Raw genomic sequence first — 127,466 nt, 5'->3', positions numbered from 1 at the left:
CCCAGGGAGGTATGACTTCCAGGATTTCACTGAGAACCGGGAGAAGAAGCCATGCACTGTGAGACGTGACATCAGTAAGGTTTAAAGACTTCATGACGGTACTGCAGGAACCTACCACTAGAGGGAGACACATACTCATATACAAGGCATTGTTTACCTCTGTGAAAAGAGGCATGTGATCATTGGGAATGGTCATCACATTTTAATCAATCAACTAATCAAATATTTACAGTATTTAGTACCCTTTTACTAGAACATTTGCAGGGTTGGGGAGTAACGGATTACAACAAACTGCAATCGTTACATTACCAGCAAAAATATTGTAATCAGATTACAGATACTTTTGAAAAAGTAGATGATTACATCGAGGATTACTTTTAAATTCAGAAAAACAATCTTTGACACTTCAAATCAGCGTTGAAAAAAATCGCAAGTTTATGTTTGTTCCACCTGAGCGAGTCTGACCACAGGTCAGTAACCACTATGATGACACACCTAATGGGTTTGATGGATCTCAGGAAAAGGGCAGGAATAGGCTTTGGTAGGCTACAGTCCAAGCTATTTCTTCCAATGGTGCGACTGCTGTCGTCATCCAAAGATTATCCAACTTGAATAAACGCTTGGAGTTAAGGATGACAGCAGTAGCTAAGTCTACGGTGATACGGGTATCACTTATTACTGATATCTACATAGCGCATTGATGTGAATCACACTCCTGCTCTCTCATTTAGCTATTGGCGCCTTATGGATTGTGGCTGTTGTGGATGGCTGATCACAAATCTAAATGTGTATTTGAACTCAATAATGGTTGAATTCAACAAGTTTAAGCTGCCTATCAATCATTGTTTTTGAAACCAGTGGACCGCCAGTGAAAAATGCATCGCTTCTTAGTGCGGAACCAAGCCTATGGAATACAATTGTTGTTGTTTTTCTTCAATAGTGCTCAAAGCATGCCATTCCATGAGCGCAGCATTTATTTTTCAACTCGAATCAATGAGCCCAATTAGTCCTCCATGACAACAAAATCATAAACAACAGAGTAGGGCTGGCTAATAAGTCCTTAGTATTGGGGTCATGCTCAGGTAAAATAATTTGGCTAATCTATACTTCCATATTTCCAAGTCCTATTTTTGAAGATCAAGGGGTATAACATTTATTGGAATGACTGGAATTATGGGTTAGATGGGTTAGAAGAAGCCTACATATCTAACCCATAAAGTAACATTTAACATCCATATATGACCAGCTATGTAAACTTTAACATAGATTTATCCTGCAATAGATGTCGTTCAACTGGTAACATACATTTTGGTCTTCTTCTAATGCCTCTTAAAGGGAAAGTAATCTAAAAGTAATGGAATGTAATCTGATTACGTTACTGAGTCTGGGTAATCCAAAAGGTACGTCACTGATGACAATTTTGGACAGGTAACTAGTAACTGTAACTGATTACATTTAGAAAGTAACCTACCCAACCCTAAACATTTGTCAAGTGCTTTACAGTAACCCAGCCTAGACCCCAAAGGAGGGAGCAGTAGCACAGTGACATGGAAAAACTACCTAGAAGAAAGAAAACTTGAGAGGAACCAGTTTCCGTTTGCGCCACCGGTCAGAAGATTGTTGATTATTATAGTAATGCTATTCTTGTACTTTCTCAATTGACAGAAGCAGACTACTCCAGGCCCAGGGGCTTATGGGAATGGGGGCATCCCGTCTCGGCTGCTGGATGAGAGGAGGAGGCAGCCGATTGGCTCCTGTCTACGATGGCCTGGACTGCTTCCTGGAGCTCATAGTGATCAGTTAGTAGTCCCAAAAAACAATACTTACAGTTGAAGTCGGAAGTTTACATACACTTCGGTTGGAGTCATTAAAACTCGTTTTTCAACCACTCCACAAATATCTTGTTAACAAACTACAGTTTTGGAAAGTCAGTTAGGACATCTACTTTGTGCATGACACAAGTAATTTTTCCAACAATTGTTTACAGACAGATTATTTCACTTATAATTCACTGTATCACAATTACAGTGTGTCAGAAGTTTACATACACTAAATTGACTGTGCCTTTAAAAAGCTTGGAAAATTTCAGAAAATGAAGCTTCTGATAGGCTAATTGACATCATTTGAGTCAATTGGAGGTGAACCTGTGGATGTATTTCAAGGCCTACCTTCAAACTCAGTGCCTCTTTGCTTGACATCATGGGAAAATCAAAAGAAATCAGCCAAGACCTCAGAATTTCTTTTAGATCTCCACAAGTCTGGTTCAAAATTTCCAAAAAGGAACGTTCATCTGTACAAACAATAGTCACTATATCAGCCATCATGACGCGCTCTGTCTCCTAGAGATGAAACTTTGGTGCAAAAAGTGCAAATCAATCCCAGAACAACAGCAATGCTGGAGGAAAATGCTGGAGGAAAGGTACAAAAGCCACTGTCCTCAACATGAAAACCACCATAAATAAATAAGCCAGACTACGGTTTGCAACTGCATGTGGGGACAAAGATCGTACTTTTTGGAGAAATGTCCTCTGGTTTGATGAAATAACCATCGTTATGTTTGGAGGAAAAATGCATGTGAAGCATGGGGGTGGCAGCATCATGTTGTGGGGGTGCTTTGCTGCAGGAGGGACTGGTGCACTTCACAAAATAGATGGCATCATGAGGTAGGAAAATTGTGGATATATTGACGCAACATCTCAAGACATCAGTCAGGAAGTTAAAGCTTGGTCGCAAATGGGTCTTCCAAATGGACAATGACCCCAAGCATACTTTCAAAGTTGTGGCAAAATGGCTTAAGGACAACAAAGTCAAGGTATTGGAGTGGCCATCACAAATCCCTGATCTTTGTGGGCTATACTCGGCCTTGTCTCAGGATGGTAAGTTGGTGGTTGAAGATATCCCTCTAGTGGTGTGGGGGCTGTGCTTTGGCAAAGTGGGTGGGGTTATATCCTTCCTGTTTGGCCCTGTCCGGGGGTATCATCGGATGGGGCCACAGTGTCTCCTGACCCCTCCTGTCTCAGCCTCCAGGATTTATGCTGCAGTAGTTTATGTGTCGGGGGGGCTAGGGTCAGTTTGTTATATCTGGAGTACTTCTCCTGTCCTATCCGGTGTCCTGTGTGAATTTAAGTATGCTCTCTCTAATTCTCTCTTTCTCTCTCTCTCTCGGAGGACCTGAGCCCTAGGACCATGCCCCAGGACTACCTGGCATGATGACTCCTTGCTGTCCCCAGTCCACCTGGCCGTGCTGCTGCTCCAGTTTCAACTATTCTGCCTGTGATTATTGTTATTTGACCATGCTGGTCATTTATGAACATTTGAACATCGTGGCCATGTTCTGTTATAATCTCCACTCGGCACAGCCAGAAGAGGGCTGGCCACCCCACATAGCCTGGTTCCTCTCTAGGTTTCTTCCTAGGTTTTGGCCTTTCTAGGGAGTTTTTCCTAGCCACCGTGCTTCTACACCTGCACTGCATTGTTTGGGGTTGTAGGCTGGGTTTCTGTACAGCACTTTGAGATATCAGCTGATGTACGAAGGGCTATATAAATAAATTTGATTTGATTTGATCTCAATCCCATATAAAATTTGTGGAACTGGAAAAGCGTGTGCGAGCAAGGAGGCCTTCAAACCTGACTCAGTTACACCAGCTCTGTCAAGAGGAATGGGCCAAAATTCACCCAACTTATTGTGGGAAGCTGTGGAAGGCTACCCGAAATGTTTGACCCAAGTTAAACAATTTAAAGGCAATGCTACCAAATACTAATTGAGTGTATGTAAACTTCTGACCCACTGGGAATGTGATGAAAGAAATAAAAGCTGAAATAAATCATTCTCTCTACTATTATTCGGACATTTCACATTTTTAAAATAAAGTGGTGATCCTAACTGACCTGAAACAGGGCATTTTTACTCGGATTAAATGTCAGGAATTGTGAAACTGAGTTTAAATGTATTTGGCTAAGGTGTATTTAAACTTCTAACTTTAACTGTATATGATTAGCTACAAACAGGGAGGCATAACTTATGAATTCATTAATTAATGTTATTGATCCCTATAACAGGACATATGGTTGTTTGACTTTTCCCTCTCTCTGTGTTCAGGATTCTGGTTTGTGCCCTTGTACCTAGAACCTTCACTGAGGTGCTCCTCAGATGAAGGTGCTCCACGTCAGTAAGCAAGGACCCTACGACCTCTTCACTGGCTGACGAGAAAAGCCAATCACCTTCGGATATTTTGCTGCCCCGGTAACTGCACCATTAATTAAATTACCCTTATGGGAAAAGATTGCAGTCAGCATGCATTTTAACTGCAGTACACTGCAATTACATTAAACTGCAGTTATAATGCACACTGACTGCAATATTTTTTCGTAAGTGTAAGTACACTAGTTATTCTGCAATTACTGCATCCAAAATACCACAGTCGACTGCAGTTACTGCACTTTTCCTGCAGTTTCAAAACGGCAATCTTTTTTTGTAAGGGGAGATTTTATGTAACTGAGAATAACCCCTTGTAAAAAAAAAGGTTAAATGAAGAAATATAAATGAAAAATAAGAACTGTCAGATTTGGATAATTGAGATTTCATAGTGTGTCATCATGACCCACTGTGAAGATTGATAATTGATTTTTTTCCATCATGAACATTTAAATTATCCTTTTTGTGCTACATTATGTTCAACCATTTTCTTTCCTTTCTGATAAGCAGTTGAAAAGGAAACTGGATGATACACAATTAGCTATGCACTTTAAGGCATGTTTGATGTGTAATTCAACCTAACACCCTGCTTGCATCCGTGCCTTAAGGACATCTTTTCACATGCTATTTCGGAATAACTGGGTTGTTTTGCTTCCTTCCTGCCCTAGAAAAAAAGCTCATCTGAATCTGGGTATGTTCATCAAGCCGGCTAAGGTCTGGTATGAGGGCCTTCTGTAGCCAGAGAAAAGACACCCCGGCACGATTGGCCACCACCCTTCCCTCCCTTCCGAACGCATATATGTGGGTTCCCTGCCCCAATACCCCCGCCAAGAGTCAGTACTACGGTTTAATAGAGGTAACCGGGTTACAGAGATTTACAGAGATTCCCCCCGGGATAAATACAGAGCCTTCAGAAAGTATACATACCCTTTGACTTATTTCACATTTTGTTGAGTTAAAGCCTGAATTCAAAATGGATGAAATAGATTGTTTTTCTCACCCATCTACACACAATACTCCATGATGACAAAGTGAAAACAAGCTTTTGGAGATTTTTGCAAATGTATTAAAAATGAAATATAGAAATATATAATTGACATAAATATTCACACCCTTGAGTGTACCTTGTACACTTTGTGCACCTTTGGCAGCGATGACAGATTTGAGCAATTTTGGGTATGTCTGTATCAGCTTTGCACATCTGGATTTGGGGATTTTCTCCCATTCTTCCTTGCTGATTTTCTCAAGCTCTGTTAAATCTTTCCACAGATGTTCAATAGGATTCACATCTGGGCATTGGCTGGGCCATTCAAGGACTTCCAGCATTGCTTTGGTTGTATGCTTCGGGTCATTGTCCTGTTGGAATGTAAACCTTTTCCCCATTTTAAGGTTGTTTGCAGTCTGAAACTTGTTCTCATCAAGGATTTGCCTATATTTGGCTCCATTCATTGTCACCTCTGTCCTTACCAGTCTCCCAGTCCCTGCCACTGAAAAGCATCCCCCATAGCATGTTGCTGCCACCACCATGCTTCACAGTAGAGATGGTGTTAGATGGATGATGAGCTCTGCCTGTTTTTTCCCCCAGACATAGCACTTTGCATTCAGGCCAAAGAGTTCCATTTTTTATCTCATCAGACCACATAATTTTTTGCCTTATGCTCTGAGTCTTTCATGTGCCTTTTTGCAAACTCAAGGCATGCTGTCATGTGCCTTATTCTTAGGAGTGGCTTCCGTCTGGCCACTCTCCAATAAAGCCCAGATTGGTGAAGTGCTGTAGAGACCGTTGTCCTTCTGGCAGGTTCTCCCATCTCAGCCAAGGAACTATGTAGTAATGTCAGTGGTCATTGGGTTCTTGGTCACCTCCCTGACCAAGGTCCTTCTTGCCCGGTTGTTCAGTTTGGTCGGACGGACAGCTCTTGGCAGAGTCTGGTTCGTTCCTTATTTTTTAAATGTCCCAATGATGGAGACCACTGTGCTCTTGAAATTGTTTCATACCCTTCCTCGGATATACAGTATGCTTCGTCACAATTCTATCTCAGATATCTACGGCCAGTTCCTTGGACTTCATGGTATAGTTTCAGCCTTGACATGCACTTTCAACTGTGGGACCTTATATAGACAGGTGTGTTTCTTTATAAATCATGTCCAATCAACTGAATTTACCACAGGTGGACTCCAATCAAGGATGATCAAAGGAAATTGGATGCACCTGAGCTCAATTTGGAGTGTCATAGCAAAGGGGTGTGAATACTTATGTAACTGAGATATTTCTGCATTTCATTTTCAATACAATATCAAACATTTACAAAAACAAGTTTTCACTTTGTCATTATTGGGTATTGTGTGTAGATCCATTTTGAACTCAGGCTGTAACACAAAATATTTGGAATAAGTCAAGGGGTGTGAATACTTTCTGAAGGCACTGCACATATGAGCAGAAAGCTGAAGTGTACCTAACCATTGATGTAAATATATCCACTGTCTGATTCCCAATTTGTCCACTGGATAGCAGTAGGAGATCACATGACGTCTCTTGGTAACTTGAAACCCGTTTAGTTTGGGTAGTGAGTCACTGTGCCAAAACGGCTGAATGGATCTTAATATGACCTTCAGGGCTTTCAAGGTATGGAATTTGTTATTTTGAAATAAGAAACAGACGTGAGAAAATTCTTAGATTCTTGTGACATTGCCTGGAGTAAGATTTTTGAGGTAGCTTTTCAAAAAGACAAGGGCAGGTCTCCCGAGTTGCGCAGTGTTCTAAGGCACTACATCGCAGTGCTAGCTGTGCCACTAGAGATCCTGGTTCGAGTCCAGGCTCTGTCGTAGCCGACCGCGACCGGGAGACCCATGGGGCGGCACACAATTGGCCCAGCATCGTCTGGGTTAAGGGAGGGTTTGGCCGGTAACAAAGATAACGACCGAAAACAGTTCTGGCTGGTGCAGACACACAACAGAAAACAGAAAATAATCACCCACGAAACACAATAGAAAACAGGCTCCCTAAATATGGTTCTCAATCAGGGACAATGACAGCTGCCTCTGATTGAGAACCATACCAGGCCAAACACAGAAATAGCAAATCATAGAAAAACTAACATAGACAACCCACCCAATTCACACCCTGACCATACTAAAACAAAGACATAACAAAATAACTAGGGTCAGAATGTGACAAAGGGGTGAAAAAAGGCAAGGGCTGTAGCTTTCAAATGATATCTAATTTTCTGACCCAACATTTTTTTTGGGGGGGGGGCCCTCAAACTCGCCGGACCATGTAAAGGGTCCAAAACAATAGGTTAAAGTACATGATATGGGAAATTATATGGATATGAGGGAGCACTGTTCTTCCCTGTTTATTGACTTATCGAAGGCTTTAGACAGACCACTCTTTATTGATTCAAAGATTGTCTGCAATTGGTATGGATCAGGCGTCATGTAATTCGTTTGAAAATTACTTGACAGACAGGACACAATCTGTTTTTCTTGATATAGTGTTTTTCTTGATCAAGATTTCCTTGATATTACGAAAGGTGTCCCATAGGGATCGATTTAAGGCCTGTACTTTTTACTGTCTATAAACAATATGGATCTTTTTTGCATTTTTTCTTTACATACACCTGTATCAGTGGAGGCTCCTGAGGGGAGGACGGCTCATAATAAAGGCTGTCAGATAGAGTCACTGAAATGGTATCAAATACATCAAAGATGTGGTTTCCATGTGGTTGATACCACTCCATTGACTCCATTCCAGCCATTATTAGGAGCCATCCTCCCCTCAGCAGCACCCACTGACCTGTGTGCAAATGACACTGCTGTGTTTGCTATTGCCCCCATGGTTGACCTGGGCCCGGTTTCCCGATAAGCGATGAAACTTAGGCTTACAAGTGTTTTAACGATGCCGCTTTCCTACAACGGCCAAAGTTGTAACATGTCTTTCCCGAAACATCACACACGTTCGTTGAGGCCTGTGTTGATATTAATAGGATCTACATCTTACCTTAACATTAGAATTATTCCACAATACTGACCACAGATCAGCACCTAGACCGATATCATCACCTATGGCTACAAATAGGCGGCTTATTCTAATGCTTACCCCATAAGATTTGGCACGTTACACATCATGAAATATGTGAATGCAAAAATTATAGACAGAAGGCTAACGTACAAATAGCTATATAAAACTAAATTGAATTACCATGAAATTGATTTCAAATCAGTGGAGGCTCCTCGGAAGAGGAAGGGGAGGACCATCCTCCTCAGTGAATTTCTGAAAAATGTAAATAGTGAAACATTAAAAAAGTGATCCTTTTTAGATTAAACTATACTAAATATCTTCAAATCACCAAATAATTTAATAAAACACACTGTGTTGCAATGAAGGTGTACAGTAGCCTTAACAGCACTCTGTAGGGTAGCACCATAGGTTACCCGGAGGACAGCTAGTTTCCATCGTTCTCTGGATACATTGACTTCAAACCTAGGAGGCTCATTGTTATCATCCCCTTCCATACACTTACACAGTAAATATGACAACTTCTGGAGGATGACCTCCAACCTATCAGAGCTCTTGCAGCATGAACGGACATGTTGTCCACCAAATCAAAGGATCAGAGAAGGAATCTAGTACTGAAAGTATAAGCTACAGCTAGCTAGCACTGCAGTGCATAAAATGTGATGAGTAGTTGACTCAAAGAGAGAGAAAGACAATAGTTGAACAGTTTGGAACAAATTCATTTCTTTAAAAATTAAGGAGACGCAAGAGAGTGAGAGAACTAGCTATATTTCTAATCAGCATTATAAAGAAAATCCCCAACAAAATCCAACTGTTTAAATTAGATATGTTTTTTTTCATGGGCTGCATCTCAATCCACCTCATGGTTTCTCAAATGACTGCCTTGCCTGGTTCACCAACTACTTTGCAGACAGAGTTCAGTGTGTCAAATCGGAGGGCTTGTTGTCCAGACCTCTGGCAGTCTCCATGGGGATACCACAGGGTTCAATTCTCAGGCTGACTATTTTCTCTGTATATATCAACGATGTTACTCTTTACTGCGGGTGATTCAATGATCCACCTCTACGCAGACGACACCATTCTGTATAAATCTGGCCCTTCTTTGGACACTGTGTTAACTAACCTCCAAACGAGCTTCAATGCCCTACAACACTCCTTCCGTGGCCTCCAACAGCTCTTAAAATCTAGTAAAACCAAATGCATGCTTTTCAACTGTTCGCTGCCCGCACCCGCCCGACTAGCATCACTACTCTGGACAGTTATGACCTAGAATACGTCGACAACGACAAATACCTAGGTGTCTGGCTAGACTGTAAACTCTCCTTCCAGACTCATATCAAACATCTCCAATCCAAAATCAAATCTAGAATCGGCTTTCTATTTCGCAACAAAGCCTCCTTCACTCACGCCGCCAAGCTTACCCTGGTAAAACTGACTATCCTACCGATCCTCGACTTTGGCGACGTCATCTACAAAATAGCTTCCAATACTCTACTCAGCAATACCTAATCATAGTCCCATCTGTTTTGTTACCAAAGCGCCCTATACCATCCACCACTGCGACCTGTATGCTCTAGTCGGTTGGCCCTTGATACATATTCGTGGCCAGACACACTGGCTCCAGGTCATCTATAAGTCTATGCTAGGTAATGCTCCACCTTATCTCAACTCACTGGTCACGATAACAACACCCACCCGTAGCACGCGCTCCAGCGGGTATATCACACCCGGCCAAACTGAGCAATCAGGGGAGAAGAGCCTTGGTCAGGGAGGTGACCATGATCCAAATGGGAACTCTGACAGAGCTCCAAAGTATCTCTCTGTGGAGATGGGAGAACCTTCCATAAGGACGATAATCTCTGCAGCACTCCACCAATCAGGCCTTTATGGTAGTGTCCAGGCGGAAGCCAATCCTTAGTAAAAGACACGACAGAGTTTGGAGTTTGCCAAAAGGCACCTAAAGGACTCTCAGACCATGAGAAACAAGCTTTTCTGGTCTGATGAAACCAAGATTGAACTCTTTGGCCTGAATGCCAATGCCTCACGTCTGGAGGAAACCTGGCACCATCTCTACGGTGAAGCATGGTGGTGGCAGCATCATGCTGTGGGGATGTTTTTCAACTCCAGGGACTGGGAGACTAGTCAGGATTGTGGGAAAGATGAACGGAGCAAAGTACAGAGATCCTTGATGAAAACCTCCTCCAGTGCACACAGGACCTTAGACTGGGATGAAGGTTTACCTTACATCAGGATAATGACCCTAAGCACATAGCCAAGACAATGCAGGAGTGGCTTCAGGACAGGGCTCTGAATGTCCTGGAGTGGCACACCCAGAACCCGGAATTGAAACCGATGGAACATCTCTGGAGAGACCTGAAAATAGCTGTGCAGAAACATTCTCCATCCAACCTGACAGAGCTTGAGAGTATCTGCTGAGAAGAATGGGAGAAACTGTTACGGTTTTCTAGGTGTGAAGGATAGTCGGACCAAAATGCAGCGTGTAGATTGCGATCCATGTTTAATGAACAACGTGATACACGAATAAACACAAAACACTACAAAACAAAGAACGTAACGAAAACCGAAACAGCCTATACTTGTGTAAAGAAATAAAGAGATAGGAACAACGACACTAAGGACAATCACCCACGACAAACTCAAAGAATATGGCTGCCTAAATATGGTTCCCAATCAGAGACAACGATAAACACCTGCCTCTGATTGAGAACCACTCCAGACAGCCATAGACTTTGCTAGATAACCCCACTAGCTACAATCCCAATACATACACACCAAAACCCCAAGACAAAACACACCACAATACAAAAACCCCATGCCACACCCTGGCCTGACCCAATACATGAAGAAAAACACAAAATACTTAGACCAGGGCGTGACAGAACCCCCCTAAGGTGCGGACTCCCGAACGCACCTCAAAACAATAGGGAGGGTCCAGGTGGGCGTCTGTCCATGGTGGCGGCTCCGGCGCGGGACGTGGAACCCACTCAGTCAATGTCTTAGTCCCCTCTCCTCGCGTCCCTGGATAGTCCACCCTCGCCGCCGACCATGGCCTAGTAGTCCCCACCCAGAACCCCACTGGACTGAGGAGCAGATCGGGACTGAAGGACAGCTCGGGACTGAGGCAGCTCGGGACTGAGGGGAAGCTCGGGAGTGAGAGAAAGCTCGGGAGTGAGAGAAAGCTCAGGAGTGAGAGGAAGCTCAGGAGTGAGAGGAAGCTCAGGCAGGTAGGTAGATCTACCAGATCCTGGCTGGCTGGTGGTTTCAGCAGATCCTGGCTGACTGGCAGATCCTGGCTGACTGGCAGATCCTGGCTGACTGGCGGATCTGGCGGATCCTGGCTGACTGGCGGATCCTGGCCGACTGGCAGTTCTGGCAGATCCCGGCTGACTGGCGGATCTGGAAGAGTCTGGTTGACTGGCAGATCTGGAAGAGTCTGGTTGACTGGCAGATCTGGAAGAGTCTGGTTGACTGGCAGATCTGGAAGAGTCTGGTTGACTGGCAGATCTGGAAGAGTCTGGCTGACTGGCAGATCTGTAAGAGTCTGGCTGACTGGCGGATCTGGAAGAGTCTGGCTGACTGGCAGATCTGGAAGAGTCTGGCCGACTGGCGGATCCTGGCAGACTGAAAGATCTGGCTGCTCCATGCTGACTGGCGGCTCTGGCTGCTCGACGCTGACTGGCGGCTCTGGCTGCTCCATGTAGGCTGACAGCTCTGGCGGCTTCTTACAGACTGGCAGCTCTGGCGGCTCCGTGCAGACTGGCAGCTCCTTGCAGACTGGCAGCTCCTTACAGACTGGCAGCTCCTTGCAGACTGACAGCTCCTTGCAGACTGACAGCTCCGTGCAGACTGGCAGCTCCTTGCAGACTGGCAGCTCCTTATAGACTGGCAGCTCCTTGCAGACTGGCAGCTCCGTGCAGACTGGCAGCTCCGTGCAGACTGGCAGCTCATTGCAGACTGACAGCTCTGGCTGCTCCATGCAGACTGACATCTCTGGCTGCTCCATGCAGGCTGGCAGCTTTGGCTGCTCCATGCAGACTGACAGCTCTGGCTGCTCCATGCAGGCTGGCAGCTCTGGCTGCTCCATGCCGGCTGGCAGCTCTGGCTGCTCCATGCAGACTGACAGCTCTGGCTGCTCTATGCAGACTGACAGCTCTTGCTGCTCCATGCCGGCTGGCAGCTCTGGCTGCGCTGAACAGGCGGGAGACTCCGGCAGCGCAGGAGATGAGAGAGGCTCTGGCTGCGCTGAACCGGCGGGAGACTCCAGCAGCGCTGTAGAGGAGAAAGGCTCTGGCTGCGCTGAACAGGCGGGAGACTCCAGCAGCGCTGTAGAGGAGAAAGGCTCCGGCAGCGCTGAACAGACGGGAGACTCCGGCAGCGCAGGAGAGGAGAAAGGCTCCGGCAGCGCTGGAGAGGCGAGGCGCACTGTAGGCCTGATGCGTGGTGCTGGTACTGGTGGTACTGAACCGAGAACACGCACAGGAAGCCTGGTGCGGGGAGCTGCTACCGGAGGGCTGGAGTGTGGAGGTGGCACAGGATGGGCTAGACCGTGAAGGCTTACTGGAGATCTTGAGAGCAGTGCTGGCACAGGACGTGCAAGGCTAGGGATGTGCACAGGAGGCCTGGTGCGTGAGGCTGGCACCAACTTCACCAGCCGACTAACACGCACCTCAGGACGAGTATGGAGCGCTAACCCAGGTGCCATCAAATCCCCGACACGTTCCGTCGGGCGAATTCCATGCAAAAAGCACCAACACAGCAACTCCCTCATTTCTCTCTCCTCCAATTTCCCCATTAACTCCTTCACAGTCTCTGTTTCGCTCACCTCCAACACCGGCTCTGGTTCTGGTCTCCTCCTTGGCTCCTCACGATAAACAGGGGGAGTTGGCTCAGGTCTGACTCCTGACTCTGCCACACTCTCCCTGAGCCCCCCAACACATTTTGGGGCTGACTCTCAGGCTTCCTTCCGAGTCGCCGTGCTGCCTCCTCATACCGGCGCCTCTCCGCTTTCGCCGCCTCCAGTTCTTCTTTGGGGCGGCGATATTCTCCAGGCTGAGCCCAGGGTCCTTCTCCGTTTAGGATTTCCTCCCATGTCCAGAAATCCTTATAGCGCATCTCCTCTTTGGGCTGCTCCTGCCTGTTGACACGCTGCTTGGTCCGTTGGTGGTGGGAGATTCTGTTACGGTTCTCTAGGTGTGAAGGATAGTCGGACCAAAATGCAGCGTGTAGATTGCGATCCATGTTTAATGAACAACGTGAAACACGAATAAACACAAAACACTACAAAACAAAGAACGTAACGAAAACCGAAACAGCCTATACTTGTGTAAAGAAATAAAGAGATTACAACGATACTAAGGACAATCACCCACGACAAACTCAAAGAATATGGCTGCCTAAATATGGTTCCCAATCAGAGACAACAATAAACACCTGCCTCTGATTGAGAACCACTCCAGACAGCCATAGACTTTGCTAGATAACCCCACTAGCTACAATCCCAATACATACACACCAAAACCCCAAGACAAAACACGCCACAATACAAAATCCCCATGCCACACCCTGGCCTGACCCAATACATGAAGAAAAACACAAAATACTTAGACCAGGGCGTGACAGAAACTCCCCAAATACAGGTGTGCCAAGCTTGTAGCGTCATACCCAAGAAGGCTCAAGGCTTCCAAAGGTGCTTCAACAAAGTACTGAGGAAAGGGTCTGAATACTTATGTAACATTTTTTACAACTTTTTTATACATTTGCCCCCAATTTTTTTTTTTTAAAGGGTATTATTTTGTGTAGATTGAGGTTAATAAAAAAAAATAAGGCTTTAATGTAACCAAATGTGGAAAAAGGATGGTGGATGGTCCTCCCCTTTCTCCTCTGAGGGGCCTCCACTGATAGATTTTTGAACATTAATTTGATATTGGAGTTATAGGCAATGTTTCTGTATGTAACAGAAATATGGATCTCTCTCTCCCTCATAAAAATACGGTTCCTTTTGATTCCTATTTGTTGACCTGTGGTAAGTTCATCATGAATTTGACCCCACTCGGCATCATCTGTAACCATTCGACCCATGCTGACACATTTTTAATCCCAATCGTATTTGATCTTACAAGGAGAGTCTGAAACACATCAATATTCCCAAACAGATATGATGTCCTATTAGCAGCCTCCAGGTGAGGTTTTGGCCAGCGCAGCTCCACACTCCTCAGGTTGAGAATAAGGAAAACATACAGTGCCTTGCGAAAGTATTCGGCCCCCTTGAACTTTGCGACTTTTTGCCACATTTCAGGCTTCAAACATAAAGATATAAAACTGTATTTTTTGTGAAGAATCAACAACAAGTGGGACACAATCATGAAGTGGAACGACATTTATTGGATATTTCAAACTTTTTAACAAATCAAAAACTGAAAAATTGGGCGTGCAAAATTATTCAGCCCCTTTACTTTCAGTGCAGCAAACTCTCTCCAGAAGTTCAGTGAGGATCTCTGAATGATCCAATGTTGACCTAAATGACTAATGATGATAAATACAATCCACCTGTGTGTAATCAAGTCTCCGTATAAATGCACCTGCACTGTGATAGTCTCAGAGGTCCGTTAAAAGCGCAGAGAGCATCATGAAGAACAAGGAACACACCAGGCAGGTCCGAGATACTGTTGTGAAGAAGTTTAACGCCAGATTTGGATACAAAAAGATTTCCCAAGCTTTAAACATCCCAAGGAGCACTGTGCAAGCGATAATATTGAAATGGAAGGAGTATCAGACCACTGCAAATCTACCAAGACCTGGCCGTCCCTCTAAACTTTCAGCTCATACAAGGAGAAGACTGATCAGAGATGCAGCCAAGAGGCCCATGATCACTCTGGATGAACTGCAGAGATCTACTGCTGAGGTGGGAGACTCTGTCCATAGGACAACAATGAGTCGTTTATTGCACAAATCTGGCCATTATGGAAGAGTGGCAAGAAGAAAGCCATTTCTTAAAGATATCCATAAAAAGTGTCGTTTAAAGTTTGCCACAAGCCACCTGGGAGACACACCAAACATGTGGAAGAAGGTGCTCTGGTCAGATGAAACCAAAATTGAACTTTTTGGCAACAATGCAAAACGTTATGTTTGGCGTAAAAACAACACAGCTCATCACCCTGAACACATCATCCCCACTGTCAAACATGGTGGTGGCAGCATCATGGTTTGGGCCTGCTTTTCTTCAGCAGGGACAGGGAAGATGGTTAAAATTGATGGGAAGATGGATGGAGTCAAATACAGGACCATTCTGGAAGAAAACCTGATGGAGTCTGCAAAAGACCTGAGACTGGGACGGAGATTTGTCTTCCAACAAGACAATGATCCAAAACATAAAGCAAAATCTACAATGGAATGGTTCCAAAATAAACATATCCAGGTGTTAGAATGGCCAAGTCAAAGTCCAGACCTGAATCCAATCAAGAATCTGTGGAAAGTACTGAAAACTGCTGTTCACAAATGCTCTCCATCCAACCTCACTGAGCTCGAGCTATTTTGCAAGGAGGAATGGGAAGAAATTTCAGTCTCTCGATGTGCAAAACTGATAGAGACATACCCCAAGCGACTTACAGCTGTAATCGCAGCAAAAGGTGGCGCTACAAAGTATTAACTTAAGGGGGCTGAATAATTTTGCACGCCCAATTTTTCAGTTTTTGATTTGTTAAAAAGTTTGAAATATCCAATAAATGTCATTCCACTTCATGATTGTGTCCCACTTGTTGTTGATTCTTCACAAAAAATACAGTTTTATATCTTTATGTTTGAAGCCTGAAATGTGGCAAAAGGTCGCAAAGTTCAAGGGGGCCGAATACTTTCGCAAGGCACTGTAGTTAGATGACTACTTGCGGTCGCACAGCAACGTGTTGGCACAACATTCTTCAAAGATTGAGAGAAAAAGGAGGTTAGTCAGGAGTGGAGTTAGTGGATATACAAATGAGGTTACTAACGCTACAGGGGGTAGTAAAATATTAGCCTCTCCTTAGGGTCAGCATTACATGAGGTAGATGGTGTCCAATAAAATATTGCACACAGAAAAGGTTATGTTGATTTTTTACGACTCCGGCAGCTGACTTCAACTTTAAGGGAAATCGTTAAGTTAAACAAACAGCAGAAATGCGGTCTAGATGTGGATGTCATTGAAAGGCCACCATTATAAGCAGATAAGGTTTTACTATAGCTGTCAGTGCAATTGACTCTGATTTATTATTTATGAATCATAAAATGGGTGTGTGGGCTATTTGGGGAGTAACCCTGGTTTTCTGCCAACCCAGTTGAGGCATAAAGCAGTGAACTGCTCTGAGAAATGGATATACAATAAAACCACAACCAGAGAGACTCATACCAGTAGGAAGATTAAGATCAGATCTGTTTGGCCTGGACTGGATGCTCTCGCTCTCACACACACACACACACGCGTGCACACACACACGTTTGTTTGAATAGATAGAGGAAAAATATTTTGATCCGTGTCCTGTTGAGTCCAAGATGATGTCAAAGCGTGGCGTTTTAAGTTTATGTGTTTGCGAGCGGTGAGTCGAGGGTCAGAAAAACACTGTTACAAACGAGGCCACTGGGAAAGGAAGGAAATCCTCCTGGGTCACAGGATTTGTGGAAGGGCCTCGACCACTGAGGTATGGACTTGCAAACAAAAGCCAGTTGGGGGTGGGTGAGAGAGCTTTATGGACTTTTATAGAACAGAATTAGTCAAGAAAACACTTTTTTTTTGTTTTTAACTCTACAGGCAGTTTAAGTTTCTTGAAGAAAAAATAAAAACTCAAGTGTTGAGGTCTCAACATATCCATGTCAGAAACTACAGTATCCACAAGGAATTTGAGAATTGCTCAATTCTCCTCAGGGGAAGTTTGGTGCACAACTTTAACTGAGGCATAATGGGGAAAGAGGGAAAAATTCAGAGGAGGAAATCAGCAAGGAAAAGCATTGTTTATACATACTGTAGCTCTGCCTCATGCATACTTATTTGGATGACTCAGGCCAGGACCATACAGCTGGTTTCAGTCAGGAGCCTACAGAGAGATTTAAGTGATAGTAAAACCTTAATGGATCACATGTGTAGAGAGAACCTCACATTTGTAATTGTGTTGCGTTTTGAGTCTTTTGCTGTATCATACCATAAAGAGCAGTGGAGCCAGCTGATAGACACTCCCCAAACAAGATAATTGAGAGGCGAGGTGAGATATGAAAAAGAAGACATGCACTTGTAAATATTTACAGTGGAGCGTACCCAAGATATACCCAAGTCCTACTGAATATCTAACAAGACATGAGTGCAAGAGCAAAACAATAACCCAAAGACAGCGTGACCATTTTTGGGGTCATCATCAGTTTGCAACAACATCAACGTTAGCCCACCCTCTATTCTAGAGCCTTTGATGAGATCTGATGATGTTATGGACAAAGGCATAAAACTATAATGACCATGCCCCTGTCAAACAACTGTCATTCAGATAGACTGCACCATAACAGAATCATTTTGCATCAATGATGTTGGTTAAATAGAAGGACCCCAACCAGAGAGACGGTACCTCGTATCGGCTGCCTAATAGGAAAGCCTTAAGGAGCCCCCCTCCATGTCAGGCCACAATAAGGGCCATGAATGCAGATTCTAAGCACATTAACATTCCTGATGAAATAACCCCAGGGAATGTAATTCCGTATGAGATATCTCCAGTCCAGTCCAAAGCCCAAGGTTAGGTGCTAGGACCAGGGGTGAATTCAGATTGCAGACAGACATTGCAGATATAAATGTAACAAATATAATCAACTCACAATGCCATATTCATTTTCAGACCAGCTTATATGTTCTACCCAATGCATTTCTATCTGAATGTTCTGTAACATTGGACTCTCCTAAACAGGAGAGCCGTTAGACAATAGCATTAGCAAACCCTTGCAATTTGAGATGTTCTGTTTTTTTTTTTCATTTTCTGATGGAGAAATGTTGCCATAACTCAACTCAGCCATGTTCAGTTTGAGGTGCAGAGGGTGCAGAGGAGAGCAGTGACAGAATTCCGCTGGATCAGATAGGGATTCTGATAGTACAGCTTGGTCCTCCAGCTTAGTCCTCTCTAGATAGGAGGACATCTCTTTTCTTTCAGCAGCCAAGTCCCCCCCATCACCCTATGACTCACACATTCCTGGTGGTGCAAGTCAGTGCCATGGGACCGCTCATGTTTCACAGAGGAGCTCCATGATGAATAGATGAAATATGGCCATAGATGATTGGTCTTTCCCCTCGGCCCTATAAAGTTTGCGTGTGTATGTTTGAGCTTTTCAATATTTGATGATACTCCAGGGGCTCATTGCCTAGGGAACAGTGTTACAGCTTGCTGAATGATGCTGCAGAGAAAAGTGAATGAGGTCACATACCTGTGGGCGTTAGCCAAGAAAAAAACAATGTTTCAGGAGAGAATGAGAGTGGTACTTGAAACTAAAAGTAATCTACGCACTGGGGATATTTTCCCTGTCTTTTCCTTTTCCTTTCCCATTTGTCTGCCTCGGGTCTCTTGTTTCACCCCACTCTGTGCTCTGGTTTCGGGTTCAGAACATGACGGGCCCAACCAGGGGTCATGGTCTCCAAATGTTTAGGGTCTACCAGTCTTCATTACATAGTCGAGGATGTTATTTCAATGTTTCTCAACATACGGCACAGACTTTTGTAACCTTCAAACCTTGTTGTGTACTGAATTCTACATCTGTTGGTGTTTTACTCTCCCTTTGTTTTCTGCTTTGTTAAAGACATCGTTCCCCCACAACGTTCTAAAGAAACCCACACTGACATACCGATCGATGTGCAACTGGAGTCACTGACAACACACATCAGCCTCTCTATCTCAGATGCTGTATGTAGGCTCAACCTGGTCTCAGAGCATTTTGTATTATTTTATATGTAAATCCGAAACACTCTATTTGGTATGATATGTTAAGAATTCCAATTCGTATTATATGTTACGAATTTGCAAAACGTACAATATAATACACATTTGCAAAACGTATGATATGTTACGAATTCTAGCTTGGTGGCTAGCTGGATAACGTTAGCTAGGCTAGAGGTTAGGGTTAGGGGTTAGGCTTAATGTTATGCTTAAGTTTAGGAGTTAGGTTAAAGGGTTAAGGTTAGGGTTAGGGGCAGGGGCAGCTAACATGTAGATGCAAAGTAGCTAAAAAGTAGGAAATAGCTTAAGTTGCTAATTAGCTAAAATTATAAAGTTGTCGGTGATGAGATTTGAACTCACAACATTTGGGTTGCTAGACATTTGCATTATACGCCCACCTGTCTATCCAGACCAACCAACCTACTTTCATTTTTGCCTTAAGTTGCTAGCTATTTGTCTTATGTAACCATACCAAACATGACATATCATACTAATTTATTTTTTGGGTTTATGTTTACTATGTTAAGTCTAGTCTATGAGACCAGTCTAGTAGGCTATGTACAGTTGAAGTCGGAAGTTTACATACACTTAGGTTCTAACAAATTTCTTGTTAACAAACTATAGTTTTGGCAAGTCGGTTAGGACATCTAGTTCGTGCTTGACACAAGTCATTTTTCCAACAATTGTTTACAGACAGATTATTTCACTTATAATTCACTGTATCACTATTCCAGTGGGTCAGAAGTTTACATACACTAAGTTGACTGTGCCTCTAAACAGCTTGGACAATTCCAGAAAGAAATATCATGGCTTTAGAATCTTCTGATAGGCTAATTGACATAATTTGAGTCAATTAGAGGTGTACCTGTGGATGTATTTCAAAGCCTACCTTCAAACTCAGTGCCTCTTTGCTTGACATCATGGGCAAATCTAAAAAAAATCAGCCAAGACCTCAGAAACAAAGACCACAAGTCTGGTTCATCCTTGGGAGCAATTTCCAAATGCCTGAAGGTACCACGTTCATCTGTACGAACAATAGTACGCAGGTATAAACACCATGGGACCACGCAGCCGTCATATCACTCAGGGAGGAGACACGTTCTGTTTCCTAAAGATGGTGCGAAAAGTGAAAATCATTCACAGAACAACAGCAAAGGACCTTGTGAAGATGCTAGAGGAAACAGGTACAAAAGTATCTATATCCACAGTAAAACGAGTCCTATATCGACATAACCTGAATGGCCGCTCAGCAAGGAAGAAGCCACTGCTCCAAAACTGCCATAAAAAAGCCAGACTACGGTTTGCAACTGCACATGGGGACAAAGATTGTACTTTTTGGAGAAATGTCCTTTGGTGAAACAAAAATATAACTGTTTGGCCATAATGACCATTGTTATGTTTGGAGGATAAAAGGGGATGTTTGCAAGCCCAAGAACACCATCTCAACCGGGAAGCACTTGGGGGCAGCATCATGTGGTGGGGGTGCTTTGCTGCACAAGGGACTGGTGCACTTCACAAAATAGATGGCATCATGAGGTAGGAAAATTATGTGGATATATTGAAGCAACATCTCAAGACATCAGTCAGGAAGTTAAAGCTTGGTCACAAATGGGTCTTCCAAATGGACAATGACCCCAAGCATACTTCCAATGTTGTGGCAAAATGGCTTAAGGACAACAAAGTCAAGGTATTGGAGTGGCCATCACATAGCCCTGACCTCAATCCCATAGAATATTTGTGGGCAGAACTGGAAAAGCGTGTGCGATTAAGGAGGCCTACAAACCTGACTCAGTTACACCAGCTCTGCCAGGAGGAATGGGCCAAAATTCACCCAACTTATTGTGGGAAACCTGTGGAAGGCTACCCGAAATGTTTGACCCAAGTTAAACAATTTAAAGGCAATACTACCAAATACTAATTGAGTGTTTGTGAACTTCTGACCCCCTGAGAATGTGACGAAAGAAATAAAAGCTGAAATAAATCATTCTCTCTACTATTCGGACATTTCACATTCTTAAAATAAAGTGGTGATCTTAACTGACATAAAACAGGGAATTTTTACTCTGATTAAATGTCAGGATGTCACGAACGTCGTAGTAAGGAGACCAAAGCGCAGCGGGATGTGAATCCATTCTTTTAATGTAAGATGAAAATAACACGAAGTACACTAAACAAACAAAACAGAATATCAAAACGAACATGACCGCTATAAACACTGAGTGCAAACATGCAATATCACATAACCCACCAAATACCCCCCAAAAGATGGGAACCATATTTAGGCAGCCAATCAGAGACAACAATAAACAGCTGCCTCTAATTGAGAACCAATCTAGGCAACCATAGACATACATAAACACCTAGATGGTAAACAACCCCATAAACCTACAAAACCCCTAGACAGAGCAAAAACACATACATCACCCATGTCACACCCTGACCTAACCAAAATATATAAAGGAAACAAAGAATACTCAGTTCAGGGCGTGACAGTACCCCCCCCATAAAGGTGCGGACTCTGGTCGCAAAAACCTAATCAAAAGGGGAGGGTCTGGGTGGGCCTTTTTCACGGCGGCGGCTTGGGTGTGGCCCACTTAGGTGGCGCCTCTGGAGCTGGGACCCTCGCAGCGGGCCCCGGACTGAAGATCATCATAGAGGGCGCCACTGGACGGGAACGCGCCTCTGGACTGAGGAGCGGCTCTGGCAGCTCTGGACAGGAGGGAGATTCCAGCATCGCCGGCGTGACAGGCGGCTCTGGCGGCTCCTGGTTGGCTGACGGCTCTGGCGGCTCCTGGCTGGCTGGTGGCTCTGGTGGCTCCTGGCAGGCTGGCGGCTCTGGCGGCTCCTGGCTGGCTGGCGGCTCTGGCGGCCCCGGGCTGGCGGGAGACTCTGGCGGCTCCGGGCTGGCGGGAGACTCTGGCGGATCCGGACTGGAGGGAGACTCTGGCGGATCCGGGCTGGAGGGAGACTCTGGCGGATCCGGACTGGAGGGAGACTCTGGCGGATCCGGACTGGAGGGAGATTGTACTGTAGCCGGACGCTCTGGACTGGGTACTGTAGCCGGACGCTCTGGACTGGGTACTGTAGCCGGACGCTCTGGACTGGGTACTGTCGCCGGACGCTCTGGACTGGGTACTGTCGCCGGACGCTCTGGACTGGCGAGGCGCACTGTAGGCCTGGTGCGTGGTGCCAGCACTGGTGGTACTGGGCCGAGGACACGCACCTCAGCGCGAGTGCGGGGAGGAGGAACAGGGCGTACTGAACTGCCGAGGCGCACTATAGGCCTGGTGCGTGGTGCCGGCACTGGTGGTACCGGGCTGGAGACACGTACCTCAGGATGAGTGCGGGGAGGAGGAACAGGGCATACAGGGCTCTGGAGATGCACAGGAAGCCTGGTGCGTGGTGTTGGCACTGGTGGTACTGGGTCGACGACACGCACCTCAAGGCGAGTGCGGGGAGGAGGAATAAGGCGTACTGGACTGCCGAGGCGCACTATAGGCCTGGTACGTGATGTCAGCACTGGTGGTACTGGGCAGAGGACTCGCACCTCAGGGCGAGTGCGGGGAAGAGGAACAGGGCGTGTTGGACTGCCGAGGCGCACTATAGGCCTGGTGCGTGGTACCGGTACTGGTGGTACCGGGCTGAGAACACGCACCTCAGGATGAGTGCAAGAAGCAGGAACAAGACACACTGGGTTGTGAAGGTGTACTGGAGACCAAGTGTGTATAGCCGGCATCAAATCTTCTGGAACTTTAACACAAGTTTCAGGCTGAGTACGAGGAACTGACACAGGTGGCATCGGACAGCTAACACGCTCCTCAGGGCGAATTCCATGCATACTATGCCAAACCAACAGCTCTCTCTCTTCACTCTCCTAAAATTTCTACAACAACTCCTCGAATGTCTCATAATCTCCCCTCCGTTCACTCTCCTCCAATCTGTCCAATAACTCCTCGACAATCTCAGACTCACCCCTCAACTTCGCCGACTGCTCCAAGTCCCCCAACCCCCCACCAATACATTTTTGGGGCTGCTTCTCGGGCTTCCAGCCGCGCTGCTGTGCTGCCTCCTCATACCAGCGCCTCTCTGCTTTCGCTGCCTCCAGCTCTGCCTTGGGGCGGCAAAATTCCCCTGGTTCTGCCCAGGATCCTCCGCCGTCCAGAATTTCCATGAGTCCTGCGATCGCTGCTGCTGCCTTTTACCACGCTGCTTGGTCCTTTGTTGGTGGGTTATTCTGTCACGAACGTCGTAGTAAGGAGACCAAAGCGCAGCGTGATGTGAATCCATTCTTTTAATGTAAGACGAAAATAACACGAAGTACACTAAACATTCAGTCAGCAATATATTCTTCTTGGCTCCTTCCTTGGGGCTTCTTCAGACACATATGGAGGTCATTTGGGACTTTTAGAAGTCTCCTAGAGGGGCTAGGGGGAGGTTTGTGTCTCTGGAAGGGTGAGGGGGGGTACTGTGTGAAATAGTTTCAAAAGTTTAAGTGTGAAATGTTACAGTAAACATAGTGAAAGCCGATATAGCTGTTACGGAATGAATAGACTGCATCATCCAATGAAGGGAAAAGTACAACACTGACCAGCACGTATAGTAATGTATCTACTGACATTTATACAGTCATGGTGACCGTATAGAAACCAATGGTGGTCAGGATGGTGACAACCCACCAGGATACATCTGTAGCCAAGCTGTGACATATGCTTAGTTGGTTTTAGTCACAATGGTGATTAGTGACAGACAAACCATATGGGGCAGATGGTTGAGAGGTACAGTGTACATTCAATTAGACCTATGGACGGCTCCCCTCCCAACATCCTCCAAGTATGGTAAAGAATGTTTACCATTACAATCAAACCATCTTGATCATGGTTATTCCTCGCTCTCATTGCTCTTTTGGCAGTTTGGCTTTTGAGTACTGGCCTGGGTTAACAATGGGCCTGGAGAGTTCAGATTGAAATATATGGTGTAGAACAGATATGATTGTCTGTCATGTAGCCTTCCTAAGTTTTTGAGTTAATGCCTAACTTAACCCTAACCTTACACATTTGGAGTTAATGCCAACAACTTGACCTTGAGAGGCAATGTGTGTGTGTGTGTGTGTGTATGTGTGGTGTGTGTGTGTGTGTGTGTGTGTGTGTGTGTGTTTGTACTGTACGTGTGTGTGCATGTGCGTGTGTAGATCTGTGAGGGACAGTAAAGACTCTTACATAACTACTTGATCCTTGACTCTCCTCACCCACATGCCCAGTGTGTGTTCCAGACCTTTCAAATAAAACATTAACGAGGAACAAATGCTCTTGTTAAAACAAGAAGGTTATGAAGATGGAAAGAAGTGTGTGTGTGTGTGTGTGTGTGTGTGTGTGTGTGTGTGTGTGTGTGTGTGTGTGTGTGTGTGTGTGTGTGTGTGTGTGTGAGAGAGAGATAACACATACTGACTATCCTCTCATAGTCTGGTGATGGTTGGTGTCTCATGGGTGAAGGCCTGTGATTCGTGCCAAGTGAAGGACGTGTTTAGTAAAGACCCATGTTGTAATGAGGCCCCTTATCAGCTGTGTGTGTGCGTGTCTGCGTGCGGTCGCGCACCATGCCTGAGCGAGGGAGTGTGGGTGCGCCTCGTTTCCTATTAACCCCCAATCTGGGGTGGAGGGATGACTTCGCAGGTTGACGTTTATTGGGATGAGACTTGTCCTGCAGGTAGAGCTGAGTGATTTCCTCTGCGAAGCCAAAAGTTTGTTATGCTCACTATCAGTGGACATGTTACTTCTTCTAATGGTTGCCATATGTTTTTCCACATTCCACATTTATAAGACCTCACATCAAAAACACAGCCAAAACAACAGCTCAAGTGTTGTAAAAACCAGATCAGAAAAATTGTAGCAGAGCCCCCTCAGCAAATCTCCTAATTTGTTTGTGTGATAAAAACAAGCTACTTCAGTCATTTTAATTGATAACATTTCTCATTTGGCTAAATGTTGACGTTTCTAGAGCAGAGAGAGCCCTTTTGAATAAACAAACGAGAAAAATAATATGTTCAAATAGGACAACCACAACAGTTCCACAGAGCTAACTGCGTGTGGAGAATGCAGTAAGGGCAACACACAACACATAAATGCAACCCTGCACATGATAAGGGTTCAATTGCTGTGGGAAAATAAAAACAACGGATTCATGTTTCAAGACCACATGTCAGTATTAGTATGCAGTACCGGTGATGAAGAAATCGTTCTTTCTCTCAATGAAAAAAAAAAAAACATGGCTCCAAATGAGAATTCCCAGTAATGGCATGTCTGTCGTTGCAATATATCGGTCTAAAGAGCACTGTGTATACAACCTCAAACCAAACATTTCATTCCCAATCATTGCAACACATACATTTGACAAGAAAACATTCACCAAAAAAAAAGGCTTTTATTTACCTTAACTGAAACAATAAAAACAATTGGTAAAAAAAAAAAGGAAAACCTTTACCATACAACCTCAAGCCAAACATTTCACTCCAAATCATTTCAACACATATATGTTTATCAAACTGGCACACAGACATGATTACTGAAACATCTCTACAGGCCTTATAAAGTTGAGGTTTGAACTGTACAAGTTGTAGATTGCTCAAAGTAGGGGCTCGTAATAAAACCCTTTATCATCTGACCACAACCAAGGGGTGCAAGAATGCTTCACATCTCATTTCTGAATATCTATTAGACTTGGCCACTGTCTTCATCAGACAAGGACATTTCTTCATGGAGAAATAGAGTCCAGACTTACTGTAAATGTCCTCAGAATCTTCCTCTAACTAAAAATATAAGATTAACATGTGGCCATGTTGTGCGTCAATAGTGTTTCAACTCTCAGAAGTAAAAAAAATCCATGTTTGGTTTGTGAAACTTTTCACCAGCGTTGTTTATCGGAGGACAAAACGGGCTTTGAGGTTTTCAGACGCTGTTAGTGCTCAGGCCTCTCCGTCCTTTGGTGTGCCAAGTATCTACTCAGGAGGACGATGGGAGGGTAAATACCGTAACTGGTAAAGAGGATAGAAATTCCAAACCATGTACACACCAGACTTCTTTAGGGAGTTCTCTCTTTGATACGGGCTTGCCAGACAACGGAAAAAGTCAGGAAATAGTTGTGGTTGAGTCATGACTAGAGTAAGCACATTTTCCAGCTTATAAGCTCCTTGCTGACACACTGCCAAATCTACAGTTACAGTTTTTTCTCTCAGACATATACAGTACTGTGCAAAGGTTTTAGCCAGGTGTGAAAAAATGCTGTGAAGTAAGAACGCTTTCAAAAATAGAAAGACAAATCTAAATCAAATCCATATTTGGTGTGACCACACACAGCATCATTCCTTGTAGGTACACTTGCACAAAGTCAGGGATTTTGTAGGCATATAGTCAGGTGAATGATTAAACAATTATACCAAACAGGTGCTAATGATCATCAATCCAATCCATGTAGGTTGAAACACAATCATTAACTGAAACAGAAACACCTGTGTAGGAGGAATAGAAACTGGTTGAGGAACAGCCAAACTCGGCTAACAAGGTGAGGTTGCTGAAGACAGTTTACTGTCAAAAGTCCTACACCATGGCAAGACTTATACTGCATCAGCAAGGTCTCTCCCAGGCAGAAATGTCAAGGCAAGACAGGGGTTTCCAGATGTGCTGTCCAAGCTCTTTTGAAGAAGCACAAAGAAACAGGCAAGGTTTAGGACCGTAGAGGCAATGGTCTGCCAAGGAATCTTACTGCAGCAGTTGAAAGACACATCAAGCTCACTTCCCTTTGCAATCGGAAGATGTCCAGCAGTGCCATCAGCTCAGAATTGGCAGAAAACAGTGGGACCCTGGTACACCCATCTACTGTCCGGAGAAGTCTGGTCAGAACTGGCCTTCATGGAAGACTTGCGGCCAAAAAGCCATACCTCCGACGTGGAAACAAGGCCAAGCGACTCAACTATGCACGAAAACACAGGAACTGGGGTGCAGAAAAATGGCAGCACGTGCTCTGGACTGATGAGTCCAATATTTGGCTGTCCAAAGTTTGTTTGCTGGAGAGTGGTACACGAATGAGTGTGTGCAGGCAACAGTGAAGCATAGTGGAGGTTCCTTGCAAGTTTGGGGCTACATTTCTGCAAATGGAGTTGGGGATTTGGTCAGAATTAATGGTCTCCTCAATGTTGAGAAATACAAGCAGATACTTATCCATCATGCATTACCATGAGGGAGGCATCTGATTGGCCCCAAATGTATTCTGCAGAATGACAACGACCTCAAACATACAGCGAAAGACATTAAGAACTATCTTCAGCGTAAAGAAGAACAAGGAGTCCTGGAAGGGATTGTTCGGCCCTCACAGAGCCCTGATCACAACATCATCGAGTCTGTCTGGGATTACATGAAGAGAAGAGAAGCACCTGAGGCTGCCTAAATCCACAGAGGAACGAACTGTGGTTAGTTCTCCAAGATGTTTGGGCCAACCTATCTGCCGAATTCCTTCGAAAAAATGTGTGCAAGTGTACCTAAAAGAATTGATGCTGTTTTGAAGGCAAAGAGTGGTCACACCAAATATTGATTTGATGTAGATTTTTCTTCTGTTCACTCACTTTGCATTTTGTAAATAGATAAATATAAACTATTAACATGTCTATTTTTGAAAGCATTCTTACTTTACAGCATTTTTTCACACCTGTCTAAAACCTTTGCACAGTAGTATATATACAGTACCAGTCAAAAGTTTGGACACCTAACTCATTCAAGGGTTTTTCTTTATTTTGATTATTTTCTACATTGTAGATTAATAGTGAAGACATCACAATGGTGAAATAACACATATGGAATCATGTAGTAACCAAAAGAGTGTTAAACGGTTTTGCACACCCTTGGCATTCTCACAACCAGCTTCATGAGGTTGTCACCTGAAATACATTTCAATTAACAGGTGTGCGTGCTTTGTTAACAGTTAATTTGTGTTATTTCTTTCCTTGTTAATGTGTTTGAGCCAGTCAGTTGTGTTGTGACAAGGTAGGGGTGGTATACAGAAGAAAGACACCCTAAAAAAAATACTTTTCACTATTCATGATTCAATCAGGGTTATCATGTTAGCATCCACATTAATGTAGAAGTGCTTATAAACATATTATATTCTTATTTACATTATAAGTGACTCCAAAATGACACAATACATTATTTAGCATTAACTTCTATTGGGCACAAAATAATCTGTAACAAAACCAAAACAAACAGGAAATGCATCCAACAAATATATAGAGTCACATGCTTGATGTAGTCATTGAATGCTATGAATATGCGACCAATTAACTTAACTTTTTACTACTTTAATACAAATATAAGTGAATTTGTCCCAATACCTTTGGTCCCCTAAAATGGGGGGACTATGTACACAAAGTGCTGTGATTTCTAAACGGTTCACCCGATATGGATGGAAATACCCTCAAATTAAAGCTGGCAGTCTGCACTTTAACCTCATAGTCATTGTATAATTGCACTCACTATCGCAATACTTTTGGAACGCACTGTACATTATTCATCCATTTACCATGTTAAATGTGGGGTCCGAAATTGTCAACCTGAATGAAGATGAGCAAAAATGACTGCTCTATTTTAATGTCATCAACGAATGTTAACGCCTGGAGTTTGCTAAACGGCATTGGCACTTGGATTGGAACCTGTGCATTGGTCAGATTACATGAAAATAGAGCTCTTTGGCCACACACAGCAGTGATGGGTTTGGCATCGAAATTAGAATGGATAATCACAAAAGAACCCCATGTCTACTGTAAAATATGGTGGTGGTTCTTTGATATTATGGGGATAGTTTTCTTCCGCTGCCCCTGGGCCCCTTGTTAAGGTCAAGCATCATGAACTTTACCCAGTACCAAGACATTAAGCCCAAAACCCGGCGAAAGTTGTGATTTTTCAGCCACTCCCGAACCTATGACCAGAAACACCGGAAACTGTTGCTCATTTGAGTATGGATTCTTGAAAGATTGAATACTAGCATATGGAACAATCTACAGATGAGGCATATTTTCACTTAATATGAATTGTAATTGTAACATGGAGCTCTATCAGCCCAGCAAAGGGCTAGTCTTCCAAGAGTCACATTCTCATATGGGAATGTACTAATTTGCCACTGGGGCATACTCACCAGGTATGTTCTATATTATTCCAGTATACCACTCGGGATATGGGTAAAAACCTGGAATGCACACTATTTCCCCTTCAGGAAGTAAAGCACGGAACGGAACTCCACCATAGAGTCTAGAACCTACGCCCAGATCTCACCTTCGCACGCAAAGTCAGAGAGAGAGCTGCTCAGCTTCATTATCAACTGCCTGTAAAATTTTTTATATTTTATGGCTTTGTCCCAGTCAAAGTGAGGAAGGACACACAAAAAAGCACAAAAACGTTTAAAATAATTTGTTTTTATTATTACAAAGCACATCATCTATAATACATTTACACCATATGGTTTATATTTTCATTGTACAATATACAAAAAAAAAAGGACAATACAAAAATATTAAAAGGTATTTTAATATAAAGCTGTCTTCTTGAAAGCTATTTCACAGAAGTTTGAATACTCACAACACAAATTGTCATTTCACTGAATGACTTTTGTCAATCCCTGCTTATTTAAGCAGCACTTACACAATAACACGTGTATCGACGCGTCAACATTCATAGTGGATATTGCATGAAAACGTAGGTAAATGATATTGTACATAATTCTCTGATACAAAAATGTTCTTTACATTACAAAAATAAAACAGATAATGCTGTTTGGTTGCAATGACATGGTAGGACAGAGCATACTATAGTGACACAGGGAAGGGGTTCTTTTTTCTGAAGTTGGCACAGTTTGTGTGAATCACTAGAAAATGGATCACAACGCTAGTCTATGAAAGTATAATTCCACAGATTTCCTGTTTTTAATATAAACGTCTGTTGAAGCAGCCTTACGTTCCCGGTCTTTAACCTGAAGCACTTATGAAAAACACACACACACACACACACACACACACACACACACACACACACACACACACACACACACACACACACACACACACACACACACACACACACACACACACACACACACACACACACACACACACACACACACACACACACACACACACACACATGACACTCGGATACTTGTACACTGACATACATACACACACATGCCTAATACTCTGACCTAATACTTGTGAGCAGTCATCTGGCACACATAGTCACTTCATTACAGGGCTCAGTGGAGGCTCATCCCAACCAGCAAAAAGAGGCCCACATCCCTCTCTCTGTAGTCTCCATCTACAGTGTATATATTTCTATACAAACTACATTTCAGGAGACCTAAAAGCTGGTTTTAAAACAAAACTTTACAGAAAAGCTTCACTTCAGTTCATTCAAGTGGTGACAATTAAGTAAAATATTGAGTTTGGATATAGTGCTATAGCTCGAACTTATAACGAAGGTTATTTATAAAAGAAAAAACATCCTTCCTGTAATCAAGGAATTTGTTCCTGTTCATGAGTTTGTATCTCATATGCACAAAGTATATGTGATGGTATTATTAGCCAGTCTCCATGGTGCCTAAAGCCAAGCGGACATTATCACGTTCCACAGCTGTTCGTTTCCTTCTCTCCTTCCTTCATGATTCTGTCTGTGAAACTTCCTTGTCTGCAGATAAAGATAAAGTTAATCTGCAAAGCACCAGGTTTGATATAGAGACCTTGGGTAATTAAAGCAAAATATGAATTTTCTCCCCAAACTCTTCCACATTCACATGTCAGATGAGATGGTGAGAAACATGGATGTTGCTGGCTGTTCAAACAGCGTGTGTGTGTTGTTTGTGTGTGCGTGTGTGTGTGTGTGTCTCTCTCTTCTTCTTTCCAAAGTAAGTTCTCCATAGCTCATTATTTCTCTGTGCCTTGCAGACATGTCGGTCGGCAGTCTTGCTGCTTTCGCTGGTTGTTTAACACATCCAGTACAGACCAGTAGGTGAAATAAAGGATGTTTAAAACCTACAGCGGAAGGTAGCTCTACAGGTAGCTGTACTCTACTGGTCTCTACTATGCCATGGTGATGTGGTTGCTCCTCTCTCTGATGTCTGCCATGGGGTTGTTGGGGTTCTTTAATGGGGTCACTGGTAGAGCTGAACTTCTGCCTTTGGGCTTGAACAGGTCAGATACGAAAAACACCTGAGGGATAGGAAAGAAGAAGAAAAAAAAGGTCAATATTGTCAATAATAAATGATATTGTAACGGTTGTCTTCCTCCTCCTCTGATGAGGAGTAGTAGTAGGAAGGATCGGAGGACCAATGCGCAAGCGTGGTAAGCGTCCATCTTTTTAATAAAGTAAATGAACACTGAGCAAAAACAATAAAGTGAACGAACGAAACTGAAACAGTTCTGTCTGATGCAGATACCAACACTCGTCAGAAAACAATCACCCACAACTCAAAGGTGAAACCAGGCTACCTAAGTATGGTTCTCAATCAGGGACAACGATTGACAGCTGCCTCTGATTGAGAACCATACCAGGCCAAACACAGAAATCCCAAATTATAGAAAAAAGAACATAGACTGCCCACCCCTACTCACGCCCTGACCATACTAAAACAAAGACAAAACAAAGGAACTAAAGTCAAAACGTGACAGATATAGTAAAAACAGGTCAGACATGTTAATGATACAGACTGCATAACTGCATGCAGTACTACACCATGTTTTACAGTGCATTCGGAAAGTATTCAGACCCCTTGATTTTTACAATATTTTGTTATTCTAAAATGGATTAAATAAATAAAAAATCCTCATCAATCTACACACAATACCCCATAATAACAAAATGAAAACAGATTTTTAGACAACTTTGCAAATGTATTAAAACTTAAAAACAGAAATAACTTATTTACATAAGTATTCAGACCCTTTGCTATGAGACTCAAAATTGAGCTAAGGTGCATCCTATTTCCATTGGTCATCCTTGAGATGTTTCTACAACTTGATTGGAGTCCCCCTGTGGTTGTCACGCCCTGATCTGTTTCACCTGTCTTGTGCTTGTCTCCACCCTCCACCAGGTGTCTCCTATTTTCCATGATCCCCTATGTATTTATACCTGCGTTTTCTGTCTGTCTGTTGGCAGTTCGTCTTGTCTCGTCAAGTCGTCCCAGCGTGTTCTTCCTTGTTTTTCCTTCTCTCTAGTTTGTGATCTAGTCTTCCCAGTTCCGACCTGTTTTTGCCTGCCCTGACCCTGAGCCTGTCTGCCATTATACGCCTGCCTGACTCTTATTAGGATTACTGATCTCTGCCTGTCCAGGACCTGCCATTTGCCTACCCCTTGTATATAATACATCTCTGAGACTTAAACCATCTGCCTCCTGTGTCTGCATCTGGGTATCATCCTGTGTCGTTATAGTGGTAAAATCACTTGATTGGACACCATTTGGAAAGGCACACACCTGTCTATATACAGTTGAAGTCAGAAGACTACATACACCTTAGCCAAATATATTTAAACTCAGTTTTTCACAATTCCTGACATTTAATCCTGCAAAGTAAAAATTCCCTGTCTTAGGTCAGTTAGGATCACCACTTTATTTTAAGAATGTAAAATGTCAGAATAATAGTAGAGAGTATGATTTATTTCAGATTTTATTTCTTTCATCACATTCCCAGTGGGTCAGAAGTTTACATACACTCAATTAGTATTTGGTAGTATTGCCTTTAAATTGTTTAACTTGGGTCAAACGTTTCGGGTAGCCTTCCACAAGCTTCCCATAAAAAGTTGGGTGAACTTTGGCCCATATCTCTTGACAGAGCTGTTGTAACTGAGTCAGATTTCTAGACCTCCTTGCTCGCACACGCTTTTTCAGTTCTGGCCACAAATTTCCTATGTGATTGAGGACAGGGCTTTGTGACGGCCACTCCAATACCTTGACTTTGTTGTCCTTAAGCCATTTTGCCACAACTTTGGAAGTATGCTTGGGGTCCATTTGGAAGACCCATTTGTGACCAAGCTTTAACTTCGTGACTGATGTCTTGAGATTTTGCTTCAATATATCCACATAATTGTCCTGCCTCATGATGACATCTATTTTGTGAAGTGCACCAGTCCCTCCTGCAGCAAAGCACCCCCACAACATGATGCTGCCACCCCAGTGCTTCACTGTTGGGATGGTGTTCTTGGGCTTGCAAGCATCCCCCTTTTTCCTCCAAACATAATGATGGTTATTATGGCCAAACAGTTCTATTTTCGTTTCATCACACAAGAGGACATTTCTCAAAAAAATACAATACAATGTGCAGTTGCAAACCGTAGTCTGGCTTTTTTTATGGCGGTTTACTAGCAGTGGCTTCTTCCTTGCTGAGCAGCCTTTCAGGTTATGTCAATATAAGACTTGTTTTACTGTGGATATAGTACTTTTGTACCTGTTTCCTCCAGCATCTTCACAAGGTCCTTTGCTGTTGTTCTGGGATTGATTTGCACTTTTCGACCAAAAGTACGTTTATCTTTAGGAGACAGAATGCGTCCCCTTCCTAAGTGGTATGACGGCCTGCGTGGTCCCATGGTGTTTATACTTGCGTACTATTGTTTGTACAGATGAACGTGTTACCTTCAGTCGTTTGGAAATTGGTCCCAAGAATGAACCTTTTTTCTGAGGTTGAACCAGACTTTTGGCGGTCTACAATTTATTTTCTGAGGTTTTGTCTGATTTCTTATGATTTTCCCATGATGTCAAGCAAAGAGGCACTGAGTTTGAAGGTAGGCCTTGAAATACATCCACAGGTACACCTCCAATTGACTCAACTGATGTCAATTATCAGAAGCTTCTAAAGCCATGACATAATTTCCTGGAATTTTCCAAGCTGTTTAAAGGCAGTCAACTTAGTGTATGTAAACCTCTGACCCACTGGACTTGTGATATGGTGAATTATAAGTGAAATAATCTGTCTATCAACAATTGTGTCATGCACAAAGTAAATGTCCTAACCGACTTGCCAAAACTATAGTTTGTTAACAAGAAATTTGTGGAGTGATTGAAAAATGAGTTTTAATGACTCCAACCTAAGTGTATGTAAACTTCCGACTTCAACTGTAAAGTCCCACAGTTGACAGTGCATGTCAGAGCAAAAACGAAGCCATGTGGTCGAAGGAATTGTCCGTAGAGCTCAGAGACAGGATTGTGTCGAGGCATAGATCTGAGGAAGGGAGACTAGTCAGGATTGTGGGAAAGATGAACGGAGCAAAGCACAGAGAAATCCGTGATGAAAATCTGCTCCAGAGCGCTCAGGACCTCAGATTGGGGCGAAGGTTCACCTTACAACAGGACAATGACCCTAGGCACACAGCCAAGACAATGCAGGAGTGGCTTCGGGAGTAGTCTCTGAATGTCCTTGAGTGGCCCAGCCAGAACCTGGACTTAAACCCGATCGAACATCTCTGGAGAGACCTGAAAATAACTGTGTAGTGACGCTCCCCATCCAACCTGACAGGGCTTGTGAAGATCTGCAGAGAAGAATGGGAGAAACTCCCCAAATACAGCTGTGCCAAGCTTGTAGCGTCATACCCAAGAAGATTCAAGGCTGTAATCGCTGCCAAACATTTCTAAAAACCTGTTTTTACTTTGTCATTATGGGATGTAGATTGATGAGGGGAAAAACTATTTAATACATTTTAAAATAAGGCTGTAACGTAACAAAATGTGGAAAAAGGGGGTCTGAATACTTTCCAAATGCACTGTATATGCAGTACTTTATCATCCTATCTAGTAAATTATAGCTATAGTACATACTATGCATTATATGCAGTAAAGTACTATGTAGTTATGGGGACATAGTAAACACTAAGTCCAAATACTCACTATGCTGTAGGCCACCAGGGCTCCCTGTGCGAAGCCAGCCAGGACGTCGGTGGGGTGGTGCTTGTGGTCGGAGACGCGGGACAGGCCGGTGTAGAAGGACATCATGATGAGGGTGAACTGTGTCAGGGGGCGCAGAAGACGGGCTCCACGCCAGGTGAACCTGGACTGCAGGTAGAACTGGGAGATTGGGAGAGATGGGTAATGAATCAACACAGGGCGACAGCTCGAGTGTGTGTACATGTGTGTTTGTGTGTGTGAGGTTAAGACACATAACAGTAACTCACCACCAAATACAGCATGGTGTACATGGAAAAGGATGCATGGCCAGAGAAGAACGACTTCCTGAAAAGGATAAATACAATGTTGTTACTATAGCAATTAGAAGATTACTGCACAGGTAAGACTAATGCAAAGCCTTCCGCCTGGATATTGAACAAAGCATTCACTTTGTATGAAATCAAATATCCGGTACCACTTTAAACAAAACATAACGTATAGGCTACGTTTCTTTATAGAGCATTCATAAAGTCTTCATAAATACCACATAGATGCTTCACAATCATAATAGAGTAATCTCAGAGTAATGTACCTGGCCTCCTGGACTTTGCTCTCGGGTCCATTACACTGGTAGTCTGTGATGTAGCCCAAAGAACAGTTGATGGCGGACCAGTCGGGCCTACACACGTCCAGGAAGTGGGGTCGCATGCGGCCCACCGATACCTTGGCGATGTCCGTGAACGATTGACTGACGGCGCAGCCAAAGATGAACACGCCCACCTGCTTGTAGAGGGCGGAGATGTAGGGGTTCCCTACGAAGGACTTAGAGCCCTCGTTCAGGTAGTAGATCATGTAGCTCTCACCAATGATGATCTGATGGGGGAAGGAACAAGAAGAGGACACAGTCATGTCATCTACAGCACAAAGATGGCCACTGTGGCAGTCAAATGGGGATTGGTTCAACCGGAGTCTACAGCGGTCATCTTTATAGATGACATGACTATATCTCTTAGAGATGATGATCTGGCAAGAGGGATAAAGGAGAGGATACAGTCATACAGAAGTAGAAACACACACCTCTATATGTACTGTATATACGGCTCAGCAGTCATGTCATCTACAAGGGTGGCCGCTGAAATCATGTTGTTACTGTTACGTACTTCCTAATTACTGTCAGAGTCAATATCAGTACTTCATTGTTTCATTGTTGTTATCATGTCTCGTTTCAACAAAACTGAACTGCTTATTCATTTCCGTAATGAGAGAGTATCATAGAGTGTCAGACATCTGGTTTTCCAATATATATCTGGAATTCAGTTAAACACATCAGTAAAACAGCGGAGACTGATCAGAGAGTATAGAGCGACAATACTAGGAGTAATCAGAGTGTAATATTACAACGATACTAGGAGTAATCAGAGTGTAATATTACAACAATACTAGGAGTAATCAGAGTGTAATATTACAACAATACTAGGAGTAATCAGAGTGTAATATTACAACAATACTAGGAGTAATCAGAGTGTAATATTACAACAATACTAGGAGTAATCAGAGTGTAATATTACAACGATACTATGAGCTGAGGGAAAAAGTTCCGTACATCAAGGACGTTCAAATATTTGACTCTATTTTGGAGGAGAAAGGTCAATCAAAAACACTCCAGACCTAACCCTTGGTTAGTACCACTAACATCAAAAACAAATTGCATAACGTTCAGTGTAGCTATGGGAGGGTGAGAGGGTGAGTGAGTATGTGAGTTGTGGAAGGCACATGCAGAGGCTTTCAGTAAGTGGGTAAATAAACAAACGTATAAAACCGATGATTGACGTGCCGGACATACTTAGGGCCGGGGGACGTGGACCGGACTCCAATAACTCACTACAGCTGTTCAAGCTTGAATGCCTTTCCCTTCCCCACCCCCCTGTAGTCCACCTCCTGGCCACAGATAAATGGGAGAGAGGGAATGAGTGGGGAGAGAAGGAGAAAGAGCTTGAGGTTTTATAGAGGGAGGGAGTGAGAAGAAGAGGGAGGGAGAGTGAAGAGAGGGAGGGAGAAAAAGAGTGAGGGAGAGGAGGGAGAGAAGGAGGGAGGGAGGGAGTCAATGGGGAGAGACAAAGAGAGAGGGGCAGAGTGAGAGGGAGTAAAAGAGCAAAGGAGAAACGAGAGGGAATGAAAAGGGAGAGAGAAAGGGAGGGATAGCGAGGGGGGGGGCAGGGGCAGCACTTCTGGTTTCAACCAGGAGAAACGCTGAGCTAGGTGACATGTCAGATGTTTTGGTGGCCAGAGCAGACACACATTGGGGGCACGTTTGTTTTCCACCGCGCTGGCTGACTCGTTTTTTTCACAGGGCTCTGATTTCACAAGGGGATGTCTGGGTGTTTTCTTGTTAGCATCTCGGTTTCATTGAGAAATTCTTGTCAGGGCAGAAAAACATCTAATTTGGATAAAAACACATTTGGGGGGAAAGTCCTATAGGGAGATTGTACAAGCTCATAACGTGTGTTTTTATTTTTTCATTTCTCTCTCGCCACCATGGAGCCCTTTAGAGCCTGGTTGATCCAACCCAGCTGCTTCATGGGAGAGAAAGAACACATCTGTTTCTCATTGTGTAAGAACTGAGACTATATCAACTATGTGAATGACTGAAACGGCTTTGTATTAACTTTGTGTAACTGTTAAAGGTGTAACCTCAGAGATATTCAAAGTTGGGGAAGAGGTTGTCTCGTGCCTTGTCTCATAAATGTCTAGTCGTCACACAAATTATACAATTATAAAATGTTAACCCCAACACTCCCAGAGTATTTTTTTTTCTTGTTGCAGAGATTTATTTTAAGACCCTTGGTCTATGGGGGAACATGGAATTTAGCGTCACATTCAGAAGAAGGAAAATGGGCCTATAGCTCTTCTCCTGTACCATCCACCACATTTCTAGCCCTGTGAATTACAGTGTTTGTAATCGTCAAGTCAATAATTCATATATTGGCTTCCTTGATGTGTTGGCTTTATGTTGACAAAAGTCATATTGAATTGTGTTTGGTTGACAATGCAACCCAATCTCAACATTTAAAGGAGATGTATCTATTGGTTGGATAGTTTCATCTCAGGCACTTTAATCCTATTCTTTAACTATTATTTTTGGTTTAGTTGGAGCTGACAATCAAACATGTAATTTGTTAACTTATCTACAAGTTAATAAGCTATTTACTGTATTGCAAAAGCGATATTGAATTGTGTTTGGTGTGCAATGGCACAAAAGATATTTGGTTGCACTGACTTAGTCTGGCTTTAGTTCCAGGTTCTCAAGAAATGTACAATTGATATGTTGGCTTTTCCGTCTCCATCTCAACCAAAAATCTAAGTCAAAGAATAGGACTAAATCAAATCACTTCATTTAGTTTAGTTAACTTAGATTTTGAAAAATATATGGCAAATAGAAATCCAAAATGGATGGTGTTAAGAGATAGATGAGAGGGGTTGAATGGAGCTGAAGGGTGGGACTAATAACAAGATAAACAATGTAAAACATACAGGGTCTGTAAAATGTATATAGGTTCAGAAATGTTGTGATATAGCACAGTTACAAATAGAAATCAAACTGGAATGGACATCAGAAACAGAGGAAAAAGGGCCTCCCGGGTGGCGCAGTGGTTAAGGGCGCTGTACTGCAGCGCCAGCTGTGCCATCAGAGTCCCTGGGTTCGCGCCCAGGCTCTGTCGTAACCGGCCGCGACCGGGAGGTCCATGGGGCGTCGCACAATTGGCCTAGCGTGGTTAGGGAGGGCTTGGTCGGTAGGGATGTCCTTGCCTCATCACGCACCAGCGACTCCTGTGGCGGGCCGGGCACAGTGTGCGCTAATCAAGGTTGCCAGGTGCACAGTGTATCCTCCTACACATTGGTGCGGCTGGCTTCCGGGTTGGATGCGCACTGTGTTAAGAAGCAGTGCGGCTGGTTGGGTTGTGTATCGGAGGATGCATTACTTTCAACCTTCTCTCCCGAGCCCGTACGGGGGTTGTAGTGATGAGACATGAAGTAGCTACAACAACAATTGGACACCACGAAATTGGGGAGAAAAAGGGGTAAAAAAAATAAAAAAGAAACAGAGGAAGGACTAAAAACAAACAAAATATAACTATTGCAAAATAGATTGTGCCTGTAAAATGTGTATAGTATATATAGTACTGTATGTATAGTATATATAGTATGTATGGTTAATAGCATAGTGATAACACATTGGGAATTCAACAAACATCTGGCTGTCTTTTTGAGTGGGTGAATAAAATCTCACTGATCAACGTCTCAACCAAATATTACCCAAATGTCCACGTTGAAATGACGCCCAGTGGGAACCCCACAACTACCAGGACAGAGGGCAGCGTGCTGTGTAATTTAGTCGACACACAGTACAGTAAGTGTTGATGGTGCTGCACATTGCTGAGGTGGAAAGTGAGATGAACATAGCCTGAGTCACAGATCTGTTTGTGCTGGCTTGCCAACTCTTATGGCAACTCATATACATATGAGTTGGCAAGATAGCATAAACTGATCTGGGACTAATCAGTGAGGTATAGTGACTTACAGAAAGGATGGTGATGAGAATGCCAGCAGCAGAAAGCACAGCGTCGCTTATGGTGTCTCCGTGTTTGGCCGGGTACTTGATGGACTCATCGTTGCAGTAAAAGCCTCGGCGGTAGGGCTGTACAGCACTAGTTTCTATGATCAGGAAAGGCAGGCCGGCTATGTACACACAGCAGTGGTGAGGCAGAGAGAGAGAGAGAGGGAGAGGGATAGATGAAGAGAGAGAGAGGAGAGAAGGTCAATAAGGTGCTCCTAAATGAGTGTCCACAGGTAGACGGCACAGCGATGGCTGGACAGGGAACATGGGGGTCTCACTTTTCACTCGCATCTTTCCAGACTTGTTGTCTTCACTCAGATAGTTCTCAACCTAAAACCAATTACTAGGAAATAGTGGTTTTAGGTCTCAATTCAGTATTGATGAGTCGAGTAGGAGTTCATTTTGTACCAATAGGGTTTGTATACTAGCCTTGGTGCCTGTCTGTTTCAACTCCTTTGTGGATGTCATACCAACATGTTTGGAAAATGTTTATAGCCAGACCGACACCAAGGCTAATCCCATACTACTCCTAGGTTCATGAACGCAATCAATTGAATGTAAATCACCAACTGCAACATTTGTGAGTTGGCCTCGGCATAAAAGCCACATTCAGTGAATCCCTGGATGGAAGTGAATCAGAGTCCCCTGGATGCGTTTCCTGTCCCTCCTGCTGCTGAACCATGCTAAAGATTTACAGAGATGATGGGCACAGGGAACCCCACAACTACCAGGACAGCGGTGGGCAGAGGGGTTGTTCTTATAGGACAGGCTGATGCTGCTGTCTTTGACAGAACAAGCCCCTCTGGTGGGGTGTGATGGGAAACTTGTGCAGAAAGACAGCAAGGAGCATCACTGCATGTAATCTGTAATCTGTCCAAATCATCTGACTGGCATACAAACATGCACACATCCCAAACACAACCTGTATTGCTGCAGTTAACCCACAACACCCACACACAGCTCTGGCAAGAACAAAGAAACAAACACAGAAAGACACACCCACACACTTACCTGGGGCACTTACCTGGAAGGTGACTGTTATGCAGTTCTCGTCATAACAACATTGACAAACGCTCTCGTCACACAAATCTCAGCTGATAACATGTCATGTTCATGTAATATCATGATACGGTGCTCAAAAATGGTCATGTACCTGTAGCATGTTCAGTTTGAGGAAAATATGTAGGCTACAGCAAATAATCTACCAAATATCCATTGAAGTGATACAGACTCTATTTTTTTGCCATCAGATAACACTGATGTCCATAATACATCTGCAGTAATTGTGGAAGGATGGTGTTTCACAGTATTACTTACCCACCAGTGTTGTGATTGGCTGTAATATTCGCCTATTGATTTCTCCCGCCGGAGCGGCATCTGTTGTCAAAATGGTGTTTCTGACTTTGTGGCTGTGTTATCTAGTGGAAATCGCTCTGTCATTTCCTGATTGCTAAACTGTTAACCTTTTTAGTTTATGCACTGAATAGTGTACTGTAGGGAATCAGAATTTTAGCAACCAGGATATGACAGAGCCCTTTCCACTAGATGAAACAGCCACAAAGTCAGAACAGCTTTCCCATTTTGACAACAGATGCCACCCCGGCAGGAGAAATCAATAGGTGAGTAGTACTGTGAAACACTACCATTCCACTATTACTGCAGATATATTATGGAAATTTTTCTGAAATCACAATGCAAAAATAAAATTTTAATCATATGCGTAGCACCTTTACAGGGAAAATATCTGCTCAAAAAACTATATTTGTCTTTTTTTCATTAGTCCACTGTTGATATAGTCCCAAAATGTTTTGCATGTAAGCAGTCAAGTTGTCAAGATATCGGACTTTCAAGAAGCAGTGTCACTGGCCATATCATCAAGACGATGAAAAATGACCCGACTGCTGACATCCTTACATTTTGGGACTGTATCAACAGTCCAAAATGAAAAAAAAATATATATATATTGTTTTTTTGGGGTGGATTTTCCTTTTTATGACAGCAACTCATCGAAATATCGAATAAACAAAATGAAGTGCACTGACTTGGCAGCCAAGAAAGGGAAAAATCTGTCATTGTTAGAATCTGTAACGTCCATCATACTATGAAAAACCAACAGCAAACGGGGGCAGCTAGTACTAAAAGGGCTAAATGGTATCCATCGCAGATAACTGATGTGGAAGGCTGAGACAAATGTGACTGAAGGGTGTTTTTGTCCAAATCGAATGAGTGTATTTCACCACTTTTAGAGGTAAAACCACTTGTCTAAAAAAATAACAACAAACATATTGCATGAGAAAATATAACGCAGACCAAGAGGACCAATCATTTCCCCAAAACTGGAGAGGAACTTTTACAGATAAAGGGGAAAAATAGTACCCAGGAGAGGACTCTCCAACCCCCTGACAGAATTGGAAAGCTTACTCTCTCGATCTCATCCAAGTGGACCTTTAACTGATGTTTGAAGCTTTGAAGTGAACCCCTTGAATGATTTTGAAATGTATGAATACAAAGAAAGTCAAACATTTGCTCTCTCTCTCTCTGATCCATCCCTACCCCCTTTTCTCTCTGGGTAAAGGCTGAGGATGGGGTGAGGGTTGGGAGGAAGAGGTCAAACTGGGGGTGCTGGCCTGGGTACTGGGTACTGCAGAGCTAAGGCAGGGGGTTTGATGTCTTCAAACCCAAATGTCAACACACTCCTTAGTGTGTTTGGCTCCCCTCGCCCTGCTCCCCTGCTCCAAGCTGCCTGGGCTTTGAAAGCCCAGCTGGGAGAGGCTCATGTTACAGGCCAGTCTCTCTGCCTGATGGGAACCCCAGACCAGACCCTAACCACTCCTCCACTGGCCTCCCTCCCTCAAATCCAAGATTCAACAGTATTCACATTATTACCATTACTGTTTTTACTATTTATATTCAAGCCATTTGAAACTTGGGGTTTTCAGAGGTGTTAGCGCTCTAGTAGAGAGAAAACACACTTTAAGTACCGCCCGATCTTAACTGTGGTCTGTCAGCCTTTTTCATTGCCCTTATGATGGGAGGGAATCAGCAGGCATTCCTCTCACAGCACAGTGCTTGGCAGCTTAGGGCTGCTGCTTGCTGATGTAGGGCAATGGAAAGAAAAGAGGTCCCTGGCCGCTGGGCTCAACACTGCTATGAATGTGAAAAGCATTCATCCCGGGGTTCTGACCTCCCTTGACTGCCTTTATGCACATGAACAGATCCAAGACTCAGGCGGGCCGGAGAGTACAAAAGAGAGGAAGTTAAATACAAGTAAAAGATGGCTGACTCTCTCTCTCTCTCGCTCTCTCTGAGCTCATTAAGGAACAGAAACGCCACAGTCGGGTCCTGACCCCTAACAGGTGACAGAAACAAAAATGGAGTGAGTAATTTAAGATGTTACCAAGTCTGTTCTTCCCATGATTCAGCTGTGTTGTCTTGCCTCTGAGGCCCTCCACACACCCCCTGCCACCAGACAGTGCAGCATCAGCATTCTTCAAGGCATCTTGGGATTTCCCGTCTTCCTCCCTTTCCCTTCCCACTTCGCACAAGCGAGGGGAAAACCAGTGCCCCACTAGTTGCCAACAACAACATCGGCCAAGAGGCATATGTCTAATGTATTAGCTACACTGACGCAAAGAAAACATAAAGCACTCCCTAATTGAAAGTGGCATGAATGAGCATGTAGGATTTTCTTTTTTACCAATATCAAAATGTCCCATTTGGCTTATATAACATCATAGCGATCCCTATAAAGCCCCTGTAAGGTATAACCAAACAACTTCCTCAAAGTGATGAGTTAGTACTCAAACACCTGTCTGCTTTGCTTCCTCTCACAGAAAAAAATGGAGGCGAGAAACATTTACCTTGAGCTTATTGGATTATAACAATTCTTAAGCATGCCCATAGGATTAATTAGAGAGTTTCAGTTTGGGGCTTCAATTCCACTATGGAAACCACAATCAATGTCTGGGACAGGCAAATGGCAGCTTGCATTGAATGAATTCAATTCCAGCAAAATTTGGGGCATTTCACATAACACCAGTTGCTGTAGCTAAAATAAACAGATACACATTTTCCACCATTGCTCTCCCACTGGCCTAGAAATGTAGACTGCATGTGTGAGGGAGTTGTGCCACTGTATACACAGATGCAGTTGTGTTTTTACTTGTATCCTTGCGTGCATGGCAGTCAAGAGCCCCCACACAAACTACTCCCTGTCTGTCTGTCTGGTCGTGGTGCGGTTGCCAAACCCTATTCCTTTGCTCTCCTAGTTCCACTGGCTACTGAGAGAGGAGAAGAGGGGAAAAGATCACATTTGCGTTGAATTGTGGTTTGCCAAAAATATTGGTGAAATGCTTAAAGAATCTGAGCTCCATGTAGTCTCAACATGTTACTGATTAAATAAAACAATAAAAAGCCAAAATAGAAATCCCTGTAAAAGTGTTTTTCTCCCCCATTTGTCTCATTGAATAGTTAGTGATGTTTAACAATCACGCTATAGCTGATTAAGCCCCCTTGAGCTTTCTGATGAGCTACAGCCAGGCAGTAGCAAATGGGGACATTATACGGTGATTAGAAAACGTAAAACACCACCTGCAACGACTTACTGCTCAACTAACCCCATTTAGCTACACAACAAACCCAGGGTTCATCCTTGCACTGGGGCAGTGTTGGCCAAAACACGGTTGATTCATTTCGATATACAGGGAATAAATCTAAAGTTTGGTTACATTTTATAATAGCCAAGTACCTCAACTCTACAATGATTTCATCCATGTATTTGAGCGCAGACTAGATTTAAAAGAAAATTCACCTCTGACTCCTTCGGGTCGCTATGCAGTCGATACTTAAAAGATTGCCATTCTTAAATCCTTACCGTGTACCTATGTTTGTCCTTTGTTGTTGCGTGCCTTTCTTTGTTTATTGAAATCCATACTTTTTGATTAAACGTTAATTATATACAACTACAGACTGTTTCCTCATTGCTGTTGCTCGAAGATGCTCTACGATGTGCCAATTGAATCTCAACATAGAAACAGTCAGTGGTTGTATTTGAATACCTTTTTTTTTGTATGGGATAACAGGCCATCATTGTAAATAAGAATTTGTTCTTAATTGACTCGGCTGGATAAAAAAAAAGTTAAAGAAAAAAATAGCGACTCAAACGACCAAAAAACTCTCATTGTGGAGTTGAGGCACTTGGCTAACTTTACAATCATTTTGGATGAATAAGCCATTATAAATACTTTACAAATGCTTTATAAATTATACTTGTTAATGAATAGAATTATGAATTGTTTCCTAAAGTCCTGCCTGTTTAAACTAATGCTATTTTGGCTAAGATAGTCTTGGGATGTGCAAACACTGAGAGCAGGTCTGGACTCCGGCCTGGTCCTATAGTGTATGTATGTGCTGTAGCCAACTCTTTTATTGGTATTACAATAATATGACAACAATAAAAGTGTTGGTTACAGCACATACAGTATGGGACCAGGCCAGCACCTTATTGAGATATTGAGATCTAAATATAAAACTCTGGATAGGCTACTGAGATCTGGGTCTGTAATTGTAAACTGTCTCAGAGTAGGAGTGCTGATCTAGGATCAGGTACCTCCTGTCCGTATAATCTTATTCATTATCATCTAAAAGGCAAAACTGATCTTATATCAGCACTTGTACTCTCAGACACTTCATGAATACGGGCCCTGATTGTAAGCTGAGAGGAAAGTCCTTCTGGTCTAGAGATGCTGGAACTCCAGTCAGAGTCACAGTGAAAATGGAAGCTGGCTTGGCCAGTAATTGCAAGTGTGCTTCCACCATTTCCTCCTTGCGGTCTCTCCCCTCAAACCACATCTTTAGACAGCTATACACTGTTGGTTTGTTGACAGGCGTTTTCTGTGGGCAGGTACAAACACAGAGTGGGCAAAACTTACCCTCCGTCTCGTAAGAAAAAAATTATATATTTATGCATTTGCAGGGCAATAGAGAGACGGAGAAGTTTGTTGACAGAACCTCTACTGACCCGTGATAACCTTATCAGAGACTATTTTAAACAAACAGTTGTGGGGTAAGAAGTGGCCATATATGACCCATTGGACACAGTCAACTCAAGTCAGTGACCCTGTGGAACTTGAATACATACGTCTTCACCCCGGACTAGTAAATTCCACCTCTTTTCCACCTTCATGTATTATACATTTCAACAGGTCAAAGGATGAATACTTTCAAACCGTCAAGGGATTAAAAAAAATGACTGATCGCTGAAATGCATACAAAATCATATCACGTTCTTATTTATTTGTCACATACACTAAGGCGGTGTATGTGTGGGGGGGCCTGCTGAGTGACGCAGCAGTCGAAGGCACGACATTGCAGTGCTAGAGGTGTCACTACAGACCGGGTTCGATCCCGGGCTGTATCACAACCAGCCGTGATCGGGAGTCCCATAGGGCGGCGCACAATTGGCCCAGTGTCGTCCGGGTTAAGGGAAGGTTTTGGCTGAGGGGGGCTCTACAAGTATGCTGTCATTATAAGAAGAATTTTGTTCTTATCTGACTTTTTTTTCTCCGGGGCAATACATTTGGGTGAGTTTATTTCTCGCCTGAGTCGCCTCGTTTCACTGCCAAAACCAAAATTTAAACATCCATTGTTCAGCAAAATAACAACACAATGCCAAATACAGATAGCCAAGTCAAATAAATAACATCCAATCATATTAACAGTTACTCTCTCGCGGGAATTCCACTAACAGTCCATATGTAGCCAAACGTAGCTGCTGCTCATTCCATTTGCTCGAAAATTGATGAATGGTTAAAAAAAGTAAGGCCTGCGTACATAGAGACACCGCTACTACCAGCAGTACTACACCTTCACCTGTTGAGGACACAAGTTGTTCTGCTTCCACGAGCACATCCAATGCTAGCATCAGTAATTTGTACATTTGTTGTTAACCCAGCTAGCATGGTCACTGACAGTTGTGAATATGATGCAGCCGAAGAGCTACTGCCCCCTTACCCGGGAAAGCAACGAACAACAGACAGGGACGTTGGAGGCAAATATGATAAGAACTAAGATCGAATCATACTACACAGGCTCTGACACTCTAGTCGGATGTGGCAGGGCTTGCAAACCATTACAGACTACAAAGGGAAGCACAGCCGAGAGCTCACCAGTGACACGAGCCTACCAGACGAGCTAAACTAGTTCTATGCTCGCTTCGAGGCAAATAACACTGAAACATGCATGAGAGCAGCAGCTGTTCCGGAAGACTGTGTGATCACGCTCTCCGCAGCCAATGTGAGTAAGACCTTTAAACAGGTCAACAATTGGAAGGCTGGCGGGCCAGACGGATTACCAGGACGTGAACTGAGAGCATGCGCTGATCAACTGGCAAGTGTCTTCACTGACATTTTCAACCTCTCCCTGTCCGAGTTTGTAATACCAACATGTTTCAAGCAGACCACCATAGTGGCTGTGCACAAGAACACTAAGGTAACCTGCCAAAATGACTACTGACCCGTAGCACTCACGTCTGTAGCCATGAAGTGCTTTGAAAGGCTAGTCATGGCTCACATCAACACCATTATCCCAGAAACCCTAGACGCACTCCAATTTGCATACAGCCCCAACAGAACCACAGATGATGCAATCTCTATTGCACTCAACACTGCCATTTCCCACCTGGACAAAAGGAACACCTATGTGAGAATGCTATTCATTGACTTCAGCTCAGTGTTCAACACCATAGGGCCCACAAAGCTCATCAATAAGCTAAGGACCCTGGGACTAAACAACTCCCTCTGCAACTGGATCCTGAACTTTGTGACGGGCTGCCCCCAGGTGGTAAGGGTAGGTAACAACACATCCGCCACGCTGATCCTCAACACAGGGGCCCCTCAGGGCTGCATGCTCAGTCCCCTCCTGTACTCCCTGTTCACTCATGACTGCATGGCCAGGCACGACTCCAAATACCATCATTAAATTTGCAGGCGACACAACAGTGGTAGGCCTTATCAACGACAACGTCGAGACAGCCTATAGGGAGGAGGTCAGAGACCTGGCCATGTAGTGCCAAGACAACAACCTCTCCCTCAACGTGATCAAGACAAAGGAGATGATTATGGACTACAGGAAAAAGAGGACAGAGCACGCCCCATTCTCATCAACAGGGCTGCAGTGGAGCAGGTTGAGCGCTTCAAGTTCCTTGGTGTCCACATCACCAACAAACTAACATGGTCCAAGCACACCAAGACAGCCGTGAAAGGCACGACAAAACCTATTCCCCCTCGGGAGACTGAAAAGATTTGGCATGGGTCCTCAGATCCTCAAAAGGTTCTACAGCTGCACCATCGAGAGCATGATTGGTTGCATCACTGCCTGGTATGGCAATTGCTCGGTCTCCGACTGCAATGCACTACAGAGGGTAGTGCGAACGGCCCAGTACATCACTGGGGCCAAGCTTCCTGCCATCCAGGACCTCTATACCAGGCGGTGTCAGAGGAAGGCCCTAAAAATTGTCAAAGACTCCAGCCACCCTAGTCATAGACTGTTCTCTCTGCTACCGCACGGCAAGCGGTACCGGAGTGCCAAGTCTAGGTCCAAGAGGCTACTAGACAGCTTCTACCCCCAAGCCATTAGAATCCTGAACATCTAATCAAATAGCTACCGAGACTATTTGATTTTCCCCCTCTTTACACCGCTGGTACTCTCAATAACTCTCCCTACATTTGCATACTACCTCAACTAACCGGTGCCCCTGCACATTGACTCTGTGCCGGTACATCCCTGTATATAGTCTCGATATTGTTGTTTTACTGTTGCTCTTTAATTACGCATTACATTTATCTCTTATTCTCATCCATATTTTTTGAAACTGCATTGTTGGTTGGGGGCTCATATGTAAGCATTTCACTGTAAGGTGAACTGTTGTATTCGGCACATGTGACTAATAAAATTGTATTTTATTTGAGCTACATTGATTTGGGGTTCACTTATATATGGGAGTACTGACTTTCCTCAGCCACAGTGTGTTATATGTGCAAAAGTACTATCTCACAACTCAATGAAACACTCACTCTCTCACTCTTGCGCAGACATTCTGAAACAAAACATGCCAATTTGAAAAATAAGCCACAGGAGTTTTTAGAGCGAGAATTAAGACGACTTTCGAGTAGTAAGGCATGTATAACACCAACAGATACCATTAATAAGAAGGGGCTAGAAGCGTCTTATATGGTGAGCTTCCGAGTGGCTAGGACAGGCAAGCCCCATACTATTGTGGAGGACTTAATTATTCCTGCTGCCACGGATATGGCTGGGACAATGCTGGGGGAAAAGGCCCAAAAAACTATACAGATAATGTCTTCATCAAACAACACTGTTTCACGACGCATCAGTGAAATGGCAGGAGACGTTTTGAAACAAGTACTGCTTCGCATACAAGCCAGTGAATTCTTGAGTGAATTTGAGTCAACAGACGTGGCGGGCCTGGCACAGCTCCTACCTTATGTCCGTTATGTTTATGAGGGGGGGTCAATTAAGGAAGACAATCCTCTTCTGCAAACCACTGGAAACCAGGACGACAGGTGGGGATATTTGTAAAGTACTGGACAGCTTTGTGACATCAAATGGACTTTGGTGGTCAAGATGTGTTGGTATCTGTACTGATGGCGCAAAAGCCATAACAGGGAGACATAGTGGAGTGGTAACGCGCGTGCAAGCAGTTGCTCCCGATGCCATTTGGGCACACTGCAGCATTCACCAAGAGGCTCTTGCTGCCAAGGGAATGCCTAACAGCTTGAAAGACGTTTTGTACACTACAGTGAAAATGGTTAACTTTGTTAAAGCAAGGCCCCTGAACTCTCGTGTATTTTCTGCATTATACAATTGTAATGCTTTTACAACATACAGAAGAAGTGCACTGGTTATCAAGGGGAAAGTATTGAGACATTTTTGTAATTGAGAGACGAGCATAAAGTTTTCTTTGCCGTCCATAATTTTCACTTGTCTGACCGCTTGCACGATGACGAGTTTCTCACATGACTGGCCTATCTGGGTGAGTTTTTTTCTCGCCTGAATGATCTGAATCTAGGATTACAGGGACTCTCCGCAACTATATTCAATGTGCGGGACAAAATTGAGGCTATGATTAAGAAGTTCTTCTCTGTCTGCATTAACAAGGACAACTCACAGGTCTTTCCATTATTGTATGATTGTTTGTGTACCAATTAACTCAAGCTTAAGGACAATGTCAAATGTGATATAGTGAAGCACCTGAGTGAGCTGGGTGCGCAATTACGCAGATACCTTCCTGAAACGGACGACATTAACAACTGGATTCATTATCCCGTTCATGCCCTGCCTCCAGTCCACTTACCAATAAATAAAGTGCAAGATTATTGATTATTATTAAATTAATATTTGTGCCTGGTCCTATAAGAGCTCTTTGTCACTTACCATGAGCCGTGACATAAAACTGTGACAAAAACTCACACTCATTCTTATGTTTAATAAATGTATCGTATAGCGTGTGTGTGGCAGGCTCACAATGATGGCAGAAAACAACATATCAGAGTGCGCTGACCCTGGTGCTAGAGCTGCTGGAGGTTGAATGTTTGAAGGGATACGTGACTATAAAAAGTTTGGGAACCACTGCTGTATATCATCACACTATATAATGTACTTGTGTTAAGTCACCAGCAGACCAAAGACTATTAGACCTTGGACCAGAATACTTATTAGGGTCTTTGACTTTGATGTCTTTCTTGGAATGACTGATTCAGTCACCTTTCGAAACTATTTGACAGTTCACCGCCCTAGTGTTTCTGAGTCTGGTGAGGAATCACTCACTCTAAGCTCAGTCAAAGAGTATGAGGAACAGAAATAGAGAAATAGAGAGAGAGAGAGAGAGAGACAGAAAGAGAGAGACAGAAAGAGAGAGAGACAGAGAGAGACAGAGCGAGAGACAGAGGGAGAGAGAGACAGAGAGAGAGAGAGATGGTACTCAGTACATTAGCTGAACATATGGCTGACCTTCTCACCACTTTCTTTTAATTACACACACACAAACACACACACACGCACACGCACGCACACACACACACACACACACACATACGCACGCACGCACGCACACGCACGCACGCACACGCACACACACACACCAAATATATTATGCCAGATGTCACTTCAAGAGAATTCCTGGCTTGATTGCCAGTGTGGGATGTGAGACATTATGGAAAATATTAAAACAGGCCAAATGAGGGCAACAGGAATGGGCAGACACCAAAGAAATATAGCCCTCTTGGAGCAATTGATCAATTGGCTTTTCCCCTTTGCCAGCAGAATATATTGCTGTACTGTGGGCGTGGGGGTTTCACTGGGAACTCTGGCAAAAAATATTGTCATGATAAATCCTTGTCTTTCTGAGGAGGAACATCTTTTCAACTATTTTTGCTGTCTTGCATTAAAAAATGGACTACGGGGAAATGGAAAAGGAAATTAAACAAACCTTTGAATCATCTTTATGTTGACTGACATTGCTCTGATATTGGATGGTATGGATTAATTATTTTTATTGTTAGACGGACATTTGCATGAGTAGTTTCTGCCCTTGACCTAATGATAGCATAACACTCTAGCTCCTCCAAGATAATAAATAAACCAACAAGTCATATAACATTATGAAGCTGGGTTAATCGACATGAATAAAATAATACATTTTATGCAAATGTAAAACTGTGGCCTATTTATATAAGAAAAATGTACTGCAGTGTCAGACAATGTGACCTAACAATATAGCCTAATTTCTTGTCCTATCTACAGAATGAAAAGTCCAGAAACACTCACCTAAAAACAAGCAGAAGAGATCCACACCGACCAGGAAGGTTTTCCTGCTGTTGTCTTTACTGTTGTTGTTATTCAGGGAAGAACTTCCTCCGTTCCTTGTTTCTGGTGCCATTGTCTTCTCATAAATTAAACAGCGTTGCATTTATAGGCTACTTACTTAAATGATTTTCCAAATAAACAAGTAAAGAGTGGCGAAGTTGCAGCTGCAGTCGCGTTAAATTCTCGTAAATTGAACTAGAAAGCGAAGCGGAGTGAGTTCAATAGTTAGTTAACCATCAGTTGAGAGATGATTCGAAATATTTACCCATATATTGTGCTGATAAATTCAAATGAGATGTGACGATTGTATTTAAGTTAACTGCAAGGGTTTGGCTTTTATTTCGTTCCCGTGTAATTCTGCTCACTCACCCTGTGACTTTCGTTGTTGACTGTTGAGCAATTTCTAAGTTACTTCTAATAATCATTGAGGAGCACCGAAGTTTAGTTGCGCTCCCACCTCCGGTGTCCGCCTCCTAAAGAATCACCTCCCCCTTTAGTCCGGGGCCTTAGCTTAATTTTTTTTTTAATGAAACTATATGGAGGCGGATACAAGCATAGCATTTGGTAGAGATGCTCTTTGGGATGTTTAAATTGATATTAGAAGGGGTGGCCAAAACATTGGGGCATGGCACTCCTATTATTTTATTTTTCTACATAATCCAATATGGCCACCAAAACAGAATCAGGTTTTTGAAAGGTGATATTACTGTTGAATTTTTGTTTCCATATATAGTCAAAACTATTGTGTATTTGTGAGTAGTTGACCAGCCTTCTACGATATTCCATGATATTTCATAAGCGACCAGCCTAAAGTGGCAGAAATGTCCTGGAAACACCAGAAATCAACCTGTAGGCTAACCACTCAAGTTGTGTGGAACTACTACATGAATCACCCCAACAAATGTATTTAAAAGGTTAAAAATGCCATGTTCTAACAGTGTAATAAATACATTTCATATATGCTATCGCAAAAATAATATTTTGTTTGTGTTTCTTAAGGTCTTATGTAACATTAGAATACGAATAAAAAATATATTTCAAATAACACAATAGCATTTTCTTTAGTTTATGTTACTACAGGCTAAGTAAAAAGTAAACATAAAATAAAACAAATTCAATCAATTTTATTCGTGGAGTGCTTTGGTATAACTATGAAACAGAACACATACGCGTTGGAACGTGATAACAGCTTCTTATACAGCGACAAAATAAAATACCCCAACCACGCAGACGCACCGTCAGCAAGACGCGTGTCGAAAGTTGGTGAGTGCGTTGCTGATGTTGTTTTTTTGCTTGATATGTTGGGCCTGCTCTCTCAGGGATACATTCTGTGATGATAATCTGCCCATAGCATTGTCACCGGCTTTATTAATCAAACAGTGCCATCCCTTCCACTCTCCTGTCTCACTGCGCCCCTGCTCAGTGAGCACCGCCACTTTTGCTCTTAGGCCTTTGAAGTGTAGGCTCAGGCTCAGGCTCAGGCTCAGAATCAGAAGAATAGTTATCAGAGATGTCAAGATTAATGTGTACCCCACCATCGGAATCATTTTCATTCAGATTTTGTAGCAACGCTAATACAGCATGTGCATCCATTTGTCTTTGTCTTCTTGCCATTGTAAATTACGCACACTCAATGTGCACTCCAAGTAGGCCAGAGTCGACTGATAAAACTGCTTGGATTCAGTGGACCGATATACAATATTGAGATTATAATTCAAATAGATCAATACAATAGCATGGCCCGCCCTGTTCGTCATTGACCATTAATGATTACACAATTATGCATCGTTCACTTCTCCTTGCTCATCAACTCAACCATTCTCAGCCGTTCTCCCATATCATACTTTAATATGTTTAAATTGTGTTTTTTCCACATTTTGTTACATTACAGCATTATTCTAACCCCCCCCCCCATCAATCTACACACAATACGCCATCATGACAAAGCAGAAAAAGGTTTTTATAAACATTTTGCAAATGTATTGCAAATAAAAAACAAAACAAATCGACATTTACATAAGTATTCAGACCATTTACTCAGTACTTTGTTGAAGCATCTTTAGCAGTGATTACAGCCTCAAGTCTTCTTGGGTATGACGCTACAAGCGTGGCACACCTGTATTTGAGGAGTTTCTCCCATTCTTCTCTGCAGATCCTCTCAAGCTCTGTCAGGTTGGATGGGGAGCATAGCAGTACAGATTTTTCAGGTCTCTCTAGAGATGTTCGATCGGGTTCAAGTCCAGGCTCTGGCTGGGCTACTCAAGGACGTTCAGAGACTTGTTCCGAAGCCACTCCTGCGTTGTCTTGTCGGCACAAGTCTGGTTCATCCTTGGGAGCAATTCCCAAACACCTGAAGGTACCACGTTCATCTGTACAAACAATAGTATGTACAAACACCATGGGACCACACAGCCATCATACCGCTCAGGAAGGAGACGCATTCTGTCTCCTAGAGATGAACGTACTTTGGTGCGAAAAGTGCAAATCAATTCCAAAACAACAGCAAAGGACCTTGTGAAGATGCTGGAGGAAACAGGTACAAAAGTATCTATATCCACAGTAAAATGAGTCCTATATCGACATAACCTGAAAGGCCGCTCAGCAAGGAGGAAGCCACTGCTCCAAAACAGCCATAAAAAAGCCAGACTACAGTTTTCAACTGCACATGGGGACAAAGATCGTACTTTGGCGAAATGTCCTCTGATCTGATGAAACAAAAATAGAATTGTTTGGCCATAATGACCATCGTTATGTTTCGAGGAAAAAGGGGGAGGCTTGCAAGCCAAAGAACACCATCCCAACCGTGAAGCACAGGGGTGGCAGCATCATGTTGTGGGGTGATTTACTGCAGGAGGGACTGGTGCACTTCACAAAATATATGGCATCATGAGGCAGGACAAGTATGTCAATATATTGAAGCAACATCTGAAGACATCAGTCAGAAAGTTAAAGCTTGGTTGCAAATGGACAATGATCCCAAGCATGCTTCCAAAGTTGTGGCAAAATGGCTTATGTTTCTGTCGATATTATGGAGCTAATTTGGAAAAAAGTTTGGAGTTGTAGTGGTAGCATTTTCCGGTCGATTTCTCAGCCAAGCATGATGAACAAACGGGAGCTATTTCGACAACAAAAATAATCTTTTGGGAAAAAAGGAACATTTGCTATCTAACTGGGAGTCTCCTGAGTGAAAACATCCGAAGTTCTTCAAAGGTAAATGATTTAATTTGGTTGCTTTTCTTATTTTCGTGAAAATGTTGCCTGCTGCCAGCAGAGCCTAGCATAGCATTATGCCATGATAAACTTACACAAATGCTTGTCTAGCGTTGGCTGTAACGCATATTTTGAAATTCTGAGATGACAGTGTGATTAACAAAAGGCTAAGCTTGTGTTTGAATATATTTCATTTGCGATTTTCATGAATAGGAAAAGTTTCTAGGGGTATTTATGTCCGCTGCGTTATGCTAATTCGTTTGAGGCTATGATTACGCTCCCAGATCCGGGATTGCTAGTCGCAAAAGGTTAAGGACAACAAAGTCAAGGTATTTGAGTGGCCATCACAAAGCCCTGACTTCAATCCCATAGAAAATGTGTGGGCAGAACTGAAAAAGTGTGTGCGAGCAAGTAGGCCTACAAACCTGACTCAGTTACACCAGTTCTGTCAGGAGGAATGGGCCAGAATTCACCCAACTTATTATGGGAAGCTTGTGGAAGGCTACCCAAAACATTTGATCCAAGTTAAACAATTTAAAGGCAATGCGACCAAATATTAATTGAGCATATGTATACTTCTGACCCACTGGGAATGTGATGAAAGAAATAAAAGCTGAAATAATTCATTCTCTCTACTATTATTCTGACATTTCACATTCTTAAAATAAAGTGATGATCCTAACTGACCTAAGACAGGGAATTTTTACTCTGATTGAATGCTAGGAATTGTGAAAAACTGGGTTTTAAAGTAGTTGGCTAAGTTGCATGTAAACTTCCGACTTCAACTGTATGTTCTCTATGACAAGACAACCAGCCTAGATTGTGTTAATGGTCTGAAGAAGGAGCTCTTCTCCAAGAGGTCATTCTCTGCAACATTCAAACCGAACAGTGTACCAAACAAGCATTTGTTCACCTTCACCAGAAAGATTTGGATGGGCTAAAACAGTTGATTCCTGGACAAATTTGTGGACACTCTTACCAGAGGCTGACAAAGTGAGGTGTGGCTGCAAGTAGCCACTTTGTTGTCGGAAGTGTTGATGCAAGGATGCTGGATTGTCATGCATTGCATTATGACATTGTCCTGGCACATGTGAACAAGGGTCCTAAGTCTTTCATTTTCTTCACGAATCACAATGTAAGGAATGCATTTGATGCATTTTTACTTGATTTCATGTTTTTTTTTATTTATGTAGAAAATGTATATTTATTTGACTATGGATTCATTACATCTCCATTGGCGACCATTTTGAATTCTGCTTTCTGGTTAATTTTGAAATGAGCACCCTTTCTAGGATGTTTTCATATCATCTGAGGAATGTTTGTACCAAATTGCATGCTTTTTTATCTGTTGCAATACAGTTTCCATGGTCAAATTCCGGCTATTATGGCAGCCATTTAAAATGTAGCAGTAACTCACTTCCTGTTCAATTTTGAAATGGGAACCCCTTCTGGGATGTTTTCATATCACCTGAGGAATGTTTGTACCAAATGTCATGCTTGTAACTGCTTCGTAAAGGGTATTTTCTTCCCCTAAGGCCCTTGACTACTACCTGCTATAGCCCATTACTCTTGCCAACTCTCTAGCCACTGTAGCCAACAAAGTTTGTTTTCTTCAGCTGGCTGACAGCAGCTGCCCTAATCTATCAACTTTACATTCAGTACAGCCATGGTTACTGTGACAGTTGCATCCTCTTAACCGCATTGACAGATGCAAAATTATTCCCATGGATACATTGGGAGAAGTCGGTCTTTAGGTTTCATATTTCATTTGGCTAGTTTTGCAATAGAGTAATAGTGTTTGCACGTGAACAATGGTGCCCCCTACTGAATAAAGTACCCCAATTCACTGTAATAGACAAGAACTACTGTATGACTTGTCATTTTATGCTATACAGAAACATATATGTATTGAACATCAAAAACAGGAAATAACAGATATTTTCAACAACAAAGACAAAACCAGTGTGACAAGCCAAAAAAGTATTACTCGTACTTGACCAAGGCATCATACACAAAACAATGAAAAGTGCAGACTTGAGTAAGCCTACCTACTTAACCATTTCCATTCAGTACAGTGCAAAGATGATCAATGAAAGGAAACAGTGCATCATTTACATTTTTCATAGTAATAAAGGCAACAAGAAAAACAAAAACAATTTCTCTAATAGCCTAGAATACAGGGGCGGACAGTGATTTGGAGGCCCCCTGGCAGAGGTCAGGCAGAGACAGTTTTTTATTTGCGCTTCAAAAAGTAGATTACTTTCAGATGTTCATACAAAAAAACTCCAGCATCTGCACCGGAGAACGCATCCAAGGGGTTGGGGGGGGGTCTCTACAGATCCTCTCAAGCTCTGTCAGATTGGATGGGGACCGTTGCTGAACAGCTATTCTCAGGTTTGTCCAGAGATGTTTGATCGGGTTCAAGTCCGGGCTCTGGCTGGGTCACTCAAGGACATTCGGGAGACTTGTCCCGAAGCCATTCCTGCATTGTCTTGGCTGTGTGCTTAGGGTCGTTGTCCTGTTGGAAGGTGAACCTTCACCCCAGTCTGAGGTCTTGAGTGCTCTGGAGCAGGTTATCATCAAGGATCTCTCCCTACTTTACTCCGTTCATCTTTTCCACCATCTCGTCTTGTCTCCCAGTCTCTGCCGCTGAAAAACATCCCCACAGCATGATGCTTCCACCTCCATGCTTCACTGTAGGGATGGTGCCAGGTTTCTTCCAGACGTGACACTTGGCATTCAGGCCAAAGAGTTCAATCTTGGTTTCATCAGTCCAGAAAATCTTGGATCAGTGTCCAACGGCCTGGGCTGGGCAGAGAGATTCTGACTAGTGGCCTGACACTGGATTTGCTGAGGCAGATGGGGATCCAGGGGTGGCTCAGGTAAGTTGCATTCCCGTGTCTCACAGAGCCTTGAGGGCTTGAAGAGTAAGGCACCTGATAAGGCCATTAGGGTTGGAGTTCGAGGAGGTGCAGCTAAGTGTTCCACAGGCTCATTCCTTGCACATTGGGGTACAGGTGAGGTGTATGACCTTAAGCAGTTGTAGTGGATTGCTTGGGTCTCGGTAGTCTAGTCCAGCAGTTACCTGATCCTGTAGATTCCACCAGGATCCTCTTCTGTAGATCCAAGGCACTCAGTGTGGTGAATGCTTGTGACATGCTGTCATAGGGTGGTTAAGCCACACAAGGTCTCCTGGTTTGTAGGGGATGTGCCTGACATTTTTGTCGTAGTTGGAGGCTGTCATTCTCCCTGCTGTCATTCTCCCTGCTGTCATTCTCCCTTCTCGACCATGTGCCAGAAAGAAGGGTCTGAAACCAGTTGTAGAGTGAATGCTGCTGTTGTAGGCCAGGGCAACTTGGTTGAGGCACTCATCCCAATCGCCAGGCTGTTGGGGCAGTGTCTTGGCCAGCTGATTGATAAGTGTCCTATTAAATCTTTCCACCATCCCATCACATTGTGGATGATAGGGGCTGGTCCTGGGGCCTCATTTATAAAACGGGCTTACGATCAATTTTGATCTTAAGTATGACTTAGGCAGAAAAGTAGTTATTTATTAAACCTTACTTTGACGTAGAAATGATCTTCTCACTACGCAAAGTCTAGACTTGACGTAAGTGATTTACCTGCTGGTTACGTAGTGGTATTGCAGTTTGGGACATATGCATCCATGCCTGTGGTGAACTTTGCAGTAGCTTTATAAATAATTTGTTAGGAATTATCAAATAAAGGTGTGAGGAATTAATTGCCAGACGCAAGGTGTTTTGAATTAAAAACAGGATGCGATGTTCTATAAATAGTGTGTCAAATTAGAAAAAAGTAACCATGGCTGTTCTTGCGTTGGAAGACTTTGAAAACCGTGCTTTTAGAAGGGAGAGAGTTTTCGGAGACTGGAATGACTTTTTTGCGCATGATGATCCATGGCCTATAAATCGCAATCGTCTCCCAATAAATGTTCTGTTAGATTTATGTGCGGATTTAGCCCCTAAGTTGCAATTTGGCGCATGGCAGAACAAGGTTGGTTGTGGAGTGCACCATCCGACTGCTGAAGGGCATGTGCAGTCAATTTTAAGGTAATTTGAGATTTATAGATCACAGGTGTGTAAGTTACAAACAGGCTTCTTAGAAACTACGTAACCAAGGTTTTTTATGCTCAGTATGTTTTATGAATCGGACGTAAGCACACTGTCAGAAGTGAACTTACGACTAAGTTCAAGTATAAATCTAAGAACATTTTTTATAAATGAGGCCCCAGGTCTTTTTAACTCCCAGCAACTGGCAAAGACTCAGACAATGTCAGCCTTGAACTGACGTTCTTGGTCAGTGTGCAATGTCTCTGTTGTGCTGTGTTTCCTGAAAAAGTTCTCGAAAAGACACTTGGCCACAGTTGTAGTGCACTGGTCTTTCATGGTGTAGAGGTTGATGTACTTAGAAAAGTAATCCTGTACCACAAGCACGTATCTGTTGTCTCGGCTGGTGAAGGGCAGCTCCAGAATGACGGCCGTGACTTTCTGAAATGGCTTGGTTGCTACCACGGTCTTCATAGGTGCTTTCAGGTGTGGTGTAGGAGCCCTCCTGGTGTCACATGGGATGCACTGTTTACACCATTCCCATATGTCATTCTACATGAAAGGCCCGTAGCAGAGTTGGTGAGCATGTTGCAAGACCTTGTCAGCTGACAGATGGCCTGCCAAAGGGTTACAGTGAAGGAGTTGGAGTACATCTTCCAGTACAGTATGGACTGAGGCACAATTACCTGATAGATGACTGACTTTGAGGCAGGGTGGTAGATTTTTCAGCAGAGCTGACCAACGTTGAATGTCAGCCTATGGAATTTGTGTCAGTATGCTGGCCTGCGATGATTAATCTGCCAATGAGGCGGTTTCTGACCTTTTCTTCTCCAACTGATAACTTCAGCCAGGATGGTGTCCTGCTGCTGCTCTTCCCATAGGTCCGGCCCCGTATTGGAGCTTTTGTGGACAAAGATAGAGGAAGCTTCCACCTGAGGTGTATCTGGTACTTGGCGGTACTCTGGAGAGGCAGGACGGTACTGGCGGTCGTTCAGGTGAGTAGTAGGCTTGTGGTGGATGTTGAGCTTGACGGCTGGTGAGAAGCCACATGCTCCTCTTGCAGAATTATTGGATGGGATGGAGGTCCTGTTGGCCTAGAAGCCCAAACACTCTGTGAGGTTCTGTTTTTTCCCCCCGTAGCTGGCGTACCTCACTCGTCAGGCCATTCACAGTGAGCGTCAGCAGCTCCACAGCATGAAGGAACTTCTCATCCGTGTCATTAGAACGAACCATAGCAACCTGGTCTGGGGCCGGTGCCACTGGTGGGTTCTCAGCATGTAGTTGGAGAGCTGCACGTGCTCTTCCACAGCGACTTGCGACGAGCAGCGCCTCTGATCCATTTTCATGAATTTTCACCTGCAAGGTAAGGTCCAATCCGACCACAAAGCAGCAAAACTTCTCCCCTTCTTGTGCTTTGTGGTCATAGTCTGGGAAGGCCTCCAGAACCAGACAAGTTATGTCAGCACTGTACACATCCAAGCTCTCACCAGGCTTCCTAGGGCGAGCATTCACAAATGTCTGAAAGAATGGAAGAGACTGCCTGGGGCCAAAGACTTCCTTCTGTTTGGTCTTGACAACAGAGAAGGTCTTCTGAATGATTGGTGAAAGGCTGTCCCAGTAAAGGAATGCTGCATCAGCTAATCGTGTGGGTAATACTGATGCTAGCACAGAGTCCAACTCCACATCCGGCACATTGTACATAGCTTGTACACCTACTTCAAGGCGACGAGACCAGCTAGCAAATGACTCAGTGCCATCTCACTGATTAGCTGGTGGTAGGTCAATTTTCAGGAGCCCTGAGAAGTCTTGTGGGGTTACAGAGTCATTAGCATTGTCCAAAGGTCCAGCTTCATTTGCATTGACCCGAAATTCAGGATCATCGTTAGCATTGTTCAAAGATTCAGTTTCAGAGTCAGACATGCTGTTCCAAGAAATTAGCAAAAAGTTGCAAAAGTGATTTTGTTTGGGGGCTGGTTTTGTGTTTTTGCTGGTTATTTTTCTATGGACATTGTGGATACCTTCACCAGCTAGTATTAAGATAAAGTACTCTTCTGGACAGCTGGTAAGAACTAGCTATTTGCTTGTTCTGTGAGATTTTGAGGATTACTGCAGTTTTGTCACGTTTGCCACATTCCAATACATACCATCGGTGTAAAGTACTTAAGTAAAAATACTTGAAAGTACTACTTAAGTAGTTTTTTGGGGGATATCTGTCCTTACTTTACTCTTTTTGACAACTTTTATCTTTGCTTCACTACATTCCTGAAGAAAATGATGTACTTTTTACTCCATACATTTTCCCAGACACCCAAAATTAAAGTACTTGTTGCATTTTGAATGCTTAGCAGGACAGGACAATTATCTAATTCACACACTTATCAAGAAAACATCCCTGGTCATCCCTACTGCCTCTGATCTGGCGGAATCACTAAACACAAGCTTCCTTTGTAAACTATGCCTGTTGGTGTTGGAGCGTGCCCCTGGCTATCTGTAAAAAAATACAAATAAATGGTGCTGACTGGTTTGCTTAATGTCAAATAAATAAAAACTTTTTAAAATGGTCACATGCGCCAAATACAACAGGTGTCGACCTTACCTTGAAATGCTTACTTACAAGCCCTGAAGTACGTTTTAGCAATTATATTTACTTTGATACCTAAGTATATTTAAAACCAAAAACGTTTAGACTTTTACTCAAGTAGGATTTTCTTGGTTGACTTTCACTTTTACTTGAGTTTCTATCAAGGTATCTTTACTTTTACGCAAGTATGAAAATTGTGTACTTTTTTCACCACTGATAAATATCGAGGGTCTGATTCTGGTGACATGACGATCTATGCTTGACTGCCGTTTGACTGCCGCAGATACATAATAATCTCATCATGTAGAATAAACAACCCGCACAGCATACCTGCACTGTATCTGCGAGCTATTGGCTAGAGGGCAAGTCTCAAGACCAGAGTATGCACATTTTCTACTTATCGCAACAGTTTTTGTAAACAAAACTATCAGTAGAGTTGAAAATGCTTTGGAAACACATTGAACTTTAGATATGTATTGAACTTTAGATATGAAAAAGTACATTTTGTGTGCAGAACCTCATCACACAATTATTTTTTATCCGCAACAAGTCCATTCGGTGGAAATATACCAATGATGGGAAAATGCACATATTTTCTTCATCCTAGAATATTTGTTTGAAAATCTGCTGCTAATTGGATGGAAACCTAGGGGGGGCTCATCTTTGTATCTGCGCCATTATAGCGTCTGTGACGGCATGGGCAGCAGCATTGACGTTATCTCGATGGTGCTTCTTCACAGTTGGCTGATCCTCGCCCTGATGACCTGATTGGACATGACTCCAAACGGGTCATCAAGAGGGATAAGCCAATGAAGTTGGAAGTCCCAGCCAGTTGACTACATTAAATGTGTTCTCACTAGTTACCACAGCTAAAGATTCAAACTTGTCTATTTCGTAAAAATTCATGAAAACTAAAATGTGCTTTAAAAAAAAAACCTTTAAAACAACGGTCGGACATCTTGGACGCAGTCACCAGTTCTTATTATACCTGTGGTTTGCATACGCCGTTTCGTGTTTGCCTCCATCTTGCTAGTTACGGTTTTACTTCGACTACTCCACCTGTGCACTATTAATGAGCAAGGGCGCAAGGAGCAATGTCCTTACAAGCATGAGCAGCAGGAGGCTTTTGGGCATTCTACCAGTGTTGCAGGGGAAGTGGCTCTGCTTGGCTGCGACTAGTTGTGGGTGTGGAAAAAATCTGTTTTTGCACTACCACCAGTGGGGAGTGGAAATCTGCAGGCACCACTGTGGCCACAACCGCAAGAAACATGAAAAGTAATGTTGTGCGTGCAGCTGTATGCAAGTAACTTGTTGAGGACCAGGGGTTGAATTCAGTTCAGTGAACAGAACCATTAAATAACAGGAACGAAAGTGATCCATTCATTTTTCTGTTATTTTACCAGGTAAGTTGACTGAGAACACATTCTCATCTGCAGCAACAACCTGGGGAATAGGAGGAATGAGCCAATTGTAAACTGGGGATTATTAGGTGACCGTGATGGTCAGATTGGGAATTTAGCCAGGACACCAGGGATTACACCCCTACTCTTACGATAAGTGCCAAGGGATCTTTAATGACCTCAGAGAGTCAGGACACCCGCTTAACATCCCATCCAAAAGACGGCACCCTACACAGGGCAGTGTCCCCAATCACTGCCCTGGGGCATTGGGATATTATTATTTTTTTAGACCAGAGGAAAGAGTGTCTCCTACTGGCCCTCCAACACCACTTCCAGCAGCATCTGGTCTACCATCCAGGAACTGACCAGGACCAACACTGCTTAGCTTCAGAAGCAAGCCAGCAGTGGTATGCAGGGTGTTTCATACTGTTCCTGAACAGAACCGTTATTTCAAAGGCATTGGGAACCTGTTAGTAACGTTATTTTACATACCAGGCAAAAAAAACGCAACCAAGAGCCTATGCAAAGACCTCACTCTGTCACTCAGAAACGTATTACAATGTCTGCCTGCAAGCTAGAAATCTTTGACTGTACCTGCCCCCCCCCCCCGAATCATAGACTACTGTACTGACATTACAAGTGTGATTCAGAAGATGGGGAGAGAGATTTTGAATTAGCGAGGGAAGAATGGATGAACTTTTTTAAAGCTAGTTAAGAATCCTATAGGCCTAGTTATCACGTTTGACGTTGGATTTATTAACGACAAAAAGGTAAGACGTGTTTTTTTTTGTTTTGCCTAAGATAATGCATGTCATAACAAGATGCCCAGAGCTTCAAGCCTCCTCCTCAAGCCTCTCCTGCTATCTCCCCACCTAGGATGAGCATTCGCAAAATTTCGCATCTTGCGCCATAGGCTATCTGTCCATCACGCATGTAAACAACTAGCTTGCTTGCTCTTTCTGAACTGATTGGTGAAGGAATTGAATGAGATAAATGTAAAAAAACAAACTGTTGATTTCACTGTTAATCAACAGGTGTAGACTGACAGTGAAATACTAACTTACGGGTCCTTCCCAACAATGCAGAGATAAAGAAATAGAAAAGCAAAACGTGTCATAAAAGTATTAATAAATACACAATGAGTAATGATAACTTGTAGTTTCTATATACATCACCAACCTCAAGACAAGCATACAATCTGTTGAGTCGTATGTCTCTAAATGTTTAATGTGGTTTTCATGTGGGTTTGTGTGTGTGTGTGTGTCTGCGTGTGACACTGCTTGTCCTTCTTGGCCTTCTCCAGCTCCTCATACTGCTTGATGTCGTAGATGAGTGTGAAGAGGTCATGCAAGTCAACGATCAGGGGCTTTGCCTGCTAGGGAGAGGGAGGGATGTGAAGGAAGAGGAGCACACACCTTCATCTTCCAGATGACACACACGCAGTTCACAAACACTTGTGTCGCATTCCCAACTGTGGTGTCCCTCCTTCCCAGAGGCGTAGTCGAAGGCCCGGTGGTAGTCGAAGGCCTGGGTATCCTTGGCGATATAGGAGATCTCATCCACCGAGTGGTGATGCAGCAGAACCTGAACACACAGGTAGGAAGTGACATAAGTTAGAGTTAGGAAGTGATGTAGTAGATCTGCGAAACAGGGAAGAGGAAGTGACAGATCAGGATGAGGAAATGGACTGATTTGATAGTTTAGTTAGATCCGGGAGTTTTTTCAGACATGTGACCTGTCTAGGAAAATTCCTGGCTCGACTCTATACATTTCTATGAATTTCATGAATTCTTGAAATAATGTTTTGTTTCAAAATGAGGGAGTGAACTGGGAATTCACGGTAAGTAGGCAGGCAGACCTTGATGACCAGTCTGATGAGACAGGACAAGTGTTCAATGCTGCTACCCATCCCTGGAGTTGGCCACGGCACTCAGGGGTAAGCAGAGGTCAGGGGTCATCAACAGTCACGATAAGTGGGAACAACAGGATGCATCTGACACACACAGACACACAAAATAAAAGTTGTTATTGTTTGTGCTGCACACACATACACACACATACACACACACTGAAGAGAGCCTCAGGAAAGGTGGGTGGAACAGAGTGCTATTATTTGTAATTACTTATATCTGTCATCAGATGACAGTAAGTGCCACACCTTACTACAGTAACTGTGCATGGGTTAGTACACTACATGACCAAAAGTATGTGGACACCTGCTTGTCTAACAGCTCATTCCAAAATCATGTGCATTAATATGGAGTTGGTTCCCCCTTTGCTGCTTTAACAGCCTCCACTCCTCTGGGAAGGCTTTCCAACAGGGCAGCTTTTGGAACATTGCTCAGGGGACTTGCTTCCATTCAGCCACAAGAGCATTAGTAAAGTCGGACACTGATGTTGGGCGATTAAGACTGGCTCGCAGTCGGCGTTCCAATTCATCCCAAAGGTGTTCGATGGGGTTGAGGTCAGGGCTCTGTGCAGGCCAGTCTAGTTCTTCCACACAATCTCAAAAAAAAAATCTGTATGGACCTAGCTGTAACAGGAAAGGGACATCCCCAAGCTGCTGCTACTAAGTTGGAAGCACAGAATCGTCTAGAATATCATTGTATACTGTAGCTTTAAGATTTCCCTTCACTAGAACTAAGGGGTCTATCCTGAACCATGAAAATCAGCCCCAGACCATAATTCCTCCTCCACCAAACTGTACAATTGGCACTATGCATTGGGGCAGGTAGCGTTCTCCTGGCATAAGCCAGAACCAGTTTTGTCCGTCGGACTGCCAGATGGTGAAGCATGATTCATCACTCCAGAAAATGCATTTCCACTGCTCCAGAGTCCAATGGCTGCAAGCTTTACACCACTTCAACAGACACTTGGGATTGTGCATGGTGATCTTAGGCTTGTGTGCATGCGGCTGTACGGCCATGGAAACCCATTTCATGAAGCTCCCGAAGGAACAGTTCTTGTGCTGACGTTTCTTACAGAGGCAGTTTGGAACACGGTAGTGAGTGTTGCAACCAAGGTCAGACGATTTTTATGCATTTCAGCACTCGGCAGTCCCTTTCTTTGAGCTTGTGTGGCCTACCACTTCACTGCTGAGCTGTTGTTGCTACTAGATGTTTCCACATCACAATAACAGTACTTACAGTTGACCGGGGAAGCTCTAACAGGGCAGAAATTTGAAGAACTGACTCTCCACCCGGCACAGCCAGAAGAGGACTGGCCACCCCTCATAGCCTGGTTCCTCTCTAGGTTTCTTCCTAGGTTCTGGCCTTTCTAGGGAGTTTTTCCTAGCCACCGTGCTTCTACACCTGCATTGCTTGCTGTTTGGGGTTTTATGCTGGGGTTCTGTACAGCACTTGGAGATATCAGCTGATGTAAGAAGGGCTATATAAATAAATGTGATTTGATTAGTTGGAACAGTGGCATCCTATGACAGTGCCACATTGAATGTCACTGAACTCTTCAGTAAGGCCATCCTACCGCCAATGTTTGTCTATGGAGATTGCATGGCTACGTGCTCGACTTTATACACCTGTCAGTGAGGCTGAAATAGCCGAATCCACTCATTTGTAGTGGTGTTCACATAGTTTTATGTGTATAGTGTATGTGTTGAGACTTCGATGAGTGAAGATCAATAGCAGAGTGGGTGAGACAGAGCCTGCCATACTGTTGTCTGATAGGTTCCACGACGGACAGACCTGGAGTTGCTGGAGCGTGTGGTTTTCCTGTCAGTCAGGAAGTAAGACACGCCGACGGTGATGTGATAACCCCCGGCCAGACAGGGGCGCCGTCTGCCTTGGCTCCTCCTCTCAGAAACAACGCTGCTGATGTCATAAGAAAGACGGGACACAATCAATTTCAATACTACAGCAGGAAGTGGGAGTCAATACCAACGATGTATGTTTAAGGGGTAAAGGATGTTACCAAATCTTCTGATCTGATGAGAAAGATGGCCAAAATGTTTGTGTTTAGAAATAAAAACAAAGTCATTCTCTGTTATGCTTGATCACCTCAGTTTTTCTCAATTGGCTTACACACATTTGTGTAATACAATCTGCAAATAAATAAATTAAAAATCCTACAATGTGATTTTCTGGATTTTTTTTCTAATTTTGTCTGTCATATTTGAAGTGTACCTGTGATGAAAATTACAGGCCTCTCTCATCTTTTTAAGTGGGAGAACTTGCACAATTGGTGGCTGACTAAATACTTTTTTGCCCCACTGTAGATCATTTTGTCATAAGAGAGTCAAGAATGCAAACATATCACAGGCACATTTCCAAGGGTGACATGAATTATCTTTATTTCAATCAAGAGTCCGGGACAATATCAGAAACAATCAGTAGTTTCCATCTGGAGTCCTCTGCAGGCTATGCCTCCGCTGCTACGTGCAGGGTTGTTACACTGGCGGCTCCGTGTCTTAGACCGCTCCGTGCAGGGTGACCACGAACCCCAGCAGCTCCAGCTGCCGTCTATGCCTATATCTATTTGGGACAAAGCTCAAAAGGTTAAACCTCCCCAACAGCATGGAAATGGCAATATTGTGGAAATGAAATAGAGATGTCAAAGCTACAGGTGAAGGCTTTTATCGTGTAGGTTTGTGTTTTAATTAAGAGAATGACCTGGTCGTTGGGTGATCTCACAACCCAGTCCACTGTAGCCAGATGGACACACACACTCACACCTGGTGCCTGGGGGGGAGGAGAGGAAGACATCATCCTCATCATCACTATCATCATCATCATCTTTCGTAGTTTCACAAATCTACAAAGTATAGCTGGATCGGGGAGGAAGTCCTTTAAGCAGGGGGCTGGAGGGAGGGTGTTTACCTTTGAGAACAGCCAGTCCGTTGTTGCGGCAGGGGGCACAGCGGCAAGAGCTGTTCTCCTCCAGGTATTCAGCCAGGGCTCTCCTCAGGTTCTTCTTCAGCGAGTTAGCGCTGGAGAAGTCTCTGGCGGTCACCAGCTCATATAGCGGCCGCGTCTGTCACACAGACAACAACAACAATACTTCAACATCATCACAACCAGCTCAGGGCTGGAGTCTGACAGACTGGTAGAGGTCACCTATAGAGGAACCTTTGGGAAATCTGAATGAGAGAGAGAGAGAGAGAGAGAGAGAGAGAGAGAGAGAGAGAGAGAGAGAGAGAGAGAGAGAGAGAGAGAGAGAGAGAGAGAGAATGAGAGGTGCATGAAGAGAGTGATAAAATAAAGAGTAAAATAGTGAGTGAGATAAATAGAAAGGACAAGTCCCAGGTTGCTAAAGAGAAGTGAAAGAGAATAGAATTCTGTAGTAAACTGTAGTATTTTGTAGAAAACTATACTACACACTACAGTAATCACTGTAGTATATACTACATGACAGTATTACATTTGCATATAGCCTGTCCATTCCCCTCCCCCATATCCCAATTTGTGCCACCCGTAAGTGAAAAACCTAAGTATAGACAATATACTGTGTTCCCTACAGGTTATAAAAAAAGATTAGCTCTGAACTATCCATTTAGACCTCAGTTCTACTTACTTACTTACTTACTTACTTACTTACCTACCTACTTCCTATATATCTACTTACAGATTATGGAAAATTTGCTCTTTCAGTATTTTGTCCAGTAGTTTTCTTTAAGGACAAAACCCCCACAGTTTTGCCAAAGATAATACAAAGAAAAAACTCTAGTAAATACTATAGTAATGTCTGCAAAAACCCTACAATAAATACTACTGTACAGTATAAACACTACAATAAATACTACTGTTTAGTATAAACACTACAGTAAATACTATAGCACATACTTAAGTTTTTTTTTTCTACAGTATTTACAGTATACAGTAAACAGTAAAAACCACAGTATACTACAGTCATGTCTGCAACACTGCAGTAAATACTATAGCATTAACTGTAGTGTTTTTGCAGACTTTAGACTAAAGTCTGCCAAAAACACTACAGTCAACACTACAGCAAAGTCTTCAAAAAACACTACAGTGAATACTATAGTATTTAACCATAGCATACGATAGTATTTTTTCATGCGGGTGTAGAATGAGAGGGAGTGTATACAAAAGAGACTGAGATAAATGGAGAGAGAGACAGCATTCCCACCACGCTGCGGATGAAGTCAGGGTTGTAATGCACTGCTTCTCCCCACAGTCTCATCAGTTGTGGCGTGGGCAGCTTCTTGGCAGCCAGCGAGGTGATGGACTCACTGTCACCCCCCCGAACCACCGCGACAAAGTCCTCCACCATGCTGCCTTTCACTGTGTCCTCTAGAGGAGGAGGGAGACGGCGCGGAGAGAGAGGAAGATAGAGACACTTAAAGAGGAGGAGGAAATGGCTATTTGTTCTACAGTACGAGACAGAAAGAGAGACCTGTATTGCCGGTGATCTAGATCCACTCCTCACCTCCCATTTCATTGAGCAGACCATCACAACCACCTCCCTCGACCCCCACAGTCACATACACTCCCTTGATGTTGGCCCCCACCTTCAGACCTATCTGCACACAGTTCTTGTAGGCTTCCAGAGAGTAATCTAAAATGGGAGTGGAGATATAGTAGAGTATTACTACTACCATTGTGATATGGTACTTTATTTCATTTGTCCATGGGTAGCTGCTGTGAAGTGAAATGTCACCCTAAGGCCCCGCAGTGCACTAGCCTCTTTGTATGGAATAGCAAAGCATCGTCGGTCACCTGTCTTCTCCAGCTTCTCCTTGTCCAGGATGACCGTGTACTCGTAGTCTCCTCCCAGGGTAGCCTCTGTGATGTAATGGGTGCCATAGTCTCTGTAGATCTGTCTGTACTCTCCGTAGTTGTAGGACTGGGGCAAGGCACGAAGACGCAGGAAGAACTCCGGGTGCAGCATCAGATCCTCTGACTTCAGGATGTATCGGGCCAGTTGCAGCTCTGCCTTGGCCTGGACAAAGCTGTTTTCCTGTGGAGGGGTGGCGGGCAAAGGGGCGTGTCAGGAGGGCTTGGTTACTGACTGTGAATGACCCAAAACGTTGATTTTGGGGTGAATTGTGCCTTTGTGTTGTTCAGAACGTTGCAGATAGAAATGTACCGGTAGTAAATAGAGCCGGCTCAGTTCCCTATTATACAAGACAGACAATCATATCTGTTCTACACAATGCATTTCTATCGGGAACATTCTGTAATGATGCTCTCTTCTGAACAGACCCCTGATGGACAACTCTCACCTTCCTAGAGGCGCGGCGTATTTTCTTCTCTGACTTGGAGTATTTGGAGTCAGCGTAGTTGAAGCCGAACTCGGCCACCCCCGGCACGGCAAAGCCAATGGACACCGTGGTCTTGGAAGAGCGCTCCGTCATGGTGTAATGGACAAACTCAGAGTATGACTCGAAAGACTGCAGCTTGAAGTCGTATGTGCCTTTGGTCTGTGGCAGACAAACAAGAGAAAAGTAATGTTTACATTCACTACAGGTCACAGTCACACATGTACTGTAGCAGCAACCCAGTTATGAATAACTGTATACTCTATACTGCTCTTAAAACACCTGAAATCATGAAGCATATTGCTGAGACAACATGTCTGTATTGTCCAGTTATATTAATCATTAGAAATGTGGTAGTGGAGAAGAAGGAAGGATGCATTTTAAGAGTATTCGATTAGGGCCCTTGCTAATGCTATAGGTTATAAGGCTTCCTACCTCCAGTGTGTACTGCTGTAGGTTATAAGGCTCCCTACCTCCAGTGTGTACTGATGTAGGTTATAAGGCTCCCTACCTCCAGTGTGTACTGATGTAGGTTATAAGGCTCCCTACCTCCAGTGTGTACTGATGTAGGTTATAAGGCTTCCTACCTCCAGTGTGTACTGCTGCAGGTTATAAGGCTTCCTACCTCCAGTGTGTACATGTAGGTTATGCTTCCTACCTCCAGTGTGTACTGTAGGTTATAAGGCTTCCTACCTCCAGTGTGTACTGCTGCAGGTTATAAGGCTTCCTACCTCCAGTGTGTACTGCTGTAGGTTATAAGGCTTCCTACCTCCAGTGTGTACTGCTGCAGGTTATAAGGCTTCCTACCCTACCTCCAGTGTGTACTGCTGCAGGTTATAAGGCTTCCTACCTCCAGTGTGTACTGCTGTAGGTTATAAGGCTTCCTACCTCCAGTGTAGGTTATAAGGCTTCCTACCTCCAGTGTGTACTGCTGTAGGTTATAAGGCTTCCTACCTCCAGTGTGTACTGCTGCAGGTTATAAGGCTTCCTACCTCCAGTGTGTACTGCTGTAGGTTATAAGGCTTCCTACCTCCAGTGTGTACTGCTGTAGGTTATAAGGCTTCCTACCTCCAGTGTGTACTGCTGTAGGTTATAAGGCTTCCTACCTCCAGTGTGTACTGCTGTAGGTTATAAGGCTTCCTACCTCCAGTGTGTACTGCTGTAGGTTATAAGGCTTCCTACCTCCAGTGTGTACTGCTGTAGGTTATAAGGCTTCCTACCTCCAGTGTGTACTGCTGCAGGTTATAAGGCTTCCTGAACCTGACGTCCTGGATGTAGTGAGGCAAGCAACTGCCTGCGTAGTATCTGTTGTCAATGACCACTCCCTCTAAGTTACTGTTCAGTATGTTGATTCTACAGGAGAGAGAAAGGGATTCACTTTCACGTAACTCCAGTGCTGATGTCAATGTGTACGCCGAGCTCAAGTTTTTACTCGGCCCACAGTGAACATGCCTCACCCTTTGGCCAGGTTCTCGATGCCATGGTACTCCTGTGCCTCCTGCTTGCAGGCCTTGTTCACCTTCTGACAGCCCTTCTCATCTGACCAGTCCCCACAGTCATCATCCCCATTACAGCGCAGGTCTATAGGCACACAGCGCCCTGGGAAGACACACAGGTCACATCTCAAATCACACCACATTCCCTATGTGGTCCTCTAGTTTTGTTTCAGAGCCCTATCCTGGCAGTGCACTTTGTGGAGTAAAACTTTTCATTTGATATACTTGATATATTTGATATAGCACTTTTAAAAAAAATTTTTTTTTACATCCACACAGACATCTAGAAGACATGCATGGGACTAAGCCGTGTAAAAATAGCAGGCATATAGTTTTGAGATCAGAAGAGAGAATACCAGTGGTTAGGATTATTCAAATCAGGCTTAACGTTAGGGTTAACTTGGTGGATTGTGTGGAAAGAATACCTGTGTAAGTGCAGAGGAAGCCTTCACACAGAGGTGTTTCATCATGTGTACAGTCGTAGCGAGATGGAGGGCTACAGGGCTCCACCTCTTTGCCCTGGACATGACAGGGCTCCCCGCCAAACTGAGATGGCTGGACAAGCTTAGCATAACGATACTGGGGGAAGGGCGATGGAGAGGGGAGGGTGAGAGAGAATAAAAGACAATTGAAAACAATTCGAATGCTACAGTGCAACACCTAAGTGCCCACTTACTGTACAGCTATTAGTCACAGAAAGGCTGCATTACCTAGTCTGCATTACCCAGTCTGCATTACCCAGTCTGTGCACAGAATGTGAAATACACCCCATGTCCGTTATGATATCAGAACTATGTTTTCACTCTCTCTTTATCCGTGTCAAGTGGATTACAGACAGCAACCTGTGCCACTTACGCTATACTCTCCACTAACAGGTTTTTATCTACCATCCTCCTCCTCATCATCATCCATTTCTTCCTCCTCCTGCTAATATTCACCCTCTTCTTCCTGCAGACATCGCAGCGCGTCCAGGAGGACCACTCTGATTGTACACAGTCCACCGGCTGCACGGCGACCTGAGTCCCCACAGACCGAGCCTCACGGACGCCACTGGGCTCCTCGCCACTGCCGGCTATGGCAACATCACTGAAACATAGGTCACCATAACTCAGCTCACCGCACTGCATCAGCCTATTATATTAGTCAAGCAGGGTACGACGGGAGGAATCATCTGTGTGTTGATGTGATAGAAAATCATTACGGTTTCAAAAAGGTGGACTTCTTTGAAGAAATATGCACACGCACACGCACACACACACACACACACACACACACACACACACACACACACACACACACAACTTGTGGGGACACACAATGGGGACACACAATTCAGCCACATTCAAAATCATATATTCCCTAAAACCTAACCTTAACCTTAAACAATACCCTAGCTCCTAACCACAACCCTAAAACTAACCCTAGCTCCTAACCCTGATTCTAACTTTAACCCTAAACCCCCTAGAAATAGCATTTGACCTTGTGGGGACTAACAAAATGTCCCCAGTTGGTCAAATGTTTGTTAGTTTACTATTCTTGTGGGGACTTCTGCACGCACACACACCATTTTCTATTCTCAATGGACTTTTGCATTGATTTAAACAACCAACAATTTAAATCCAGAATAATGTTCCCTCCTGTTGTACAAGGCCTCCATCTAAAACCTTACCCATAAAACCTTACCCATTCATTGCAGTACACCCATAAGTGTACTGCAATGAACCTCACATGAAGTCATACAATGTCTGGTATTGACGCTTGTCGAGGACAGCCATTGCCCTTGAATCTCTATCTTCCACACACAGAGTGAATTAAGGTCTTACCGGAGTAGGAGCAAGCACAATGCAGCACAGAGGAGGCAGTAGCCTAGGCCAACGGTAGGCTTCAACAAGGACACAGAGAGCATGGTAGTTGTGGTGGATCTGAAAAATCTCCAATAAGACGGACGCACAGACCTGACGAGACAACAGTGTGTTCAGCTGTGTATGTGTGTGTGTGTGCGTGCGTGTACTTATGTGTGTGTGTACATGTGTGTTTGTCCGTGCGCGTGTGTGTGTTCAGGTATCTCTGTCTGTCTGTAAACACACACTGATCAATAGAAGCGGGGGCATGGACTCAATGTTAGGTTCAGACCGTGAGTCTGTTACGGGAATCTCCACTTTCATAAGTCAGGTATTAGGAAACTCAAAGCACACAGATCATGTTTGGTGTACAGTACATTATGTTGGTCTGGAGATCTCCCAGACTGTTTGTTTACCTTCTTTGACCTTCATCAAATTACCCTTGACAGAAACATCAGCTCCATCCACACAATATGGAGTGATTGCTTATAAATGTAAAAACAAAAAGCTATTTGAAATAGATTTGAGGTCAACTTCAGTTAAAATGCTTCATGTAGGTTTGTGTTGGTGGATATATGCCATTAACAACACACAATTACAGAGTCATGTACGGTTGGCAGAAGGAGGTACTATCTCAACAGCATTAAGAATGACCTCGTTTCCATTCTCCATTTCAAAGAGCTTTCTTCTGCATGTGCTGACTGGACAGGGCCCAGGTAATAGCAAGAACACAGCCCCCTCTGTTGGATCCATTGAGTTGGAACAAAATACATGCAGGACTTATTTCAGGGTCGCTGAAATGACCAGGTGTTTTCTTAGAAAGCACACCATGAAATGGTCATTTGACAGCAATATCCTACGAATGACCATTTTTTGTTGCGGTACACAGTGATACAAATGGCTGACGCAACATACAAAGTTCAGGAGAAAACGGTGAATCACATGATCTTTTATTTGTGACTGAACAGTGGGCATGAGTAGCACAGTAGATGGGACGAAATATACGTACAAAAAGTCCTCTTTCTCTTTTCAAGACCGTTCGGGGGATTCATAAATAAAATGGGACCATTTCGCTTAGCTTTTTCTTAGACGAGCAGGGTTACAGTTATTATCATCATAGTCTAGAAGTAAATAGTAATCATATTTATATTATTTCATAGCCATATAAAGTCTCCACGTTTTGTCCATTTGTAACTCTGTGAAGCGGACAGACCTACAATATGCCCCAAACCCTCAGTTGCATCAATGAATTGTGTTACTGAAATACAATGACAGGACGATGTAACAGTGACAGGGCAACCAAACCTGTCCAACTGATAGTAATAAGGCATAGTAATGCACTCTGGAGTCTGCAGCTGGATGGGCCATCTCAACTAGCTTATTGGTTTTGGTTCCTAGAAACCACCTAGATATGTCTAGCAGACCTGGGTTCAAATACCATTTGAGATCATTTCAAATTGTTTCGCTGTGCGTGATTGAGCTTGCCTGTTGCAATGGGGCCAATATGAAATTCCCAAAATGCAAACCCCGCCCACCTGGCACTAGAGGCAGGCTAAAGCAAATGCTCAAAAGTATTTAAATAGCATTTGAACCCAGGTCTGGAAGCAGTAGAGTAGATCAACATTGAGTTTGAAAGCAAAACATTGAAGTGTGAGTAGTACACCTGTCTGGAAGTCTAAAACAGCTAAGAAACAAGGTTATGCAGGAGATCCCCCCCCCCCTTTCCCTCTCCCCCAGGTAAAAGTGACAGTGACTTTATTAAGAAATTAGCCTGTGGATATTTTGTTGTTGTTGTGTGACTTCATTTTCAAAAGAGTGAGTTACGTCACACGTAGGTAACAGGCGTCATCGCTTTGATTCAATGGCTAAGTAACACAGATGCACAGTTCATATGTCACAGACCGACCAAACCCAACAGAGAAACAGAAAGAACAAAAAAGAAATTGCCAACAAAAGCAAAGCAAAGATGATACAGATGATCCAGATGATACAGACAGAGGTGCTGGTAGGGCATTGCTTTAGAGTTGAGAGCCACAGGTAGGCAGTGTCAGAGAGGCAGATGACGGACCTATCTTATGGCACAGAGATGCAGGTGTACAGTCGGGGCCTTGATGAAATCTTATTTACAAAATAGAAGTTTGGCAAACAGGATTTTTATTTCGGCCGATGCCTCAAACATTTTTTTTTGTTACCCTAAAAACTCTCATACGCATCAACTCGGTAGTCGCAGCTTACAAATGGCAAATGATATTGTTTTATCTTTTAGCTTTGAAAAGGGAGCTACGGAGAACAGTTGTCTCGCAGTCGCTGTGGCGTTTGGCTGGATCCACAATACAAAGTCTGTTCATGCAAATAGAACAAGTCAGTTCTTTGAAAACATTTGGGAAATCCATCTGTTCTGCACAATGAGTCCTTGCAAGGTACAACCCCAAAGGACACCATTCCTCATCAAAATACCTAAAAAATCATCAGAATCCATAGAACCCATTTACAATCCTCTTTCTGAACTTGCTGTGTGATTGGTTCTTCCAGGTCACATGATAGATTGGACATCTCCTCCCACTGACCTGTGGCAGAATGTTGTCATGGCAACGGCCTGCTGCTACAGTTTCAAAGGTCACTTCCTGGGAGAAAAACCTTCCAATTGGCAAAGGGAGAAAAAAGACAAGGTTTGTCCATAATGAGGAGTGTGTTGTGTTGTCCGTCTCAAGAGAGAAGCCAGTCCTATGGTGCTGCTACTTTAGACTGCCAATATTAATAGTCCCCAGAACAAAACAGTGATCAGTGTAATCCAGCTATGTGGAGAGACACAGGAGTCTAGAGTCTCTCCTCTCCCTCTCAGTATGCTGTCCTCCTCCTGCTCCTCTTCTCTCTTCTCATGTCCTCTTGTTGGTCATATCTCTGGGCATAGAGAGGATTCTTCTCCTGGAGAGGGAGGGAGCCGCATTAGAACACATACACGTGTGTGAAATATGTGCAATTATGAGTCTATGGACAGCAGGTGGCAGTATTGTTCCTTACTTTGATCATACTTAATCAATGCAGCAATGTTCCATTTTACAACGTACTACAGAGCCATAATAAAATAAACCTTTAAATGAAAATCACAGCTCTTCCATAATTGGCTGAGGACCATTTAGCTGCAAGGACACAGAGAGAGAGAGAGAGAGACTAAAAGACAAACAAGAGATCTGTGCCTCTGAAAAGACACCAGACAGACAGGCAATAAGAGCTGAGCAGTAGAGTGTTGTTAGACCAATCAATAAAACAGAGATGTTTTAAGCAGCCTTAAGGGGATACAAAAGGTTAGAGGATAGAACAGGAGAGGATCGGAGAGAGGGTGAGGGGTGGGATGAGGAGATGAGAGGGAAGGGGAGGAGAGAACGGGGTGATAAGAGGAGAGTGGTAGGAGAGTAGAGAAGAAACCCACCCAGAGTCCCAGTGTTCTCTAGCTGTCTTCCTGCGGACAGGTCTGGGCCTGTGGACAGTCAGATGGAGCATCACTGGAAGGACAGGGAGACCGAGCCCGGTTGCATGAGCCCTAGGTGGAAAGAGGGAGAGACAGAGAAAGAAAGAGAGAGAGAGAGAGAGAGAGAGAGAGAGAGAGAGAGAGAGAGAGTGGGAGAATGGTTGATTCTAGTATTCACCCATTAACACAAGTGCCGAGGCAGTAATGTTGACTGCATATGAATGTAACGTTTATATATCTCTGCCATGCCCCCTTCCGTCCTTGACTTCTCCTAAGTGCGTTTATTGCGTCTATTCCCTCCGCAAGGCTATCAAACAAGCTAAGCGCCAGTACAGAGACAAAGTAGAATCTCAATTCAACGGCTCAGACACAAGAGGCATGTGGCAGGGTCTACAGTCAATCACGGACTACAGGAAGAAACCCAGCCCAGTCACGGACCAGGATGTCTTGCTCCCAGGCAGACTAAATAACTTTTTTGCCCGCTTTGAGGACAATACAGTGCCACTGACACGGCCTGCAACGAAAACATGCGGTCTCTCCTTCACTGCAGCCGAAGTGAGTAAGACATTTAAACGTGTTAACCCTCGCAAGGCTGCAGGCCCAGATGGCATCCCCAGCCGCGCCCTCAGAGCATGCGCAGACCAGCTGGCCGGTGTGTTTACGGACATATTCAATCAATCCCTATACCAGTCTGCTGTTCCCACATGCTTCAAGAGGGCCACCATTGTTCCTGTTCCCAAGAAAGCTAAGGTAACTGAGCTAAACGACTACCGCCCCGTAGCACTCACATCCGTCATCATGAAGTGCTTTGAGAGACTAGTCAAGGACCATATCACCTCCACCCTACCTGACACCCTAGACCCACTCCAATTTGCTTACCACCCAAATAGGTCCACAGACGATGCAATCTCAACCACACTGCACACTGCCCTAACCCATCTGGACAAGAGGAATACCTATGTGAGAATGCTGTTCATCGACTACAGCTCGGCATTCAACACCATAGTACCCTCCAAGCTCGTCATCAAGCTCGAGACCCTGGGTCTCGACCCCGCCCTGTGCAACTGGGTACTGGACTTCCTGACGGGCCGCCCCCAGGTGGTGAGGGTAGGCAACAACATCTCCTCCCCGCTGATCCTCAACACTGGGGCCCCACAAGGGTGCGTTCTGAGCCCTCTCCTGTACTCCCTGTTCACCCACGACTGCGTGGCCACGCACGCCTCCAACTCAATCATCAAGTTTGCGGACGACACAACAGTGGTAGGCTTGATTACCAACAACGACGAGACGGCCTACAGGGAGGAGGTGAGGGCCCTCGGAGTGTGGTGTCAGGAAAATAACCTCACACTCAACGTCAACAAAACTAAGGAGATGATTGTGGAATTCAGGAAACAGCAGAGGGAACACCCCCCCATCCACATCGATGGAACAGTAGTGGAGAGGGTAGCAAGTTTTAAGTTCTCGGCATACACATCACAGACAAACTGAATTGGTCCACTCACACAGACAGCATCGTGAGGAAGGCGCAGCAGCGCCTCTTCAACCTCAGGAGGCTGAAGAAATTCGGCTTGTCACCAAAAGCACTCACAAACTTCTACAGATGCACAATCGAGAGCATCCTGGCGGGCTGTATCACCGCCTGGTATGGCAACTGCACCGCCCTCAACCGTAAGGCTCTCCAGAGGGTAGTGAGGTCTGCACAACGCATCACCGGGGGCAAACTACCTGCCCTCCAGGACACCTACACCACCCGATGCTACAGGAAGGCCATAAAGATCATCAAGGACATCAACCACCCGAGCCACTGCCTGTTCACCCCGCTGTCATCCAGAAGGCGAGGTCAGTACAGGTGCATCAAAGCTGGGACCGAGAGACTGAAAAACAGCTTCTATCTCAAGGCCATCAGACTGTTAAACAGCCACCACTAACATTGAGTGGCTACTGCCAACACACTGTCAATGACACTGACTCTACTCCAGCCACTTTAATAATGGGAATTGATGGGAAATGATGTAAATATATCACTAGCCACTTTAAACAATGCTACCTTATATAATGTTACTTACCCTACATTATTCATCTCATATGCATACGTAGATACTGTACTCTATATCATCGACTGCATCCTTATGTAATACATGTATCACTAGCCCCTTTAACTATGCCACTTGGTTTACATACTCATCTCATATGTATATACTGTACTCGATATCATCTACTGTATCTTGCCTATGCTGCTCTGTACCATCACTCATTCATATATCCTTATGTACATATTCTTTATCCCCTTACACTGTGTATAAGACAGTAGTTTTTTGGAATTGTTAGTTAGATTACTTGTTCGTTATTACTGCATTGTCGGAACTAGAAGCACAAGCATTTCGCTACACTCGCATTAACATCTGCTAACCATGTGTATGTGACAAATAACATTTGATTTGATTTGATTTTGTACGTTGTGAGAATGTCGATATCACTAACAGAATATATGTGTTACAAGAGGACATCGTTTTCTCCTCTGGAGCACCAGAAAGGTGACTTTTTCAAACACATCCTCCGACAGAGTCACATGCAGGTAAGATGTTTTCCTATATTGTATCTGAGGTTTCCAAAAACACTTCCCTTTGACAAATGACTCTCAAAATTGAAGAGATTAGCCCTATTTCAAAATAGCACTTTTTCCAAGAATAACCACTGTTCCATGCGCTCCACATGTGAGCCCGCGGTAGCAGATAGCCTGCAGTAACATAAAGTCCTGAAAATGCTATTGTGTTCTTTGAAATACATATTTTTTTCAAATTACAACGTTACCCAAGACCTTTATAAATACAACCAAAGGACTTTTTTCCCCCTCTTAGCATATATCAAATGTTTTTGTTCGACTGATGCAGTCAAAATGGCAGGTGAAGTGATAAAACGACTATCTACCAACCGTTTGATAGCTCATTATATCATTATGAAGCAGATTAGCTGAGACTCACCGAGTCATCCTCCCTGGTACTGGGGTGTGTGGCCTCTGTTTCGATGGGGGAGTGGTCTGTGGGGGGATCACTAGCCTGGGACGGGGCGGAGTCTGAGGACGAGCCAGGTTGGGGGGCTGGGGTGGACGCTGCAGAGACAGAGTTGGTTGTTGGGTGTACTGTACTCCTTTTCCCCCACTTTAACCGTGTCTTAAAGCATTGTACATTATCCAGGTGGGTATAGTTAGGGTTTGGTAAAAGGGAAACTTGACAAAAAAAACACAAATTTTTTTTTTTTTTTTTCATTAGTCCACTTTTGATATAGTCCCAAAATGTTTTGCATGTCAGCGGTCAAGTTTTCAACATATTGGACTTTCAAGAAGCAAAGTGCCACTGATCATATTATCATGACATGCAAAATGATGCATTTTGTATCATCATGATGATGTGGCCGGTGGATTTTCCCTTTAAGGTTTGGGTTGGGTAACTTATTTGTTCTGTATGAGTATGTGCAACTATCTAGTGTAAATGTAGGAAAAACTGGCTATAGGTAGAATTTACCTGAGTCAGTGGAGGGCGAGGTGGACGTGCCTGGACTCAAGGTCATCCGAGAGAGGTCAAGGTCACTACAGCTGCCTTCCTCTTCCTGGGTTGCGGCAGATGATGACTCCAGGCCCAGCTGGCTACAGACCAGGGTGTCAGGGGGCACGTTCACTAGACCGGGCGTCTCACACCTCGCCATCATGACAAGGCCAACGGGCGTCTCACACCTGCCCACGGCACCAAGACCCATTGAAGTAGGGCTCATCGGCCTGGGTGTGCCACACCTGCTGCCCACCATGACAAGGCCCAGCGAAGAGGGGCCTTCGCCTGCGTCCGAGTCCCCACCGATGCTATGCTGCTGCTGGAGCAGAACGGGGTCCATCGTCTGATGCTGGGGGCTGGCGATGGCCGAGGAAGGGGTGGAGGAGAGGTCACCGTGGGGCCCCTGGGGGCCAGGGCACACGGTGGTGATGGGCACCATCATGGGGAGGTGGTGACCCCCCACGCCCACAGCCTGGGCAGGCATGTAGGCAGCCATGGCGGCCCACTGCTGCTGGGTGGCAGGGAAGATGTTGGCCTGGCTCCAGATGACGGGCTGGCCCCCAGGGAGGACCTGGGTCACCTGGAGGGGCCCTTGCACCCCAAAGGCCAGGGTCTGGGCCTGGCCAGCGAAGGGTCCCTGCTGGGCCCACTGGGCTGCCTGGACTGGCCCCATGGTCATGTACCCTGAGGGGACAGAGGTGGGGCTGAAGGGGCCGGTGAACATCTCTGGGGGGTGCTGGAGCTGGCGGTGGCTCCTGCTGGGGTCCAGAGTGTTGGCCGGGGACGGGGGAATCTGGGGGGACATCATCCACATGCACGTCTGAACCAGACACCTATCCTTTCACTGGGGTCATTGTGATTATTCATTTATTGGCTTTTTCTATTTGGGGGTCAATTGAACCATCTGTTCACAAAGAAATCAGAATACAAAATGTCTTCCAATGTATTACTGGTCTTTAGCAGTTGTCATGACTGTGAGTTTCTCTATTATCCACACAGTAGTTTGACTGCATAACAACGCATTCAAATGTTGACACATGGACCTCCCGAGTGGCGCAGCGGTCTAAGGCTCTGCATCGCAGTGCTAGAGACGTTACTACAGACCCGGGTTCATTCCCGGGCTGGCCAACAACCGGCTGTGGCCGGGAGTCCCATTGGACAAAGCACATTTGGCCCAGCGTCACACTGCTTAGGGGAGGGTTTTGGCTGTGGGGCTTTACGTGGCTCACCGACCTCTTTGTGGCAGGCCGGGTGCCTGCACTCTTGGGCCCCCGGTCGCCAGTTTAACAGTGTTTCCTCCGACACATTGGTGCGGCTGGCTTCCGTGTTAAGGAGCGCGGTTAGGCGGGTCATGTTTCGGAGGATGCATGACTCAACCTTCACCTCCCCCTAGCCCATTGGGGAGTTGCAGCGATGTTGACGCATAATATTTCAGCACCATCATTGCAGACATGGTTAAACGGACAGAGTCTGTCTAAGCAAGAGGGAATGGACAGTTACTCACAGAGGGTGGAGTTGACATATCTCCGAACAGATCAAAGTGGTTGATGTTCTGTGGTGGGGCAGAGGAACAGGGACAGAGAGGGAGAACAGTGACATTTCACGACAAAACAAAGGCAGACTTTCTAATAACACATTCTAAAGGCAGACTTTCTCATAACACATTCTATTACTCTAATAGGGTGTGTGCGTGTGCATGTGCGTGTGTGTGTGTGTGTGTGTGTGTGTGTGTGTGTGTGTGTGCATGCGTGATTACGTGTGAAGAGAATTGTACTGAAGATGCCAAGAAACAACTAGCTCTCCTTTCATTTCATTATCAGAAAATGGATCTAAAATGAATCTCTCACGGTGCTCTATAATTGGCTATTCAGTCCAATCAAAAGAACACTGATTAGATATTATTATGTCCGTCTCTACCTATCAAATCAGCCCCAATAGTCCCACAATGCATTACCATTGTGATTCCTCTCAAACACAAGATAATATTATATGATTAGGTAGGATTTGGACGGTATACAATATACAGGTAACTGCCAAAATAAAGGAAACACCAACATAGAATGTTTTAGGACATTTGGCAATACCACAAGCTGCCAGAACAGCTGCAATACGCCTTGGCATAGATTCTACAAGTGTCTGGAACTCTATTGGAGGGATGCAACACCATTCTTCCACATTAAATTCCATCATTTGGTGTTTTGTTGATGGTGGTGAAAAATGCTGTCTCAGCCACTACTCCAGAATCTCAGATAAGTATTCAATTGGGTTGAGATCTGGGGACTGACACAGACATGCACACACACACACACTTTACACCCTCTTTGCTCCTTTGAGACCCCTCTTTCAAAGTCACTGAGATCTCTTCTTCTAGCCATGGTAGCCAAAAGAATGGGCAACTGGGACATTTTAATACATGATCCCTTGCACGATGGGATGTGAATTGCTTAATTATCTCATCTGCTTTCAATATACTTTGTATCCCTCATTTACGCAAGTGTTTCCTTTATTTTGGCAGTTACCAGTACATTCACCACTGTGTTTCCTGACCCCAATGAATATATATACTTCTATATATTTACCCACTGAGACAATATAACTACCTGACCCATATAGCAGACGTGACCGTTCCTACAGCTACTCTCATATCTCACCCCCCCCAGCCATATAACTTCAGCGCTCTAACAGTACAATTACATTTCAGAGGAAGTAGGAAGGAAGGACATAGGTTCTACAACTAGACTATGAAATGGATAAGTCGCATGAAATGTATGTCCTAGACTGCATGCACAAGCAGACGATGTATCACCACGGGAACACACAGGGGATTTGCATGCTATAAATAAAGACACACACACACACACAGACACGAAAAGAAGAGCGAAAATGAGAGGAAAACAGCAATCAGTGTTGGTGAAGGGGGGCAACATAACATTGTCTATGTCCTGTTTGAAGTGTGTGTGTGTGTGTGTGTGTGTGGGGGGGGGGTTCCGATCATATACGGTACATATTGTTGTTGTACATTATGGCTTGCTCTTACAGTTCTATGTATCCAGTAGGAGCAAGAGGGAGGTACAGTAGTTTGTAAAAGGTGGGCAGACATAGGTTATAGTTATACTGGGTCTTTACCTCAGGCAGACAGGCAGAGTGACACACACATCAAGCTATGGGGGATCTCTCAGTAGAGCTCCAACTGAATGCACAGACAAGCAGTAACTCTTAAGAGATATGGAAGCAGCGTCGGCAGCTATTGATACAACACCAGCTAGCATGATGTGTTTTAGGGGGGGAGATAGCAAGGGGGACAGGATAGCTATCATGCCGAGTTGATATGCTGCTGAACTATCAGCACAGAGAGGAAGTGAGGCGAGAAAGAAAGCCCACTTTCTTCTTAGGGTTTGTTTCAGAAGTACGATGGACGTTTTCTTCCCTCTCCGTGTAAATGTATTGACTATTGCATCTGACATGGTGAAAGGATAGAAAGAGATATATTTCCAGTTTTGCGCAACCAAAAAGTGATTCCATGATATGTCTATTTGTTCTGGTCCAAAATGAACCTTGCTGTAGAAAATATATTGGTGAGACTGGAAATGACAAAAGCGTTTTGTCTTTATTGAAGAAAAGACGGCCTCTTCGATGTCTAACAGTCCTCTATGTTTAAAATCCTGTGGAGGATCAGAAGCAAAGACACAACTGACGTCACATCTTAGCTAGATGGAATCATGTATCTGTTGGGGCAGACTGTGCATAACAATACAATATACACCCCGTATACATGACGATACATATTGCAATATACAATATCATTGCATCTTTATAACCTTAGATACTGTAAGAATATACTTAGGCCTGACGCTTGATCATTTCTTGCCCAAGACAACTGATATCAGACTGCACAGGCAGGCAACCACTGCCTTCGAGACACACTGCTGATAACCAGTCTGTGGGTGTACACGACCACGTCTACGTGTGTCTGCGAGGTGGTTAGGGGTCCAATAATTCCACAAGCTCACACAGACAGGGGTTCATAAATGGACACTAAAGAAGAGGGGAGTTTTCCTTAGTGAGGGAATGAGAGGTTTGCCAGTGGAGGGAGTGGACCAACCAAAAAAAACAAAAAACAAAAGCACCTACAGTCATGAAATGGCGTTTTGGGACGTCATAGATCCCTTCTCCCTTCTGCTGACTGGTAGCGGTAGGGACCTGTGTTGGAGGTCGAGTCAAAATGAAAGAATAAAGTGAGCTTTGAGCAACACCATTTTACCAAGGTTGAGTAAGAAAGAGAAAAACGTATTGATTATTCAATGAATCCTTTCTTCTGCTACAGCTGAAACACTCATCATTTCAGACGGTGTCTCTGGTCTGCAAATGGTTTAAAGGAAAATGTTATGCAAATTCTACCGTTGCACAGCTCTTGAATCAACTCTTATTTAGATCCATATTGATTGTAAGCAATGCTGTACGATTGTGTGTGCTACTTCTTTGTATTGACATTAAGGCGGCACAATTGTTTTTCTCCATTTGGATCACATTCAACTAGAGGTTTAAATCTGTGGAAACTGACAACGCTGGAGCGCTTGCCCTCTCCTCTCTTTTGTATATTTTCCTCACATTAATCTATTAACCGTATTGAACAATATGGCCTCTCTCTCTCTCTCTCTCTCTCTCTCTCTCTCTCTCTCGCTTTCGGCTGGCTGACTTGGAGTTGGGCGGAATTCTCTTCTCGCCTATTGATCTTGTTTCATTTGGAGTTCAAATGGCATGGCAAATGATTCATTTCGACTCATCTTTCATCTTCAGAAAGGAAGAGGAGGAGGAGGGACGAGGAGGAGGGGGGCGAGGGTGGAGGGAGGGAGGGGGAGGTGGACAGAGAAGGGAAGAGGGGTAAGGGAGGAGGGGTGAGGGAGTAGAGAGGTGGGGGAGGGAGGAGGGGCACCAGATTAAATCACACTCTAGGTCCCTAGAGGCTCCTGTTGGTCCCTTGAACTCAGCTGGAAGGTCAAACCTCTGGATGTCTGCAGGGAGCCCACATAGACTCTAGAGAAGCCTGGATGAATTGGTCTGCCAAAATAACTAGCCATGACTGCACTTGAGATGTTATTCTAATTTACATTTGGAACATTGTGAGTATACTTGTTTTACCCAGAGTGTACTGCCCTGCTCTCTAACAAACAGAAATAGTCTAATGTAACACAACGCTCTGGGTTGACTACTCTACAAAAGGTATGGAAGGGGCGGGGCTTGGTATTGTACCTGGTAAACGCTCTCCTCTGATTGGTGGCCACGGAGGGGCTCATGTCCAGCCTCAAACACAATGTACTACAACAGAAGTAGCGGGTGGGGCCAAGAGGGATGGAGCATGTCGAGATTAACGGAAAGAGAGAGAGAGCGATCGAAAGAAAGAGAGAGAGAGAGCGAGAAAGAGAGAGAGAAATAAGAGACAAAATACAGAGAAAGAGAAAGAGATAGAAAAAAAGAGTGTGAGAGAGACAAACAAGGAAAGAAAGAGAGAGAGAGACGATAGAGTGAAGAAGGAAGAGGAGAGAGCACAGTAATTGGTCAGGCAGTAGTTCCAGGTACTGAAGAGGTCCCTCCACCAACTTCATCAGAATACTGCTCCACCTCTCCACTACCACCTAGACACAGAGGGGCCAATCCTGACTCGAGATCCGCGTTTGTAACCTAGATGATTTACACGAAAGTCTGAGTTAGTTACACGCACGGATCCCAAGTTTGGATTCTGCCCACAGTCATTGGACTCTTGTATTCGAAACAAAACAAACGAAAACAGTCACTACTACTACAGAATTGCAAATTAAAACTTTTTTGGGGGGGAGCTAAAGGGGAAAACAACAGAAATTTGGAATGAGTTGGGGCATATCCACTGAACATTAGCATTCAGAGTAAGGGTTAGTGTTGTCTGTATTCAGTGTGAGCAACAGAGTAGAGTATCAGGTTCAGCCAAAAGCAAAAGGGGAGAACAACCAGTCAGGGTCAGATAGGTTTTTAGAAGAAAATCAGAACATATACACAGGTCAACTGAAAAGATATGGTTCAACAACACTGCAATGGGAGAGTCGAATGGTTGAACAAAACCGTCTACTGTGATGGCTGGTCTACTGCGTATTACTGAGATGGTTTGGATATCATGAATCATTAATTCAAGCAGATCAGCGGCAGATATTTACATTAAGGATTAATTGTTTCGTATTGCATAGAATGAATCACGTGAAAACACTGTCGTCAGTAGAAGCTAGAGGGAAAAAGGTCCCATGGGGTTTCATCGCTAGTTCTGATGGGCCGCGTGTCATGTGGCGACGTACCTGGTAAACTGGATCGTCCACCTCGTCCTCCAGAATGGTCTGCGTGATGGTTGAAGAGAAGGAACGTTTTACATAACAAGAAGAAGACGGATACAGAGGAGAATAGAGCAAGACCATGGATAGACGAATAGAAGTACAGAGAGAAGAAAAGAGCGAGAACAAAAGAGCATGCAAGGGCATCAGGTGTGAGCAATCAGCCACTGGCTTAGGGGAAAACAGGCGTTTTCTATTAGGAACTCAGTGGAGAGTGCCTAGTCTTAACATATTGTGCCTAGTCTTAACATATTGGGCCTAGTCTTAACCTATTGGGCCTAGTCTTAACCTATTGTGCCTGGTCTTAACCTATTGTGCCTGGTCTTAACCTATTGTGCCTGGTCTTAACCTATTGTGCCTGGTCTTAACCTATTGTGCCTGGTCTTAACCTATTGTGCCTGGTCTTAACCTATTGTGCCTGGTCTTAACCTATTGGGCCTAGTCTTAACCTATTGTGCCTGGTCTTAACCTATTGTGCCTGGTCTTAACCTATTGTGCCTGGTCTTAACCTATTGGGCCTAGTCTTAACCTATTGTGCCTGGTCTTAACCTGATGTCTGAGTTACTGTATACATTTTCCAACATAATAATATATACCATTGTGGACACAGTTATACATTACATTAAGCCTTTTACATTGACAGGAGTCTTTCGATGCATGAAAGTCATGTTTCGGGATAAAAAAATTAGTGGCATTATAACATCCCTCAAAACACCTTAAATAATTTGCATTGCAGTCACAGCCCAAGCCGAGATCTGGACTCGTACTCAAAGCGCGTGAAGCAGTCATCTCTGCCTGCTGGTCGCTAGGCTAAGCAAGAAAGCGTGCTTACGCAAGAGGGGGGAACGCTCACTTTGACAGATATTAACCCATTTCTTCAATAGATACGCGTCATCTCCCTTCCTCTAACATCTCTCACTATACTCATGAGTGCACTCAATATGGCCATTGTGCATAACGGCCATGGTAACAGTTCTTTTGTTGTTTATTGTTGTTGTTGTCTACCTGGTAGACGGCCTGCTCACACTGCTTGTCCTTCTGGGCCTTCCTCTCCATCTCCTCGCGCTGCTTGATGTCGTAGATGAGGGTGAAGAGGTCGCGCAGGTCAACGATCAGGGGCTCTGCCTGTCAGGGAGGGAGGGAGGGATGTGAAGGAAGAGGAGCACACACCTTCATCTTCCAGACGACACACACGTAGTACACACGCACTTACGTCGCAATCCCAACTACACCGTGCTGCAAATATCTAAAAGGATAAAAGCAGAGTCCTTCCTATTGGACAATCTTTCAACTGTGTTACAAACGGTTGCTCCCTTGTTGCAACACTATGTGTTGCATTTGAAACGTGTTGATTGATTGTAACTTTGGCTGTAACGCTCTTTACGACTACTACACCTCATTAGGATCTCAGGTCCTGTACTCACCGACTGACCGGACTTGATGGCCACGAACCGGTGGTGTCCCTCCTTCCCGCAGACGTAGCCGAAGGCCCGGTGGTCCCGGGTATCCTTGGCGATATAGGAGATCTCATGCACCGAGTGGTGATGCAGCAGAACCTGAACACACAGGGAGGAAGTGACATAAGTTGGAGTTAGGAAGTGATGTAGTAGATCTTCGAAACAGGGAAGAGGAAGTGACAGGTCAGGACGAGGAAATGGACCATACAAAATGGAGGGGGCTTAGAGACCCATGTTGGATACTGTAGGGTTAAGGTCCTGATTTTATAGTTTAGTTAGATCCGGGAGTTTTTTCAGACATGTGACCTGTCTAGGAAAACTCCTGGCTCTACACTATACATTTCTAATGAATTTCATGAATTCTTGAAGAACGTTTTGTTTCAAAATGAGGGAGTGAACTGGGAGTTCACGGTAAGTAGGCTACAGCTTCTTACTAATTCTAATACTACGGCAATATTGTGCTCCAGATTCACCGCAGCAGAGAATGAGGGAAAGCAAATGTAAATGCATTAGTCTTTCTTTGTCTAACTGTTGACAGGGAATAGTCTTGACAAGAATAACTACCACTTATGCCATTCTTCCCTTTTTCTCCTCATTTCCAGCTCCCACATGTCTCAGTGGGATAGGAGGCGCAACGCATTTACTGCTTGAACAACGGCCGATTAGGGTGTGGGTGTCCGTGTGTGTATATGTGTGCTTGTGCGTGTGTATGTGCACAGATCAGACAACCCTTTTTCACTTATTTGGAAGATTTCTCTAACCTGGGGGTAATGATATTGTTGTGTATTGTGCAATATGCAAAAAGATGCATCGTCAACAGAGCGTGGGCAGCCCTGAACACCTGGTTCAAAAGTACAACTGACACACACACACACACACACACGTGCTCAAAGTAGTTGGGCTGTCACTCATCTACTCCCACCTGCTGCTCCACTAACAGTGTTGATAAGCTTTGAGCAACGGGGATGAGCTACTAAGAAATTAAACCCGGGCTTATTCAGTGGGGTGCACTGATAAGAACGTGGCAGAGAGAAATGGAACATACTAGAGCTGACAATATTCTATAGTCTAGTTGACAGTAAACAGTGTCTTGTCTGCATGACACATTTCTATCCGAATGTTCTGCAACGCCTCGTCCTACTGAAAGAGCCCTGTATTTTACCATTACGATTGTTGGGTAAATTAAGTGCTGCTGGGTTAATCAGTTTATAAAATGAAAGGGCATTAGGGGGACGATGATTCTCGAACAAAATTACAGAAGCCGCATGTGGTGATGAGCATCAGAGGGTAGGGCTTACACACACACACACACACACACACACACACACACACACACACACACACACGTGCACACACACACACACACACACACACACACACACACACACACACACACACACACACACACACACACTACGGGGCTCAATGAGGGGTATTATCTAGTTGTTGTTGATAAATGACAGGGCTTGTGGCAAATAATGGGTGGCACCACTATCCAAAGAAAATAAAAATGGAAGTCATCAAATATCAAACCATGAGTTGTCTTGTGGAACGGGTCTATATACAGTATTGCGTAATGCATTTTTTTTTTTTTCCCTTTAATGACAGTAGAAGTGGAGCTATGGGACAATTAGGCTAGCAGTTAGCAATGATGATGATTAGGGGTGGAACTGTGGGCTAATTAGCCTAGTGGATAGTGGTGATGAACAGTACGGTAACATCAAAAGGGGGTATTCCAGACATTTGGGGTTGTATTTGTGTGGGGGGACAGCAGGTCTCTGGGCCCCCAGGGGAGGTGATGACTGCCGATTTTGGGGAAGGGGATAATATCATATCACTCATATACACACTGTCATTATAACAGACAGGTCTTTATCATCCGACAGTAGCCATCATACAGCAGGCCAGGCCCAGGTTAAGTCAAAGCAGTTTACTCATTCTACATTCCACATCGCCCTTACCCCCTACTCCCTAGACACTGATGTTACTATATCTACTGTCATGACGTGCCCTTGAGGGGAAGAATGGAGGTGGAAACATCATTCTTTGGGGGTGCTTATCTCGACGACTGCACCGCATTGGATGGATGGGGCCATGTATCACAAGATCTTGGCCAACAACCTCCTTCCCTCAATGAGTGAAGATGGGTCATGGCTGTCTTACAGCCTGACCCAAAACACACAGCCAGGGCAAAGTGGCTCCGTAAGAAGCATATCAAGGTCCTGGGCCAGTCTCCAGACCTGAACCCAATAGAAAATCTTTGGAGGGAGCTGAAAGTCCTGCCCAGCGACAGTCTGAAGGATCTGATATGGAAGCCAAAATCCCTGCTGCAGTGTGTGCAAACCTGGTCAAGAACTCTGATCTCTGTATGCAAACAAATGTACCAAATATTAAGTTCTGTCATGTACCAAATACATGTCATGCAAAAATGCAAATTAATTACTTAAAAATCATACAATGTGATTTTCTGGATTTTTGTTTTAGATTCCGTCTCTCACAGTTGAAGTGTACCTATGATAAAAATTACAGACCTCTACATGCTTTGTAAGTAGGAAAACCTGCAGAATCGGCAGTGTATCAAATACTTCTCCCCACTGTATATGAAATTATTTGTGAGAAGATGTAATGTGATGTTAGCCTTCTAAATTTTTTGTTTGTTTGTTTTGTTTTGAATTTGACCTTTATTTAACTAGGCAAGTCAGTTAAGAACAAATTCTTATTTTCAATGACGGCCTAAATGAGAGAATTGTTTTTCATATGAAGTCTAAACCAAGTCAGTGGCCACGCCCACATGAGCACAGACATTACATCGGCATCATGGAACGCCCCCTTTTCCCAGAAGTGTATAAAACCCACTTCTGACAAAATGTACGTTAGAACAGTTACGTGCAGCACCAGCTGAATACGTTACAAATGGTTAAGAAATCTACCACTCTATAGACCAAGCAGACTAAGGCGTGAACTGGGCGTCACGAATGGTTAAGCAATCTACAAAACTAAAGACTACACATTCAGTCTGCAGCTGTTTAAGTACTTTAGTCTGGTAAACGCGACTGATCGAACGACCGAATGGTACTCTGAAAGATCCATTCGGGAGAACATTTCCCTATTGAACGACCATTGGTACACCTGATGTATCCATTTTAACAAGCTACAACTACGAAAGACTTTGATCACTGGTGGACAAACCAGAGACTTTCTGTCGACTGACTCTCCAGCAGATGGACCAGCGATCACAGAGAGAGACAACAAAGGCCTACACTCATAAATATGTAAATTGCAATTCCTTTCAAATGAGTGGCTGTTCATGTGCAAAGTCTTATTAGTATTTCCATGAGCATAGTTAGTGTGTACAATATTGGAGTTCTTTGTCTTTTCTCCTGCTCTTTCTTACTTGCCCCTCCCTTTTAATTTGGTGTAACAAGCCATCATGTCGGTTTAGTCCACTAGGGACTTTTTATTGTATCATGTTAGTAATCAATGTACAACCTATCCTGTGTGTGTTTATGTACTTCTGTGTGATTATTTAATTAGTTAGTAAATACATAATTTGGCCAATTGGTATATCGCTGATTCATCATTTATGCTAGGGTTCGTGCAGAGAGTTTGCGACAATCAGAATATGACTGATGAGGTAATAATACATTAATAAGTGACTCTAATCAATAAGATATGAAAATATCTGAAGAGTTAAATTCAGGAAATAGTAACTCTTTAAACAACATTTTCCTGACTTCCTAGTTAATTAATATTTACGTGAATAGTTGAATCACGTAATAATTACACCTAGAGAATTGATTTGATAATATAACAGTCTTCACATTAATGATAGTCCAAAAGACACGACACTACACAGGATAATAGATCTAAGGATTACATGGGTGGAAGCAATGTTGCGACATTTCCACCTAGCCAATTAGAAGGCTTGATGACATTTTTACCATAATGTAGAGCATCCTTCCACTCTGAGTGGGTGAAAAAGGATGTGAAATGTCACATCCTTATGTTATAAAATAGATTTTACCAAGACAAATAATGATTCTTCATGTTCTGAATCGTTCAGTGAGGTCTTTCTCTAAAACATGTCATTAACATTATATCCAAGAAGTCAGATTTTGTAACAAAATACATCCGATAATAAGTACTGGGCTCTGTTGACAGAGCAGTGCCGCTTTCTCGTAGCAACTTGAGGATTGTACATGATTTGGTGGTCAATGCAAAGTCCTTTCCGCGGGTCGCAAAAATCTAAACTAGCATGATACGAGCCAAATTAAATGTAAGAGGGTTCCAAAGTAAAAATGTTTGCTCTACGCTCAGCTCTCCGTTGACATTTCACAGACATAGGCTACACTTGTTTTTGTGAGATTTTTTTATATTTTTAAATAACACGGATTTTGCATTTATAGGAAAAGCGCATACTAAAGTATGAAAACATTACATGTCATGTCGCAAAATTGATATTAATCTTCCCTCCATATTGTTTTATGTAATATTCCACGGCGGTAGCCTATTTTCCTGATTTTCTACTACTTTTTTCCTCTGGCCTCCATTTGGACGATTGGTTTTCTTAGAGGAGTATCTCTTTTACCCATTGGTCAAAAGATGCGTTTTTGATTGGACACCCTACACAATGTTTATATCTATCTGCTTTTGTCGTATTCGTTTGGCATGTCAACTGCACCATATGCCAGGTAGGCGCACAAGATGGCTGCCCTTTTTCTACATGACTGTGATTGAACTTGAATGTCCTATAAAGGTTCAGTGCAGCTGGGGCTGAGGCCTGGCTGCGTAACACAGCTCAGCCGATGGGCAGGCCTGGCGGCGCGGCTACGCAGTGGAGCCCCATCACTCACTCACCCCTGATCTCTCGTCGTAAATCTTGATCCCCCCGAAGGAGATGGTCAGGAAGACTCTCTGCTTGTGCTCTCCTTTGGAGCGCGCCGACGTAGCCATTCCCTGGAGGAGAGTTGAAGATACACAGGGCGATGAAGGGAAATACGCTCAGCACGAAAGACGGCAGCGTGCCGACTCACGTCTCAGGTAAATATGACAGGGGGGGAGAAGGAGAGGGGGAAGAGGGAAGGGAAGAGGGTGGCAGCTGTTACATAAGGTGCAATAGGACAGAACGTTCTTTCATGTTGCTCCTTTTGAACTTTCCTTCTCTCAACACTTCAGTGATTTTCTTTTTCACCACAGTCTTTTATTGTTTAGTATTTGAGAGGCTGGATCCTTAAGTAGGCTGCTGCTGCCTGCACCTCCTGACACAAGCCGCCAAACTACAATGTAGCGAGTTTGAGTTGCTGACTGAACATATTCTGCTGACCGACCATAACCTACACCTCGCTGAGGCACTTCCGTCACCTCTTGCTGACTGAACAACCACAGAGTGTTTGAAGTAGCTGTTCCCATGCATCTTAGCTGCTTTTCCCCCTTACAAAAACAATTAACATTTCCTGCATGTTCCTCAGACTTATACCGAGGCACGGCCCTCCCTGGCTAACGCACGCCTGACATGTCTTTCATGTAACGAAGCTGTGTGAGAAGAGAAAGAAGACAGAACCTCATTGTGAACGCTGAACACGTCTGACAACCCTGGAACCCCAGTCACGTTGAGGAGGGTTGAGCGAGCGACCCTGTACACTACCAGTACACTATACCCCCCCCTCCCCTCTCCTCTCTTCAACCTCAGCATAAGCTCGGTGCCTCAGCCCTTAATACAGAGATGCTTTGAAAACATCAACCATCAAACTCTCTCCCTCCCCATTCTCCAGAGCGGGAAACAAAGAGCGATCCAATGAATAGTGGAGAGAGGGGGGTCTTTGGCTGTCGTCAATCGACAATCGGCTTCTCCATTTGGTGGATTAAGTCCTCAAGCTTAGAGAGGCAGTTCGATAGAGACCCCTTCCCCTCCTCTATTCCATCCCTCCATCCCCCTCCTCTGCCTGTCTAGATAACAGCATGCCTGTATTGACATAAGAGCATTGACTGTAACTAGCAGTGACTGCTGGATATAGGAGTCATAGGCAGGTCACTGTTCAAATGTCACACCGTGGATCTACAAGACTCCTGCTTGTTGTGTTATTGGACATGTGGAGCAACTCACACTACATCTGATTTGAGAGGATCAGAGCAAGAGATGGATTTGCCTGTTGGCTGTGCGGGAATGCCACTATGTCTCCAGCATGGTTTAAATCGTCCAGAAGAGATGTAATATAACTGGGCACAAACTGGTTGAATCAACACTGTTTCAATGTATTTTGTCAACGTATTGTGACGTGAATACCACCACCCTCTCCTAAGTTCAAGGCGCTGCCCTCGTTATCAGACGCTCACGCGTGCGCACGCACACCTTGAGCTTCATCATGGAGTCCTGGCACAGCTTGTCCCCACGCGCCGCTGTCACCTCATCAATCCCAATCAGCTTGGCCTTGTAGCGCACGCCATCACCACGGAAACGCTTAATCAGCCCCGCCTCACTGCGGTCCTGACCTGCAGAGAGAGAGAGAGATACGGACAGGGCGAGAGAGAGGGGGAGGGGGCGGTACAGAGAGAGAGGGAGAGAGGGGGGGTACAGAGATAGGGAGGGGGATATAGAGGGAGAGAGGGGGGGGTACAGCAGGAGAGAGAGAGAGAAGGACAGAGAGAGAGAGAGGGAAGGGGTACAGAGAGGGGGGTACAGAGAGAGGGAGAGCGAGTGAGAGAGGAGAAGAGAGAGAAATGATAAATTACAGGTACTGTAGCAGGGACATGTCAGTTCAACTGATTTTAGTAGCTCAGAGGTGTGTGTGTCTGTGTCTATGTCTGGGCATGCGAAGGTAGAGGGGTACTGTAGGTGGGGAAAATACATATTTATGAAATATTAATATCAAATGTCTCAGGAAAAAACTAGAGCATCATCCTTCATCATCCTGTCTCCCTAACGAAGGCTATGACGCCGAAACACATCAGGGGCTTCTTAGAATCTGGTCTCCTGAACAACATGCCACAGCAACAAAGGACTTTGTATATCATGAAGAGGGTCTTGATCCTCCTTGTTTTCTGACTGAGTGAAAAAAAATACATTTGAAATAGAAAAAAATAAAATCTAATATGCCAAATTCTAAATAGCCCACTGTACTGTAGGGCTAAACCACATCAGATAACAACTTGACAACTGAACAATCCAGCACCACCTATCCCGGCAGGACATCCCCCCCCCCTGTTCCCATGGGAGCTTTTGGCTGGTGATAAACAGCATGAAAGGTTGCTATTGAGAGGAATCATCTCGGTCCAGCGCACGCCCACAATCCCATAAGCCCCCTATGGGTGATGGATGGATGGGAAAAGAGGAGGGAGAGAGGGAAGAGAGAGGCAGAGGGGGAGAGAGAGAGTGAGGTGTGGGAGATGGAGGAAATATCTTTGTCTGACTTGCGACAGGCTCTTTTGGTACACACACAAATGTATATGTGGATTCGGCTATTAGTAGATTCGGCTATTAGTAGATTATTTCAGCCACACCCGTTGCTGACAGGTGTATACAATCGAGCACACAGCCATGCGATCTCCATAGACAAACATTGGCAGTAGAATGGCCTTACTGAAGAGCTCAGTGACTTTCAATGCGGAACCGTCATAGGATGCCACCTTTCCAACAAGTCATTTCCTCAAATTTCAGCCCTGCTAGAGCTGTCCCAGTCAACTGTAAGTGCTGTTGTTATGAAGTGGAAACCTCTTGGAGCAACAACGGCTCATCCATAAAGTGGTAGGCCACACAAACTCACAGAATGGGACCGCCGAGTGCTGCACAGTACCAACTGCAAAGTTTGGTGGAGGAGGAATAATGGTCTGGGGCTGTTTTCCATGATTCGGGCTAGGCCCCTTAATTACAGTGAAGGCAAATCTAGACAATTCTGTGCCCCCAACTTTGTGTCAACAGTTTGAGGAAGGCCTTTTCCTGCTTGAGCATGACAATGCCCCCATGCACATAGCGAGGTCCATACAGAAATGGTTTGTCGAGATCGATGTGGAAGAACTTGACTGGCATGCACAGAGCCCTGACCTCAACCCCATAGAACACCTTTTGGATAAATTGGAATGCAGACTGCGAGCCAGGCCTAATCACCCAACATCAGTGCCCAACCACACTAATGCTCCTGTGGCTGAATGGAAGCAAGTCCCCTCAGCAATGTTCCAACATCTGGTGTAAAGCCTTCCCAGAAGAGTGGAGGCTGTTGTAGCAGCAAAGGGGGGACCAACTCCATATTAATGCCCATGACTTTGGAATGAGATATAATTTTTTTATTATTCTTTAAAAAATTTATTTTACCCCTTTTTCTCCCCAATTTCGTGGTATCCAATTGTTAGTAGCTACTATCTTGTCTCATCGCTATAACCCCCGTACGGGCTCGGGAGAGACGAAGGTTGAAAGTCACGCGTCCTCCGATACACAACCCAACCAAGCCGCACTGCTTCTTAACACAGCGCGCATCCAACCCATAAGCCAGCCGCACCAATGTGTTGGAGGAAACACTGTACACCTGGTAACCTGGGTTAGCGCGCACTGCACCCGGTCCACAGGAGTCGCTGGTGCGCGATGAGACAAGGATATCCCTACCGGCCAAACCCTCCCTAACCCGGACGACGCTAGGCCAATTGTGCGTCGCCCCACGGACCTCCCGGTCGCGGCCGGTTACGACAGAGCCTGGGCGCAAACCCAGAGTCACTGATGGCACAGCTGGCGCTGCAGTACAGCTCCCTTAACCACTGTGCCACCCGGGAGGCCTGGAATGAGATGTTCGACGAGCAGGTGTCCACTTACTTTTGGTCATGTAGTGTACGTCCGGTCGGTCTCTGTCGGTCTCTCCTGTCATCATCCTCCCCCACCTAACCATCGCCTCGACACCAAAATGTTTCTCATTTTGTCTTCCCCTCCGCGTTTTGATTATGTTGGCCCAAACCATCCACTTGTCTGTGTCTGTGAGTAACCTGTCTCTACATAACCTGTAGGTGGTTTGTCAGTGTTAACCATCTGTCGCTGCTGACACACACACACACACACACACACACACACACACACACACACACACAGGGATAGTGGTATTTCAAATCAAGGTCGGCGGCACCTTGGAGAGTTTAGACTATTTCAGGCCCCGCTTTGCCTCATTATTATAGGTCACGGGACTATACAGTACATCACATCAGTCAGCGGGGCATTTTAAACGGGTTGCGTGGCTACGGCCTGTGCAACAGAAGCAGGACAGCCTTTACTATCCCGAACAAACAAAAAACGCCTAGCTGCACACTAAGACCATATTACACCAAAATGAGCTCATTCCACCGCTGAAAACAGATGCCGTCCACATGCCATATCTTACAGAAATGTCATTTGAGTTTCCCCTCCTCTCGCTGAATATTTCAGTGAAATAGTATGTCAGTGTTTATATTGCCTGGGGAAGTAGAAATAAAAATAGGATGAGAAAAGAGGTCAAATGAAATGGCCTCTGCGAATGAAGGTGGAGAGCCTTTCGTCATCTTGGAGACGGCCCGGCTCATAGTAATACCTGGAACGGAATTCCTGGAATGGTATCGACCCCATCAAACACAGGGTTCCCATGTGATTGATAGAATCCCATCCACTCCATTCCAGCCATGAATATGAGCCGCCCCCTCAGCGGCCTCCCGTGATGCACAGTCGCTCACTAATTCATGAGGGCTCAACTCTCTAAAGGGGGGAGCGGGCTTGAAGATGCTTAAGTCATTAAACTCTCCAAGTAGGTGAACGTCACATCTAATTCTTGTTTCCTCTGCTAGAGGATAGGCCTAGAAAATGAGGCTCATATAGTCACTGAGCGTTGGAGACCGGTCTAGTGCGTTATCAGCTGGCATGCACGATCTATAACTACAAGGGAGAAACCACACAACACAGTTTTTTTTGTGTGTGTGCGGTTCACTTGAAAGCTCATCCCTTCCCTATATTCGTTCTTCACAAAATGTGTTTTGACTGTACCATATCGTCACCTCAAATCTATTCACATTACCCAAACTGCGGGTCATGTTGAATTGGTATTATAGCGTGCATCTTGATGTATTCCATCATACACTTTTAACATACTGAATGCTACATCATAAAACAGCATCGTAAAGTGCATCGTATCATATGTCATCCATCGTCAAGTCTTACCAAAATATATTGTACTACTACAGTACTGTATCATTTGAGCCCCCATCTGTGTCCCCTAAGCAGATTGCTGCTTTACACTGTACTCTATGCCAACTGTGTAATCACGCTTGATGAGAAATTTAGTAGATTTATGTAAAGATCCACAAAAACCCCAAGCAGCCCTCCCTGCATAGGAAACGCTAGCATTGCCAGAGTCTCTAGGTACGGCATGGTAAACCCCTGCAGTATATGCTTAGGGTTCACATCGCGGTGAGCGCACTACAATAGACTTGAGAACCAACCGCTGCAGGGAATGAGGATGTTGATTGCGTGATGTTTCCAGCTTTGGGAAGAAGCACGATGTGACTCACATCCTCTTGGCTCCTGGAAGAGTTTACAAAAAGGTTGAGCAAGTCCCTACGTCCTATTCTGTGTTTTCTTTTTAAGTCTCAGAGTCAAAATTTGCAGAGTAGCTTGCTAGGCTAGCCACATGAAAGTATAGCAGGCACTGCCAGAACCCTGTTTTTGTAATAGTTCAACTGTAAACATAGGTTTCTGGAGCAATTCAGACTAAAGCACTCAAGTTACCCACCTGAGACGAAAATACCTCAACCTACTGAGAGGACGATTACCGCTAGCCCTGCTCCATACCAGTTCGGAAGTAGAGTCAGTGGACTCGCTAGCCGTGAGAAGATAGCCTCAGTAAAATGGGGACGAGGAAAGGACAGATGGCATGATGGCACCAGATGGAGAGTCATAAGTGGCCCTCCAGATACGAGACGTTGGCAACAGGAACTTTGGTTCGGGAGCCCAGCACCTAAGGAAGCTTAACCTTTGAACTTTACAGAGGCTGTTACCCATCTACAGTATCTATGCATCAGTGTCTATTTATAATATGAATACATACGTGTGCAGTATGAATGTGTGCATTTCTACAATATGTTTTTTATGTATGTATGCACCATACATGCAGCCATTCATCCATCCATCTGTCTTTTCGTCTGTCTGTTCACTCAGCTTTAGACAGTCTCGCAGAATGTTCTCCTGTCATGTCTCTGCTTCTAGTCTTCTGAGGCTGGGTGTGAAGGCCTGTCTAGAGTAGACTAGGGCAAGTCTGGCTGCACCATCTGCCACCCCTTCCCTTTACCTTCCCGTCCTTTCCATCCCCTGCGTGTGTGGATGAAGTAACATTCACAAGCCTCATCACACACGTCTCACACACACACGTCACACACACGTCTCACACACACACGTCACACACACACACACACACACACACAAATGTCACACACAAATGTCACACACACATGTTTACTAAACTATATACACACATTCCCTGACCCAATGCACACAGACTTGGAATTAGAATACAACATTAGGGCAGAGTCCCGATTCTCCACCCTTCTCCCACTTGCACACTTTCTCGCATAGATTTAACAACGGTGGAAACTCCCCCCAAGCCAATGCTTCCACGGATGCTTTCAAATCCATGAGGGTGGAGTGCGCAGGTGCACACCTCTGGAGAAGGGTGGAGAATGGAGACGTGGCCTGGGTCTACACCGTGTAGCAGTGAACACACTGCAGACGAGACGGCGGGGTGCCTCTTGAATGAATCGCTAAACCAATTAGTGAGTTAGCGAAGGGGCATTTTGCACATCATCAATGCAGTGGATAGTACACTGATCACATTAGTTACACAAACGTATCGATGTGCTTTAGCTGGGTAGTCATGGTCAAATGACTCTTTAGCAGGGGGCAAATCACAGAATCATTACGGCGACGATTACAACAGTATGATCATGTGCCCCCAAATTTGATACTCTTTCAAGATAAATATGTAGAATATAGATGATATTCTTGACAGGACGAATCTGGGTTTGGCGGATACCAGGACAATGCTACCTGCCCCAATGATAGTGCCAACTGTAACGTTTGGTGGAGTAATAATGGTCTGGGGCTGTTTTTCATGGTTTGGACTAGGCCCCTAATTTCCAGTGAAGGGAAATCTTAGCGCGACAGCATACAGTGGCATTCTAGAAGATTCTGTGCTTCCAACTTTGCGGCAACAGTTTGGGGAAGGCCCTTTCCTGTTTCAGCATTACAATGCACCCGTGCACAAAGCGAGGTCCATACAGAAATGGTTTGTCGAGATCAGTGTGGAAGAACTTGACTGGCCTGCACAGAGCCCTGACCTCAACCCCATCGAACACCTTTTGGGATGAATTGGAACACCGACTGCGAGCCAGGCCTAATCACCCAACATCAGTGCCCGACCTCACCTTGCAGCAATGTTCCAACATCTTCCCAGAAGAATGGAGGCTGTTATAGCAGCTAACGGGGGTCCAACACCATATTAATGCCCATGATTTTGGAATAAGGTGTCTGACGAGCAGGTGTCCACATACTTTTGGACATGTGGTGTATATTGAATTTGACAAAATGTCAGTGCATGACACCTCTGTGCAGCCGACAATGGCATAGTCAGACTTCTGATGATACATTGGTTAACTAGAGGGAGTTTGAGGTGACACCATTGCCCAACTGTGATTGGAAATAGCTGAAATGCTGAAATGAGCTGAAATGCACGCGACCATAATGGTATTTCATTTCTAGGACATCTCAACCCTGCCAGGTCAATACACATGAGAGACGTTACTGACTGTAGATTTATGCTTTTTCTTTTTTAAGTGAGTCATTTTTGTTGTTGTTGTTGCACAGATTACAGTTGGTGAGAAACTGTTGCTATGGAGATTGAGTGAAGTGATGCCATCGATGGGCAGAGGGGAGGCTTGCTTTTACCATCTCAGGCAAACACATACACACACTGCAGTAAGGGTTAGATTTGTTTAATGTCTGGTCTGGCTATAGAGAACACCAGGGATCGAAATTCCTCAAACAAAACGGCTCACATCTAAAAGGCAAAAAAGGATGACAACTCTATTGTGCATAGTTTGTACATCTTTTCATTCTTAAATATTATGACTTATTTATTTCTTATTTATTTTTTTAACAACGAAAATCATTGGGAGAAATTACAGGAAGGCAATAACCAAAATGCCACTGAAAACACTTACATTAACCTACTCTATAACCACCTAGACAAACAAACGCAGGCTTTGTCTTAAACTCTGCCATCCATCCATCCATCTAGGCCCTGCAAATACACCTTGAGAGGGTCCCTCACCCAACCCCAGTGAGTCACCTCTCTGAGCCCAGCGCTGTCTGACAGTGTGTATCAATCTCCATGCTAACATCATTTGCATTTCTATGAATCTAAATGGCCTATCCAGTGATAGCTACAACTGCCCTGCAGCAGCACAGCTGATTAACATGCTAAAGCCCACGCTGATAGCCTCTCCAGTCTCTCTCCGCCAATGGCCCTGTGCATCGCATGGCCACGTGCGTAATAGACCTTCTCGCTGCCCTCATCCACTTAACTCAAATCCTCCAGCCCGGCCATTTATCTGGTGTGATCCGACGGACGGAGCCAGTGAGACGGCCACAGAGGACCTGGCCCCAGAACCCTGCTGCTGACGCCTCTGTTCTAGGAGAAGCCAGATTTACTGTAACGCCGGAGTGGCTTTATTTATGGCCGCAGAGATGGGAGGGAGGGATGAAAAGAGAGAAAGGGAGGGACAGAGAGAGACAAGCATGAGCCATTTCTCTTACTTTCTTTCTCTCCTTCTGTGCCTCATTTGCTCTCTCTCACTCCTTCTCCCCCTCTACTCTCTCTTTACTCTCCCTCTCAGCCAATTCAATCCCATTTCAATCTCACTGTGATTTTTCCGAGGCTGCCTTGTCCTATTACATCACTTATGCTGTTGATCAAAGCGACAGGGTGTGCGTTCCCCCGTCCATGACACCTAATTCATGACACTACCAGCCCCCAGGCTCCAGCCAATAGCTGCTCTAGATCTGCTGCATCTGGATGAATCCCTGGGTGGAGCAGCACAGCTCTGGAGTCGTGCTCTCTCTCTCTTTCTGGCTCTCTCGCTGTGTCTGTCGCTGCCTCCCTCCCTCAGGCTGTCTCTCTTTCTCTCCCCCTCTCCGTCCGTCCGTCTGTCTGTCTGTCTCTCTCTCTCTTTCTGTCTCTCTCTCTCTCTCTTTCTGGCCCTCTCTCTCTCTCTCTCTCTCTCTTTCTGGCTCTTTCGCTGTGTCTGTCGCTGTCTCGCTCCCTCTGGCTGTCTTTCTCTCCGTCCATCCGTCTCTCTCTCTCTCTCTGTGTCTGTCGCTGTCTCGCTCCCTCTGGCTGTCTCTCTTTCTTCTCCCCCTCTCCATCTGTCTGTCCGTCTGTCTGTCTGTCTGTCTCTCTCTCTCGGGCGTTATTGGCATGGGAAACATGTGTTAACATTGCCAAAGCAAGTGAGGTAGATAATATACAAAAGTGAAATAAACAATAAAAATTAACAGTAAACATTACACATACAGATATGGGAGTTTATCAAAATTGGATTTGTTTTTGAATTTTTTGTGGATCTGTGTAATCTGAGGGAAATATGTCTCTCTAATATGGTCATACATTGGGCAGGAGGTTAGGAAGTGCAGCTCAGTTTCCACCTCATTTTGTGGGCATTGAGCACTTGAGAGCCATGTCCGTCTACGGCAGCCTTTCTCAATAGCAAGGCTATGCTCACTAAGTCTGTACATAGTCAAAGCTTTCCTTAAGTTTGGGTCAGTCACAGTGGTCAGGTATTCTGCCACTGTGTACTCTCTGTTTAGGGCCAAATATTTTTTTGTTAATTCTTTCCAATGTGTCAAGTAGTTATCTTTTTGTTTTCTCATGATTTGGTTGGGTCTAATTGTGCTGCTGTCCTGGGGCTCTGTGGGGTGTGTTTGTGTTTGTGTACAGAGCCCCATGACCAGCTTGCTTAGGGGACTCTTCTCCAGGTTAATCTCTCTGTAGGTGATGGCTTTGTTATGGAAGGTTTGGGAATCGCTTCCTTTTAGGTGGTTGTAGAATTTAACGGCTCTTTTCTGGATTTTGATAATTAGTGGGTATCGGCCTAATTCTGCTCCGCATGCATTATTTGGTGTTATACGTTGTACACAGAGGATATTTTTGCAGAATTCTGCATGCAGTCTCAATTTGGTGTTTGTCCCATTTTGTGAAGTATTGGTTGGTGAGCGGACCCCAGACATCACAACCATAAAGGGCAATGGGCTCTATGACTGATTCAAGTATTTTTAGCCAGATCCTAATTGGTATGTTGAAATGTATGTTCCTTTTGATGGCATAGAATGCCCTTCTTGCCTTGTCTCTCAGATCGTTCACAGCTTTGTGGAAGTTACCTGTGGCGCTGATGTTTAGGCCAAGGTATGTATAGTTTTTTGTGTGCTCTAGGGCAACAGTGTCTAGATGGAATTTGTATTTGTGGTCCTGGCGACTGGACCTTTTTTGCGCCAATTTGTTGATATATATGTTGAAGAGGGTGGGGCTTAAGCTGCATCCCTGTTTCACCCCACGACCCTGTGTGAAGAAATGTGTGTGTTTTTTGCCTATTTTAACAGCACACTTGTTGTTTGTGTACATGGATTTTATAATGTCGTATGTTTTACCCACAACACCACTTTCCATCAATTTGTATAGCAGACCCACATGCCAAATTGAGTCAAAGGCTTTTTTGAAATCAACAAAGCATGAGAAGACTTTGCCTTTGTTTTGGTTTGTTTGGTGGTCAATTAGGGTGTGCAGGGTGAATACATGCTCTGTTCTACGGTAATTTGGTAAAAAGCCAATTTAACATTTGCTCAGTACATTGTTATCATTGAGAAAATGTACGAGTCTGCTGTTAATGATAATGCAGAGGATTTCCCCAAGGTTACTGTTGACGCATATTCCACGGTAGTTATTCGGGTCAAATTTGTCTCCACTTTTGTGGATTGGGGTGAACAGTCCTTGTTTCCAAATATTGGGGAAGATGCCAGAGCTAAGGATGATGTTAAAGAGTTTTAGTATAGCCAATTGGAATTTGTTGTCTGTATATTTGATCATTTCATTAAGGATACCATCAACACCACAGGCCTTTTTGGGTTGGAGAGTTTTTATTTTTGTCCTGTAACTCATACAAGGTAATTGGAGAATCCAGTGGGTTCTGGTAGTCTTTAATAGTTGATTCTAAGATTTGTATTTGATCATGTATATGTTTTTGCTCTTTATTCTTTGTTATAGAGCCAAAAAGATTGGAGGAGTGGTTTACCCATACATCTCCATTTTGGATAGATAATTCTTCGTGTTGTTGTTTGTTTAGCGTTTTCCAATTTTCCCAGAAGTGGTTGGAGTCTATGGATTCTTCAGTTACATTGAGCTGATTTCTGACGTGCTGTTCCTTCTTTTTCCGTAGTGTATTTCTGTATTGTTTTAGTGATTCACCATAGTGAAGGCGTAGACTCAGGTTTTCCGAGTCTCTATGTTTTTGTTTGGACAGGTTTCTCAATTTCTTTCTGAGATTTTTGCATTCTTCATCAAACCATTTGTCATTGTTGTTCATTTTCTTCGGTTTTCTATTTAAGATTTTTAGATTTGATAGGGAAGCTGAGAGGTCAAATATACTGTTAAGATTTTCTACTGCCAAGTTTACACCTTCACTATTACAATGAAACCTTTTGTCCAGGAAATTGTCTCGAAGGGATTGAATTTGTTGTTGCCTAATTGTTTTTTGGTAGGTTTCCAAACTGCATTCCTTCCATCTATAGCATGTCTTAATGTTACTCAGTTCCTTTGGTTTGATGCCTCATAATTGAGTATTGCTCTGTTCAAGTAGACTGTGATTTTGCTGTGGTCTGATAGGGGTGTCAGTGGGCTGACTGTGAACGCTCTGAGAGACTCTGGATTGAGGTCAGTGATACAAGTAGTCTACAGTACTACTGCCAAGAGATGAGCTATAGGTGTACCTACCATAGGAGTCCCCTCGAAGCCTACCATTGACTATGTACATACCCAGCGTGCGACAGAGCTGCAGGAGTTGTGACCCGTTTTTGTTGGTTATGTTGTCATAGTTGTGCCTAGGGGGGCATATGTGGGAGGGAATGCTGTCACCTGCAGGCAGGTGTTTGTCCCCCTGTGTGCTGAGGGTGTCAGGTTCCTGTCCAGTTCTGGCATTTAGGTCGCCACAAACTGGTACATGTCCCTGGGCCTGGAAATAATTTATTTCCCCCTCCAGGATGGAGAAGCTGTCTTCATTAAAGTATGGGGATTCTAATGGGGGGATATAGGTAGCACACAGGAGGACATTTTTCTCTGTTAAGATAATTTCCTTTTGAATTTCTAGCCAAATGTAAAATGTTCCTGTTTTGATTAATTTAATGGCGTGAGTTAGGTCTGCTCTATACCAAATTAGCATACCCCCTGAGTCCCTTCCCTGTTTCACACCTGGTAGTTTGGTGGATGGGACTACCAGCTCTCTGTAACCTAGAGGGCAACCAGTGGGTCCGTCTCCTCTATACCAGGTTTTTTGCAGGATGACAATGTCTGTATTACCGATGTCTGTCTGTCTGTCTGTCTGTCTGTCTGTCTGTCTGTCTGTCTGTCTGTCTGTCTGTCTGTCTGTCTGTCTCTGTCTCTGTCTGTCTGTCTGTCTGTCTGTCTGTCTGTCTGTCTGTCTGTCTGTCTGTCTGTCTGTCTGTCTGTCTCTGTCTGTCTGTCTGGCTCTCTCTCTGTCTGTCTGTCTGTCTGGCTCTCTCTCTCTCTCTCTCTCTTTCGCTCTCTCTCTGTCTGACGCTGTCTCTCTCTCCCCCTCTGTGTCTGTCGCTCTGTCTCTATCTCTCTTTCTCTCTCCCTTCCTCTATGTTTCCTCTGTCTCACTTTCTCTCTCACATTCTCCCTCTGTCTATTTCTCTCTCTTTCTCTCTCTTTCTCTGTCTCTCTCCATTCCTCTATGTATCTCTCTGTTTCTCTGTCACATTCTCTGTTTATTTCTGTCTCTTTCTCCTCCTTTCCCTGTGTCTGTCGCTCTGTCTCTATCTCTCTTTTTCTGTCTCTCTCCCTTCTATGTATCTCTTTCTCTCTCTCCCTCTCTCTGTCTGTCACTCTGTCTCTATCTCTCTTCCTTCCTCTATGTATCTCTGTCTCTCTTTCTCATTCTCTCTCTGTCTATTTCTGTCTCTCTCTCTCTCTCTCTTCTCGCTCTCTCCCATCTCTCTCTGGCTGTCTCTCTCCCTCTGTCTCTCTTTGTCTCTCGTCTTCTCTGTGACAGAAGGCTGACTGAAGGTTTCTCTGGATATTCATGCTCTTGAGTGAATCCTTTCTGCATTGGTCATCTTTGGTAAAAAAAAAACAATTTTAGGAAAAAAACAAAACAGCCCATGCTGTGATAATATGTTTACTTGCCTTTTATGGTGCTAGAAATATATTATCAACAAATGGCCCAGACATATAAAAGAGGGTTAACCATGTTAGGGTATATTAGTAGCTGTAGTTAGTATTTATTGGGCCATTGTGTAACAATGAATTGAAATCACTTTTCATTAGATAACAAGTTGTATGTTTTGATGGAGGTAGTTAATGTGTGTCATGTATTTAATGTTTTCAGAGTCTTAATGCAGTTTGACCAACGTGTTTCAGTTTTGGGCAAGGTGTCCATTGTTTTGAAAAGGTGAATTCCGTTTGGACAAATGTGCTCAAGCAATGGAGAAAAAAAATGCAATACAGACAGAAGCTTGTCTCTGGTTGCTGGCAAACATACAAGCGTCTATATTTTCATTTCGTCTAGAAATGTGTGTGTGTGTGTGATTGGGATGTGGTGTGTATTCTGTGAGAATACGGTGTACTTTGTGTGGGTTGGTGAAGCGTGTAACGCACGTACAGTACCCTGTGTATGTTCCAGTTTGTTGTGATGATGGGTTAGAATTGTATCAAATAGAATAACTGTATTTGTGTGTTCACATGAGTGGGGGGCGTTTGCATAGCATATATTACATCCACGTAGTTCTGTGTTTGTATCTAGAATGTTTACCTTTAGTCCTCCTGGACTCCCGTCTCAGAGTGCTGGTTTTGACACCTGCTTGGAGCTCCGAGCTGGCTGACTCTCCTCCGGCTGATGACATCCTCCCGGGTCCTTCCTGTCCTCAGTCCTCCTCACAGCAGATCCACCATGGGGTTATCACTCCTCTCCTACCTCCTATGGTCTCCTATCCCCCTACTCCAGGTCTAGGATGGAGCACACTATCCCCCTACTGCAGGTCTAGGATGGAGCACACTATCCCCCTACTCCAGGTCTAGGATGGAGCACACTATCCCCCTACTCCAGGTCTAGGATGGAGCACACTATCCCTATACCGCCTATGGACTATCACACACCCCCAACCTCCTATGGACTGGCCCACTACCTCACTGCACCCTACCCACTGTCCCCTACTCCAAGTCTAAGACGGAACCCACTATTCCCTATACTCCAGATCTAAGATGGAGCCCACTATTCCCTATACTCCAAGTCTAAGACGGAGCCCACTATTCCCTATACTCCAGGTCTAAGATGGAGCCCACTATTCCCTATACTCCAGTTCTAAGATGGAGCCCACTATTCCCTATACTCCAAGTCTAAGATGGAGCCCACTATTCCCTATACTCCAGGTCTAAGATGGAGCCCACTATTCCCTATACTCCAAGTCTAAGATGGAGCCCACTATTCCCTATACTCCAAGTCTAAGATGCAGCCCACTATTCCCTATACTCCAGGTCTAAGATGGAGCCCACTATTCCCTATACTCCAGGTCTAAGATGGAGCCCACTATTTCCTATACTCCAGGTCTAAGATGGAGCCCACTATTCCCTATACTCCAGGTCTAAGATGGAGCCCACTATTCCCTATACTCCAAGTCTAAGATGGAGCCCACTATTCCCTATACCCCAGGTCTAAGATGGGGCCCACTATTCCCTATACTCCAGGTCTAAGATGGAGCCCACTATTCCCTATACTCCAAGTCTAAGATGGAGCCCACTATTCCCTATACTCCAAGTCTAAGATGGAGCCCACTATTCCCTATACTCCAAGTCTAAGATGGAGCCCACTATTCCCTATACTCCAGGTCTAAGATGGAGCCCACTATTCCCTATACTCCAAGTCTAAGATGGAGCCCACTATTCCCTATGCTCCAGGTCTAAGATGGAGCTCTCCTCCATGTCCTTTGTGGGAAGTGTGATGGTATTTAGTGAAGAAAGCCATGGAGTTCCGATCTCTCTCAGTGTAGGCTCATCCTGGGAGTGTCTGAGTGATCTCTCAGAGCTGATGAAGGGGCAGATCTTGGAGTGGCCCTCTGGAATACTTTAGACTAGTTCTAACATGGCGGCTAAAATGTCCCTCAAAGAAGGTCAAGTATTACATGGTCCCTCTATTGCTCTTTAGTGCAGTTCCCACCTCGTGATTGGTGAATACTTCCTCCCAAAGGGAACGCATGGGTTGTGGTGGTACTGTTATATTCTTTAGGCCAGGTTGAGTAGGGCTATGCCTCTTGGGTAGGATACTTCAGAGATTGTCCTCATGTTGTACATCACTGTCCCTCCTTCGAGTAGCACTGGAAGTCTAAGAGACAGGGAAGACATTTAGCATTAGCTAACGTGTGTGTATTAGCCACTGGTAAGTAACACGACAAAACACATTCCCGCCTTAGTCTTCATTATAATGAGTTAAAACGTGAACATGGCTGATACCAATTCATCACTAAACTAGGTAGTCAATTATCTTGTCTAGCAATCACAGTTTGGGTTATGTTTAGAATGCCAAGGTTATTTCCATTCCTCAAGGGACAATCTGTGATTTTCCTGAAAAACGAATCCCAGATTGAAGCTGAAAGCAAACAATACCGCATTACAAACGTTTACACCCCACATAGGGTCAGTGCCAGTGGAGGCTGGTGGGAGGAGGTACAGGAAGACGGACTCATTGTAGTGGCTGGAATGGACTAAAAGGAACGGTATCATACACATCAAAGATACCGGAAAACACATGTTTGACTCCCTTCCATTCATTCCATTCCAGTCATTACAATGAGTCCGTCTTCCTCCCACCAGCCTCAACTGGTCAGTGCTTTTTATAATGTGCTATTTACTATAGAGGAAAGGGAAGGAGGCTGCAAACAGAGCAGATTCATTTCTAGGGCAGAACTGTGGAGAGAGAGGATCTTGGCATTAGGAGCGCTGAATTGGAACACAAAAACACACACAAAACACACGCACAAACACATACACGCACACACACTTTGAATTGGAAGCCCCAGCGCTTTTAATGCCCTTGAATTATCCACTTCTAACATAGGGGCCGTGCCAAGGCAAAAGCTGGCACAGAGAACAGCAATGTGGTTGGCATGGTGATGGTTCATTGTTGGAAGAGTAGACCTCTACTCCACTGTGTCTGTCCTCAAAAAGAGCAGCTCTGCTCAGTTGTTCATATGGCATTGGGCACATGTGTGTGCTGTGACATTGTGTGACATTGTACTTTTGTATGTGTGGGTGTGTGCGAACGAGAGAGTGGGTGTGATATAGATATAGCGCGAAAGAGAGACAGACAGATAAACCGAGATAAATGGAGAGAGACAGAGAGAGACAAACCAAGAGAGACAGGGAGAGAGAGAGACAGCGAGAGATAAACTGAGAGAGAGAGGGACAGAGAGAGACAAACCGAGATAGACAGAGAGAGCGAGAGACAGAGAGAGAGACAGCGAGAGATAAACTGAGAGAGAGCGATAGACAGAGAGAGATAAATCGAGACAGGAGAGAGAGACAGAGAGAGAGAGACAGAGAGAGGGACAGAGAAAGAGAGACAGAGACAAACCGAGACAGACAGAGAGAGACAGTGAGAGACAAACCGAGAGAGAGACAGAGAGAGAGAGAGAAATAAACTGAGAGAGAGAGGGACAGAGAGAGACAAACCGAGAGAGACACAGAGAGAGAGAGAGAGACAGCAACCTTGGGACAATCCTATGCATTATCATTAACAGCAGACTCATACATTTCCTCAGTGAAAACAATTTGGCATGAGGGTCTGCTAAACAAATGGATGGAAAGTGGTGTTGGGGCAAAAACATACAACATTATAAAATCCATGTACACAAACAAGTGTGCGGTTAAAATAGGCACGAGTCCAACACTATCATTAAGTTTGCAGACGATACAACAGTGGTAGGCCTGATCACCGACAACAACAAGACAGCCTATAGGGAGGAGGTCAGAGACCTGGCCGGGTGGTGCCAGAATAACAACCTATCCCTCAACGTAACCAAGACTACGGGAATTATTGTGGACTACAGGAAATGGAGGACCGAGCACGCCCCCATTCTCATCGACGGGGCTGTAGTGGAGCAGGTTGAGAGCTTCAAGTTCCTTGGTGTCCACATCAACAACAAACTGGAATGGTCCAAACACACCAAGACAGTCGTGAAGAGGGCACAACAAAGCCTATTCCTCCCCCAGGAAACTAAAAAGATTTGGCATGGGTCCTGAGATCCTCAAAAGGTTCTACAGCTGCAACATCGAGAGCATCCTGACTGGTTGCATCACTGCCTGGTACGGCAATTGCTCGGCCTCTGACCGCAAGGCACTACAGAGGGTAGTGCGTACAGCCCAGTACATCACTGGGGCTAAGCTGCCTGCCATCCAGGCCCTAAAAATTGTCAAAGATCCCAGCCACCCCCAGTCGTAGACTGTTCTCTCTACAACCGCATGGCAAGCGGTACCGGAGTGCCATGTCTAGGATAAAATGGATTCTCAACAGTTTTTACCCCCAAGCCATAAGACTCCTGAACAGGTAATCAAATGGCTACCTGGACTATTGCATTGTGTGTCCCCCCAACCCCTCTTTTACGCTGCTGCTACTCTCTGTTTATCATATATGCATAGTCTAACCACGAGGGTAGCTGACAAGGTACAAATCTGTCGTTCTGCCCCTGAACAGGCAGTTAACCCACTGTTCCTAGGCCGTCATTGAAAATAAGAATTTGTTCTTAACTGACTTGCCTAGTTAAATAAAGGTAAACATTTTTTTTTTTTACATAGTACCTCAATTGGGCCGACCAACCAGTGCTCCCGCACATTGGCTAACCGGGCTATCTGCATTGTGTCCCGCCACCCACCAACCCCTCTTTTGCGCTACTGCTACTCTCTGTTCATCATATATGCATAGTCACTTTAACCATATCTACATGTACATACTACCTCAATCAGTCTGACTAACTGGTGTCTGTATGCAACCTCGCTACTGTACATAGCCTGTCTTTTTACTGTTGTTTTATTTCTTTACTTACCTATTGTTCACCTAATACCTTTTTTGAATTATTGGTTAGAGCCTGTAAGTAAGCATTTCACTGTAAGGTCTACACCTGTTGTATTCGGCGCACGTGACAAATAAACTTTGATTTGAAATAGGCAAAAAACAAACATTTCTTCCCACAGGGCCGTGGGGTGAGACAGGGATGCAGCTTAAGCCCCACCCTCTTCACCATATATATCAACAAATTGGCGAGGGCACAAGAACAGTCTGCAGCACCTGGCCTCACCCTACTATAATCTTAAATGTCTACAGTTTGCTGATGATCTGGTGCTTCTGTCACCAAACAAGGAGGGCCTACAGCAGCACCTAGATCTTCTGCACAGATTCTGACAGACCTGGGCCCTGACAATAAATCTCAGTAAGACCAAAATAATGGTGTTCCAAAAAAGGTACAGTCGCCAGAACCACAAATACAAATTCCATCTAGACACCGTTGCCCTAGAGCACACAAAATAAGCCTTGGCCTAAACATCATCGCCACAGGTAACATCCACAAAGCTGTGAACGATCTGAGAGACAAGACAAGAAGGGCATTCTATGCCATCAAAAGGAACTGAAAATTCGACATACCAATTAGGATCTGGCTAAAAATTATTGAATCTATAACCGATTCAAGAATTTTTAGCCAGATCCTAATTGGTATGTCGAATTTTCTGTTCCTTTTGATGGCATAGAATGCGTGTGTGTGTTTTTGCAGTTATAGAACCCATTGTGAGGTCTGGGGTCCGCTCACCAACCAATAATTCACAAAATGGGACAAACACCAAATTGAGACTCTGCATGCAGAATTCTGAAAAGATATCCTCAGTGTACAACGTAAAACACCAAATAATGCATGCAGAGCAGAATTAGGCAGACACCCACTAATTACCAAAAACCAGAAAAGAGACGTTAAATTCTACAACCACCTAAAAGGAAGCGATTCCCAAACCTTCCATAACAAAGCCATCACCTACAGAGAGATGATCCTGGAGAAGAGTCCCCTAAGCAAGCTGGTCCCGGGGCTCTGTTCACAAATACAAACAGACCCCACAGAGCCCCAGGACAGCAACACAATTAGACCCAACCAAATCACGAGAAAACAAAAAGATAATTACACATGGGAAAGAATTAACAAAAAAACTGAGCAAAGTAGAATGCTATTTGGCCCTAAACAGAGAGTATACAGTGGTTGAATACCTGACCACTGTGACTGACCCAAACTTAGGGAAAGCTTTGACTATGTACAGACTCAGTGAGCATAGCCATGCTATTGAGAAAGGTCACCGTAGGTAGGCCTGGCTCTCAAGAGAAGACAGGCTTACTGCACACTGCCCACAAAATAAGGTGGAAACTGAGCTGCACTTCCTAACCTGCCAAATGTATGACTATATTAGTTACACATATTTCCCTCAGATTATATAGATCCACAAAGAATTTGAAAACAAACCCGATTTTGATAAACTCCCATATCTACTGGGTGTGAACTGTTTCCACAAGAAAATGGCAACCAGTGAAGAACAAACACCAGTGTAAATACAACCTATATTTATGTTGATTTATTTTCCCTTTTGTGCTTTTGCACATCGTTACAACACTGTATATATACAGTGCCTTGCGAAAGTATTCGGCCCCCTTGAACTTTGCGACCTTTTGCCACATTTCAGGCTTCAAACATAAAGATATAAAACTGTATTTTTTTGTGAAGAATCAACAACAAGTGGGACACAATCATGAAGTGGAACGACATTTATTGGATATTTCAAACTTTTTTAACAAATCAAAAACTGAAAAATTGGGCGTTCAAAATTATTCAGCCCCTTTACTTTCAGTGCAGCAAACTCTCTCCAGAAGTTCAGTAAGGATCTCTGATTGATCCAATGTTGACCTAAATGACTAATGATGATAAATACAATCCACCTGTGTGTAATCAAGTCTCCGTATAAATGCACCTGCACTGTAATAGTCTCAGAGGTCCGTTAAAAGTGCAGAGAGCATCATGAAGAACAAGGAACACACCAGGCAGGTCCGAGATACTGTTGTGAAGAAGTTTAAAGCCGGATTTGGATACAAAAAGATTTCCCAAGCTTTAAACATCCCAAGGAGCACTGTGCAAGCGATAATATTGAAATGGAAGGAGTATCAGACCACTGCAAATCTACCAAGACCTGGCCGTCCCTCTAAACTTTCAGCTCATACAAGGAGAAGACTGATCAGAGATGCAGCCAAGAGGCCCATGATCACTCTGGATGAACTGCAGAGATCTACAGCTGAGGTGGGAGACTCTGTCCATAGGACAACAATCAGTCGTATATTGCACAAATCTGGCCTTTATGGAAGAGTGGCAAGAAGAAAGCCATTTCTTAAAGATATCCATAAAAAGTGTTGTTTAAAGTTTGCCACAGGCCACCTGGGAGACACACCAAACATGTGGAAGAAGGTGCTCTGGTCAGGTGAAACCAAAATTGAACTTTTTGGCAACAATGCAAAACGTTATGTTTGGCGTAAAAGCAACACAGCTCATCACCCTGAACACACCATCCTCACTGTCAAACATGGTGGTGGCAGCATCATGGTTTGGGCCTGCGTTTCTTCAGCAGGGACAGAGAAGATGGTTAAAATTGATGGGAAGATGGATGGAGCCAAATACAGGACCATTCTGGAAGAAAACCTGATGGAGTCTGCAAAAGACCTGAGACTGGGACGGAGATTTGTCTTCCAACAAGACAATGATCCAAAACATAAAGCAAAATCTACAATGGAATGGTTCAAAAATAAACATATCCAGGTGTTAGAATGGCCAAGTCAAATTCCAGACCTGAATCCAATCGAGAATCTGTGGAAAGAACTGAAAACTGCTGTTCACAAATGCTCTCCATCCAACCTCACTGAGCTCGAGCTGTTTTGCAAGGAGGAATGGGGAAAAATTTCAGTCTCTCGATGTGCAAAACTGATAGAGACATACCCCAAGCGACTTACAGCTGTAATCGCAGCAAAAGGTGGCGCTACAAAGTTAACTTAAGGGGGCTGAATAATTTTGCACGCCCAATTTTTCCGTTTTTGATTTGTTAAAAAAGTTTGAAATATCCAATAAATGTCGTTCCACTTCATGATTGTGTCCCACTTGTTGTTGATTCTTCACAAAAAAATACAGTTTTATATCTTTGTTTGAAGCCTGAAATGTGGCAAAAGGTCGCAAAGTTCAAGGGGGCCGAATACTTTCGCAAGGCACTGTACATAATATGACATTTGTAATGTCTTTATTCTTGGGAAACTTCAATGAGTGTATTGTTTTCTGTTCATTTTTATTGTTAATTTCACTTTTGCATATTATCTACTTCACTTGCCTTGGCAATGTTAACATGTGTTTCCCATGCCAATAAAGCCCCTTGAATTGAAGTGAAATTGAATTGAGAGAGAGAGACAGAGAGAGATAAACCGAGAGAGACAGAGAGAGAGAGAGAGATGAACAAAGAGAGATAGAGATAGACAGAGACAGAGATGCAGAGAGAGATAAACCGAGAGACAGAGAGAGAGAGAGAGAGAGAGAGAGAGATAAACCAAGAGAGACAGAGAGAGAGACAGAGAGATAAACCGAGAGAGACAGAGAGATAGACCGAGAGAGAGATAAACCAAGAGAGACAGAGAGAGATATACCGAGAGAGACAGAGAGAGAGACAGACAGAGAGAGAAACGTCCTATCCAGGATAGAGCAATAGCTCCTTTTTTGAACTCTACGCACACAATCTGAACTCTACCCACACACTCACACAGACTTACACTGACAACCCAACACACACACACACTTCCACTAACAACCCAACACACACACACACACACACTTACACTAACAACCCAACACACACACACACACAGACACAGACACACACACACACTTCACACACACTTCACACACACACTAACAACCCAACACACACACACACACAGACACACACACACACTTCACACATACACACACTTCACACACACACACGCTGCTGCTACTGTCTATTACAGTTGAAGTCGGAAGTTTACATACACCTTAGCCAAATACATTTAAACTCAGTTTTTCACAATTCCTGACATTTAATCCTAGTAAAAATGCCCTGTTTTAGGTCAGTTAGGATCACCACTTTATTTTAAGAATGTGAAATGTCAGAATAATAGTAGAGAGAATTATTTATTTCAGCTTTTATTTCTTTCATCACATTCCCAGTTGGTCAAAAGTTTACATACACTCAATTAGTATTTGGTAACATTGCCTTTAAATTTCTTAACTTGGGTCAAACATTTAAGGGAGCCTTCCAGAAGCTTCCCACAATAAGTTGGGTGAATTTTGGCCCATTCCTCCTGACAGAGCTGGTGTAACTGAGTCAGGTTTGTAGGCCTCCTTGCTCGCACACACTTTTTCCGTTCCGCCCACAAATGTTCTATAGGATTGAGGTCAGGGCTTTGTGATAGCCACTGCAATACCTTGACTTTGTTGTCCTTAAGCCATTTTGTCACAACTTTGGAAGTATGCTTGGGGTCATTGTCCATTTGGAAGACCCATTTGCAACCAAGCTTTAACTTCCTGACTAATGTCTTGAGATGTTGCTTCAATATATCCACAATTTTCCTGCCTCATGACGCCATCTAATTTGTGAAGTGCACCAGTCCCTCCTACAGCAAAGCACCCCCACAATATGATGTTGCCACCCACGCGCTTCACGATTGGGATGGTGTTCTTCGGCTTGCAAGCCTCCCCCTTTTTTCCTCCGAACATTACGATGGTCATTATCGCCAAACAGTTCTATTTTTGTTTCATCAGACCAGAGTACATTTCTCCAAAAAGTACAATCTTTGTCCTCATGTGCAGTTGCAAACCGTAGTCTGGACTTTTTTTATTGCGGTTTTGGAGCAATGGCTTCTTCCTTGCTGAGCGGCCTTTCAGGTTATGTAGATTTAGGAATTGTTTTACTGTGGATATATATACTTTTGTACCTGTTTCCTCCAGCATCTTCACAGGGTCCTTTGCTGTTTTTCTGGGATTGATTTGCACTTTTCGCACCAAAGTACATTCATCTCAAAGAAACAGAACGTGTCTCCTTCCTGGGCGGTATGAGTTTGAAGGTAGGCCTTGAAATACATCCACAGGTACACCTCCAATTGACTCAAATGATGTCAATTAGCCCATCAGAAGCTTCTAAAGCCATGACATCATTTTCTGGAAATTTCCAAGCTGTTTAAAGGCACAGTTAACTTAGTGTATGTAAACTTCTGACCCACTGGAATTGTGATACAGTAAATTATAAGTGAAATAATCTGTCTGTAAACAATTTTGGGAAAAATTACTAACCGATTTGCCAAAACTATAGTTTGTTTACAAGAAATTTGAGGATTGGTTGAAAAACCAGTTTTAATGTAAACTTCCGACTTCAACTGTATCTATCCTGTTGCCTCGTCACTTTACCCCTACTATATGTACAGTACATAGCTACCTCAATTACCTCATACCCCTGCACATCGACTCGGTACTGGTTATTTTTTACTCGTTATTCGTTATTCACTGTGTATTTATTCCTTGTGTCAGTATTTCTATCTCTCGTTTTATTTGTATTTTTTTAATCACTGTTTAGCTCTGCATTGTCGGAAAAGGACCCGTAAGTATGCATTCCACTGTTAGTCTACACCTGTTGCTTACAAAGCAGGTGACAAATTACATTTGATTCGATTAGCTCCTCTCCTCCATCTCTACAGGTGAGTCTTCAGCCCTGCTATTACTCAAACACAGGAGACACATCACATTACATTTCCCAGAACAACAGGGTATTGCAACCCGTCTAGTCATTACTGTTTCTCTGCATGTGAGTACGTAAATGTCTGGCCCTGCGTGTCGCCCTGCCTGCAAGCATTTCACCAGGGGTATGATTCAAGTGCGCTTATAATGTCACGGCAGATAATGTCACGTCGTCTGATCCGAGTGGGAGGCCAATATACATATAAGTACTTCTCTGACAAAACCCTCCGAGTGTCAGAGAAGACAAGGGAAGGCAATCCCCTTCCCCTGTCACAAAGACCCTTATTGTGATGTCATTTTCAATGTATTAGTTAGTTAGAGGATGGAAGAGCAATTTAATGTGATGAAACCAGTGGTATGTAGGTCACACACACACACACACAAAGGCACACACGCACGCACCCACCCACACACTCACATGTACGCGCACATACACAAGCGCACCCCCCCCCCACCCACACACACACACACACACACAATCTGCTCTGTGTTTTAACAGCTTCCAGTCTTGTGATTTGGGTCAGAGTTAACGAGCGATGGAGCGTCATGCGTTGGTGTGTGTTCATCACAGCTTCTCCTCTCACACTGAGCTGTTAAGAGTCAGTCTGTCAAAGCCTGGAGACAAAAGTCCTAACTTTATTTTATTTATCTGGCTCATTTATATTTCTTGTGCTTCTCATGTGAGGGGCTGAGGGAACACTTCCTTATGGAAGTAAGTCTATTTAATTTCCATGTCTATTCCACACCTCCTGCTCCTGTCTTCACTCAGTTTAGGAGACGAGGGGAAGAGAGAAAGAGAGAGAGACACCGAGCAATTGAGAGAGAGAGAGAGGGGGGCGCTAATTTAAGCAAAATATATTTTCAGCCCCCACCGACCCCTCCGTTGTTCCCGTCCAAAAATCTGCCGCTGCCGTAAAAAACAGGATTAGCTAACAGATACAGCCTCTTGCCGTGTGGGGAAGGAAGCCTGATGAAATATGACAACTCTCCCCTCTTAACACTGAGAACATCAATCACCGAGTAAGCCATTGATTTTTGGGGAGGGAGTCAGAGCACACACCTTCGCATGGCAAAGCCAGACCCTTTGGGTATCAGGTATATATAACCTGTCACGCAGCAGAAATGTGCTCAGAATATTTTTTATCAATTTGCTCTTTTGTTTCGCAGACATTCAGTATGACACACAGTATTAACATTTTTCCAGTTAACATTGGAACTGATTTAACGTTCTTTCGATTGCGTTTTTAGATGATGTTGCCAATATGTTGTCAATATGGTGAAATATGAATGTATCTTCAACCAGCTCCCTGGACATACTGAGGATTGATTCCACTTCAGACGTTGCTGTTAATTTGTAACTGACTGTATCCCCTGATACTGAATACTGAGACATGTCAAACACAACTGGTGTTCTGAATTTCACCAAAGGAAGCATTCAAATCCCATAAAAATAAAAATAAAATAGAAATAAATATTTTCCAAATTAAATTCAACTTTAAGTTCGATCTCCATCATCACATTAAAGCTTCATTTATGTGTAGTCATTCATGTTAACCAGCATCACTAGTCACACTAAGCACAAAACAAATTAGAGTTCTGAGTGAAGGCAAACATCACATCATTCTATTTCCTGTTTATCTGTATTTGTATCTCCTAATAGAGGCAGCATTTAAAACACAATCTTAATGTACCATTAGGGTCAGATGGTAAGATTAGTCCCTAGCTACCTTACAGATGGGTAACAAAGGTTGAAAGGTCATCCATAAGCAGCTACGGCCTATTACGTCTGTATTCATACCAGCCTCAGCAGACACTCCAGCATGTGTGTATGTCCGTGTGAGCGTGTGTGCGTGTGTGGCTGACATGTCTGTCGACTAGCAGGCCAGGCCTGCCCCTAGATTATCTGTGTGGGTTGCTGTGGTGCCAATGCTGGCGTGGCCTGGGGGTGGTGGGGCCATTTGTTTGACAGACTGGCTTTGGCACCTAGTGCTGGTCATCTTTGTTACAAAATGCCCGCCAGCTTATGGATGGGGACAGGACTGTCACAACCTGCCTGAGCTAGCTGCAGTTCCAGCCCGGTGCCTGTGAGACTCACCCTGCTGTTTTTACCTTGTGTCACCTAGGATAGTCCCAGGCAACATGTCCTCTCTACAGTACTTCAAGGCCTAACATAGTTTTTTTTTAATGTACTAAATAACATCAGTGATTTTAAATGGTTTGTTCTTTGGGCATGAAAGATCATTTTACTCATTTAGGGAGCTGTCTCCATGGATTCAGCAATTGTTATCAAGCCCTCACAAGAAATGATAATCTCTCATCTCTGGTGGCCTAACAAGCACCTGATAGCCCTCCAATATGAGATGACATATAATTTGCTGCTAGTGGATATCTAATTAGCTACTTGTAATTGGTTAACAGCTCTATACTGCAATTTATTACTGTTTCCAGGCTACCAATTAATTGCGTTATTTCATCTGTGTGCCCAAACAACAAGGTTTTACCGTGCCAGGTCTGGGTGGAAATAGTATTTGGTATTTTGTGGTGGCCTAATTAGGCTTACTTGAAATAATTCATGAATAAAATTGGTAATAGAATTGGCTGATAATTACTTATTCTGTTACCATGTCGTTTCCATATTAATTACCAGATCATTATGGGCCCATAAATTAAATTGTTACTTTTGTTTTCTCTCAAAAACTAGGCGTGCTCACTGCTTTAATTGGCTTGCCTGGCATTATAAAACCATTGGAATAGTCCCAAAATTGCAAATCCACTTCACACATTCGACCGATAAGCTATATCAAGCGCACCCCACTTCCTAATATAAGGAAAGCAATTACTATTTAAACCCTGGCGTTAACAGTGAAACTGATAAGAGACAGCCACATTAACAGTGCTGGACAGAGCCAAAGAAATACAGTCAAAAAAATATTGATTTCCCCTGTTCTACTTAACAGCGCCACTGATTGGAAAGAGTCACATTGCTGGATGAAACCCAAAAGGAAAGAGTTCCCCCCTTTTAATCTCCTATTCTCTGAGATCCACAGCGAGCGTCTGTCTGGCCTTCCAAAAGGACTGATGGCCTCTGATATCAGACTGGTCCTTCATGCTCCATTAGTTAACCTCATTTCTAGCAAGATGGAAGAGCTCTCAGCCTGGCCACCGAAACGACACAACGGTCAAAGTGAGGGGAGTAGGGAAAGAAAGAGCGTAATAACACTGTTCTGTTCATGCGTTGATTTTTGAGCAGCAGCAGCAGCATACTCATTCGCCTCCCGATAGATACTGGAGGCTTCAGGTTCACTGGATATAGCTGGTAAACAAAATTAGTATTTGCAGCGCAATTGGCCTCTTTGCCGCATGGAGTTGATGTCAAAATAAACCTTGGAGCAGTGCACTCATTTAGCCACAGCTCCAACAGGGCCAGGCATGGGTGGGCACAGGGTTAGAGAGGGTCTGTCCTCTAAAACGCTCCTACATTAGCTTTCAGCACAAAGGATTACAATTTAATTGGGAGAGGAGGAACGGGAACTTCAAGTCCGGGACGTGACATAACTGAGAATACACATGCAGCATCCACGCACTCTTACTAACGTTCCCATGAACTATATCGCAGCAGTTGTATGTTGCTGGGATTGATGATACAATGGCGTTGCATCAATTACATATTTATGCTTAGGATTGAGTGTAGCAACTACCTTGCAATGTGACAGTAATAAATCAAGCAAATCCTGTAAATCCACATGTTATGTTCTATACGTCTTGTCTCATTCTATAGGTCTGGTCTCCCAGCGTGGATTCTAATATCTATAAATACAGGCAGCATGCATGCTGCTGTGCGTGAGGCTGTGTGAGGAGAGGCTGGACACGGTTAGGGGATGAGTAATTGTTCAGTAGGAATCTCCAACCGCCTCCGATGTCTCTCTATGACTCCCCTGAGGAGTCTTTAATTTACTGTTGATTTGCTCTGTTGTTGTGCTCTGTCTCAGTGTCTAAACATTGTGTTCAAACAGCCTATTTAGCACATTCAGTGGGAGAGAACTGGGACGGCTCCAGGAGAGGAGGCCTGGAGGAACACTCAACGACCTCGTGTGCAGCCAAGGCAACACATCTCTCTGGCTCATTTCCTCTCTCTCTATCTTTGTCTCACACTCTCTCTTTCTCAGTCTCTTTCTTGTTCTTCTGTATCTTTGTCCCAAGCTCTCTTCATCTAAATCTCTCTCTCTCTCTCTCTCTCTCTCTCTCTCTCTCTCTCTCTCTCTCTCTCTCTCTGTCTCTCTCTCTCTCTCTCTCTCTCTCTCTCTCTCTCTCTCTCTCTCTCTCTCTCTCTCTCTCTCTCTCTCTCTCTCTCTCTCTCTCTCTCTCTCTCTCTCCTTCATACTGCCTCCCTCCTCCCTCCATCTTCCTAGTTGTGAAAAGAGAGTTGAGGCAAGTTTTTGTTGTGAAGACTTTCCTTTGAACATTACAAAAGACTACAGAGTAGCCCGGTGTGGTCATTATTTCATGCAGCCAGTAATTAATGAGACCATTAAGGGTTATTTTTCTGTCTCTGTGTTTCACTTTGAACTAAATAAATAGCTGAGAGGTGACTCCCATAATTGCAAAAGGGTCATGGATACAATTAAAAATGTGTGAGCTGAGCCAACACTATCTCATCTCAACTGTGACCTGAATATTTTTTCATTACAGCGTTGTTTATTATAGCTTTAATAGGCTTTAATACACAAATGTCTTATTTGTAAAGTAATGTAGTCGTGTGGTTTGACCGTCAAACACCCTAACAAACCTATTCTGTGAGATGAAAAACAACAACTATTCTTGATGCACAAAGTGGCTGGAGAAAACCATTGGACTTGCCAGGTAGCCTGCTCTGTTGACTAGAGGTCGACCGATTAATTAGGGCCGATTTAAAGTTTTCATAACAATCAGTAATCAGCATTTTTGGACGCCGATCATGGCCGATTACATTTCACTCCACGAGGAGCCTGCGTGGCACACTGACTACCTGTTACGCGAGGGCTGCAAGAAGCCAAGGTAAGTTGCTAGCTAGCATTAAACTTATCTTATAAAAAACAATCAATCTTAACATAATCACTAGTTAACTACACGTGGTTGATGATATTTCTAGTTTAACTAGCTTGTCCTGCGTTGCACATAATCAACGCGGTGCCTGTTAATTTATCATCGAATCACAGCCTACTTCGCCAAATGGGTGATTATTTAACAAAATCGCATGCGCACAAAAAAAATAAGAATATTTGCCTGAATTGTACATAATTATGACATAACATTGAAGGATGTGCAATGTAACAGCAATATTTAGACTTAGGGATGCCACCCGTTCAATAAAATACGGAACGGTTCCGTATTTCACTGAAAGAATAAAAGTTTTGTTTCGAAATTATAGTTTCCGGATTTTACCATATTAATGACCTAAGGCTCATATTTCTGTGTGTTTATTATATTATAATTAAGTCTATCATTTGATATTTTATAGAGCAGTCTGACTGAGCGGTGGTAGGCAGCAGCAGGCTCGTAAGCATTCATTCAAACATCACTTTCCTGCATTTGCCAGCAGCTCTTCCCAATGCTTGAAGCACAGCGTTGTTTATGACTTCAAGCCTATCAACTCCCGAGATTGGCAAAACTATAGTTGTCACGACTTCCACCGAAGTTGGTCCCTCTCCTTGTTCGGGCGGCATTCGGCAGTCGAAGTCACCAACTTTCTAGCCATCGCTGATCCTCTTTTCATTTTCCTTTGGTTTTGTCTTGTCTTGTACCACACCTGGTTCCAATCCCATCAATTACATGTTGTGTATTTAACCCTCTGTTCCCCATCATGTCTTGTCGGTGATTGTTTGTTTGTAAGCTATGTGCAAGTTATGTCCTGGTGTGCGACGGGTTTTGTACCCACTTGTATTACTTAGTATATTTTGGTTTTCGGAGTTTTGAGCACTTATTATACTGCTCCGTTTATACCAAGTTCGATCTCCTGCGCCTGACTTTCCTGCCACTGTCACGTTCTGACCTTAGTTCTTTTGTTATTATGTCTTTGTTTTAGTATGGTCGGGCGTGAGTTGGGTGGGTTGTCTATGTTAGTTTTTCTATGATTTGCTATTTCTGTGTTTTCCCTGGTATGGTTCTCAATCAGAGGCAGCTGTCAATCGTTGTCCCTGATTGAGAACCATATTTAGGGAGCCTGTTTTCTATTGTGTTGGGTGGGTGATTGTTTGACTGAATTAGCCAAAAACTATCAACATATACTGTTACATTTTTCCATCGCTTCTTTTCTTGTCTCATTTTCTCTAAGAAAGCAGCTCCAGCAAACACAGAAAATCATGCCGTCAAGAAACGTACAATTGTTCTTGTCTTAAATGAACCCAGGTTCCAATTCAAAATCTTTTCAAGGTTTGGTTGGCTCCACATTGAATTTACACTCACAAACTCAATCAAATATTAATCCAGTTTGGACGATGAGCTGACGTTACTGCCCAAAGGGTAGGCTGGTATCTCTTTAACATGATCACTAACTACATGCCAGATATTGATGCGGTGCTCATGCATAGCCCGGTGCGGTACATAGCAGCACCTCGTATCGGCCGGGCTAGATTGTGCATCGAGCCAGGTGCCATGAAGCCGGCTCAGCGCATCTGGTCTCCAGTGCGTCTCCTCGGGCCGGGGTACATGGCACCAGCCCTACGCATGGTGTCCCCGGTTCGCCAGCACAGCCCAGTGCGGGCTCTTCCACCTCGCCGCACTGGCCTGGCTACGGGGAAGATTCAGCCAGGTAGGGTTGGGCAGGCTTGGTGCTCGAGACCTCCAGTGCGCCGTCACGGTCCGGTCTATCCGGTGCCACCTCCACGCACCAGCCCTCCGGTGGCAGCCCCCCGCACCAGGCTGTCTCTCCATCTCCTTCCTACAGGTGCTCCCGCCTGTCCAGCGCTGCCAGAGTCTCCCTCCAGTCCGGATCTGCCAGAGTCTCCCTCTAGTCCGGATCTGCCAGAGTCTCCCTCCAGTCCGGATCTGCCAGAGTCTCCCTCCAGTCCGGATCTGCCAGAGTCTCCCTCCTATCCGGATCAGCCAGAGCCACCCGCCTGTCCTGAGCTGCCAGAGCCGCCCGTCTGTCCTGAGCTGCCAGAGCCGCCCGTCTGTCAGGAGCTGCCAGAGTCGCCCGTCAGTCAGGAGCTGCCAGAGTCGCCCGTCGGTCAGGAGCTGCCAGAGTCGCCCATCAGTCAGGAGCTGCCAGAGTCGCCCGTCAGTCAGGAGCTGCCAGAGCCGCCCGTCAGTCAGGAGCTGCCAGAGCCGTCCGTCAGCCAGGAGCTGCCAGAGCCGTCCGTCAGCCAGGAGCTGCCAGAGCCATCCGTCAGCCAGGAGCTGCCAGAGCCATCCGTCAGTCAGGAGCTGCCAGAGCCGTCCGTCAGTCAGGAACTGCCAGAGCCGTCAGCCAGGAGCTGCCAGAGCCGTCCGTCAGCCAGGAGCTGCCTGAATCGCCCTTCACTCCGGAGCTGCCGGAGTCTCCCGTCCGTCCGGTGCTGCCGAGTCTCCCGTCCATTCGGGACCCGTGGATGTTATTTTTGTTAGTTCCGTGTTCATTCTAATAAATATGGACACATACCACACTGCACCTTGGTCCTCACCTTCTTCCACCAACAACGGCCGTTACAGCCACCAGCATGCACCCCCTTACAATAGTGCCTATAAGAACATCCAATAGTCAAAGGTATATGAAATACAAATGGTATAGAGAGAAATAGTCCTATAAATTCCTATAATAACTACTTCCTAAAACATCTTAACACAAATATTGAAGACTCATGTTAAAAGGAACCACCATATGTTCTCATGTTCTGAGCAAGGAATGTCACACCCTGACCATAGTTTGCTTTGTATGTTTCTATGTTTTGGTTGGTCAGAGTGTGAGTTGAGTGGGCATTCTATGTTACATGTCTAGTTTGTCTAGTTCTATGTTTGGCCTGATATGGTTCTCAATCAGAGGCAGGTGTTCGTCATTGTCTCTGATTGGGAACCATATTTGGGTAGCCTGTTTGGTGTTGGGTTTTGTGGGTGATTGTCCTTGTTCTGTCTCTGTGTTACTTTGCACCAGTATTAGGCTGTTTCGGTTTTCGTGTTACGTTTATTGTTTTTGTATTTGATTTGTGTTTACTTTGTTTCATTAAACATGGATCGCAATAGCCACGCCGCATTTGGTCTGACTCTCCTTTGCCTACAGAAAAACGTTACAGAATCACCCACCACAACAGGACCAAGCGGCGTGGTAACGGGCAACAGCAGCGAAAAGAGGAATGGACATGGGAGGACGGTTTGGACGGCAAGAATATGGACTATACTACTTGGGAGGAAATAGACAGGTGGGCGGTCGACCCAGGGAGAGTGCCGGAGCCCGCCTGGGATTCGATGGAGCAGTGCGCGGAAGGTTACAGGAGAATGAGGTTGGCGAAGCAAGCACGGCGGCGCGGACGGAAGCCCGAGAGTCAGCCCCAAAAATTTCTTGGGGGGCACAGGGGGAGTGTGGCAGAGTCAGGAGTCAGACCTGAGCCAACTCCCCCCGTTTATCGTGAGGAGCCAAGGAGGAGCTCAGAACCAGAGCTGGTGTTGGAGGTGAGCGAAGCAGAGACTGTGAAGGAGTTCATGGGGAAATTGGAGGAGAGAGATATGAGGGAGTTGCTGGTTTGGTGCATGAGGCACGACATTCGCCCGACGGAGCGTGTCAGGGATTTAATGGCACCTGGGTCAGCTCTCCATACTCATCCTGAGGTGCGTGCTAGGGGTCTGGTGAAGACTGTGCCAGCCTCACGCACCAGGCCTCCTGTGCATCTCCCTAGCCTTGCACGTCCTGTGCCATCTCAGCACTACAGTGCTCATAGCAGTGCTAACCGTGGCGAGCGTGGTGCTGGTCAGGCACCGTGTTATGCTGTGGTTCGGACGGTGTCCCCAGTATGCGTGCTTAGCCCGGTGCGCTACATCCCAGCTTTCCACATCTGCCGGGCTAGGGTGAAGATCCAGCCAGGGCAGTTGGTGCCAGCCCTGCTCTCAAGATCTCCAGTACGCCTTCACAGTCCGGTCCATCCAGTGCCACCTCCACACACCAGCCCTCCGGTGGCAGCTCCCCACACCAGGCTTCCTGTGCGTGTCCTCGGCCCAGTACCACCAGTGCCAGCACCACTCATCAGGCCTACAGTGCGTTCCACCGGTCCAGCGCTGCCGGAACCTTCCTCCTCTCCAGCGCTGCCGCCGGAGTCTCCCGCCTGTCCGGCGCTGCTGCCGGAGTCTCCCGCCTGTCCGGTGCTGCTGCCGGAGTCTCCCGCCTGTCCGGCGCTGCTGCGGAGTCTCCCGCCTGTCCGGCGCTGCTGCCGGAGTCTCCCGCCTGTCCGGCGCTGCTGCCGGAGTCTCCCGCCTGTCCGGCGCTGCTGCCGGAGTCTCCCGCCTGTCCGGCGCTGATGCGCTGATGCCGCCAGAGTCGCCAGAGCCCCTCAGCCGAGGCGCCAGAGCCCCTCAGCCCAGAGGCGCCAGAGCTTCCGCCCCTCTGTCCCGAGCTGCCGCCCCTCTGTCCCGAGCTGCCGCCCCTCTGTCCCGAGCTTCTGCCCCTCTGTCCAGAGCTTCCGCCACTCTGTCCCGAGCTGCCGCCCCTCTGTCCCGAGCTGCCGCCCCTCTGTCCCGAGCTGTTGCCCCTCTGTCCCGAGCTGCCCCTCAGTCCAGTGGGGTCATTAAGTAGGGTCGCCGTGGTTCGGAGACCACGGAAGCAGACAAGGTGGGGGACTAAAACTATGGTGAAGTGGGGGCCACGTCCAGCACCAGAGCCGCCACCGCGGACAGATGCCCACCCAGACCCTCCCCAATAGGTTCAGGTTTTGCGGCCGGAGTCCGCACCTTTGGGGGTTACTGTCACACTCTGACCATAGTTTGCTTTGTATGTTTCTATGTTTTGGTTGGTCAGAGTGTGAGTTGAGTGGGCATTCTATGTTACATGTCTAGTTTGTCTAGTTCTATGTTTGGCCTGATATGGTTCTCAATCAGAGGCAGGTGTTCGTCATTGTCTCTGATTGGGAACCATATTTGGGTAGCCTGTTTGGTGTTGGGTTT

The 127,466-nt window shown here is 44.4% G+C and overlaps 2 protein-coding genes across 3 annotated transcripts; both read right to left on the bottom strand.

The window, feature by feature from the left end:
- Positions 1-29,592: 29,592 nt before the first annotated feature.
- LOC112226758 (phospholipid phosphatase 3) lies at positions 29,593-66,933 on the bottom strand. Of its 2 annotated transcripts, XM_024391282.2 has the most exons (8): positions 66,517-66,933; positions 64,674-64,808; positions 64,231-64,399; positions 39,639-39,796; positions 35,652-35,932; positions 35,347-35,404; positions 35,063-35,239; positions 29,593-31,397 (listed from the first exon to the last, which is right to left on the bottom strand). In XM_024391282.2, the coding sequence occupies exons 2-8, from the start codon at positions 64,722-64,724 to the stop codon at positions 31,269-31,271; spliced, it is 1,023 nt and encodes a 340-aa protein (XP_024247050.1). In that variant the 5' UTR covers positions 64,725-64,808; positions 66,517-66,933; the 3' UTR covers positions 29,593-31,268. The 2 variants fall into 2 exon arrangements, with proteins under 2 accessions (XP_024247050.1, XP_024247051.1); XM_024391283.2 differs by lacking the exons at positions 64,231-64,399; positions 64,674-64,808; positions 66,517-66,933 and adding an exon at positions 51,519-52,031.
- A 161-nt stretch (positions 66,934-67,094) lies between these two features.
- On the bottom strand, positions 67,095-107,687 carry LOC112226757 (complement component 8, beta polypeptide). Its single transcript, XM_024391281.2, has 24 exons — positions 107,300-107,687; positions 94,560-94,699; positions 93,068-93,166; positions 88,178-88,309; positions 87,759-87,878; positions 86,721-86,759; positions 85,651-85,716; positions 84,532-84,600; positions 81,905-81,952; positions 80,377-81,193; positions 79,837-79,964; positions 76,838-76,927; positions 73,369-73,511; positions 72,484-72,631; positions 71,971-72,124; positions 71,507-71,648; positions 71,270-71,402; positions 70,014-70,211; positions 69,508-69,748; positions 69,218-69,346; positions 68,918-69,081; positions 67,648-67,801; positions 67,441-67,509; positions 67,095-67,302 (listed from the first exon to the last, which is right to left on the bottom strand). Exons 1-24 carry the CDS (start codon positions 107,388-107,390, stop codon positions 67,148-67,150), a joined length of 3,669 nt encoding a protein of 1,222 aa, XP_024247049.2. The 5' UTR covers positions 107,391-107,687; the 3' UTR covers positions 67,095-67,147.
- Between the last annotated feature and the right edge of the window lie 19,779 nt (positions 107,688-127,466).

Source organism: Oncorhynchus tshawytscha, linkage group LG28 (genome assembly GCF_018296145.1).
Source record: "Oncorhynchus tshawytscha isolate Ot180627B linkage group LG28, Otsh_v2.0, whole genome shotgun sequence".
In the NCBI taxonomy this organism is placed as follows: Eukaryota; Metazoa; Chordata; class Actinopteri; order Salmoniformes; family Salmonidae; genus Oncorhynchus; species Oncorhynchus tshawytscha.
Note: the sequence above shows the minus strand (reverse complement) of the source record. Positions and strands in the feature narration are given on the sequence as shown.

Bases quoted from the DNA above. Each gene is read 5' to 3' on its own strand.
- LOC112226758 (XM_024391282.2), bottom strand. From the start codon at position 64,724: ATGGGTAGCAGCATTGAACACTTGTCCTGTCTCATCAGACTGGTCATC. The intron at 35,405-35,651 runs GTACATTACTCT...TATCCTTTTCAG, and splicing joins AGCAAAGTCCAGGAGGCCAG to GAAGTCGTTCTTCTCTGGCC. The intron at 31,398-35,062 runs GTGAGTATTTGG...CCTATCCCTCAG, and splicing joins CCCTGGTGGCCTACAGCATA to GTGTTTTTCGTATCTGACCT.
- LOC112226757 (XM_024391281.2), bottom strand. From the start codon at position 107,390: ATGTCATCAGCCGGAGGAGAGTCAGCCAGCTCGGAGCTCCAAGCAGGT. The intron at 71,649-71,970 runs GTATTCTTTCCA...GTGTCTTCCCAG, and splicing joins CTTCCTCTGCACTTACACAG to GGCGCTGTGTGCCTATAGAC. The intron at 69,082-69,217 runs GTGAGGAGTGGA...CTCCTCCTCTAG, and splicing joins TCTGCTCAATGAAATGGGAG to AGGACACAGTGAAAGGCAGC.